Genomic DNA, 124,355 nt, shown 5'->3' on the forward strand with positions numbered 1-124,355 from the left:
GTGTATTAATTAACTTTACCTGTAAATAAAAAAAATCAGTTAAAGAGAATTTACAGACAAGAACGTAGCTCAGAGAGATCAACAAAACACCTTTTAAAAGGGATATCTTCCTTAGGGCAAATATTTTAGGAAATTGAGTCTTGTGGTGTTTATGATACTATTGTTGCAGCAGCCCCTGACAAGTATTATGAGTCATTTGCTTGAACTTTAGGAGCGGCTCTCTTTGCAAAGAAACCTTGAACCTGAGCCTGATGAAGGCCATATAGCAAAAATGTCAATTCCACATGTAGTCTGTTTCAGGATGGTTACTTCATTGTCAGAAGCAAAAGCTTGATTTGAGTAGTATGCAATTTGGGCAAAATATTTCCTTTTGTTAGTTGTTAAAAAAAAATTGAGCACTAACATTTAAAACCATAGATAAATGATTTGTATAGATAATCAGGCACTGTGTATTTCAGCAGCACCACCCAGTGTCTCAAATATATATTACAACAAATCTAGCACATCAGAATGGGGCCCCAGAAGATTCTGAGTACTAAATTAATTAAAATTAATGTTGAGTAATACTTTAGTCTTTGTCATGAGGACTAGTTTTTTTGTGACCAATAATACTCATGTATTTACCTTTTAAATTAAGAATTCATTCAAATTTTTCTCTATTTCCATCTTATTTTTACAATAAGGAAAACATTTCCCATCATCTTTAGTGCTACCAACAATAATGATCAGAATCTTTGTATTTCATTAATTACAACTGGACAATGAATTTGACCTGATTGACCTGAATTTTACGCAATGCTGCATTTACTCAGGAGGTAGGCTACAACACAAAATGTAATTGACCACACATATGGTGGTCATGTGATGAACATGCATGCTGGTGAAATCTGCGTAACCAGAGTCCCAAGTCCAAGTCCGGGATCCGCCAACCACCAATCTGCATTTTCATGGACGACTTAACAGTGGGAATTAACAGTGCCTGGAGGCGGATGGATCCTGAGGGGCTGGAGAGGCTGATGGGATGGGCCAGGATATCTTTCAAACCAGGTTCTTTGTTTTGAAGAAATACAAAGTAGTGGATACGTTTTAGTTTTCTATATCAGAAACACCAATCCCTACCATCTCAAAGAAGCCTGTAAAAAGTTTAGGGAAGATCTTTGACAGAAGCCTCAGGGATTCAGCATCCACGAAGAACACCTGTAAGGAGATGGAGGGATGGCTGAAAAAATGTCAACAAGATGAGCCTTCCAGGAAAGTTCAAGTTGTGGATTTACCAGTGTGGGATTTTGCCAAGGATCCTGTAGCCATTGCTCCTCTATAAGTTTCCAGTCGCCACCGTCTCAGACCTGGAAAGGAGGATCAGCCGCTACCTGAGGAGTTGGCCAAGGCATTGCCCTCTATAGAAACACCTGCAAACTGAGGCTCCCCCTGAAAACTGGGAAATGGGAATTTCCCAGTTTGGGATCAATAAAAATCTATCTATTTAAATCTATCTAAATCCATTGAAGAGGTCTTCAAGTCATGTGTGCAAGGGAGGTGCTGCAGTTCTGAGAGTGAAGTGACCTTAAAGTTTCTGGGGCAGGGATACCAGTCAAGACTGACAGGAATTGGAGAGTGGAGGCTGCAGTTGAGCAGGCAGAGTCGCAGCTACGCCGTGGAGTCCTACTGGGAGCAGTGGCCAGAAGAAGGGCTGGGCTAGATGCTGTTGCAACTCCCGGTATGACAAGATTTGAGGAAAGGAGTGGCGGCAACTGCAGAGCAGTAGGAATGAAACAGAAAGGTGCCTAAACCAGATGGGCACAAGTTGTGGAGAGGAAGATCTCATGGACTGAACTCTGGTGGTCAGAGCCACACCACATCAGGTGGCACAGCCAGGTTTGAAAAGCCATTACAGAGATCATCTGCAGTGCTATCACCAGCTGCTGGAGATTAAAGGGCTTGAAGTAAACCATCAGCTGAGTCAAGAACAACACCTGAGACGACATCAGGGTTTCTCAATACTGCACAAGACTGACAGCTGACAGTGGACTTGGGCAGGCAACTGAAGTTCCCTCAAAACTGCCCTCAGACCTGACATTGTTCTGGTGTCAGAGGCAACAAAGAACATGATCATGCTGGAGCTTACTGTGCCATGGGAAGACCATATGGAGGAGGCCGTTGAGCAGAACAGGGAAAAGTACAAGGGCCAAGTCAGTGACCGCCACAGACAAGGCTGGAAGGCAAGGTGCTTCCCTGTGGAGGAAGGGTGCAGAGGCTCTGCAGGACAGTTCGACAGTCTTACCCTGCACTCAGCATCACAAGCGAGAGCAGAAGGGGGGCCATCTAAAACAACACAGAGGCTGCAGAGAAAGCCTCCAGGTGGCTCTGGATCAAGAGAGCAGGTGAGTACTGCTAGGCCACAAACTGAGGCTTGATAAACCTCAGCTGAGTTGCCTGAGTGAGGGTGTCTGATGTTGGAAGACCTGAAACAGCTGATGACCTCAGAAAACTGTGATGTTTCATCATAGTAGTTGTGCAGACAATATACAGTATAGAAAAAAACTTCACCAACTGATGTAGTGGTGCATACATACAGGTGTCCAGCATATATTGTTGGCTACTGCATTTACCATATATTTAATGTACTGTATATTTATGCTTACCTACCAACAAAAAAAGGAGAAGAAGAAAAATCAAGAGATACGTATCAGTTTCCGTCTAGCAGAGCAAGATTGCAGATGATGAGATCCTGTTAAACTAAACTTTCTACAAGCCGCTCTCATTTCTCAGGGGTGCTAACTTTTGACAACCAATCAAGATAGAGTGTTTGCCTGTGTGTGTCAGCAGCTTTATCTCAGTCCAGACTGAAGAGAAAACTGGACAGATGTCAAACAGCTAAGACACAGCAGAAAACTTTTCACAGTATCTATACTCTTCCAGAAAGTGTTTACAAAAGGACAAAAATTTGGAGTTGGTTGTAGTTGTAACATGAAAACTGATTAAGTTGGATTTAAAATTAAGTAAGATAAATTATGCTGAAAAAAGGGTTTCACAGATGTATTACTATAATGTATATCTTTTATTCTGAAAGCATCTGTTTAGAATACTTTTATCCTTCATTTTAATCTTTTTTCAGCATCATTTACCCACCCACATTGTAACTGACACCACTACACCACTGACTTCACCAGTTCATACTGAAAGTCTTAAGACCTGAATTGTGCTTGCATGCATGTGTCAGATGTTGTACATATTTCAAATAAATTAGGCATCAGATTTGCACTTAGAAAAGCATTAATGCAATTCATGTCTGTTAAAATTTTATCTTCAAGGGTTCAAACTCACAGGTTCAGCTAGTAGGGGAGCATAACTTCATGCTCAGTTAACCCAAGTTGGCTGCAGTGTCTTCAGTGGCCCTCACTAGCATCTCATCACTTTATTGAACAATATAGTAACCACCATATCACAAAAAGATGTATCATTCTTATATTTTTCTGCTTATTGTTCCTACTGACAGTGATACATGCTACCTATATTCATTACTCATGTTCCCCTGCCCTCATAATTGAATGCTGACATTAATGTCACATCCTGTTTTTAGACCCATTTCAGGGGTGACAAGGGATCTTCAGTTGGAGATACAAGGTCACCAGTAGATGCCAAATAGAAGAGGTGAACATTACCTGAAAACTGGGAACCTGAAGATTGATTTGAGATGTAGCTCATCACCGTGTGTCAAGTTACTCTAGTCAGAAATCTGTAATAAACATTGAGTTTGGTTAGGCGCCTAGTCATTTATTTACAGGACTCCCCCTGTACAGCCAGTGTTCTCAGTAAAGACAAAAATTAACCACGGCACACTGAAGTTACTTTACTGTAACTTTGCTAGGAGCAAACAATGCATTTCCCTTGTTGCTTCTTCAGCTTTGGTTGAGCAAACTTGAAGAAGCAATGAGCAAAACATGTTGTTCGCTCCCCGTAAAGTTACAGTAAAGTCATTTCAGTGTGCAGTGGTTAATTTTTGTCTTTATTTATTTCTTTATTTAGAGTGTATACTGGTAAGAACATTATGATGGAAGCATATGGTAGCCATTCCATTGATCAATTATGTGTAATAAGTTGTCGCAGAAATTTGTATGTTGATGCCATTTCTTACACAGATTTGCTGCAAAATTTAACCATTTTTGACCATTCAAGAATGGACAAACATGATCAAAAATCCCTCCAAAATACCCAAATGTTGAGACACCAAGACCTTGAGGAATGCAGAAAAATTCATGCTTTGATTTGGTTTTAAAAACTTGACATTTGGACATTTCTGTAAGAAGTGTATTTTTCGGTGATTAGATGGCGAACACTTCTGAGTGGAAGTTGCTCAGAAACTCCCCCTTATTGTCAGTGTACCTTGGAAAGCCATACATCTTCTGAATGCCCTCGGTCTCTAGTTTGTGGCTGCAAAGGTTCATAATGCTGTGATTATCCTTGAGGTCATCATAAGCATCATCACACACTGCACAAATGATCAAAATACAAAAACTGTCCTAACTTCATAAAAAAAAAAGAAACTTTCTTCAAAACCACTGCTACAGTTCTGTTCTCTGACTGAACAAATATCATTATTGCCATATTCAGTGCAATGACTGTGACTGAGTCAGAGATAGCTTGCTATAGATTTTCTTATGATCCAAGGAGTCTGTTAGCACCACCATCCACTTTGTGTTCATCATCATGGACATTTGATTTTCACTGAACAGATTTTTATGTTTGCATCAGTTTTTTATGCTGCAATGTATTTTGATTTATGTGATTTCCAAATATTGTTCACAAGTTGAAGCACACATATGTAAGCAGTTGAACATCTTGTGCAAGCATTTCCAGCATAGACATTACAAGGCATGTTGTACTGGGTATCAAATGCCTTGTTGTAGTTCTGTAGCTTGACCACTAGGTGGAAGCATTGAACTCAATAATGTAATATCACACGCAATCTGTTTTGTGAGACATGATGATACCATGTAGCAACAAACACAGCAAGCACGCAAGCAAAGAAAGAAAGAAAAAATGTCAGCTCTGCAGACACATATATGGATGGATCAATGAACTAGTGGAATACTAATCCTGGTTTTGGAAGGAAATACAGTGAACTGGATGTAGGCTATAGGAACATTTTTCTTTGGACACAACAGCTGATTTTTTTTTTTAGTTTATTTTGTATTTAGATTAAGACAATCCATTTACGCTCTAGCCTATGTCTTGTTGGTTAATCCAAAAACTCTGGAATAACTCAATCTCATCTGCATCCTTTTCTCAACACTTTATTTGATTTTGCTGAAACATGATCAAACCTTTCCTCAAATCAAAATCTGTGACACCACAGCTGCAACAGATAACTTATGGTTTTCAACAGATCAATGTCTGTCACTTTAACTGCTGACCTGGGATCAGGTTGCATGCTGGTTGCAGATCAGTGCATATCAGGAGGAGCACCCGTGTCCTCTAGGGCTGGGCAATAATGTCTGATGATGATGATGTCTAAAGGGTAGTATGAGGACAAGGATAAGCAATTGATTTTATGTCAGAACATACACACACACACACACACACACACACACACACACACACACACACACACACACACACACACACACACACACATTAACAAAAAGGTGATGCAGAGACCTTTCAATTTTACTGCCCCTGCTTCCCAGTTAAAGTGCAGACTTTATAAAATAAAGAAAAACTGAGGATATGTTTGACTTAATTAGTAAATTAAAAACACATTCAGCGTAACTGAAATTGGTGAACATGTCAGAGAACATCAGAGGCTTGTTCCCACTGAGGTCGTCCTCAAGTCTGTGGTCAGCTGAGACCTCCAGGCCTCCCAGCTCCTGTGTTTTCATGTGGCTTCATGACCCCAGGGGCAAAATGTCAAAAGAAACGGTTATTCAGTGGACAATGACAGTGTTCAGTCTCATCTATTTTGCTCAAAGATTGATCTATCTACTATTTAAAACAAGTCTAACCATTTCTGAGAGTTTACCATGTGAACTAAACCCAGTCCCGCTCGGTTGGATTGTTCATGCCTTCCACATCATCTCAGAGACATTCCTCACTTTTTTTGCTCACAGAGGCACAGCAGTGGTCAACGCAGCATATAGGAACAATGCTCCAAGAGATCAGGGGCCAGATAAAAAGCACAGAGAGCTGCTGAGTGTGTGGCGATGAGGACGACAAAATGTAAATATGTTATCTCTTTCTCCCAGGCTGGACAACCAGGCAAAATGCAGCCTACCAACTTAGCACAGGAGGACTCCAAGCCCTCATACTATTGTCTCACACAATGTGCATTTTGTGGCAGGCCTCTATAGTCAAGGCATCTTATGTCCCCTGATAATACAGCCCTGCTATACATGTAGCAGCTGTACATTCAACCAAGAGGGGGAAATAAATAGATTATTAGCAAATTGATTAATTTATAATTAAAAAAGAATGGTGAAGCTGTGTACGAGCTCTCTCGTTCCTAGAAGTTTCCAGCATGCTCTCATATTATAAATACCAACCAGGGAAACTGGCAGGAAAGTAACAGAGCCGCTTGATCACGCGCTTAGCACGAGAGCAACACGCACGCACATTAATACATACAATTTCCAGTGATTAGCTTCACGAAAAATTATGGGTGGTTATGTCATTTAATGTGTAGCAGTTTGTGTGTGTGTGCGTGTGTGTGTGGTTGCACTGGTTGTAAATTGATCCCTCCTACTCTTGCTCTTTCGTTGTGCGGACGAGGGGCGAGGAGGAGGCGAGGAGGAGGAGGAGGAGGAGGGAGCGGGCGAACGAGCGAGCGAGCGAGTGAGCCGAAGCAGGAAGGAAGGAAGGCAAAGGAAAGAGAGGCAGGCTGTGAATGCTAACAAGCCCCGTCGTAGTCCTATAGCTCCATAGGTAGGCTAGGGTTTAATAGAAAAAACCCGTCTAGCAATGGAGAAGAGCGACGACCACTAAAAAAACCTACTATGCGCCAGTGCAGCGTTCGCCCAGTGCGCAGTGAACATCCTCACCGTCGTCGGCACGTTTGATAAAAAACCCTCTCTCTTTTCCGCTGAGTGAAATGTATCGCGACTGCTCGGGATTCACATTCTGACAATGGAGATTGAAAATATCGTGGCCAACACGGTTCTCCTCAAGGCACGGGAAGGTAAGCAGAGCTCGGTAACAAAACAAGAAGAAAGAGGTGTTATTATTATTATTTTTTTTTTCTAAAGAGAGGACCACAGGCTAGCTGTTGGTTTGCCTTCCTTGGATTGTGCTCTCCCTCTCCCCGTCTCTCTCTCTCTCCCTGTCTCCCTCTCTCATATCCCTACGCAGTGCTTTTCCTCCAGGCAAACACCAAACATAACGCGCTGGAAACAGCTGCTTGTAGACTAATCACGTATTTACCGTGCAGGTAAACACAAGGCCTAGCTCGTAGGTGATGGATATATAGGCAGCGTTTGCTACATCACGCTTGTATGATAGCCTATCAAGCGGTTTTCACACGAGCAGCAGCGGTGGCTTTGGGGGATATTTACAAATTTGCGATGACATAACAGACATAAAACCGTAGCCACATTATCGCCTATAGAGACTACAGTGAAAATATGGCTACGCAGTGAGGCTCATAGTGCCGTAAAGCCCCCATAATAAGCGCCTACTGCCCCTCTTACCTGTCATAATAGGTTTCGGTGTGGCTAAAGCCTGATTGGGAGTGTAAAAGGAACGAATGACATTATTTGACGCATAAATATTAATTCCACTGCATTGCCATTTGACCGCTGAGTACCAGCTTTACATTGGGTTGTTACGGTCTATGCTGTATTCCTCATAGATGGAAATGGGGTGCTTGGAGGAAGGCCCGACAACATGGGGTGACGTTCATGATATTAAACCGACTGTATGTACCCTAACCCAGGCAGTACGGCACAATTCCCGGCCTGAATAGCGCTTAAGGGGCTGGCGACCCCACCGTGGTGTTAATGCCTGTGGGAGAGGCGAGTATGTATGTGTTTTCCAGTATGAGGGCGACGGCAGAGAGGCTTGTTACTTTGCAGCCAGTGAGTGGGCGCAGGGTGGGGGTGCAACATTGTGTCAGCAGCCAGAGGAGGGAAAAAAGGTGTTATTAGGCTTGACTGGGGTCGTTGCTCAACGATTTCCACTCGGTTTTCACCGATCGGGTTCGACACAAACAATATGAGTGTGTGTTTGTCGGATGATGTTGTGCAAGATGGTGCGTTTGATTTGACAGCGAATCGTTCAAATCGGATGCATGTCTAGGGTCGCCGCTCGGTCCGTGTTAACGCAGAGGCCAGCCTTGTTTATAACCTCGTGATTTGCATTGTAGCTATTGTAGGCTACGTATTGCGTTGCGATTTGCATTTTAAGTCTCAGCGCCGGTTTTCCTCTGGAGCTGATTATTCACTGCTGGCAACTGAATTCAGCAGAAGCTATGAGACATCACGCCTTTTCTACCTGCCGTGCAAAAGCCAAGTGATGCATGGTATTGTCATGAGTTATAACCTCTCTCGTTACATTGACGGCATGTACAGGCCCCAGCACTTGTCAATAGTCTTTTGTAGTCAGCTGCACCAAAAGACCATTGGCAACTAATGGGGGTTTACAATCCATACAGGGCATTGAAGCTGCTTTGTGTTGGTAGCTATCGATACATGACCTGAGTGCTCCATAGTACACAATTCTGCTAAAAAGATTTCAATGTTGTCACTTTAAAATTGAAGCAATTCCACCACTTGAAGCATCCATGTTGGATAGACAGCATCATTTTTTATATTTCTCTCCACTATACCATTCACTCTGTTAATTAGCGCACAGATTAAAAGGGCTAATGGCTCTCAATTTATCACTATAAGGCGCACAGGAGACTAATTTGATTTTAATACGCCTTTCCAATGGTGGCTGTTTGGAGCTCTTGATGTTTTTTTTTTTTTTTTTTTTTACTGCATCATTGACGTGATAGTCCTCCACTCTGCCTTCTTTAATATGCAAATCCGACATAGGTGACTACACCAGGAACTGTTCCTGGTGATGGTAGGGCAGCACTTGACCTTTTTTTTCAAAGCTGCTCTTCATGCTACCTGGCATCAAAGCCTCAGTGTGCAGCAAAGGGGTGCAGGATGGCGTAGTGAGTAGGGAGGCCATGTTTCCACTTGAGGAGCCAGGTCCAGGGTCCTGAGCCAGCAGGTATGTGCCCTGCTGAAGTGTCCATGAGCACTGCTGTCTTGCAGCTGAGCCTCTGTTCTGATATGCCTGTGGATGGGGCAGAATCTCCCAGTATTTATGCTACTATTACTATTACTATTACTACTACTACTACTGATAGGGATAATAATGCACAGTGTTCAAACTCATAGGTATTGTTGGCAAATATGCAGTATTCTCCAGCCCAGAACTGCCACTTAATTAATCATCCTGGACCTCAATTAGCACCTACAAAGCTTATCCAATTTTCTTGTACAACAGCTGAGGGCCGAGGGTGTGGGTGGGAGAGGGTGAGTGAACTGCCTTTATCTGTGTATTTGCAGTGTATGTTTGTTATGTAATGCTGTTTTTGTTTGTATGTGTTTAATAATTTTGTATTTGTGTCCATAGGACCCCCTTGAAAATGAGATGCTTCATCTCAAGGGGCTGTCCTTTCAGTAAATTCAGATACTTTCAGACTGGTAAGATACTGCTGATCATCGTAGGTTTCATGAATTTTAGGCTATTTTTGACACCTGAGCATATGAAAGTGGTGGCCTTGGGTAAATGTTGTGACAGGGTGTTCCCGGCATGCTACACTTGAAACGGCACGTCAAGGGAAGTGGTTTTGTGCTGTCTAGATGACAGCCCCCGTCCTGCCTCTGCCCTTCCTTCTCTATGTATTTCACACATACATTTGATGCACAGATAACAGAGATAAAAAGGCCTGTCCCTACATTACAGCAGTTGAATGGACTATTCCTTTGCCTTAGGACGGTTTAGTTTGTGTAAGATGACGTTTGCTACCAAATGTTTGTTGCTGCCAGCTCCACTGAAGAAGTATTGGAAAAGTTGGAAAAGGTGATTGTGAGAGAGCCTGGATGATTGTGTGGGGATTTCAGAACTTTTGGCTTAGACACAGCTCACAAATCATGAGGATGTAAAAGCTCTGCCAAGCAGAAAACAGTTACTTTCAACATAGCAACATGATTCCACATGATTGTGTACAGTATAAAGTCAGAGGTACTTCATCAGTCATTGTAGTCACAGGGTAATCATTTTCATACTGTTTAATACTGAGTGTAATTTGAAATAGAAGAAACTTTGTATAAGTAAAAAAAATCAGCCAAGGTTAAATGTGATCACAACTATGAAGTTATTAACCATGACCATATAATGTTATATTCCTTAAAGGAGAAATCCAATACATTGCCAATGAATCTCAGATGTTTGCAATGCATTTGCGCTCCTTACTCAAAAAGTAACATATTTTGCCTCTTCCACGATGGATTTCTCCCTGCATGAATGTTGAACATCAGTGCAAAGTGCTGAGTCTAGAAGGAAACTGTTTCTCTATGATTCAGAAGGACTGTCACCAAAACCGAATGTTTATTGTTAATGTTTTTGGTAGCTGAACATTTTTTCAGCAGTTAAACTCCAAAATAACTGGGCTGGAAACGGCTCAACGTCATGTCGAGCCATTTCCAGAAGTCTGTGTTTGGCCAGTGATCTGTGGGAATAACAAAAATACAACATGCAGGGTACATGGCTCATACTGGTGTAATTGTGCAAGTACTTAATAGGGTAGATTTTTCTTTTAAAGGTGCACTATGCAAAGTTATCGAGGGTTGACTGAAATGAGCACACTTGAGACTCATTCAACCAAAAACCTGGAATACGCATGCAAATTGATGGTTGAGTCAATATGGTTCACATCGACAGACTGATGCACCAATAGAACATTTATAGTGCACCTTTAATTTTGGATCGGTAAAGCTGGCAAAGTTCTGTCAATGGAGATGTCCTAGTGTGTACATCTTGATGATAACAGTTTTTGGTCTCATTTTTTTGGAATCAACCTGTTGCAGAGAAATGTACTTGCTAAAAAATGATTTAAATGCCCAAGAACTTATTAGCAACACATTTAAATCTTAAACTAAGTGGTATTTTTCTTTGACGCAAAGTTGTACGCATGAGTGACATGAAAATTACATTGTTAGTGTGGTCACATATTTTATGCCCACAAATGTTTTGGTATTATAGTTCAAAGAGTGACTCGACGTTGCGAGGCATTTCAGCTGTACAGTGGTGGATTGTGGGAGTGACATCAGAAACCCCCCTGGACCCTTCATCGGCTAGAATCAGATTTCACCAGATCTGTCTCCAGTGTTGCTTTCATCACCGCTGCTGTCTTAACAGGGAGGAATGTGGACAATCCACTGCACAAGGTCCTGTAAAAAAAAAAAAAAAAAAAAAAAAAAAAAAATGAGAAGGAGCTACTTAAATCATTTCCACCTCACAATTTTTGTGGCTTTGATTTTTTCCCCCCAGTAACCTGACACATGGAATTGATAACCTATTCTCACTGTCGCTAACATCTTAATTTCTGCAGCCTCACTCACCCCTCAACACCCATCTCTCAAATTGTAGGCTACCGGACCCTGTCAGACCACTTGTGAGAGTTTGCCTGTGACGTTTGCCAGCGTAGCTTTATTAGCTCTGTGGTCATAGCCAGGCTAACACTTGTTGTCATCACTCTGGGGTGTTTCCTCCAGCTGAGGCTCATAAAACACATTGCTTTGTGACTGTCCCTTGATGTGGTCCTCGTTTTACAGTTATTACACCCACAAATGGGCTGTGACCGGAGAACGAGACGCAAAATGTTGCGTACGCAGCTCTGTAGTGTTAGCAGTGACACTTTGCTTGGTGGCTGCTGAGATGTAGACCAGCACAATCTCTTGGCAAGCTGACTCAGCATCAAGAGACTTTTTTTTTTTTTTTTTTTTTTTTTTTTTTAACAACATTGTGTGAACATCATAGGGACATGGTTCCAGCTGCCTTATTAAATGTTAAAAGGCCATTTCTGTGAGAAGCCAGCTGTAAGCCCTCTTTTTAATTATGCATACTATATTTATGAGCTCTTGTGGTTCAAATAATTTTTTTCTCCCAAGCTTTAAATTAAGCATTTTTTTGTACAGGTCAGGGAAGATCTTTTTTTCTTGCACTTCAAGTATCAAGTGCATGTCATGTCAAAGGTCCTTCATGCTTTATCAGTTTGTCTTTTTAAACAACGCCAGACTCATCATTTTGCTGTTGATGTTAGGTGCTGCCCTTGATTGAATTTTCGTGTCCGCCCTGTGTTTGCTGATGCATTATTGCCGAGCCGACTTGAAGCTGCCACCTTATCGTAGATATTCTTCAAGGTGTCACATGGACTGTGTGTTCTGCAGTCAAGGGCTCTACGCCAAAGAGGCAGCTTTCATATGTTCCTGTTCTTTCAGCATGGCCATGAATCAACCAGCAGGGCCCTTCATCTGAGAGACAGCTGTAGATAACATACAGATAATTAACCTTTCAGTTTGTCCTCTTATACACTCTCTCTATCTGTGCCCTGCTCAAGTTTAGTTTCACACTGTTCCCTCCCTCTCCCCCTCCCCCCTCTCTCTCCCTGAGGACACTGTAAAAACAAGGGTCAGTTTTCAAGCTTGTCTTGGTTAGGTTTAATGGAATATCTTGAACATGGAGCTCGGGGGGAGAAGAGGGAAAAGGTCTCGCAAAAACACAATGGCAGACTGCAGGAATGTGCGTGTATACGCGTGTGAAGATGTGTGTTTTCCTCCTCTCGTGAGAAAGCCCCTCTCATTTTCGCGCCTGTTTGTTGTTGTGCCCTGGAATTTGCGTCGATGCTGTAACATTAACATTTTGCACATGACTTCCTCTCTGGGCCGCGTGGACACAGAAAAGCTTGGCCATAAAGAATTAATGAAGCAATAAGGACACGAGAGAGGTGTGTAGACAATGAAAGGGAGGGAGAAGCTGAAGGAAGTTGGAGAGGGGGCATGCGGAGGGAAAAGGAAGGGGGCATGAGAGGGCGAGAGAGAGGTGAAGTTTAGATTAGAAGAGCACGGTGCTGCCTGATATTCACGTGTTGTTTCCCCCGTCCCCCCCTTCCTCTCCCCTCTCTCTCAGCTGATGTGTGTCTTTCAGTGTGAGTATACAGACGGATTACCTTATGCAAACACTGGGCCATTGCTTTGAATAGGCAACACAGATACTAGCAGCTAATGTTTTCCTTATCAGGGGCTACTCCAGCCAATCACACTGTATGGGGAGAAGGACTGGGAAAGCAACAGGCCTCTCATTTATCATAGCCAGGCTCCATTGTGCCTATGTGCGTGTGCATGCTCATATTACAATGGGCCTAAACTATGTGTGACCCTCTCTCATTTCCTACCATTTAAGTTATGTTGCTCTGCACTTGGAGAGCAGCGCCGTGGGTCGGGCCTTCACTTTTGCGCCTGCTGCAGGGTGTGGATCAGATCCCACGAGGCATGTGCCAGTACCAAACTTTCAGGTTGCGTTGATCTCAGCCGTAGATATCTGGGTGAACAGTGTTATTGCAGTGTTTTGAAAAGGAGGTAAAAATTTGCTGTCAGGGCTGAAATTCAGTACAGTCACTTCACTGCATGTTTTTGGCGTTGCAACAAGATCTCTTGTTTGTATCTTCGTGCTGCTTTTGTCTTTCATGATCATTCTGTTGTCTGAGGACTTAAGGCTCTATGGCACTCACCTTTGACCTCCATGTTTGTTACTTACATGATAGGCTGGGTACTGAAATTAGAGATTTTTATGGCACTGACCCAAATGTTTCAATAGTGCGGAGTATTGAAAAATGCCATGAAGCCAGTAAACATGCAGCATATTTGTACCAAAATCGAATGATGCTGGTGATTAGCTTTTGTAGAGGCATGCAGGAAACATACTATACTACACCCAGAGACGTTATTGAAATGATTTTATAACAAGATTTTTTTAAAAATTGGTATCGAAAAAAGTATTGTTCAGGATCCAGTATTGGTAGCGAAAATTTCTTATCGACCCAGCCTTAGTTGCATGTGTTGGCGGTGATTGAGGAATTGAATCTTCTGCTGTCGTTGCTCTCATAAGTCTTTGGATAAGAGTGTAGGCTAAATGCCCAAAATGTACTGTGAAGATGTAAATACTGGCTGCTTTCTGCCATGGTTGGTCTGTCACTGCCACCAACAAGCTGGATTTTCTGGCCTTGCGGCTGTTATTTGGAGTGTCAGCATGTGACACGTGTTCATCAGATGGGAGAGGGGCTTCTCCCATATGGCTCTGAAATAAAACGGGTTGCGCGGCACTGAACTGTCTTCATGTGTCTGTGAAAGCTCTGGTAGTCGCTATAGGCCAAGTTAGCTGTAATGCCATTACAGAGGGATTTAGGGAAAAAATAAATGTTATTCAGAGAATTATTTACAAAATACTGTTCGGAAGGTGACAGTTTCAAAATGTCTGCTGTTTTTTTAATTGTGAAATACAGCATAAAGTAAAAATGACACAAGGCAATTACCAGATATGTTGTAAAGAAGCAGCACATCAAATGTAGTGGACAATATGTACGAGTAAATTTGCCATTTTGGTATTTGCCATTTGTGGAAATCATAGTAAGTGGTTAAAACTGGTTGGGTTATCATTCAAATCCTATCTATCTATCTATCTATCTATCTATCTGTATGTATGTATCTGTATGTATGTATTTATATATCTATCGATCTATCGATAGATCAGTAGATATGTACAAACCTCTGCTCTCAGATTTTTTGCATGTTTTCCACTTTCATCATCAATGTGGCTGTCGTGACCCCAGCACGAACCCAGATACAGCGAGGCGGGTTTAGCGACCTACTGTGTGACCTCAAGTTCATACACTCAAAGTGACACACACACAGACACACACACACACACACACACACACACACACACACACAAACACAAGACCTTCTTTTGGGATGAAAAGCGAGGAGGGAGAAAAGGGAGAAGAGCATATTTGGATAATGTTGGGCTGCATTTGGCCCGCATGCATTCAGAGCTTGTGAAACACCAAGTGATCACAGAGGAGGAGTCTGGGGTAGAGAGAGAATAGACCCATGGGTGTGCATTCATTAATGTACTCATAGCTCATTCCAGCTCTCTGCAGACAGAAAGGCAGAAACACACACACAAAACAAAGGCCACATGCAAATATTCTGTGCTCTCTCTCTCTCTCTCTCTCTCTCTCTCTCTCTCTCTCTCTCTCTCTCTCTGCTTTCTTTCTCAGCTGCACATTTCTGAAGCGAGTCTAACCGGTCAGACTCGAAAATGGAGGAAACATGCCATTGGAATGCAAAATACATGTCAGACTAGAAATGCAAATTACACTGTAAAATTGGTGTGTTTGTGTACTGTAAAAAAAAGGCGCATAAAATTAAATGAAAACTGGGATAATTACGGTTTGACTTTCAGAAATTGTGTTACAAAATAGTAAAAGAGTAACCAAATCAAACGTATCTCACTGGTGCCTTGTGTCAAAAAAACAGCCGATCACTGGTTGTACGTGTAAAGGAAAATGACAACTTCCAAAAGAGGTTATTTTAACTAAGCAGAGCATGGTGTCAGTTATCTGCTCGTCCATGACCAAAGCAATCTAGGAATTTGTAAGAAAGGGAAATTGCATGTTTCTATTCTCGCAGGGTTTCTTGTGCCGGCTTGAGATCAGTTGCCACGACAGTCATGCTCACCGGTTCAGCGGAAGACTGCAGCTCTTGCAGGTCAACTTCTGAATAAATGCTGCCGCTGCACATGACGGAATCTGTTCTGGGATCAGGTGTGATGATCTCAGTGTTGGTTTTAGATCATCTGTAAATGAGCAGAGCTGCTCTGAAGTCAGTGTTTGTGGAGGGCCCCGCACTCTCAGAGGGGGAACCAAAGTTAAATAAATACTCGCTCCATCCTGTCTGCATTAAGGGCCTGCACACATGGCTTTGACGTCAGAGTGACATTAAACAGGGTGGGGTGACCCAGCCAGCTCTGACAGGCGCACACACACACACACACACACACACAGGCCCCTCTATAGCTTGCTATTAAAATTGCTTTCAGTCTTTCTCGTCTTCTCTCTGTCTCTTTCTCACTCCCTCTCTTCTCTCTCTCACTCTCTCTCTGTCTCTCTCTGTCTCTGTCTCTCTCTCTTTTCCCCCTGGCCTGGGTTTAGGTGACATTTCTCACCCTCATGTCTTGGTCCATTGTACAAGCCTCTTCACGTCCAAGCTTTAAAGAAAGACGTTCATTTCCCTCTTAGAGTAATATTCCCCTGTGAAAGGGAAGAAGTTAATCTCTGACAATTTGTTATTTTTTCGTAAGCTGGTTTGACTGTATTCATTTGTCATTCTATGTTTTTAGTTGAAATGTGTTCAAGGTTTCCTCCTCTGAAATAACTTGACTAGAGAGGTGCAACTGGCTACCATCACATAGCGTGGAAGAGTTTCATCTCACCATTGTAATTCCAGCGTTTTGCTCACCTGGTCTTGCATATTTTTCTTTTCTTTTCTTTCTTTCTTTATTTTTTTTTTATCCCCGAAGGAACAAATAGTGTGTGTGTGTATCCACATGTGATATCTCAGAAAATGTCTATCTTCATGGCTGCCCCCATATCTTTAAGGTCAGGTCTGTGTCAACTTTGACCTTACAAATATCAACACAAATCACTGCTCATATCACTCTTGTCCTGTTGTGCTTTTAAAGGCGCAAAATTGCTGAGAGTCAATTGAATTGAAGATTGCTGAGACCCAGCTGACAAATACCATGGACTAAGTGCACAATTTATCAGTGAGTTGGACTGATGATGTGAAACATCAAAATTTGTTCTCATTCTGTATTTTTGCCAGTTGAATCTAAACAGTGTTCACTTCGCTTCAGTCGTCTCTTGGCAATCTTGCATAATACACCTTTAAGTTTGACGTAGTTACACAATCCATTTGTGCCATTTTAATTTCTGTACAACTATATCACAAGTTTATTGATCTGGATGAACCAAGATGGTCTGCAGGGCCACGGTCAACTTATGGGCGGTGAAAGTGTTAAGATGAAAGATGAATGTTGCAGAGAAGGGGGAAGAGGATGTTTTTGCGGCCATGAGTGTGTGTATAGCTTGTGTAGAGTCTATGTGTGTGTGTGTGTGTGTGTGTGTGATGAAGGTGTTGCTTTGCAGTTGTTTGACCCATTGACCACAGTGACCCTCTGTGTGTGTTTGTGTTGCTTTTTGTCACATGTCATTGCCAGGCCAGCTGGTGTGTTCTGAGCTGCAGGACAGAGGATTTCCCGCTCCGCTGTCCTGCCAGCCTCGGGCCGTCAAACCACACGCAGCCCACACAGTTCATTCTGACTCGGCTGTAGTTTATTTGCGCAGTGGTTTTTAAAACATAGAACTGAGGCGGTGGAAAACAGAGAAACAGAGTGATGTGTGCGCGAGATAGCTGAGGGTTTACACTGGCTCTGCACTGACTCTGAAACCAGATGTGTGCCTCCACTGCCCGAGCTGTCTCTGCTGTGCCGCACCTCCTGCCTCCTGCTCTGCTTCCCCACTGTCTAAATGAAGAATAAAACCACTTGTCTATTGATCTTTCAACTTCTTAAGATATGATGATGAAAACAAGGAAGATGAGAAAACAATTACAAATTTTGCATGGGAGATAAAAACAACTCCAGGGGTTCCCTTTTCTCTAAGGTTTATATTAGATCTATGTAATTAACTCAATAAAATCGTATGTGAGTTTAAAAAAAAAAAAAAGTGATTGCATTCACACGACACAGGCATGAAGAAGTTTGCCAGCTGATGAGACCAGAGCGGGACAGAGTCGGTTATATAGCACATAAGGAAATAAAACTGCTCAATCTGCACATCCAATGATGTCTCCTTGGGCTTGTAGGCAATCTAATTGCTGTGGGGATAATTGAGTTTTTTTTTCACTCGAACCATGTGGGTAAAATTAGAGATCTGACATTTTTTATGAGAGCAAAGCCTTCTATTTAGGCAAGTATTCAGAATTTTAAAAATTCGCCCTGAAATCAAGTCACATGCTTTGAGAAAAGCCGTTTAACTGGAAGATGAACAGCTCGCTAACAAAATGTGAGATGACTGATATCATGAAAACAGTCAACAAGTATTCAGCTGGTTGCTAACTGTCTGAAATGACTAATTCTTGATATTTCGCCTGCAGTACTCAGGAGAGATTGCCAAATATGCTTATTTTAAGCATACTAACTAACCTACAATTAACATGAAATGCTTGTTTAATTCAGACAAACTCGGGCATGAAAAACACTTTACCCTCGTTTTGCTGAGCAGCTACCAGCTTAAGAGCTTAACCCACTGCTGTCTCTGTGCTGAACACAGATCAATAGGGGTGTAACGTGTCTGAAACTGAGACCGAAACCGCCATACAGCCCTGAGTCAGGACAGGACAGGAATGAGGATCTATAACCGGATCTGAGTTGGAGCAGGGTCCCTATTTCCCGAGACCCGGGTCTCACTGAGCTGCAGCTTTATTCACTCTGCTGTCGAGAGCTTGTGTCGACTTACGTTATGATGCGTCTCATTTCTATTCAGTGAAAATTAGTATTGGATGAAGAGGAATTTTCATGTTACCATGATGTGTTCAGATGTAATGTTGTAAAAGGTAGTTCTCGGTGAGAAACTTAAATAAATACATAGTTGTTTAAATAAGAAATTTGTTTATGAAAATAATAAGAAATAATAAATTATATTAGAAGGGGATTTTTAACTTGTTTAAGTTCCTAGCAATAATTCTTTTTTTTTGTTTTTCAAAACCTTTTTTTAATTGAATGGTTAAGGTTCTGAAAACAACACATGCAGTATTTCAGCATGTTATATAATCGCCATTTCAAGAAATCAAATTTCATAAATCTACCCTGTTTGAAATGTTCATCCATAAATGAGTAAATCACGTATGGCTGTCATTACAGGTAATGTTGTGCCCCGACCCACACAACATATGCTTACTACACACACAAGCACACACACACACACAAGCAACAAACATACATGATATAATACATGAATGTAACATGGCACTTTATGCATTAAACATGTTTTATGTTGATTTTTTTTCTACCCTCCCACCCCCACCCCCACTGGTTGTGTCTAATTTTGTCTTCCATTACCCTCAGTTGGTTTTCTCATCTTCACTATTCTCTGCCTCAAGGAGAAAATACCTCAGTTTAACCCTGCTGATGTACATAAGTCAACACACACACACACGCACACGCACACGCACACCTGCTGATGTTGGAACGAGTGTGTGAGCGGGACATGGGGAATGACTCCTGCCTCCTTAGCAGTGTAGTTGTGCCTCGGGGTCATTCACCTTTCCCATCAGCCTCACATCAGGGTCATCTCATCTGCCAGGAGTTCTGCCTCGCACCACTGTCATGGAGATAATCTACAGAAAGTCATGTCAGACTGAGACGCAGCTTGGGGGAACGGGCTTGCTTATTTGTGTGTGAAATGACGTGTGCACACCCCATGATCGTTGAAGCTGTCAGCATTCCTCATCACATGCTCTGTCATGAAGGATTGAGGCGACTGGTGAGACAAACCAGCTGTCCCTGCCTCTGGTCATGGCAAGGTCAGCGGGTGTGCATGCGCGGGTGTGCATGCACGCGTGTGCGCGTACCGATACACACACACACACACACACACTTGGCTTGGTGTCTCGGTATTGTGTCGAAAATGCCACCGGATGCACATGGTTTGGGAATCCAAGTGCAACGTTGGAACAATGACTTGATTGACGGGGTAATTTTGATTTGCCTGTCTCGCTGTTTCTTTCAGGTGGAGGAGGGAAGAGGAACGGGCGCAGCAAGAAATGGAAGGAGATGTTAAAACTTCCCCACATCAGCCTGTGTGAGGAGCTGCGCCGCACTATTGGTAAGAGAAGGGCAAAAGACGGTGGGTGTGTGTTTGTGTGTGTGTGTGTGAGGCAGAAAGATAAAATGCCATGCTGTGCCGTTGGGGTGGGTCTGACTGACTTAGGGAGGAAGTTCAGATTGGACTTCCTTCCTGTTTCTACCCGTCTCCACCCACGGTTACAGGGAGGGGACAGGAAACAAGCATGTGTAAATGTGTGTGTCTGATTCAGGGAATTTGTTTGCACGCCTGTTTCATAGTCTGTTGTGTACGTGCGTGTGTGTATGTGTGTATGTTTGTGTGGCCGGTGCACCAAGACTCTCTCTCTCTATTGCTTTGGCGTGTGTGTGTGTCCATCTGAATGACTGTCCATCTTGCCTCATATCAGTTTGCTCACACACACAAAACCAAACAGTCTTCGCTTCTGCTTCCTGCATCCTGTCTCTACATCCAGAGAGCAGGAGAGGCTTCTCTCTGTGTGGCCCAGACAAGTGCTCCACCGCTGGGCTGCATTATCTCCTCTCCTCCCCCCGGTTCTCTGAATGCCACAGACCTCAGCAGTCTGTGTGTGTGTGTGTGTGTGTGTGTGTGTGTGTGTGTGTGTGTGTGTGTGTGTGTGTGTGTGTGTGTGTGTGTGTGTGTGTAAAATAGTGCGTCACAGCTATCTCTGCCAGAGATTGCAGTGCTAGCCTCCCCCACATAACTCTCTCTCAACCTTCCTCCCTCCCTCTCTCTTTCTATCTCAATGCCTCTCCCTCCCTCCCTGTATCTGTATCTCTCTCTCTCTCCCTCCCTCTCTTCAGCACTAAGCCACTTCAGAGCTACATGAGAGCGGTAGAACAAGAGAATTAGAGGGAGAGAGAGAGAGAGAGAGAGGTAGATGACCAACCAGAAGGAGGGAGACAGTGATAGAGATGCAGATGCTACCTTCTGCCTGGAGTGGTATCTGTTACTCGGTTTAGATCACGTTCTTCTCTGTTTTGTTCTCGTATATATTTCACGACTCACCGACCAATCTCATTACCATAAAAACCCAATATATCTGTTGGCAGTGGTACTAGATTACCATGTTAAAAAAAAGGCAAGTAAATGTCACCTGAAGTGCAAAGGATTATGTTGCTCATGCCACACTCTTAATATTCAGAACGATTTAGATTTATGATTTAGAACTTATCAGAGGAATCTAAAAAATGGGACATGTGGGAATGTGCGTGTTGGTGTATGCAACAGCTGTTGATGGTCATAAACGTCACAATTATACAGATGCTCTTGCGTAATTTCCCTATCACACTGCCTGCAGATCCAAATAATCCCTTTCGCATACTTAAACACATGCAGACTTGCAGGCATGCGCGCACACACACACACACACACACAAATGCACACATAGGAAGGTTAAAGCGATACAGTAGAAGGACTGGGAGCAGTGTCTTTGTTGTGTCTTGATAATGTCAGGCATTTGACCTTAGCCTTGACAAGTCCAGTACTTCTAGGAAGCCCAGATTACATTATGGGGGCTGTAGCCACTCAGTCTGCTTGCCTTAGAGTAATTTTTCTCTCTCTCTCTCCCTCCCTCTCTCTCTCTCTCTCTCTCTCTCTTTCTCTCTCTCTCTGTCTTTCTCCCCCTCTCTCCCTCTTTCACTCTTATTTTCAATCTTGCTCTGTCACTGCCTTTCTCTCGCTTTCTATATATTTACTTTTCTTTCTGTCTCATCTTCCCTTCCTTTCTACCACCCTCCCACCCCCCAGCTCTGGTATCACCCGCACATGTGCGCCTCTTACTCTTGCAGTTCAGTGTCCGCTGGCTGCAGACATGATAGCTTGTTCAACATGTTCCTGAAACCGGAGGTATTTGGATGGAGACTAAGAGCTCTTGTTGCATAGCAGCAGTGAGCACTGGCCAATACTCATGCTTATGCTTCAAAGACACACACACACACACACACACACTCACACTAAATACAGTCATGCACCTATTGTATGCACTTACCTCACTAAGTCACTCAGTCTTGGCTTAAATTGCAGTTTTAATTAAGCCGTAATAGTAGTACAGTTCACTTGCACAGATTACTGGTTGAGACTAATTCAAGCTTTAGCCTCAGACCTCTCCTCTCCTTCTTTTCTTTTCCACTTCACTCAGTGCTTCTTTCTTCCTCCCATCTTCCTCTCCCACTTTGCTTTCAACCCATCTCTCTCTCTCTCTCTCTCTCTCTCTCTTTCAGAGTTGTTTTTCTTCAGCATTGGGGAGAGAGTTCTTTTATGCAAAGAGGAAATTTTTCATTGGTGGAATGCTGGCCTCCACACTCATATTCAAATGATTTAGAGCCTGGATAGAACTTGGACACACACACACACACACACACACACAATCTCTCTCTCTCTCTCTCTCTCTCTCTCTCTCTCTCTCTCTCTCTCTCTCTCTCTCACGCAGAGCTGGGCCAAAGAAACTGTGGTTTCTTTCCAGATCTTTGCTCACCTGCTAGATGTGAGATTCCATTTAAGAAAAAAAGAAAAAAAATCTCAGAGGTGAACATGAAAACCACTTTCTACACTGTATTCACATTAACTCTCAGGATGTGTCTCACAAATGTAAAGGCTATAAAAATGCACACAAGTGTTTCAGCAGTGTTTGGATGTCTACATTTGGACTTGATGTTTGCACAATTAAACATGAACACAATCAGTGCTGTACAGCCAACTCGAGATCGATGACACTTTTTAAAAATGGTAAATTAACTATTAAATCAAAGAATATGCTGGCAAAACATAAATGATGGGCCGCAAAATCACTTGAGTTCAGCAGTGCGGTCTGGCTGTTCTGATCAGCGAGCAGGTCAGGAAGAAGGCTGGCTCTGTTGTTGCTGATGTTGATCATCCTCCTCATGCAGAATTTCAGATATTACCCTCAGGCATGTGGTGCAAACTTTGTACTGTAAAAACGGATACAAACAGATACAAGTTTTCATTTGTAACTGATGCAAAAGCTTTGTTGAACTCCAAAGGCTAGACGCATTGGGGTGCAGGTCTAGTGCTTGGAGTGTCTTTAGTTTTTTCCCATTTATGTATAATTGTGTCTATCGCTCATTGTGTTTTGTACTTTTCTGCGCTCCCTATTGTAACTCACTGTTAATTGTGAACTGATGTTGAATGATGTTGCCTTAGGAACTGCCCTAACTAGGGATAATAAAGTAGAATCTTGAACTGAAATCATCAGTGTGTCTGTGGTAGGGATGGGCGATATGTTATCGTTTGCGATATATCGTCAAAAAAATTCCCCACGGTAAGAATATGTCATCTCGCGATAATAACGATAAACTCCTGTTGATGACGTAATTACGTGCGCAACGCACTCGCCGCTGGCAGCCGGCAGCTCACACGTGTAGCACAATAACAAGCATGGCGGAAGGCGGGGCTGATAGCGAAGAGCTCGTTGCTAAACGAGGCTCCAGCTCGATTATCTGGAACTGGTTTGGCTACAGTAAGTCTGACGTGGAGCAAACATCTGTCATATGCAAAGTTTGCAAAAAAGTGGTGATTACAAAGGATGCAGTACAGGTGTACTACTTAAACTTAATTGGTATAGTTTAGTAGCGTATTTGACTACAGTAAGTATTATTTTTGAGCAGTATTTGTGGGGTTCTCAAGACTGAATGCGGTGATAGATTTGTAGTCAAAAAGATGGAGTTGAATTGTTTTATATTTTTTATCGTCACTTTTATCATTATTGCAATAAATGCCAGAAATTATCGTGATAAATTTTTTAGTCCATATCGCCCCTCACTAGTCTGTGGTAGGTTTGTTGGCTCTGCTGCTCAGTGATAACTCGTTAGCACACACAGTAGTGAGTGATAGCAGGTGACTAGCTAAAAGCTAAATTACATACACCTAAGTCTGGGAATTTTATGAACATTTGGAATTTCTACATAAATTATGAGCATAACATTTTTCAGCTACCAGGGACTACTACTTGCTTAATGTGCAAGTTGGTCAGTGTGCCAGTCTCTGAAAATGTAGTGTATTCCCTTAACAGTGCTGCACAACAAGTTGTCACTTTATTACATAAGTCTGAGTGTCTCAATCAAAGAGTGACCAGTTGTGCTGTGAGTCAGCAGATCTGAATTTTGACTAGTGCAAAGACGGCAGGGGGGCAGCACTGGAGGTTCTAGGATCTGTCCTTTTAACTTGAAGGTCTCAGGTTCGATTTCAACAGCAGATCCTTGAGCAAGACACTGAACTCCTGCCTACTTTCTCATTGCAAAGAAAACATCAGCCGAATTCCTTAAATATGCTCTTGCAGCGCAGTGCTTTTGGGGACAGATTAAACTCCGTTGAGAGAAAATTAGTTGAAATAAAAACATTTCACCTGCTTTTTGGTTGCTTGAGAGGAGGCACTAGTCAACAATTCAAACTATGAGTGCAATCACACCTGCATTTAGTGTTTTTCCTGGTCCAAACCGGAGCAGGAAAGCTTACTTTGTTGCATTTTGCATTTGCTTTGATATAGTTTACACTGCATAATGACCAACAAACCAGAGCCTGTAAACAAAAGTCATGTGAACTAGCTTGTTTATTGGACAGAGTTTTGGTTACCTGTCAACCCATAAAGTGAGAGATTTTGAAGAATGTCAAAGCAAATTTGATTTTCAGTCCCTGTAATTTAAGACGACCATGACGGACTTGGCTGTGCTCTTTGTTGTAGTTTATCTTTCCTGCTTTTCATACCAGTGGACATGAGCACCAGCTCAGGCTTTGGAGTTGTTCATGTTGTTACGCTGTGTTTTCCAAGCAGGGGTGATTTTTGGCTACCAGATGTTAACATCTGTCATACCCATAAACCCTTGCTCTTTGGGTGTATTTCAGACATCTTGGTGTGGTTATGGGGTGGTACCCAAACTCAAATGGCATTCTTCTCACCTGGCCAAATGAATCAAACTGAAGGAGTAAACACACCAGAGAGTTTATGCTCGCCCTGAATGCAGCCTAAAATTGCTTTTACCAATTACGAGGGAGAGAAGCTTTCCAACCTGCACCCAGCTGAACACGACTGATAAGGAAACACCAAAGCAGGGCCCAAAAATTTTAGTGATGGAAGATAAAAGGGCACACTGAACTAAGGCAAGAGCAACATAATACTGTTTAAGATCTGTCAGTGAGATTTTCTGAAAGTTCTATTGTTCTTAAAAAAAAAAAAAAAAAAACAGAAAAAAATAGCGGCACCACAGTGGAAAAAGAGCCAAAGGAATATCAGTTCTCTCATCTCTTCTCTACTGTACTGTGCTCTGCTGCTGTTCGCTCACGGTCGTGGTAACTTAGGTTTTGGGGTCGTGCGCGGGGTGAGTTTGAGTGTAAATGTGGTGCGCTGAGCTGGAAGCACTGAGGGAATGCTGTGTAGCTAAGGATGCAGCTGGAAGATTTGATTTGTTGTTGCCGGTTGTTTCACTGTCACTGCTCACAGTTTTTCATCCCGGGTGTCCCTCCTCCTCCTCCTCCTCCTCCTCCTTTCTTCAAGCAGAAGTGTGCATGAGTGTGTGAATGCGTGTGGCCTGTTTTTGTTTGTATGTTTATCTCGTGCATGTGTGAAAGTGTGTGTGTGTCTCCTCACTGCTGACCAATGACAGAATGCGTCCTGGGTCTTCTTCCTCATTTGGTACCAGAGGAAATATGACTCAAGTGTGCATTTGTCCTAAGGGGCCAGCTGCAGAGGAGACACACACACACACATAGAAATCATACCCACAAACATATTGTGTTTTTTCTTTTGCACATTCTTATAAACAAATGAACAAATGCTTTAATGCAGTCCAGATATTTACTATCCATCTCTCTCTCTCTCTCCCTCTTTCTCTCCCTCCCTCCCTCTCAGAGAGGGACTACACCAGTCTGTGTGAGAGGCAGCCCATTGGTCGGCTGTTATTCCGTCAGTACTGTGACACCAGGCCAGAGCTGAAGCGCTGCATCGTGTTTATGGATGCTGTGGTAAGACTAAGAATGAGCCGATTACCACAGTGAACAATGCTCTGCTTACTCTCCCTGATTTTCTTCTACCTGTCCCTCTCTTACATTTAACGCACGTCCTTTTATTTTGCTGCTCTGTCTCTCTTGCTTTTTCTATCTCACTATCTCTCTCTCTATTTCATCTCTCACCCTCCCTCTCTCTCTCTCTCTCTCAGCTTGCTCCCATGGGACGGGCCTGAGTCTGGGCCTGCAGAGCAAGGAATGGGAGAGGAAAGGAAGAGGGAGGAAAGTGGGGGTTTGGTCCTTTGCCTGGTCTTGGCAGAGTGAGCGAGTGTGTGTATGTGTGTGAGAGACGGGTGGGGTGTTGGTGTTGGTGTCAGAGGGGGCTCGGTGATTAGGGACTTAGACAGGCTGTCAGAGAGCCGACCCACCGACCCCTCCCCTTCCTCCATGCACTCGCTCCATGAGGTCAAGCCCACGTCAAAGGCAGGTCCCTTGGGTGAGCCAGCAAACACAGGCCCAGGCTTGTGTCTCGGCCCCCTGGAGGTATGCGAGAAAGGAAAACAGGGGGGAAATCATGCTTATTTAATAAGAACCTACATTAGTCTCTCTTGAGGTAGGCTGGCAGGCACGTACATATGCTCACTGGAGACACACACACACACACACACACACACACAGACTCTCATTCTCTCAAACACAGAAGTAAGTGCACAAATGAGACAAACGGTATTAGCTGTTGGTAGTAGCTTGGAGGTCTTGCCTCATGCCTTGGCCATGATGTGCGGCAACACAGCTTAGTCTAATTCTGCTCTGACGCTGTTGTTTTCTAACAAAACACACACACACACACACACCAAAGCAGTCAAACTGCAGAAATTCTTTCGACCGATATCCATATTTGACCAAAAACACAATCTGTGATGGTGCGATGGGGTGAAATACTAGACATCATCCTGGCAGGTGACAGATGTAACGGGTGAAGCGTGAAGACAAACATGGTCGCCAGTTTGCTTCCTTGACTAAGATGGAGTTATTTTGTCGCTCATGCTGTCATTTTGTCTGCACCTTCCATCCTATCTCTATTTTAATTTATTTTTAATTATGATGTAATGCCAAAGCTTAATTCTTGCTCATCACTGCTGCTCCCCCCACTTCCCTCTCTCTTCACCCTCTTCCCTCTGCTGACCTTATTTATTTAAAAGTGATAAGAGTGTGAGAGCTTGCTGAATTGAGTGTGACTTCCTGTGCGGGTGTGATAGCTTACAGTTTACCAGGCCTTTTTCTTTGTTGCCAGGCTGAGTACCAGCTAGCCCCTGATGAGAAGAGGAGGGACAATGGACTGAATGTTTTAGACACATACTTCAATAACGGGGTAAGACGCTCACAAGCTCTTATGCTTAAAAACTTGAAAAGAGTGGGTGATAATGGATGAAATTAATGTCACTTTATAAACTTTTATGTGAAAATGAGCCTCCTTCCTGACACAAACTTCTATCAGTGTCACATCACTTTCGTACAGCTTTACTGAATGGATCGAGAGAGTATTAGATCTACTTGTATGTATTTTCTTTATGACTATACCAGAGTTTTGGTAGATGATACCAATTCCACTGAAATGAATACTATTCTCCATACCTGATTGGATACCATGGCGAAGAGGGAAATCTCGTTCAGCACACACTCCTTTGTTTGACAACTTTAACAAGTAAACAGAATCTTTGTGCTTAGACATACAGGCTACATTAGCTCGGAGTTACAAGTACAACGTCGGAGTGTAGCCTTCATATGGAAAATGAAGCAGGCCAACAAAATACAAATTTCAAATCTGAGGCGCTGTATGACAGCATGACTGTAACAATAAATACAATGGTATGATTATGTGCTCTCATTTTGATTACAGTTCTGTAAGGATGACTGCAACGTAATGTGGTTCAAGTGTTTAAACATACAGGCTAAGGCTATGTTAGGCCAGCAGCACTGAGTTATAGAGTGAAAGATCAAGTTGGGTCAGTATTAAAAACACTGCTATTGGTATTGCGTTCAAAATTTTGGCATTGACTTACTACCTACGGCAACATCCACATGGAGAATTTTCAAAAATATCTCTGTCCACACGAGAATGCAAAAACATGTTCATCTGCACATTATGGGCAGGTGCGGAGAAGCTGAGGAAGCTGATTTGACATCCCAGAGTTAGCTACCAATGCAAGAGCATATACGGTCGAAAATGTTTTAACAATGTCCAAAACTTTATTGAAAACAACATAAAAACAAGGCTGAGTGGTGTATATGGTCAAAAGAGAAGGCTGAGCTCCTTCTAATTAAGTCACAAATGAAATAAGTTGTTGAAAGTAACTGCATGATCAACGTCGCACCAGCTTCCCAGCTGTGAGCATGTACAAAGAAGCAAAGCCATGCTGGCATTTTAAAATTGTTTTGTTTACGCCGTCCACACACACACACACACATACAAATAAAAAACAAAAACAAAATAGTGAAGTCACTCTGGAGAGTTTTTGGTGACCAAATATTTTGTTTTTCTGTGGACAAAAGGCCAAAAAGTTTTTAAAAAGTTGCATTAAAAAATGGCCTCTGTGTGGTTGTAGCCTGTGTGTCAACTGTTGTGACGTCCTTCCAGTGCCTGAATGTACTGATATTGGACGTAGATTTATCTCATTTGATTGATGTTTTTATTCAAAGCATGTTATACAAGCAATCAGCACATACATTCTTGGCACAGGTGACTTCAGTTTTAATGTGACCCCAGTATGCAAAAATTTTGGTGCCATGCTCTACCAATGGGACTATACAGGATCTCATACGAGGGGTTGGATGGGCAGCTCTGTTTGTTATCTCTGCCTTGACAAGTTCAGTCCTTCATGAAGCATTACATTACGCATTCTGTAGCCACTCTGTCTGCAAGTGTTAGACTAACATCTCTCTCTCTGTCACTGTCCCCTTTTGTCCATGTGCCTGCCTGTCTCTGTCTCTCTCTGTCTGTCACTCCCAAGTCGGCAGCCCATCTGCCAGACATACCTCAGGATGTGGTTGCTGGGTGTCGAGAGAGGCTGGAGCAGAGTCCTTGTAAGGAGCTCTTCAATGACTGCACCAAGTAGGTCTCCTCTACCTTGCCACCTTCATCAGCTGCACACATCTGTCCTCAGTTTGTGGGATAACCCTGATCAGCACCCCTGCACTGGCATGATGGTGACGCTGTGGTTAATGGGAATCATGTAGTGTTGTTTTCTTTATTTCTTTCTTTTTATTTAATGGAGTCACAGTGTAGTGGGACTAATGGAATCCTTTTTCTTAAATGTGTGTGTGTTTGTAAACGGTAGACACGTTGGACAGAGCACACCCTGTTGCTGCTGATGATGAGGCAGCTGGCACCTGGAGTGCAGTATCACACACACACACACACACAAAGTGGGGGCGAATGAAAAAGAGCAGTGGGCAGAGAGGGCATCCGGATGGCTGGCATGAAAACAACAGCCACCTCAGTGTTCCCTCGTACATACTCTCTCTCTCTCTCTCTCTCTCTCTCTCTCTCTCTCTCTCTCTCTCTCTCTCTCTCTCTCTCTAACACACACAAATGCACACACACACACACACACACACACACACACACACACACACACTTGCAGGTGTTTCTGCTTCCTGCTCTGAGAGCCAGGAGAAGCAAACAGACCCAGGATTATTACCCCAAATGTGCTTGTTATTGCACACACACGCACACACACACATACTTCAACTTTATACTATAAGCTAACTCTGTCACAAAGTTAGGTATTGTTCACATTGTCCCTGGCACATACAGCACAGGATAGGTACCAGACATCAGTCAGAAGTATTTATAAATAATTATTAGCATTCATTTGAATCTCCTTGGAGTTTCAGGACATTTTGGGTGGTGCCACATAAATTAACACATATAAAAATACTTTCCTTAGATTGCATGTGTTTGTGTCACTTGACACAAATGTTAAAACACTTAGGTGCAAATTACATTTGATTGCATTTGTTAAAGTGTCCAAGTGAGACTGTGGGAGCTTATGCACAGTGTTGTGTATTTTATTTTTGCAGCTGATAGTGTTTGACTGAGCTCTGCTAAGCACATGTACAGCACCGCTGAGCTCAGTACATTACTTGTACATTAGTCTACAAAACTGACCCACATTCCCAAAGTCTGGGCAAAAGCTGAATTTTTGTGGATCTTCTGACCTTTAGCCACACAGGCAGAGGAGGATTTGGGTTGAAAATGTTGCGACAAGCCTCTGATGTCCCTGAGATTTCCTTGGGGAATATCAGAATCTGCTAGGAGGAATTCAGGAGGAGATAAATGATATCTGGGAGAACTGTCAGTGCTGCTCTCAGGCCGTGCTCTTGGAGTGTCATAGCATATGTAGAAAACTGTGAAAGAGTTCAACATAAAAGAAATCATATAACTTAAAAGGCTTACTTTGGTTGAACATGCCCATATGCAAATCTGATATATGGCCATATATGTAAACTACATATTAAGTATATATGTCCATGTATGTCTCATACATATATGATAATTATATAGGCATATATGACAAATATATTTTAAAATATAGCAAAAATGGCCACTTTCAAATATGTTCCATATATTTTTCCAGATATACACATATATGGCAAATATATTTCTATTGCATAAATGTTAATATATGATTTAGTCATATACTGTTAATCCTATTAAGGATCCAAATCATACCTGCCAACATTGGGTTGTGAAAAATAGGGAGATTTTTTTTCTTTAAATGTGCTTGCCTCCCTCGTGACCACGTGGACATGTGGTAAACCAGCAGGCCTATGCTGTTTGTATGTTGTGTAGTGTTGTTGCTCTTGTCCAGGTGGGGAGTTGAACCCTGGTCTCCTGCATGGCAGGCAGAGACACTATGCACTGTGCCACTGGGGCCTGTGTGTAGTGAGGCAGAAATGAGGCTCTAAGAAGCACACAGCATGAGTGACAGTGGTGCTTGGGAAAGAGTCGCCTAAAAGTAGTGGTCAAACAAATGCTTTTACCTCAATGACAGTAAGTCCGAGCGGAAAATATAAGATATCATGAGAAAGGTACGGCTTTGGGCTTTCAAACTGAGTCAAATTATTTTCTAACTCCCAAAAATCCCTGAGATTCGGCGAGTTGAAAAAGTATGTGTTTCTCCTTCTCTCCCCAGATTTTGGGTTCCAGATATAATGGGAGTCTATGGGGGAGAGAGCTGGCACTCCTGCCTCGTTAAGTGTCACCGTTTAAAAAGTTGAAGCTACTTTGCTTTTGTATTTACATTTTTCAAAGCAAAACTAGTTTTCCCACTATTTTATCCTGAATTTATGTATGTGGAGTGAAAATTGTCTCTCTTTCTCTATCCATCTCGTCTATCTGAACGCTGAACTGAGCGGAAGACAGAAACCCTGTCGGCAGTATCAACACCACTTAGTGAGTGACTGAGTCACGTCACCGTGACAGGCCAGGGTCGCCAGATACTGCGACAAATACCCCCCACAATCTGACTTGTTTCCTTCACTGTAAGATCGGGAGATTAGCAGGAGAAATTACTGACTGGGAGCATTGCGGGACATAGGGTTAAAAATCGGGAGTCTCCCACGTGAATCGGGAGAGTTGGCAAGTATGATCCAAATATACAATGCATGTATGTGTACATAATTGCATCATATATGTGCAAAACAAATACATCTGCCACATATTCACACTTAAAGTTCTTAATATATGTGGAAAATAAATAATGTAATCCAGTATATGCACATATATTTTACCTTATGTCAGAGACCAAATATTTACGCCACATATTTGCACACATATCCTGAAATATATGTCCAAATATGTGAACTTATATGTCCCATTATTTAATATATATGTTCATATATGGCCATATATCAGATTTGCGTATGGGTGGCGGTCATTGCAGCATTTCGGGGCAGCTACCCTGTTGAAATAGTATTTCAGACCTTAATGAATTTTGTTTTCCCAGGCATGGATTAATCCATGCAAGTTGTTTTTGTCAACATTATCAATCTGTGACATTAGATTGCTCACATATCTTCATCACCTTTGTGTGGTAGTAAGATTTGCTGAGTTGATGTGTGTGACAAAGTAAGCAGCACCATAGACAAAGAAAGTAACAAAGAAAGAGGCGTGTGTGTGTTTTTGTGCAAGCAAGCGTTTTTGCTAAAGGAAGATGAGCTGGATGAGTTGATGGTTTCTGTTTGAATGAAGCTGGAAACGTCAGTTGCTGTGGTCATAACACACACACACCCACAAACACATACACACTCACACACACTCACACTCCTGCCATCTCTCTTTGACATCTCAAGTCACGCTCTGTTGGGTCCATTTCCTACCCCTCTGCGTACATCTCTATTTTAACACCTCTGAGTAGTCAAAAGGGCACAGAGGAGGGAGGAGTGGGTCTGAAACATGGTGTGAGAAAGAGTGTGAGAGAGAGAGACCACAGTATGGAAACTCTCATGTAGGAAGCTCAGCATCCGTTTCCATTTGAGCTTCTTGACTAGGTTGAAACAGAGTGAGATGCATAATGCACAGACCGAGGGAATGAGTGAGACTAATGACAGGAGTGCAAAAAGGAGAAAACGGGAAAAATGAGGAGAAATGGAAAGAAAGTGTTAAGCAGAGCAGGAGAAGAGATGGGGTAACGGCAAAGTGTGCAAACACAGAACAACACAGGCACGTGTTTGTCTTACCAACAGCCTTGCTGCAGTTCAGATGTTTTTGAATGGAATTCCTGTTCAGATTTGGCCATCACTTCTTCCACTATCCTTGTTACTTATATTCCGTTGTGGAATTTTGATGAATTTTTATTCCGATACAGCATTCCAACCAATGCAAAGTTTATTCTCTCCTTCAGAGGGAAAGCCTGTAGGAAAGCATGGTACTGCACGTGGAAACGTGACCACTGGCAAGGACACATGCACACACTCGCTGGCAGAAATGTCTTAGCTTACTAATGGATTTTCTTCTGCTATGGTGGAACATAGAATTATGTCATACCAAGAGAAGTGTGCCAGTGTTCAGTGCATGTGTATCATGGTGTGCTTTGTGCACGTCCAGTCTCCACAAAGGGCTCCGTGCTGATTTTTCTCCCCTGTTCTTATTCCTCTCCCTCTCCTGTCTTCCAACAAAAGCCATATTGTAGCTGTGTTTATTTCTACTCCCAGTGGTGTCTGTCTGAGGCTCAACTCCCAGCCAGGCACTGCTAGGCTCCTGCCTTTCTGGAGCCCTTTTCACCAAGTGTCTGGGACCAGTTTTGTCTTCAAAGGCATACTGAAGCCTATTGACCTGACCAGTGGACATGGATGAGAGCCTAGTGTGAGAAACTTGACACATTCAGGCCACGGTTCAAGGTCCAAATTGAGACAGAGCTTGGTAGGAAAACGTAGGATCTGCCTGAGACCTTAATGAAAACCACTGTGGGGCTTCAGAACAGAAACATGAGTAATAAAGATATGCTGAAATGTTACAACCTACTCTCAGTGAGTTTTACTTGAGCTTTGATGTACATGATTTTAGTAAAAACACTGAGCTCAAACAGCCTCCGTTCCACTTCCCACAAGGATCCTGCCTTTGATGATGGCAGCGCACCAAACTTCTTAACACATTGTACTCCTGGAAAATTCTCGGTGTGTTGGCATAGGTAGTTGTCACCTCAGCTCATCTCATGTGTAGAGCAGTTGGGCCCCAATTTTACATGTGCCAGCTGCCACATACACAGCAGAGGGTGCTGTCACTGTGGAAACTGCCCTCTGTGGTGGTTTTTGCCAAGAACAGCCAAACTAGAGCATGTCTATAACCCATTATAGTTTGCCTGCTGGCCAAAAGGAAGTGTGTGATACTAATATCTGTGGAAAGCCACAATAACGTTTATTAGCTAAGTTTGACTATCCAAAATTAACATTACTGATATCTACAATGTCAGCTTGACTAATGGAATTACATTGTGACTTGTCAGAATTTTAATTCAAAATACCTTTGAGGGTGGTGTGGTCCGAAACTGGTGGTCAAAAGGGTCCTGGTTTGATCTCTGGCTCCCCCAGAGAGCACGTTGAAGTGTCGCTGAGTTAGATACTGAACCTCTAACTGCTTCTGATGGGCAGCTTGGCATCTTGCATGGTAGCCTCTGCTATCAGTGTGTGAGTGTGTGTGAATGGGTGAATGTGAAGTGGACATTGTAAAATACTTTGACAGGTTGATAGACTAGAAAAGCGTTACAGAGATGCAGTCCATTTTACCATTCAAGATATCGTTGTCATTCTGACTAGTCAAAACAAAAGTTACAGGTATCTGCAGGCTAGGCAGAATGCACAATAAAGTTATCTTCAAGTGGGATTGTAGATATCTAAAATTAAATTATGACTAAGTTTGAGATATCGACAACGCCATTCTGACAAATCAACTTAATTTAAGATATCTAAAAAAACAATACACATCTTGAACTGAGGGTAATTATAGATATCTTGAATATATCTGACATTTGAATTACAACTAGTCATATTGCAATTGCAGATATCCACAATTCACATAGTGGATATCTGCAACTGAATTACAGAAATCTGTAATGAGAAACTCCATACTACTACTACATACCCCATCTTTCTAGCCGAAATGTAATTACAGGTTTTACTCTTGAATTAGAGTTTTGACAAGGGAAAATGGTGTTGCAGATATTAGTAATGAATATCCAGTCTAGCTAATACATTTTAGAACAGCTTGCCATACTCTGCTATATTAAAGCGCACAGAGGGCAGTGAGAACCAACCAGACATTCCTTTGTGTCTTTTTTTCTTTACCCCACCTCCCTGAAGAAAGTTTTATTTCTAAATTTGACTTGCAGTCCAGGTGGAAGGGTAGGTCCTCATCTACAGTCAATAACAATTGGATGGATTCCAAAAAAACAAAAAACATGTTTTCATTTCAGGTGTCAGTCTGCTGTCAGTCTGCTGATTAAAGTTCAGATGGTAGGCAATATAAGGTACAGCTACCTGGGACCAGCGTTGCCAACTTGGCGACTTTGTTGCTAGATTTAATAAGTTTTCAGACACCCTTGGTGACTTAATTCCTCCAAAGGGACTGGTGACAAAAATGGGTACTTTTTCTGATCTTTGGGAGAATATCTGTTTTAACACATATATAACACATAACATAGGCCATTCCACAATTCACCTCTCTATCATGCAAGCGAGAGGCCAGTCCTCTGAGAGGGAACCAACAAGCAAGTCTCCTTCCCTAGTCCCACAGCACCTGTTACCATTTTTCCATACATATGCTGGCCTGCCTCTGCTTGGTTTGAAGGTGCGTCTTAAACTAACGGTGAAGCCCTGTCAGTCGCCTGTGACTAGGTTTTCCTCTCTTCTCTACCAGCACCCCACATGAGTATTTTATTCTCAACAAATCAACTAGACCAACTAGAAATCCTTCTAGCATGGCCACGGTCCAGAGAACAGCTTGCCATTCACGTTGCCAGAACTGCAAAAGTGCAACGGAATAGTGCATATGCAGTATATCACCCATCATAGCCACTCATAAATGATGATTAAAAAAAAAAATACTATATACATGTATTAATCATGTAAGGTCACTCATATGCAGATCAGCCTGTTATGCAGTTGACTTTTTAGCCTTTCAGCCTTATCATTTGTAGTGACTGTTGGGACAGCCAGTGGCTACTTTTCTTACACAGGAGTTGGAAACACTACCCAGGCACCAGGACTGACAACAGATGGACGTTTGGTTGCGACAGTCGTGCACAATAACAGACAACCGCATCTGTCCGCTCTGAAGAAAGGACTTACAATGAATTGATACTGACTGTTTAAATAATGTGTTGATGTAGTAAACTTGACATTACAGAGAAGAATGCTCTAGCACAGACTCAATTTAACCACTAACATGGCAAGAGTACATCTCAGTAGCCTCTGTGATGTGTATAACCAGGAGGATAACAAAGCAAATGCCATTATCTCTGACTTCTGCCTTTAAAGGGGCAATAAACAAGATTTTTACTGGCCAACAGAACAAAATGGCCATGACATATCTTCCGGGGCTTTATTGGGTTGTCGATGAATACCAGTAGCTCAGTCATTACTTAGCCTAGGATAGTATGGAATGAAATCACTACCCAAAATGCAAAACGTTGCAGCCCATCTGCATCTGCCCCTCCAACAGAAAACAGGCGCCACTCTTCATCCTCATCCTCTCCTTCAGTGTCCTCTTGTCGTTTGCCTGCTTGACATTTTGCCTTGCTCTATTTCCTTTTTTCTAGACACTGTGTACTCCATTTTTGTAGCCTAATGGCCACTGCCTGAGGGCTAACCCCCAGAAGCATCCTGAGCTCAGCATATAGGCAGAGGGCAGAGTCTCTGCAGATACACACACCGCCACACACTTCTAGTGGGTCATAAGTGATGATTGAGAGGGATTCTTTTTGTTTGAGTCTATACATCGTTTCTTTTTTTTTTTTTTTAAGGAAAATTCTACTCATTCCACTTTCAAGAAATGCTAAAAATCCTTGTGCTCAAGAAAAAATACCAAAGCTGCGTGAACAGCTAGGACGTTGTACTGCTACGAACTAGCGCTTTTGGACAGCTCTGGCTCAGAGGTTCCAAGCAGTATTGATCCAGATCTCTGGCTCTTTGCTCCACACTGCTGGAGCCATGTGTAAACAGAGAGTGCGGCTGCTCACCTTAGCCCAACAGGCCCCTCTGTGCCTTCTCCCAGCCCGCAAGGACCGACTCATACTCCTGGAAGTGACAGCCGCAGGAGCTGTGCTGGCCATAGAAATAAAAAGCAACTTTTTCTGCAGATTGGCAGTGTGTTAGTGCGACCAGACGTCTTAGGTCTCAAAACAGGACACCTTACAGTTTAAGTGGATTTTTGGAAGCCCAGAGCTATCCAGCAACCATGGCTCATCACAGTACGATGCACCGGCCACTCATCAGTTATACTTACAGAGCAGATGCAGACTTGTGCAGCAGGACAGGGGGGTGAAAACGATTGAACATGCTGTGCATCTGAGTTTCAGCTGGAGTGGCTTACGGGAATGTACATTTTTATAGAGAGAGGAAGAGGGCTATGATTAAGTGTTGACTATGAGGATGATGATGATCAAGATGATGATTTGTTATATGCTGCTGGCCTGAAAATCTGTTGATAGCTTGCACTGGAACTGACTGCTGGTAGTTGTGCCTGTATGTCTTGCGCTTTATATTGTGTTATTTTTTATTCTTGTGGCAAAACAAATTTTCTGTTGGGCTAAATGAAGTTGAAAATTTAACTTGAAGATGAGCCTCGAATACTTACTGTTATCTTGCACAGGTCATGTTCCCGAGGCAAATTTTTAATATTTGTTTTCTTTTTTTGTTATATTTTGAATTTGGGATGGGGTCTCTTCACTGATTATATTATTGTGAATTGACAATTGACAGTAGAAGAAGAATTGTTTAGAAGAAGAATTTAACTTAATTTTTTTTTTTACAGCCATATAGGACTCAGTTAATAAATTTGAATTGCTCAGCTCTTTGTTACTTTGAAAGGCTTGTGTTTTCACAGTTGTGTTCTTAATGTAGTGAGTTATTTAAATATACCAAAACATTTATGTTTTTTTAAGAATTGATTTTTAAACCATACTTGAGAAATCAGTGCAAAATGATTACGACTTTGGACAGAATGAGACATAATTTTGTTAGATGTTTTGTCACAGGATACCCGAACATTTTCCTTTTTCAGTTAACAGTTTTATAAGAAGCTTTGATAAACCCCAGCCTTTTAAATGAAAGCAACAAACTACATCTAATGACAAACATCAAATGACTTTTTATCTTCACTTGAATAAAGAAGGGCCATCACAGCTACTTCAAATATATTCAGTCTTACCTTAAGATCGAGGCTGAAAACACACTGTAACTCTTGGAATGTGTAGACCGAAAAGAACCAGACCCAGGACCCATTTGGCTCCCAGCCTCCCAAAAACAAAAACAGGAAAAAAGGCCCTGAAGGAATGAATCCATGGCTGTAGTTAAGCAATCCCCTGGATGCCTCTGGCATTTTCCTTACTTGTCTCTTGGCTTTAATGTGTTGACAAAATTGACAGCCAAGATGGACACTAGGCGACTTGACCCACAACACTCTGCCTCACAGTTCAGATTAAGCAGTCTCATTAATCTCATTTCTGTTTGTTTCAACAGTGTTGCAGTGTCCCTGCTGTTAAAATCAAAGCACATCTGTGGTTTGAGCAGTGAAAAAGGATGCTAATAGGCTGGCAGGGTCGTGTCAAAGAGGCAGGTTCTAACAACTCTCCGTGGAATTACGGTTGACTTATGGTCAGGACAGAATGGGGCCATGACCTTTCGGGACCCCTCCTTCCTTAGAGAACAGCTTTCTGATGTCACCGTGAGTGACGGTTACCACCAAACCTCGCCTTGAGGGCAGGAATGTCTGATGTGGGTTGTTGGGTGATTAGGTGTGTATGTGTGTGTATGCATGATGACAATGGATTAACAGATGAGGACACACACACTCACACACACACTCACAATCACGTGTCAGACAAGGTAAGATTAAATGTTCCACTCAACCTGTACAGACCGGTTTCCCAGAATCCCCAGTTTCCTGGTTGTGTTGAGTGGAATGTTCTCGTTCAGAGGCATTGTTCATATTTCACGGTGGTGTATCGACACCGAATTCTTTCCATCTTTCCACTGAGAATGTGCTTTGAACTGTACACATGGCAGAACACAGACACACACACTCACACAGATTATATGCGATTCAGCGGGTAGTGGGATTGGAGAGGATGTATCTGTTTCTAATGAGAGTAGCCTGTGTAAAGGTTACAGGGAGTTATCCCTCCCCAGGGAGAAACGTCTGCTTGTCTGGGAGATCTGGCAAGAAAACATACATGAGCAGTGGAGCTTGGTTTTGGTTGGGGTCACACTTGATTAGATGAAGCACACATTACATCTGAACTTTTTCATTAAAACATGCATTGTCACCCTCTCTCCAGGATAGTTCGTGAGTATCTGAGTGGAGCTCCCTTCTCCTCCTACCAGGAGACCATGTATTTCTCTCGCTTCTTGCAGTGGAAGTGGTTGGAAAGGTGAGCACACGGCACAGGCCACTCCACTGGCCAATGCAAACATGCAAACCACCTCACTGGCTTACTGTAACAATTAAACCTGTCAGCCCATACACATTTAGCACCTGTTACCTAGTTCAGGTTAATGGCATTCATTTCTCATCATTGTTTGCTAAGGGTTATATTTTGTCTCCTCAAAACCAAAGGAAATCCTTTTTTTTTTTTTAAAAAAAAAAAAAGAAAAAAAAGAAAAAAGATTTCTCAACTTAACTGATGTCCTTTAAGTCAAAATAGTATCACTGAGAAATTCCGATCTCGCCTTAGAGCACTTCATAGAGCGAGCAGTGACCTTCTTTAAGCTGCAGATGCTGAGGAATGTTGCATTCTAAGTCTCAGATCTCTCTGCAGCCTCCGATACTATTGACTGCTGGTTTTCAAACCGTGGGCCACCATGCCCCAGCACCATGTGGATGAATTTCACTGATTAACACATCTCCAGTCAGAGAGAGGGGGAACTAATCTGTGAAATCAGCTGCTGATATGTGTTTGGCTGGAAGGAAAGCCTTTTTTATTGTTGGATTGTTTCTGGTCCACAAGACAAGCCATTGTCATCCTCAGCAGAAATTAAAGGTGAGGTCCCACAAGGTTCAGTTTTGGGACCCATCTTATTCTCCATGTCCATGTTTTCATTTTGACATTAGTGAAGACACCTGCATGTTGTTTTTAAAACAAAATACATGAAGTGAAATCTGATCAGTTCTTTTAGGACAACCCAAATCCATCAAATTCATTCACTCTGAATTTGATACCATTTTTAATACATGTTACCTGTTAGTTTTAGAATTAATTTTACGATTTTACTGATCACATTTAGGTTATCAGTGCATCTGGCATCTAGCTATGTCATTGACCTTTTAACCCGATTTAAGAGCAGCTGTAGCCTGAGCTCCTCGTGCAGGTTCCCGCTCACTGCTCCAAAGTAGAGATGAAAAATGGAGGCGATCAGGCCCTTATCAGCACTGCTGGACAGTGGATTGACCTGTCTGAGGAGCTCAGGCTGGCTTAATCTGTATCATCTTTTAATTGACTTTTCACTTTCTCACTGGCATTGATTTGCTTGCCTTTTATTACTTGTTAATTGTTTTTAATCCTCCTTGAATGTTTCTTGTCTTATCTTTATATTTTTATCTTCATTTTATATCTTTTGACAGTTTTTGATTTTTATTTTTACTCCTTTGTCATTGTTCTTGTGTCCTGAAAAGTGTAAATTTTCTAAAGAATTTTTTTAACCATCATAATAGCACAGTGTCATTCATGTTTGGCAATTTTTGGTAAAAACTTTTAGTAAGTCTTTAGCTTTAAGTCTACTCACAGAAAAAAAAATGTTGTTTATGCTTAAGTGTACCAAACTAGGAACAGTAGAAACATTTGCACCAAAAACAAAAGCAGTGCTACCAATCAATGTTTCTATTTTAAAGAGGTTAATAATTGATGATGTTTTGCATAATGGCTGGTAACTGAAGCAGGATGGAAGCAGCAGCCATCAATGTGAATTAATAATATATTAGAACATTATTCTGTCTGCAGCATCACGCAGTCTGAGAGAATGACATAACCTCTTTCTTTATTTTCTGTCTCCTACCCCTTCTGTCATTTTCACACACTTGTCTTTCTCACTGTTTTTCACTCTCTGTCTCTTTCTCTTGTTCCTTCTTCCCTCCTTGCAGGCAACCAGTAACCAAAAATACCTTCAGACATTATAGAGTACTAGGAAAAGGTGGATTTGGCGAGGTAAGTCACCTGTCAAGAAATAATGTTGTCATAACTGTAAGGTTGTGTTGTAGTCATTAGGGCTGCACAATTATCTCAAAAACTATCACTGCCAATTAATTCCCTTGTAGTTGCGATTATAATTTAGATCAATGGAGTTGCAGTTAAATACCTATTTGGTGCACTTTTTAACTGGACGTTAACAGTTAAGTAATTACTATGCTTATTTCAAGACTACAGCCATTTGTAATAAAATGCATCTGTATTGTAGAGTCAGTGTTTCCCTGAGATTTCGTATTTCTATTTTTTTATATTATTATTTTTTTTTTTTACAGACCTTGTCTAAGCAGCAGATATGCTAGTGAAAGATCATAGAAATATTGTAGGAACACTGGAGGCAGCTGTGCTTTCCTCATCTTTACTGGCTGCAAGACATGATTGCATTGACACCGCAGGCGTATTAAATGGAATAATATATATATGTAATAGTGATTTTTTTATTTTTTATTGTATTTTATTTTATTTTTACCTAATATATCGCCTTGTCTGTTATTGTAATCTCGGTTAATCTGCGATTAATTGTGCAGCCCTTTTGCCCATTCAAGTTTTTATGATTGATCCTTACAATTTGGTGTACAATGAAACTCCATGCATCACTTTGTGAAATATAAACAAAAATTGGAGACACTCATCACAGCTGAGATCCAACAAAAGATATTATGCTCTTTCTCACAAATGAATGAATAATTGGGAAATTTGATTTCAATGATTTGTTAGTACAATCTGGTTTTAACATTTAGACAACGCTACCGATGTCTTCAGCTATTCTGGGTGTCTCTGAAACATTGTAGTTTTTTATGTGTGTTTGCGCACAAATATACACAAGTATAGCAAAACCTCTGTGTGTGTGTGTGTGTGTGTGTGTGTCCATGTGTGTGTATGTATATGTGTGTGTGTGTGCGTGCGTGTGCGTGCGCGTGCATGTGAGTGAGTGTGATCATGCTTCCTCTCCTCACCGGTCTCTTTTACTGCTTGTTTTCCAGGTTTGTGCCTGCCAAGTACGTGCCACCGGTAAGATGTACGCCTGTAAAAAGCTGGAAAAGAAGCGAGTGAAGAAAAGAAAAGGTGAAGCAATGGCACTAAACGAAAAACGCATTTTAGAAAAAGTTAACAGTAGTTTTGTAGTAAGTACTACCTTTTTCTTATTCAACCCTTTCAACAGATTTGTGACTGTTGTTGTGTGAGTTTTGTCAACATTGCATGCCTTTGTTTGTCACTGTCAGTGGCCATTGAATTTAGATGGTTGAGTGAAATTTGCTCTTTTTGCCACAAGCTTGTGATTTTTATTTATTCATTTATCTCTGACTCTCACGACAAGATATTTTGTGTTGTCGAAAAACAACTATTTGGTCTGTTCTGAAAAAGCCCAACACGCAGCCGTCTGCATGCCAGTGCACCTCAGTGGAAGTTAGAGGCTCAGTTTATGTTTCGTAGCACTGTGGGTCGATGATGGGGTAGAGAAGTGCAGTCCAAGCTATAAAGTCATTACCCTGCCACCATACTGTACCACCATACTCAGGCTTTTAGTTACGTCATTGCTCTCGGCTGCTTTTCCATGAAGTTTTCTATACAATGAGCCGTAGTCACTGGAAGGCAGCGTGTTTTCTAAAGCAGGGTCGAACATTTAGGCTGCCGTCCATGTCCTTCACACTGTGTTTATCAAAGGTAAAGCTGGAGAGCAGCATTCATTTTACAGTTTCCACTGACATGAAAGACGCTACATTTTGGGCATGGCACAGTGTCTCAATGGAATTCGTAATGTTGATAGTGTGGACCGTTAATGTGTTTAAATCATTGTTTATTCAATATCTTTCAAAATATTCAGATTCTTGGCTTTTGGTACATTTTGTTGTGCACTCACATTAAAATGCCTTTATTCAGGATTTTCCTTTTTAGCTCTGTGCAAAGTACAATATTCAATATAGGAGAATACAAATGGGAGAAAAAATGGTCAACATATAAATAAAGACATTTTTATTCCCTTTACTTCTTTGGGTGCTAAATTGATATGAGCTAAAATTTGCTCAATATTTTTCTATCATCGGTTAATCAGGTGTCATAGTTAGGTTGTCTTTAACCGTAACAGATATGCACCTTAGTACCTGTTCTGTACAGTTGCACATGGCTGTATGCTACAGCAGGTTAAAGTGCAATCTGTTTAGGTCAAGTTCTTGCTGTGCTACATGGTTATATTGTGCAACTGCTGGTAACTAATTATACAAAGGATGGTTAGTTGTCTTTCTTTCTAGCAAAACTATAGTTACTTTTAAACCCTATGGACTGGAATCTCATGTTATAAATGAACTATACAATACTGTGCTTAAATAGTCTGAGAAATGTAGCAAATCTAATCTAATGTAATAGATAAAATCTTAACTTTGTGAACAAGAATGACAAAAATGACTTGACATCTGCATAACACATGATAAGAAATGTTGAGCACATAATTGCTTCTGTGGCAGTTAAGCTCAACCACAGCAAAGCAGATTGAATGTTTGCAGTACTTGAATACTTATACATCCGTCAAAAAAATCATAGTAGTTGGCAAATGCAACGGCAATATTTGCTTTTGTGACAAAATATTGGACTTGGACTGGAAGTATGTTCTGTGATGCACGACATACAACAGTCAGTCCATTTTTTTTTTTTTAGGAATGCCATTAATCTGTTCTTGCAAATACATTCTTGTTTTCACTTTGACAGAACAGAGTTTTTTTTTTTACTCAGATTTACAAAATCCAGGTTGTATGTATTTTGAAATAATACCATAGCAGTAACAGAGTACCAAAAGTCAGGGAGTCTGAACACTTGGAAGGCACTGCATGTGAAAGACAGGTCACCAGAAGTGACCTTAAGGTAATAATTTCCTCAAAGTTAATTTTCACTACAGCAATATTTTGGTTACCCCTCAAAAAAGAAGGTCTAACAGTGCTAACTAATGTTTTATCAAATGTATTTTAACCAAAAACTCCTAATGAATTGCAGCTGTAGGCAGTTCTCTCATGAACATTTTTTTTTCATTTTGGTTGCAGCAAATTCACCAGTGTTACTTCTGTCACCATTCTGTTTTTGCCTGTGTTGTAATGTGCATGCTCCTGGTGTTTCTCCCTCTTTATTCCTTCCACCCTGCTCTTGACACTCTACATATGTAAAAATGGATCATGCTTGAATTTGAATCCTGCTTGACTATTTGTGTTGACGTCAGGACTCAAATGCTGTACAGCTGGAAAACACGTGAGGTGTGCATCTGCTTCCATTACATCCAACTGGACTCACAAAAAGTCTCAGGTGCTTAGGCAGGAAAAGGAAACTTAGCTTTGGCTCAGCGTCGTGTTCCTCCAAGAAAAAAAAAAAAAAAAAAATTATTGTACCAAAGACAAGAAAATTACAGCAAGTGCTTGTTGAACGTTCTGGGAACATAGCAAGGAGTGGCTGTTAGGGTTAGCATGCTAATTTCTGGTGTGTGTATTTTGTGTGTATGTGTGTGTTTATACTAAGTAGAACATTGTGTCACCATTTGCCTCCATAGAGCTGTGTGAAACTGAGACCTGTTAAAGCACATTGGAGGAAAACGGAGCCGAGCATCAAACCCTCTCGTTGTTCTCCATTTGAAGCTAATAGTATTTTTTTGAGTAGTATGAGGTGTTGGATTAGTTGTTTTCTGATGCAGCGTGAGCTACGTCCTTGTTTTGAGTGAGTCATTGCAACAGTATGTGTATGGGTGTGCGTGCACACACACATACAGACACACATACAGAGGCTGGAGTGGGCTTGTTACAGAACCTCAGACTTGCAGCTCTTGTCACCTGGGATTGGCACATGATGCTGTGTGTTTGGTTGTGTGTGTGTGTGTGTGTATGTGCGTGCGCGCTCTCCGCTGCAGGCAGAACTGATGACTCTTCATGTGCCTCTCTACCTACGAGAGCAGCTCTGTTGCCTAGCAACACTGACCAAACAGCAGTAGCAAGGAGAAGAGTCAAGTACTCTCTCAAACCCCTCTTTTCTCTCTCTCTCTCTTTCTCTCTCCACCTATTTCTCTTTACCTTTTGTTAATCAATGCATACTGTTAGTCAAATACGTTTTCTAAGCCCATATTTTCACTAATAATCTGTCCATATATGACTGCTTACATCTGTGTGTGTTTGTGTGTGTGTGTGTGTGTGTGTGTGTGTGTGTGTCAGGGCAGGGTGACTCCATTCTGTTGTCTCCAGCAGCTGAGGCTGGGGAAGCAGCCTCCTCGCTGTGTTGCACACCACACACAGCTCCAATTTGCCCTGACCACAACTGGGTTTTGATTATTTCTTTTTCATTTTTTTCTCTTTTTCCCCATGGCAGGACAAGTACCTGTTTTTGATACCAAATTTGATACTGGTGCTAGAAAAGCTCACCCTTTGTAAAGGTGTCTTTGTTGAATATGAGCACATGTCATTTTGCTTGCAGACTAAATGATTTGTATTTATTCACAGATGTGGCCAGCCTCTCCTCTCAGGAAAGATAACATATGTATATGTGCTATCTGATGCCTATTAAAATCCATTTTGATACCAAAGCTCAATGTCCCGCTGTAGTGAGTTTCAGTGGAAATGTCCATGTGTTTTTCGAGACCTACATACAGTGTTTGTTTTGCTGTGTGCTGTTTCTATGAGTGTTTGTTTATGTATGCATGTACGTATCTTGTTTACTTGGCCCATAAGAATTTTCCCATTGCCTCTTAGAGTATTTTTTGAGCATGCAGTCAAGAGCAGATGGGATTCCTCCTGATGGCAGCAACATCCTGCTTGTGCACACAAGTGCAGGCACACACACGCTGCACCCTGTGTGTCATTGACCCACAGGGGAGGGGAGGGGACGGGATGAGACGGGAGTAGGGGGGTGGGAATAAAGAGGAAGAGAGAGATGGATGATGGGATGAGAGGCAGAGGACAGGAGGCAATGGAGCGAGGAGTGGAGACGAAGCCTCTGGTTTTCCATATTTGTGATATATTTCTTTGTGTTTTTCTTTCTCTGTGACACTTTGTGTACATTCTTTGCATTTCCCTTGGGATAATGGATTATCATTGTTGGGCATTAGACAGACCATATGAAACAATCACGCTCCACTAGCCGCTCTGTCTCTTACAGAAGTCCTATCCTCTTTCTCTCCCCCCCCCCTCTCTTTTTCCGTTTTTATTTATTTATTTATTTTTTTACTCTGCCTCCTTTCTTCTTGATTGGTCCCCCGCCTCTCTTGTTACCGCTTCCCAACATCCCTCCTTCCCCAGGTTAGTCTTGCTTATGCCTATGAGACCAAGGATGCGCTGTGCCTGGTGTTGACCATTATGAATGGCGGTGACCTGAAGTTCCATATCTACAACATGGGCAATTCGGGTTTCGACGAGCAGCGAGCCATCTTCTACGCTGCTGAGATCTGCTGTGGCCTGGAGGACCTGCACCGTGAGAGGATAGTCTACAGGTCAGGGCACATGGTCATTCTGGGACAGGGAGCAGTGGGCATCAGCTTTTATAGCAAATGTAAATTAGGAATTTTGTCAATAATTATGACCAAGAAGACTAGGCATGGCCTGAAATTTCATGTCACAGTTATCTTGGCCAAAATAATTGCGGTTCACAAATAATCATTAAAATTGGAATTTGGAATCTGTAGTGTTTCCAGACATCTGTCTTAACATTTTTTTGTGTGTGGGATACAATGGTCAAACCGAGCCTTCAACCATGGTGACAGGTGACACGATTTTGGAATGATGTGGGCTCCCTCTTGTTGTGGCACTTTAAAATAGATCAGGAAATCCTTAGGGCCTTATAAGGGCCTTATATCAGCAAACTAGACAGCTTTTTTAAGTCACTTGTGTGAGGATATTCCTGATTATCCCGATTTATGATTATCCTGATAATGGAAATTCACCATGATCAACTTTTTTGAGGCGATAAGATTCTCTATTGTCTAATCCCTAGCTAAGATAAACATTGTTCATTGTACTTGTGTTCTTGTCATCCCCATTTGCTATAACTTTTGCCCAATTGGTCAACTGTCACATTTCCTGCAGGCAATCCGGGTGTATCAGTTACCTGCCTGTGACTGGCTAAACATTTTAGCATTTAGCAGGCTCTGTGCAACAAGTCACTTGCTAAGAAGTCTAAAATAAACCAGAAAAAGTGAATCCAAATATTGGGCATTAGTCTGGTACATAGCCCTCGTATGAGGGAGATTAAGATGTATACCATATGAGGGTGTTGGTTATAGTGTTCAGACTGGGAAAAGTGCAAATAGCCAGTCCAGGCTGATGAAGTGTGACTGGATTAATGGTGTACTGATTTACCCAAGGTGTAGTGTACCTGTCACACTAAATGGGACCTTAGAGTTATACTAAACTAAACACTGATGTTCTCATAAGACACACATGCACACACACTCATACGCTCATATAAATGCACCCACACAGAGTATTCGCTGGGCTCTGGAGTGTTGTCATAAATGGTAAACAGATCTCAGGTTGGCATTAGGCAGGGCTCCCAGATTTCAGTCATGGCTGAAATCGTAGCTGTTACAACTTAATTCTTTCAGGAGAAAAAAAAAATGACATCACTTGAAAATAGGAAGTTAGCTCAATATAAACCAATGAATCAGAATGATATGTAAAATTATAGTCAAAGCCACATAACAAGAAGTGAATGTGGAATATGCAGTAGAGCAGAAAATTTAGACAATAAAAGACAACATATGAAATGTAAAAAAAGACAAGTTAATGATGAGTTTATTCAGTTTTCTATTGTTATAACATTGCTGAGATAATATTTAATTTTTGTGCACATATAAAATCAAAGCAACACATCCCTAATGCCAAATACATCTTTGTTTTTGTTTTTTTCCAGGGATTTGAAACCTGAAAACATCCTACTGGATGATCGTGGTAAGTCCCAAATGTCTTATCTTGCTCTTAAAATCAGGCCTGAGCAGAGCAACATGCTGGCGCACTCCTAGGCCTGTGAAGGGATTTTTTTCCACACTTGCTTTGATGTAGGCCATGTGCCCACAGCCTTGTATGGGGTTGACAACATCGAACTGAGGATAGTTTCTAACTAGCCCACTTTTATAATATGCAAGTAGAGCAGCACAGGCACGCCTCATATTCCATCGTAGGCCGAAAAGCCATCTCTTGGGGTTCCTCACATTTCTCTCCACTGAGTCATACCCCCTCTCTGATGTCTTCCTCCTCTACTTGCTGTGATATGGTTTTATCTTGAAGTAAAATAATCTCTTTACTTCTGTCTTTAGCTCCTTTTTTTCTTATTCCCATTCTTCACACTTCTTTTATTACATTATTACAGGAATACAGTTAGGGCACTTTGATCTTTGCCATCTGTAGTATTGTTTTCTGGTGATTTTGGTGATGAAGAAACTCAAACCTATTCCACTGTTGCTCTCATTGTAGGTTGCTGTGGATAAGCACATCAGCTGAAAGCCTAAAATGTCAATGTAATGTAATGCTAGCAGGTTAGCATGGGTTTAATTAGTTTATTAATCTAATCATCCTGTCCAGGACACATCCGGATTTCAGACCTTGGCCTGGCTGTCCAGATTCCTGATGGAGAGACGATACGAGGGAGAGTGGGCACTGTTGGATATATGGGTAAGAGTTGGACACAATTAAACATTAACATTGTTTAAAAACCTTCTGCTACACTTCTTCTTTTCTTAGACTTTTCACCTTTTTGCAGTTAAACACATTGCAGGCCTTCCTCTGCCCATCTCTTAACTTACTCCACCTCTTTATGAACTTCATCAACTCTCTGTTACCCCTTTTCCACCACGGCTACTGTCCGCAGAATACAGGAACCTTTTTGAAGGACCAGGAACCTTTACCCTTGTTTCCACTGGAGGAACCGATGACTCTTTTTTTTCTCTGGGTGTTGAGTCCTTGGACCCCAAAATGGTCCCTGTAACTGAGGCAGTACTCCTAAAGTTGTCTGGGACCAGCAAGGAGAAATTCTAGCACAAACATCCCTGATTGGTATTTTGCAAACAGAGTGTAAATGTCACTCCCAACATTTTCAAAAACAGGAGTGAGTGACAACAAACACAAATTATTAAAACATTGTGCTATCAAGAGATCAGAAAAGGGTCATGTGTCTCTTGATTCAGCCACTCTGTCAGGTTTCCTATATAATCTCTTTGTTTCTCTCTCCCTCCTCCTCCCCTCTCTCCCCTCCCCCAGCTCCTGAGGTGATCCAGAATGAGAGTTATACCTTCAGCCCGGACTGGTGGGGGTTGGGCTGCCTGGTTTTCGAGATGATCCAGGGCCAGTCGCCCTTCCGCAAGCGCAAGGAAAGAGTCAAGCGGGAGGAGGTGGACAGACGAGTGCGCGAGGACCAGGAGGAGTACTCTGATAAGTTCTCTGAAGATGCAAAGGACATCTGCAGACAGGTGAGGATGAAGAGATGGAAGTGAAACATGGTTGTGGACGAACTGGGAGGAGGAGGGAGATGAGGGGCACTTTGACAAGTTATTAGAGACTGGTGGCAGGTGTGGACGGGGTGGCACTTAACTGGGAAGGTGGTGGCATGGAGAGAACACGCTGAAAGTTCAAAGAACAGGTGAAAAATAGTGTCACACGGCCCACAGATTTGTTTGTGTGTCCATTATACCAATTATACCCAGCAGCGGTGCTAAAATTCACGGATGCATCTCAATGCTTCAGGCATAATGTGTAAGATACAGCTACATTGGTTCAGAAGGCCTGGATGACTACAGAGCTGGAAGTGAATCACGTTAAAATCCATGTGGTTTTGTTCATCGATATGATATGCATGTCATAATGATATTGATCGATATCGATATAACACACATGATTTATCTTTAGCATCACCTGTCTGCTTCTGTTGTTACTTTCACATTATGTGCGCTTGTTCCCTGCATCTGCTCTCTCTCTCTTTCTTTCTGTGTGAAGGTTCACATAAGATCACATGATCCCCGCTTCCCTCACTCAAAGAAAACAAGCGCCCCCTAGCCCTCTCCTTTCTGTCATCTTCACCTTGTTTCCTCTAAGATGTTATCTGACAGAAACTTACCTCACCCCACAAAATCTCATAAATCTTAAGTGTGGACTAAGTTTGACTTGCATTTAGATTGTAACTATATGTGATTTACCAATATTACATTTTCTTTTGGTATCAAAAATGTGTCTCCCACAAACAGATGGAAACCTGATTGCCCTTCCCTCTCCTCTTTATGTCACAGTGTGCAGAGTCTGTCCACAATGACAGTAAATTTCTTGTTTGTTTGTACATGAAACTCATCCGTATTCCACTGGTCTCCAAGGCTTTTACCAGTGTGATAATGTTCTCCTCCGTAGTTCCCCTCAGATCAAAACAAAACTATGCACTGTTTCTTTTACTGGCCACAGCATGTTTTTGGAGGAGTATAGAACTTAGGTATGTGGCTTTGGCTACAACTAAATGGGAAATTCTCTCAACTTGTGGCCACAGAGCATCTTTAACCAGTTCCAGAGGTGGTTTAAGCAGTCACATTTTAATCCATCAACTAGGACTTGGCAATATGAAAAAAAAAATCAAATATCTCTGATCAAATACCTCTGTCAATACTATGATATTGTCAAGATGACTATTGGTGCTTTCATAAAATATTTATACACCAGAGATTTTTTGATAAACAATCATTTGTAATGTAGATATGATGACCAAGCAGGTAGAGGCAAATAAAACAACAGCTACAACAGAAAATTGCATTCCCTTGTGCCACCTTCAGGTACAGCCTTAAAAACCAGGAAAAGACAGCACATGTTACGATATTATTACATCCATATCCCAGGTTATATCTGGTCTCGTATCATAATATCAATACAATATTGATATATTGCCCAGCGCGTTTACACCTATATTTTTATGTGGACAGGTGCAATCAGAGTAGTATCTTAACCCTTAAGATGCATTTTTTAAAATACCATGTGTATATGGAGTCCATGTGTCTCCGCATGTGTCTGTCTCTCCCTTTGGGTCAGTTATGTGAAATATTTGGCAGTAAATATGAAAGTGTTTGTCCATATCAGCTGTACTTCCTCTGTCCTTTGCAATCCCACTATTCTGTGCCCTCCCTCCTTCACTATTCTCTTCAAGAGGGAACCACTGGGCTGCTTTGGTTCAGAGCAGGGGGAGATGGGACGTTTATTTGTGTGACATGGTGGAACATTTTGACCCGAGGTTCAGCTGAATCAAAGACTCCCCAGAGAGCGAGAGAGAGAGAGAGAGCAAGAGAGGGAGACAGAGGGAACAGAAGAGAAGAAAGGTTTTGGGCAAGAAATGGGAGAAAGATAATGAGGAAGGGGGTGGGAAGAAAAGAGAAGTCGTGGCCATACCAAAGAGATGGCTATTACCACAGGCCAAAAATAGACAAGAGATCTGTGTTGTCAAGAGTAGAAAGTGAGAGAGTGAGAGTTGGCTTTGAAGCCTGGGGTAAATTGGGCAAGAGTTGTACAAGAGGTAGAGAAACAGAGGGCAAGTGGGTAGAGAGTGGTGAGAGAAAGTGGGAAACACAGATAGGGGGGCGAGAGGCTATCAATACATTGACTGTACAAGCCACCACCTTCTGGGTGACAGCAGAGGCAGTCAGGGTGCCCACTGGTTAACCGAACCACTAAACAGCACTCATCCACTTCACAGGCCCACTGTAGGTGGTGTGGTGGTAGAACTATCTAGAATCTCTTCGTGGAAGGAGAAACAGCGCTTGGCTCTTATTCTTACCATGGTGGTCCTGTGTTGACTGGTCCATCTGTGTGTGGACTTGTATCTGTCTTTATGAGTTGATGTGGGGTCAGATACACATAGACAAGAGGATTTCATGTGGAGCACAAGCATGTGTGTTTTGTATCCGCTGAAGAGGAAGGATTAGACTAGTTGTAAAACTGTCAGGAGTTATCTGACATCACATTAGCCTCCTATTCATACTCTGTAACATAAAGTATACTGTATATGTGTTTCTGTGTATGTGATTTATGGAGGTGAAACCTAAGGAACCAATCTTTAACTTAGATTAGGTGTATGTTCTTTTTGATAACAAATTAGAAATGTATCAAGTAACAATTTATCTGCTGAAACTGTCTGGGCAAACACACAGATACACATAAATGAAGCCAGGACACACAGTTCCTAAGTGAGTGTAATCATAGTATTTTGACTGATTTTTGTTGTTGTTCTTCCTTTTGCTGTGTGTCAGCTGTTGGCAAAGGACCCCAAGGAGCGACTGGGGTGTCAGGGCCAGGGGGCGATGGAGGTTAAACAGCACCCCATCTTCAGAAACATCAACTTCAAACGGCTTGAGGCCAACATGCTGGACCCTCCCTTCAGCCCTGACGTAAGAAGCATGCACACATTTACACACTGTACATAGAGGCTCAGTCCAGAACCCGAAACCTTGGCAAGCTGCAAATCAGCATACAGGAAATACCATTGTTGCAAGTAAACAAACACTTCCAGTGAAAGCTAGTTATCATGGTAGCTCTTGGGGGTGGTGGAACACTACAGCTTGGAGAAGCGGGTGTGTGACTGCAGTTGAAATCCCAGTCTTCTTGAGGAAATGAAAAGCACACTGCCCTTGACAATTTAAGTGGAGGTGCCCTCGTGCAATGTAACTAGCCTCAGCAGCAGAGGACTATTGTTAAGTCTCAGGTTTAAATGCAATATGTGTAATTGTGTAGTGATATAGGCCATTCTTTAAAAAAAGAAAAGTCTATAAGACTTCAGTCATCTTCCCTGGATAAATAAAGGTTAAGAAAAATCTCTGAATCTTTTACATTTATGGACGCCTAGTTGTGATGACAATGCTATGCAGAGAGAGAGAAACACTGCATTTTAGCACCATAAATAGACAGAGTAGGGGAGAGAGAGATTGACCCAAGAGGTTAAATCAATAGCTGAAAGTAGATAGTGTTATCTACATTTCTATTTTGGGTTATTCAGGTCAGTAGGGCCATGGTGAGGAAAACAAAGCAGCAAAGACTCTTCAGGAGTGTGAATGTTTTTGTGTACCCTCTGACACAATGTATTTCAGGTTTTGTTTTCACATTTTGCCCCCAGTTGTTGTAGTCTTTTAATTATACTGTTTCTCTCACTCACTTCTTCTCATTCACTTTGTCCGTTGGCCCCCCCCCCCCCCCCCCCCCCCCCCCCCATCATCTCTCCGCCTGTTTCGTTCTCAGCCACGGGCGGTGTATTGTAAAGATGTCCTGGATATCGAGCAATTCTCAACTGTCAAAGGCGTGAACCTTGACCCCACTGATGATGACTTCTACCACAAGTTTGTCACAGGCAGTGTCTCCATCCCCTGGCAGAATGAGGTACTGCAAGCTCAGGGGACTGAGATGATGTCACCTTTTACTCCAGCAGTGGAATGATACAGTCTAGCGCAATATTGGTGAAATAGTTATAATGGTGGGAAGCAGATCAAATAAGAAAGATGAATGTGTATTTATGCTGTTAGGTGTTGGCACGTTAAACACGTTCAAATGGCTTTGAACGTGTCAACAGTTGTTGAATGTATATAAGACAGTTGTTGGGTGTTGTTTGACGTTGAAAATGCCCATGCCCAGCCCAGCCGCAGTCACTACAGCCACGTTCATGGCTGTAGTGTCTGTTGTTTTGCAAGTGAGTGAGCAAGAGTTACTATCGACCACCACCAAACTGTGAATGGTATCAAGCAAGATAACCCAGCCTTCCTCTCTTTGTAGATGATTGAGATGGAGTGCTTCAAAGAAATCAATGTCTACGAGACTGACGGGACACTGTGCCCCGACCTGGACATGAACCGACCGAACCCTCCACCAAAGAGAGGCTTCTTCTACCGCCTCTTCAGAAGAGAGGCAAGTGCTAGCGCTCCAGCAACTGTCCGAGGGGGTGGGGGCTAAGGTACTTTCTCTCTTCCTTCCTACTTTTTTGGCCTTGTCCAAATTCAACTCCTTAAGGCCTTACTGCCAAACTCCTGTGAACTTCTACAGATCTTGTGAGGATGCCGAAGAATATGCAAATTGTCACTTGCAGTAATGCCTTTCCAAAGTACAAAGACGTTTTGGGTTGGTTTAGAACAAGGCCCTTCTTTTACTCTCTCTCTCTCAGGGGTTGAGCATTTGTGCCCCTTGTTAATCTCTTTGCATTTTCTTCCCTGTACTTGTTTTCATGCCACTTTGTCTCAGAGGGTCAAACAAGAGGATTCTTCTTTCAGAGAAACAGGGGATGGAGAGTGGTTGGATTGTGGTTGAGGGGAAACTTATAAGATGAACTTTCACAGAATGGGTTTGTCTCATTTTCATGGAGGCTTATTATTACCATGGTTCCTATTTAGGATCATTCCTGATTAGAAACCTAGAGAAGCTTAAAAGGAAATGTCACATGATTAACATAGAATTGTTAGCAGAAATGAAATGTCAGCAGATTCCATGGTATTCCAGCCCTCTAATGAAACTAGACAGTAAAAATTAGAACGTTAGATTCATTACAGCTAACTACCTAATACCAAGTTAGGTTGCATCTGGTAGGATGACTAGTGACTGTGCTAGACAAGTCATGTTATGGTATGACCAGAGTTTCAGCTCAATGCTTGGTCTTGTGGGATGTTCTGTGTAGCAAAGGAACAAACTGATGTTTCTTGAAATTTCAACAAATCAAGGAACCTACTTGGGTGTGTTATATGTTTCCTACTGTATTGAGACAGTCATAAGTGGTAATATTTCCTCAAAAAGGCCACCTAACCAGGAAGCTTCCTTTTACAAATGAGACAGACCCAATTTTTGTTAATGGATATGGCTCTGCCCTGCATTATGGGCTGCAACTGCTACTCGTAACAGGTTATTTCACCTATTTTGGGTTAACAGCTGCTAATAGGTTGCCCTGGTGTTATCTATAATTTGCCACAAAGACCTCATATTTTTCATTTTGTAATTTCATCTGCTTTTCTTAAATTGCATGTGTTACCACATTATCTTTCTCATTGGTTCCAAGTCAGCTGGTAAGTGCTGTCTGTGATTTTATTAGTGTGACAGACTGAGCAGTCTTAGCACTACAACAGCGCATGCCTCTGGCTGAGCAAAACCTTTGTATTGCTGGCGTTTCTGAGTTCTCATCCTAAATAATATTAGGCTATTGATAGCCTTTTTTTGATGAGCAACTTTTGGAAAAAAAAAAAAAAGTGACCGTATTTTAGTAATATAACTTCACTTTTGAATCTTCCTAGGTCTGTTTTAAGAGCGGTTATAGTGATGACGAGAATGAAGAACCCTCGCGACTTTAAACCACTCCCTCCTCCTGCCTCCTCCCCCTGCCGCCGACCTTCACCACCAACTCCACCCGAGCGCAAATCTTAGGAACTCAGTGAATGTTGACCTGTATTTATGAGCTGTATTAAAAGTGTATTATAATTAAAGAAAAAAGTATGAGTTTAAAGATTTTGTACATTTGTACTTGAATTTATGTCTAGATGTATATTTTCACTAAAGGTTGTATTGTACAAAAAGCCATAAAAGTACCACTTGAATGCATACATAACATTTTTATTTCCTTTATTCTTTTGGAATGAGTATGGAAAATGTGTATTGAGGATTTTTTTTTTTTTTTTTAAGAAGCACAGTACCAGTAGTCTTTTTGTTTTTCTTAATGTAGCATAAGGCCTTTGTTTTATATGTGCTGTATGTTTGTTGTTATTGATTTGGCCAATGTGACGTGTTGTTAGCACATCAGTCCACCCAGTTACAAACTAACCCTTAGCCTCTACACCCCAAGGCTCAAGTAGATCTGAATGAAGCGCATGGATCCCAATGATATGTGAAACATATCCAATCTAACATTGCCATATTGATGCCATGCTGCTTAAACCTATCCTTTTGTTTCCCAGATCTATACCAGCTCCTTTGACTGAGAGGTACAAGTGGTTGGCTGGGAACTCTGTAAAATAATGAGCCATGTCCCTCCCTCAGCCCAGTTAGGCAGGTTAGATTGAACTGGTACGTGCAGGGTGGATGGCTGGTATTGGTGTTGGGCTATGTGTTGTGACTGGCATAAGCAAACAGTCTTCTAGGTGCCTGTATCTACTCGATTTTAGCAGAGATGGCATGTATTTATTTCTGACAATCTCTTAGTCAACATGTGCAACACATACAGTAACCTTAAAGTACAAAAGCAGTAAAACATTTTGTAAACTCTTCTCATGATGTAAGGCGTACAAGTCATTCCTAAGCTGCAAAAGAACCAGAGGACTAATCCATTTTAGATGCCTGACAGTGTATCCCTTGGGAGTTGCTAAAGTAGATGTCTGTTACAATATTCACTCAGGCAGAATGTTTGTTGGTGATTCATCTTCTTCAAAACTCTTGTTTGTTGTACTACCTGGCTGTGCCATGTTTTCGCAACTTGTCCATTTACTGTGAACCTGTACCATGCGCGGCACAGAAAACCTTTTCACCCTGAAGTATCTAGTAATTTGTGTTTCTAAGGCTAGGGGCTGGTGCTGGCTGAGGCTTTCTGGTGAATGAGTTGGCTGTGAACATGGGTTAGATGATGGCGATGATGATGATAATGATGATGATGATGATGATGATGGTGGTGGAACCATATTGTAGATGTGAACTGCAGTCGATACTGGCTTCATCTGCATAATGAATTGTTGTCACATCAAACTAACTTCCATTGACTCAGATGTCAGCAGCGATTAGCCAAGGCATGGAGTCATGATGGAGCCTGATTTGGCCTCTTTATGTTTGTGCTGTTTGCCTGTTGATCATAGATAATAGCCCAGTGACCGTAGACCCCTATTTATATCCAATGGCTTTAGCTGTGCCTGTTGTAGAGAAACATGAAACCCATTTATGACAGTGACTCCAACCATTCACCATCCACCACTACTAGTTCATTAAATTCCTGTATGTCGTTCTCTTATAGGAATGACTTGAGACAGTTGTTTGTTTGTGTGTGAACAGGGAAGGATGGGGAATTGACAAATCAAATCCTGCCTTTATAATGACTGTCATCTATGTACAGAAAAAAAAAACTCTACAACTTAAAGAACTACAATTTTTGTGCACTTTTTAACAGGAGGAGGAGTTATATCCTTCCAGATGAACTGGTCATGGTCAAACTGACATTCTATTTGTTACTTAAACATGGATCATACTGGGATTAATGTGTTCATCTTTACTGGCATCCTAAAGCGTTTTAAGCCATTTTGCTTTTGATTTTTCTAGTTGAGATAGTCATAGTTTACTCCCCACCACATCTTTTAATGCTGTGAATACCCAGTTTGGACATGCTGGCTTTGTGTGTATATCAAACTGTATCCATATACAGCTATTGTTATATCCATCGACATACCTAAGTAAATTTGTACGATCTAAATTTAGCCACACCTTTGTGATGTCATCAATTACAGTGTGGTTAACTAAAAGGGTTAATGAGAGGTGATTTTTTACAGGTATTTCCATATCATAATGAACAAAGACAAGAAGACATGTCTGCCTTTGACCTTTATAATAGTTCAATGTCATGAAACCACTTGAATTTTACTTTAAGGAGACAGTTAATATCCACATTAATTTGATATGATACAGTTACAGGTTCCAAAATTAGAATTGATTTCAAAGGCTTGTTTGGCTTGTTTTGAAAACACTGTGCCCTGCAACACATTCCATAATCAGATCAGGAATATCACACATGCATCTAGCTCCTGTTGCTGGCTTGTTGTCACTTGACTTCTTGAGTATCTTGGTTTCTTTCTTCTTATTCTTTTTTTTCCCTTTGTTCTCCTTTGGTTGCTCTCAGGCACATTTTGAAGCCGATTTCTTGCAGATGTAGATTTTAGCCATTTAGCTCTTCGCCTCAAAAAACTTGTAAATGATGTATTTCTAACATGTAACTAAGCTCTTCAACACACACACACACACACACACACACACACACACACACAGGGAAACTGTGTTTGTCATTCATATAGCAGTAAAGAAATGTTTAGTTTCATTGCACTATGGTGTGTTCTGACAATGACAATAGGAAGTGTCTTTAACTTGTTTGCCAATGATACCAAAAGCAACATTAAATAAATCATTTTTTTTTTATTATCTGAAGAATTTTACAAAGACTGACAGCCTTTATTGTATGTGCCAATTACCAAGTTTTAAGTTATGACGCCCCGCCTTTTTCAACCTTTTTCCTTCCATCCATTCTGAGAGAATTCCTACACTTAGAGGAACTTTAAACCGCTCAACAGTTTTGAATGTCCGCACTAAGTGCATTGTAATGCCTGTTTAAAAAAAAAAAAAAAAAAGAAAATACATATGTTTTATTACTCAAGCATGTATCGGTTTGTAATACTTCAGGTTCCTTGTATATGTAAATGATGACCTTCTAGTGCCAACATATCACACTGGTATCTGAGGACAACTTTATAAATGGCAAGGTGACCAGCTGAGTTGGCCCTGTTTGAATACAAGACAAGGGTTGGTGCTCTCCTGCCTTCCTCCAAGGTAGAGATCAGTGCATCAGTCTCCTAAAAACAGGGACGACACTCACCAGAGATGTTCAGAGGAAAGAGATGCTCAATTCCTTGATTCTGTGTCACTGAATCTACTGTTGAGGTAACCACCGATGTATACCTATATTTAGGTAGATTCTCATTGATCTGTCCGGACATGCTAGATCAGTGATACTTTCATGGAAGGGTGAAATGACAGATGTGTTCTTGATATTCAAACAGGGCCTTGGACTTCTTGATTTTCTTCTTTTTTGTATTTGTACAGTCATGTTGTTCAACCACTGCAGTCATTGTAATTCTTGTACAAGTTGTATCACTGGTTGTTGTACCATATCTGACATTTGTAATTATGAAATAATACACTGCCGTTTGTATAAAAAAAAAACCCACTGGTGTCTTGATTTATTTTGTCCTTTTAATTTTGTGTTTATGAATTAACACTGATTAGATGGGATGATTTTTTTTTTTTTTTAAATAATCTTATTAAGTTGCCAAGACATGTTTTGAAAAACAAACCATAATAAATAACAATCAGTGTAACAGCAGTGATGTGGATGGGCTTGTATTAAGGCCCACAACAGCCTACTGGTCCCTTTTTGCTAATATAAGTGCATTATTTTGGTCCAGTGGTGGACTCGTGGGAAATACACCAGGGCTGGAAGACATGGGGGTGACTGCAGCACAGTGGCTATTGGTAGCAGTGCCTCTCCTTGTGCTCTCTCCCATTCGTTGTTTGCCCACTCTCTCCTCTACCTGAGTATGACATGGATAAGATATCATTTGTCCTTTGGGAGCATGTGACAGAGTCAGCCTGAATGCAGAGAGTAATGTTGTATTTTCATTCTCCCTGATCTGATTTACATGAAGTTCACATATGGAACCTTCATTGTTTCACACCTTGCACTCATCTTTGCTGCCTCCTGTCATTAGGGAAAGGGACGGGTACAATGCCGATGTCATAATAATCAGATTTTACAGTCCGCACGGGATTTCAGCGGTCCCGTGACAAACGGCAACAACACAAAACGTTCGCTAACACCTATTGGTCCTTTTTACCGTCCATCAGCAAAACCTTGCACTCTGATTGGTCACTAATGTTGCACACTGCCCCCTCCCCACTCCCTGTCAAACTGTCACATCTCCCACTTCCTTGTGAGATTTGTCGGGGTAACGGAACCCTATATCAAAGATGGCTTTTTATCACCCGGTATTCTGTTCGTTCACGGATAACATTGTGACCAAATAAGAGCTATCTTCCACTGAAGAGGAGGCGCAGAGGTGGTTGTAGTTGCCGCGAGCAGTGTTTTCACTCTCGTCGCGCTACGCACCGCTCGCTTCCCCGTGTGCTTGTCCCCACCGTGCTAGCTAGGTTAGCTCAAATTGTAAATATTAGCTAGCCAGGCTATCTTGCTAACTGGTTGCTAAAATGGCCACCATGGAGAAACTGATGAAGGCCTTTGAGTCCCTCAAGTCATTCCAGCAGCAGCAGGGACCACCGACAGCCGAGGAGCTTGTCCAGAGACAGTAAGTGAATTGTTTCGGTAGCCGTGGGCGGAGAGTCAGCTAACAATCCTCGGGCTAGAGAGGCAGTCCAGCTAACTCGTTAGCCATTGCCACTCAAGTAACGTTAACGTTTACTTGCTAGCTTGAAGCTAGCTAAGCTAAATTGATATCGCTAATCAGAATTTATCTGTTCTTCAAGGTACGCTTTTAGTCAGATGTGTCGCCCGTGGGTTGCCTCTTGGAAACGTTATTACAAATGCTAATCCTTTAATATTGCATATTTTAAGGAACTGCCCTGCCACTGATCGCTGACACAAATAGCATAGCCCTGCGCACCTGCCAAATGGGCTAACATACACACGACCCACTTAAATAGCTCGATTACAGGCTAATAGCCATGGGATTGAACTCGGAACAACAAAATTGAAATATTTGTGTGGGACTTATTATGCGAATGGACCAGCTGCATAGATGTGGTAGCAATCTGGACTCGCGTATCTCCATCCCATCCCAGTCTTTGGAGCATGAGGTGCTCCTCATCATTTTGTCTGGAGTGACAGGGGCACTGTGTTGATTATATTGCGTTATGGTTTGATGGTGGTTATAGTAATATTGTAAGATTCCACCAGGTTGTAACCATATTAGTAGTCTTGGTCTTGAAGTTAGCATGCAAGTTATCTGCTCTACACAGCGTTATACGTGACACAATGTAAAGCTGTGTACTCCTCGATTTAACTAAACAGCTCAATAGCTGCCCATCAGCTGATGAACACCCTGCTCTGCGTCCTGTTCAGTGCTAATGTGGATAGTTTTGCATTGTAGTTGGAAGCAGGCATATCTATGTTGCAGTAATTTCAAAATGAGCATGGCCAATAATGAAAGTCGGTAGGCTGAGTATCGTATCTGCTAGGGCTATGATGATATGATGTTAAGATTCATTTAAATTTTTAGTTTTTGATTTATCCTCTAGTTTGTGGATGTGAAGTTTCATGAGGCTCTGATTATCCTAACAGTCACAGTGGGTCATTTTATACAGTGATGTCAAGTTTTAAAGAATGGTCTCACTACAGTGAAATGGCTACTATTGGGGCTAATATCATCACATATGAATAAATATAGTCTCATTGTCTCAGAGTCTCAGCTTTCCAGTCAGATTCCACGATTGCTTAATTCTCAGTATGTAGAAACACATCGCTTTAGGTGAGGTGAAAATAACATATTTGTACTGCATGCATGAAACTGTGAGGGCTTAGCATAAGGTGGGCATGTCTACAAAGGGGAGATCCGTGGGTGCCCATAGGCCCCATTTTCATTCAGATATATGGAGTTGGAAGGCCAAGGGACCCCTTTGAAAATGGCCATGCCAGTTTTTCCCTTGCCAAAATTTAGCCTAAATTTGGAGCAATATTTAGTCCCTTTGCCGAAAACTTAGCATGACATGCTTGGTGCCAACGGATTCCCTTGGTCATCTTTATTTTAAAATGATTTAGTGAAAAGAAAATTGATTTGAAAATTTAAAAAAAAAAAAAAAAAAAATCACGATATTTAAGGGAATCAATTTTTTCCCCCCACCCCCTAGTATCTGCTGTTATGATGTTTTGAGGCCATTAGCTCCTAGTTTATCACAGTCTGTCTCTTTCTGTCTCCCTCTCAGCAATTTAGCCAAGGACTGTATTCCACAGATTGCGACAGGGTTTTATGCTCCTCATTCAGCGTTATGGTATCTGATTTATTGTGAAGGTCTTATGTCTAGGTCTGTCAGCATAAAGGTGCACTGGGGCTTACTGTCACACCCCCTTGTGCAGAGCTGTGCACAAGGGGGGTTGTTGTTGTTATAACGAAAGTTTGACAGTGGAGTTATTGGTATGTTATGAGGTGTCGTGACTTCTAACACTCAGTATACAGTCTATTCTTTTACAAATTTATTAAGCTCCTGCTCAGCAATGGAATGACTTCCGGCAGCGGGATTTCACAAACACTGTCCCTGTCTCTTTCTCTTTGCTTTCATCTTTCCCTGTTTTTTTTTTTTCTTTTCACACTTTCTGTCTCCCTTCTCATGTTCTCTGTGTTTTCCTGCCCCAGGAAAAAGGAACAAGCTACCACCAAGAAGGACCGGGTGACCCATTGCCTGACAATATGTGAGAACATTGTGGCTCAGTCTTTGAGGTAGGCCTTACCAGCTGAACCAGAATTTAGTTTGATTTGACCAAATTTTTCAGTGGGATAACAGATACAGCAAATTTAGGCTTTGCATTTGATATTTTGGAACTTTTGGCAAAACTCCACTAGTCATGGCTATAATCATCAATAATTCTCCATAATGACTCATCCCACCACACAAAATCTGATTAACCAGCTAGGTACTCCAGGGATTATCTGTTTGTGTGTTGTCAGAAGCATTTCACTTTTGTGTGTGAGTGGTAATACACAGTATGGACAAAAGTATTCATTCAGTCCCATTGCCACAGGTGTATAAAATCAAGCAGGTAGCCATGCAGTCTTTACAAACATTTGACCAGACCACATGAAGTTACTGAGGTGCGTAGTGCGTAAAAGTGGCCAACGCTCTGCTGACTCAATAACTGCAGAGCTCCAAACCTCCTCTGGCATTAACATAAGCACAAAAATTGTGCACCGGGAGCTTCTTAGGATGGGTTTCCATGGCCAAGGAGCGTGCATGCAAGCCTTACATCACCAAGCACAATGCCAAGCGTTGGATGGGGCAGTGTAAAGTACGCCGGCACTGGATTCTGGAGCGGTCGAAACGTGTTCTGTGGAGTGACGAATCAGGCTTCTCTATCTGGCGGTCTGATGGACGAGTCTGGGTTTGGTGAATGCCAGGGGAACATTCCCTGCCTGACTGCACTGTGCCAACTGTAAAGTTTGGTGGAGGAGGGATAACGCTATGGGCTTGTTTTTCTGGGATTGCCCTAGGCCCCCCAGTCCTCCCATCAAGCACCTTTGGGATGAACTAGAAAGGAGACTGCGAGCCAGGCCCTCTCGTCCAACATCAGTGTCTGACCTCACAAACGCTCTTCTGGATGAATGGTTAAGAATTCCCACAGACACTCTCCAGAATCTTGTAGAAAGCCTTCCTAGACGAGTGTAAGGTGTTCTAGCTGCAAAGGGGGGACCAGCTCCATGCTAATGCCCATGGATTTAGAAAGAGATGTCAGAAAAGCTCCTGTAGGTGTCCCAATACTTTTGTCCATGTAGTGTACGTGTGTCTTGATGGTAGTGTGTGAACAGCACAGAAAAGTTTGTGATTGTGGTGTCAGTGTTTATCACAAATGTAAACTCTGCCTGTTTAGGATCAAATGTGCAGTATGTGTATAATGACACTTGCCTTCACTTTTGACTCTATGGTGCTGGGAGCAGAACGTCTCCGGAGTTCCAGAAGCTGCTGGGCATCGCCATGGAGATGTTCTTGCTCTGCAGTGATGATAGCGAATCAGATGTCCGGATGGTGGCCGATGAGTGCCTGAACAAAATCATCAAAGTGAGGAAGACCCTTGAAACATGTGGCTTATGCTCTCATCGCCATCCTCACTCCACTCTTTCTTTTGAATGCTGCATTCTTAATAACATTAATGATCAGTTAATAATCATTAATGTATTAACTGTTTTTCAAGGATACTAAAGGCTTCACAGTAGAATCATTAAATTTTGGATTTGTGTACTAGGGCTGGTAGATGTGGCCAAAAGTGTTATCATGTTAAAATTGATCATATTAGCCAGTAGCAGTAATCATTAAAATGCATCATCTCTGTCATTTCAATGTTTTTTTTTTTAAAAAACACTTTTTTAAAGGTTGAAAGAACTGACTGAGCTAGAGATGCCTGTGTTATCAATGATATCCTCCCCATTTGACCTAAGTACTGTGGCTATGGGGATGTCTCTTTTCTCTTTGGTCGGTTGAACTTCTGTTGCAAGGGACACACATTTTATTCACCTCCCTTGCATATCTAAACATTGATTACAGAAAAGTAGCATGTTGTGTTGTGGTGGATGCGTGCACCCTTCTATTGTTAGTAATGGGTTTCTCTATTCTAACCACACAAGTAGCTTTTCATGTTTCACCTCGTTGCTTGTGGCAAAGCTTGAACAGAAATAACATTTACATTCATCAAACGTGTTTCATAGTTATGTTTATTGCCTATCCTCATTGTCTTTGAACCAATTTGTCACCAGGCTCTGATGGACTCTAATCTGCCTAGGCTGCAGCTTGAGCTGTACAAAGAAATTAAAAAGGTAATCAGAAACATGTCAATATTGTTAGTTTTTTATTGCCATGCCAGGGCATCTTGCTCACAGTCATGTAGTATGAAAATGAAAATGTTTGGTGAATTAATAGTAGCCTGGTATGGTGATGAAAGTGGTGGTAATAGTGCTTATGGATGATTGTGGGACTGTGTGTGTATCTCTATAGAATGGTGCCTCTCGGAGCCTGAGGGCAGCTTTATGGAGGTTTGCTGAGCTTGCCCACCTCATCAGACCACAGAAATGCAGGTATAACACTGTTACATGAAGGGCGGCCATTCACATTGTTTAAATGATGAAACCACATTTAAAAGACGTAAGCCCTACCTGGAGCACGGCAAAGACTGTGCAAACAATAGCAGACTTAGCTATCTGAACAAAAACATTAAGGATCTAGCTTCACCAAAATGGTGTGTTGATGTCATTGTGTGATGAGCTGAACTGGAAACCAGGTTGCTCTACTGTAGGAGGTCCAAATCAGAGGCTACAGCAAGGAGCCTTTGTAAGATTGAGGAGAAGAACTCGAACTCACGTAATGGTTGGCTAATGTTCAGTAGTTCAGTTGCATGTTCAGTGTCAGACATATCACCAAATGAAAAATGTCAAATTCTTATTACTGTTTGTAGCTTTGATTTTGTATTATGCTAACATTATGTTTCATAATACTTAGAGGCACAGTCTTCTATTTATTATTTTTCTGTGAGCTGTGTCTTCTAGCCGATACTAGATGACTTTAGATGTTCAAAATTGTTCTGTTAAAACAGTTTATTGGCTTCAGCTTAAGCAGTTACCATTTGTTCGGAAATAGATATATTGTCAACAAGATCATTAAGCTGACTGCTAGATTAGCTGATTTTATCAGTCCATGGACTGCAGTTGTGAGGAAATTTCACGTTCAGCATTGTGCATCGACCACTCTATTTAGTTGCTCTTGCCTTTTCTTTGGACCTTTTTGGAAAACTCAGTCTCCAGGTCTGCCCATCTTTCTAGTATATTGAAGGATCATTTTTTATGTATATTTTTAACTTTTGGTCAAAAAAGTGAGTGAGATTGCAGAGAATAATGTAAAGTAGCATACCTTCAAACACTTATTTCTCTTAATCTTTCTTCTGTTTGTGGTCCAGACCGTACCTGGTCAACCTGTTGCCGTGCCTGACCAGAATCACCAAGCGACAGGAGGAGACAGTGCAGGAGACGCTGGCTGCAGCCATGCCCAAGATCATGGCAGCCTTGGGACATTTTGCTAATGATGGCGAGATCAAGGTATGCATACAGAGGGCTGTAAAGAACAACTGTTGGAAACTGTGTGACCTGCCAATGAAATTGACACAGTGGCTTCTTTGTAATTTTCTTGGTGCAACTTTTCCTTTTGACTAACTTCAGAGCAAGTGTGGTAGGTCCTCTCCTGTTCATTTTCTGTTGTAACTAATTAGACTTCAGCTTGATTTGGTTTACCTCAAAGCTTTTGTTTTATAATTGGCTGAAACGAAATCTGAGGCCTCCTCTGACAAGACTGTATTCCCCATTTAAGTGTTCAATTGTGGAGGATTGCTGCTCAAGTGCTGTCAAAAATATCTCTTGTTGCAAGTTGAGATACCATCAAAGTGGTAGACATATTACTTGTAAAGTCTGGATGTAATAATCAGTTTTTGATGTGATAACAAATTGTAGTAAAAACAAAAGTATTTAATTTTATCTGACATATGGTGTATGCTTCTGTGTTCCATACTTGATTATCCAATATATCCATGGTTTCTACTGTTTCTGCAGTATTATGTATTTAAAACAACAGCAGTTATTTTTTTTGAGGGCAGGGCCACCAGTGTGCCAAGTAAAAAGGAAAGGTTTTCATTGTTCCCCACAGTGAAATTGAGGGAGGGGCTGTGGTTGGCCCTGGTTGTTCATCTGTTCATCAGTCCACTTGTTAAACACAATATCTTGGACCCCACTGAATGGATTTTCACAAAACAGATGTGTGTCATTGTACCTTTCCAGCATTTTTATAAATACACTCATTGGTGGAAGGAGGAGCTACAGCATTTGTTTACTCATTTGTTCATGTGCTGCATGACATCTCAGACACCGCCGCATGATGCATCTCTCTGTTGGGTATCAGCATTTTACAACACTAATTGACCTCAAGGAGGCAATTCTATTAAACATAAAAAACAAAGAGAAATATTATCTCCATCTTGGTCAAATATAGACTGCATCATGTGTGGAGAATGACATGTTTACTGTTTTTTTCATGATTTTATTGCTGTATTGCTGTTCTTGACCAATGTCTCAAGTTAAATTCACAAATGTTGATTTAAAAATCTCTTTTTGCTTCCAGCTATCTGTTAACCTTGGCAAAGGTTATGCTTGCCATTTAAATATGGTATTTGAGATCCAATTCTAAAGATAATTTTTTATGAAATCATAGTATTGTATGTCCACACATGGCCTTAAAAAGGCATCTCCACCGGCCCTTTGTGTTCAAATCTGTGTCTGCATTACTTTTGCCTGCTTTCTCCATCTTTTGGCATTGCTTATTTGCCCATTGAAACTGGATTGCATCCAGATTATGTGGATTTCTGATCAAAATATGAACCAGATCAGAACTTCACTTTGTTACTAGCAAAACACAAATGTTGTGCATGTCATTGAGGTGCAACCATAAACATTTTTGATTGATTGACTGAAGGAATAACTATTAAGCTTATGAGGACACTCCTGTAAAAGAATACCCATGGTTCATTTTAGAAAGTGAACACAATCAAGCTTTGAAGCTTATTTCTGTTGTGGTCCAACCTTGATTGTCCCAGGTGCTGTTGAAGTCCTTAGTGGCCAATCTGAAGTCCAGCTCCCCCACTATTCGACGGACAGCAGCCAGCTCAGCTGTCAGTGTGTGCCAACACTCCAGACGCAACAGCTACTTCTACACCTGGCTGCTGAATGTACTGCTCGGTACGACAAACAAAATCTGATAGTTATATTGTTGCAGATACACACCTTCAGGGACACACTCCCACACACATATTCTTGGATATAAACATGTACAGTACTAACACACAATGCCTTGCAGATGCACACAGATGACACACTTTTGCAAATATGCACTGTTTTAGGTATATTAATACATGCTACATACAATTGATAAAGCATAGATTTGTGTGTACCATAGAAATTGAATGAGTGGAAGCGGTGTGGGCCTTTATCTCAAAGCAGATCAGAGTATCTCTGGGTGGTTCACCTTTCCATGGCAAAAGCTGTACACATTCAACGCATGCCACCGTGTTCGCAGAGCAGTTTTTTAAAAATAACTTTATTGAAACTACCATTGTGACAAAAGGCCTGTGCCAGTTCTACTCATTCAATTTCTATGGTGTGCACACATACCCTGTCCTTCATATGAATTCAGATGAGAAACATATACACTAGATACAGGTACACACATCTTTAACTCTTAGCAATCCTTTCTCCAGGCCTTTTGGTTCCAGTGGACGAAGAGCACCCCAGCCACCTAATCCTAGGGGTGCTGTTAACTCTGCGCTACCTTATGCCTCTGCTGCAGCAGCAGGTCAACACTACCAGCCTCAAAGGCAGCTTTGGAGTCATGAGGAAAGAGGCTGACGTGCAGCCAACACCTGAGCAACTACTGCAGGTAGATGGAGAGGAAGCAGATGTGTGTCAGAGAGATGGCATGCATTTGTGCATGTTCATTTGGCCTACAGAATTGTGGCTTTATTTTAGTGAATAGTTGGATCATGTTATCAGTGATGATAGTGAAGCTGCTTGAAGAAGATTTGAAGAAGACAATCATCTTACTGAACTTTTAACATCACATCACATTATCAAGATAGTCACAGCTTTTTCTATGACATTACAACTTTCTTGTTCAATGAAAATTGCCACAAACCCATCTGGGGACCTAACAAATCATTTTATTTGTTGGGCTGAACCTTAGAGGCACCTATTACATTTTTGTTAGATAAATTAGTCAGGCCTAGACAAGAGAAATCTTTTTGCTGTGAAAAGGACAGTGTTTTTTTGTCTTAAGCTTTGTTGTTTTGTTTTCACTGACATGAGGTAAGGTGCTTGAGATTTCAGGTGAGGGAGTGTGGCTAGCTTATAAATGTCCTGGGAAATTGTGCAGCCTTTTTGCACATGTCAAGCCTATGTTCGCCTAAGATAAATAAATATTGTGCTCAGAGTCCTGTTGAGAATTAATCTTACATTTCCTCCCATGTGCGTTTGTTTCTTTGTGTGTGTTTGTAGGTGTATGAGCTGACTCTCCACTACACTCAGCACCGAGATCACAATGTGGTCACAGCTGCTCTGGAGCTCCTGCAGCAGATGTTCAGGACTCCGCCCCCAGAGCTTCTGCACATGCTCATCACCGCAGGAAGCATTCCACATGCCACCGTGTTTCGTCAGGACACAGAAGGACGTGCGCGGTCTGGCAGCATTCTTGAGCTCATTGGTAAACATGTCTATCAATCAGCCTCACACCTCTTAGCCGTTGGTTGTAAAATTTGGCACTGTGCTCATAAAACTTGTCATTCCCTTGCATGAAGTCATTCAGACCCATCAGCATGCATTACACTGCTTTGCAGTGATATTAAAAAAAAAAAAAAAGTTTAAAAAAAAAAAAGGTATTTAATTATGGTGCATGACCTGAACATACATCAAAATGACAAAAATGGTCACATCTACTCATGTACTCCTTTTTTATTTAATTTTTTTAATTAGCATAAATAGGTCATATATTTTAAATAGCACGTGATAGTAGAATGGAGGCACTGTAGAATCTCGCTCTACATATGTATTTGTTTTGCAAGTGGTGGGTTTGATTAAAAACAAATGATGGCTTGGTTTGGACCAGCTATCCACTCCAGGGGGCCTTAAATTGTTTCAAGGCACACTATGGAATTTTATGCAGCTCGATAGTACTGAAACATAAAACAGATATGGACAGAACATGTGCGCTGACACAGTTACAAGCTTCATTTATCATAGTTAGAGGCTGTATTTTTATAACACAACACAACTTATGTTAGCATATCAAGTTAGAAATGTTTAATAGAGCTGCTTGAAGTGTCAGGTCAAGGAACAGCCACAGAAAACAAGGAAAACATGCATTTTAGGCAACATATACTGTATATGCAACAAGTCATAATGGTCACATAGGACAGCCTTAGAGTGAAAGCAAAAGTCGTACCTTGCTAATTGCTTAGGCTAACCTATCCATAGCACATGTTGCTTTCCTAAACAACAAAAGCTGATCATTAGTTCCATGGATGCATTTTAGTCCGCTATTTAAACTTATTTCAAACTGACTTGAGAAGTCTGCTCATTCAGCAGCTTGAAATGTGTGTGAGTTGCATGCTAACATCACTCTTCACTGACTGCCTGGTGCTGCGTAAAGGTCATTTGCACCTTTGAACGAGCAAAATATTACATATTGTGCCTTTAACCCATAGTGGCATGTGACAAACTGTGTTGGTGCTCTGCTACGGTTTCTGCCGTGGTCTCTGTTGGTGGCCTTTTTGTTTGCTCACTAACCCATTCCCTAAAGTTGTCTGTATTGAGTTGTCTCTAATTCCCATGGGTCTTTTGGAGCTCTTGCTGCTTCTCTCTCCCTCATTTCCTGTTTCTGCTTCCTGTTTCCTGCCATTTGCAGCGGGGGGAGGGTCTTCCTGCAGTCCACTCCTTCTCAGGAAACAGAAAGGTGACTAGTCTCTCTGTCTCCTCTGTTCTGTCCTCTCCTCGGTTCACTTCTGTCTTTTTACTGACACTTCAGTCAAGGCTGGGACCAATTTACCTCCTGTTCAGTCTCTTTAGAAAGTGGACATTCTTCAGAAATGTTCTTGACTTGACATGGATGAGTCAGCCAACTAGTTAACAAATAATTGATACTAAGTGTTTTATCAGTACAAAATATGATGTGTCTGCTGTTTTCATTTAGAATAGACTCCATTGAAAGTGAATTGTCCCTGTCCTGGTTTCAGTCTCTCATTCCCTTTTGTGCCAATTTCCCAATAGGGACAATAAAGTTAACCTTGAACCAGTTTTACCAGTGTTTATTCCTATGTGTTATTTTGTCCTTTTCCCTTTGGTCATTCTCAGGTAAGATGCTGTCTGGGGAGGAGGATGGCTTGGAGGATGACCCCGAGAGGACAGAGGTCACCGCTGGTGCCTTCACAGGTGAGAAACAGCCACCAGGAGGAGCACTTTTTAATATGTTGTATTTTTAAAAAAATATTTAAAAACTCACCCAACTTATGGCAGACCAGCCCAAATCCTGTCCACCTACCCAAGCCCATTTTCCCCTGCCCAATACAACCCCAAAACCTGCCAATCTGGCAATATGGGTTCTTTCTGACTTTGAGTCAAGTTTACACTGCAATGAAATGATTGACTGCTCCACTGCTGCTTGATTTATGGTTTGAAATTTGTGTGACAACATGATGGAACCGCTGTATACAGTAGGGATGGGATGATTGACTGGTTTGTATTGATACATGGACTCGTGCAGGCATGTTGTCAATGCATCAGAAGATCATCCATGAAGAGATCAAATTTTGGGATGACATCGAGATGCATCGGTTTTTGTGTCTTTGCATCGATAAAAGCCGATCCTTTTAATTATTAGATGTCCCATGTCTTTATGTAGAAACAGGACCCATCCAATAATTTGATATTATGGACTATTTCTCCGACGTCACCTTACGTTTTAGAGTGGAATGGGACTGCTGTGTAGCAGGGGTTAGGGGCATGTCACAACCAGTAGCAGTAGGTTTTCATATTGGACTATACCTCATTGTTGTCGTTGAACAACCCTAATAGACAGTCACTTCAGTCTCTAACCCAGTCCCATTTTATGCCCACAAAATGCCCTTTCTTAATGGTGGGCGGGGCACCCACCGCTGTCTATGGTAGGGGAAACACTGCACATAGCTGAAAATACTTCGAACTGTTAATTGCGTTTTGTTCCTAATAATGTTTTTAAGTAGTCAAGTAATGTACCGTAATGTTAAACATTGCTTATTTTTTTGTATTTTTAATATATGATGAAGGAATAATAAGTGAAACAATACATTTCCTGATACTGCAGTGTCAAGTGTGATTGTGTGAAGTGAGTGTGAAGTGTGAAGTGAGTATTAAGAGGCAAAAATGTAACACTTGAGTGGATATGCTGTGTTCCTTTACTTCATCCGTGGTGGTTGGGGACAGACGGCTCCTCTGCAGCCCAGGTCGACATCATCACTGAGCAGCCACGCTCCTCCCAACATACCCTGCAGCCTGGGGACTCCGTAGACCTTAGCGCCTCTTCAGAGCAGGGTGGCGGCGGCGGTGGGACATCTGCGTCGGACACCCCTGAGTCACCCAACGACAACGAGGAGGACATGTTGAGTCGGAGCTCCAGCGGCGGGGCTAACGTTACCCCGGAGACAGCTGACTACACCACACCTGAGAATGCGACACCAGAGGGAGGACCCCTCGGAGAAGCCGGGACACTGCTAGGCACCAATGACCGCTCCCTCCCACCCAGCGACTCCTCCCAGACCACCACAGAGGGCCCAGACTCCGCCATCACCCCCTCAGACGTCTCAGAACTGGTCAGTGTGATTGTGTGGCTCTGTGAGTGAGGAGATTTATTTTGGTTTCAGAATACAGTTAGATGATACTCTGTCTCTCTGTGTGTTTGCGTGTGGAATACGAGTTTGACATTGCACCCTAGAAATGTAAAGATTCAAGTACCATGTAATTTTGTAATCAATAATTATCAGCAAAATAATGATAAATAATGGAATAATAATCATTCTGCCTAATGACCTGATCCCTGATTTATGGGTGGTGCCACACTTCATAGAATTAGGATCGGTAGAATGGACAAAATCTTCCTCTGTGCAGCTTTTTTTTTTTTTTTTAAGAATTAATATCTTAAGTAATATATTGGATGTCATCAAACTTTTCATCAAAAGACAGTTTGAGAACAAGAACAAGTGATGTGACATCCCCCACTAGGGATAGTCATTTGTGTGTTTGTGAGGTAGGTCAGGGTTATTTTGTTATTCTACTATCTTCCCAAGACCTGTTGCTATTGAAATAGTCCATTCTGCTAATTCTACCTCTATGGTCTTGCCCCATCTCCTTTATTCCTCTTCCCCCCTTCATCGCAGTCACGCACTCCATTGCCGCGGGTGATCAAGCCATCCCCACCCTCTCCGACTTCCACCGAGGGCCCCGATGCCACAGACAGCGACTCCTCTGTCTGCACTTCTTCCTCTTCCTCCTCTTCTTTCTCTTTCTCCTCCTCTTCTTCCTTCTCTGCCACTACCTCCTCTAGCACTAGTGACAAGGTCAGCCGATTGGACACTTTGAAGCAAGTGGGAGGGGCTTGCTTGTCTGTAGTCTTCTGCCTTTTTTCATTCTTTCTCTTTTCATTCGCTTGTTCGTCGAACCCGTGCACGGAGTTTTCCCTGCCTTTTGCCCCATCTTGCCCCGTCTTGCCAGCTTTCTTAGAGCTACTTTTCCCTCTTGTACTCAATGATACTACATTTTGCCCCTTCTTTTTTCCTCGGTTCTGTGTTTAGTAATTTCCGTCCAAACTGGAAATGCTTTTCAAGGACCTTTGCAAAAACAGGCAATCCCAACATCCTATTTTACTGGCTTGCTGTGAAGAGTTCAAAGTAGAAGCATGATGGCTATCTATTCCTTTGAAATTTCCCTTCAGATTTTGTTAACAAATGTCCCATGTTCCTGTAGGCTGTGACGGGCTTTTGTTCCAGCAGAGGCCAGTCCTGGAGCAAAACATAATTTAAAATTCTTGAATGAAGAGCAGTTTTTCTTGCTGGGAATAAACTTAGCTAAACTAGTCGCCTTTGAAAGCATCTGTTTCTCTATCCTAGTTTATGTTAATCAGAGAACTGGGGTTATGCACACAGCCTAAAAATCATGTGAACCTGAACTACTTTATATTAGTTAAAATGAAAGGGATTGGCCTGATCTAGGAGGACTCTATTTCAAAGCTGAATACATCTTTGGATCAAAAGCTTGCTCTTCCTGACAACCAGAATTGCAGAGTTCTGAAGCCTGTGCTCTTTCCAGTATGAAGTTGATTTGTTCTGTTCTGCGTTTACCCAAGCATGTCTCAACGGTATTTAACGAAGGGAAGATTTGTTTGACTTGCCATCCAGTCATTGTTCGGTATGCTGTGTCTTTGTCTTCAACCCCAACAACCGTAACCAGCTGATGAGTCTACTGTGAACTGGACTAAAATATAGTTTATGTATCATTTGCATGTGCTTGCATTTTAAAGAGGTTTTATCTTGTGTTTCTCTGAAATAAGTGTACTTCCCTTCAGGAGATGTTTGTTGTGTGTGTGTGTGTGTGTATGTGTGTGTTTGTGTGTGTGTGTGTGTATACTTAAGGTGTTGGATGGCAGTGAGAGCCAGTACTCAGGTATGCAGATTGGAACATTACAGGATGAGGAAGATGAGGGAGCAGCACCTTCCTCCCATGAAGAGCAACACCCAGAGCCCTTCTCTCAGTCAGCATTGGGTATGGGCAGTATTTTTTTTCCTGTCATACATTAATGATAACACTAACTTCCCCATCAACGGCCACTGAAAATCAGAATTGGCACACTTTAAGCTAGTGGCTAACAGAATAAATACTTTATCACATTTTTAAAATGTCAAGTTGATGTAGAGGTAATGATGTATAGCAGAATTCCCTGTATTATGATACTAACGTTGTTGTGGCTCCAGTATTGTGATAGTTATTCTATCATATAGTGCGTGGTGATTCTCACCCCTGTCTCTCTTGTGTAAATAAACAGACACACTTGTGTGCAATGAGAGCAATCTATCAGTATTGCATATTGAGTTTTTATTTTTTGTTTGTGTGTTTGGGCATGTGTCTGTGCAGCTCTGAGCAAGCCTCATCTCTTGGAAGGCCGAGGTCACAACAGGCAGGCTTCAGACAGTAGCGTGGACCGCTTCATACCAAAAGACGAACCCATTGAACCTGAACCAGAAATCAAGGTACAAACACACACACACACACACACACACACACACACACACACACACACACACACACACACACACAGAGCCCCAGGCCAGTCTTGAACACTTGAAATTAAAGCTGACAGTATTGTCCTGTCCTACGTCTACTTCTAAATTCTTTCTTATTCCTAGCCGTCGAGGATCAAGGGTCCAATCGGGCACTACACAGACCAGGGGGTGGAGCCTCTGGTGCATTGTGTACGACTTCTTGCTGCCTCCTTCCTTCTGACAGGACAAAAGAATGGTGAGAATATGTAAATTGGTCAAATTATGTATTCATAATAAACAAAGTAATCATAATTTTATCTTAAGAATCATAACATTTCTGGAGCACTTACCAAAACTGTTAAAGTGCTTAACAAATATGTAAAAAAAAAAAAAAAAAACAAAAGAAGAGAAATGTGAACAAACAGAAAAAGAAGGGGGAAAAAAATAGGGGTTGACCCAGGCTGAGTACTGACTGTTGTATTTGGTTTTAAAGAAAGGGGTTTATCAACCCAAACTCAAAATACAAAAGGTTGAGTAACAAAGTAAAGCAAATCAAGGAAAATTATGATCCCATAAAGAAGTCAACAAAACAAAACTTACTTAAAAACAATTGCAAGTGAACAGAGCAAAACCACTGGACTCACTGGTCAATTAGGCCATTACATCAACGGGGGCAGCCCAAGGCTAAATGAAATGGCAAATTAACACAAAACAAAATGATTAAGAGCAAACATTATGTCAGGTAGTAGTTTGGTATTCTATACTTGAATTATAATGATAACTCAAGACAATTAAAAAAAAAAAAAAAAAAAAAAAAAAAACACACTCCCCCATGATACAGCAGCATGTGGTATTGCCCAATTAAGTCTCAAGTATTTGGAGCAGCTGCTCCTGTAGCCTTTTGTTTGCCCTGACCAGACCTGCTGTGGGGATGAAGAAGGTGAGAAGAAGAAGAAGAAGAAGAAGAAGAAGAAGAAGAAGAACAAAAGCTAAACAAAATTGACATACAGAAAGTAACTTGTGAACACAACAAAATATTGAAGTAATTTGGTATCATATGTTTAAGTAAACACCATTAACAGACACCATTTGTGATGTCATTTAACTCTTTATCTATTTGTAGGCGCATTGACTGCAAACATGTAAAAGGCCAAATTAATAAAATCAAAGAAGTAAAAACAATGCATGAAAGTGAGCAATATGTGTTGTGCTACGTAAGATCATGCCTGTGTGGCAGCAGCTACGGCCATTACACTGTTAAATCACTGAAAATTATCTTAGTCTTCCATTTGAGCTTTACATACCTTTGTGTTTGACGTTAATGTCTGTCTCAAATTTTCTCGTTTCTTTTTTGTTTGTGCCCAGGTCTGGTCCCTGACAGGGAGGTGCGAGTGAGTGTGAAGGCCCTGGCTGTCAGCTGTATAGGGACGGCAGCAGCGCTGCATCCTGAAGCCTTTTTTAATTTCCTCTACCTGGAGCCGCTGGACGGCATTCCAGCAGAAGGTATGATCAGACAAACACAAGCACAGAATAGTCACACATCCACATTTGCCCATGAACACACACACACACACACACACACACACGTGTGCATGTTCTTATCGCTTTTTTTTGACCTTGTCTGCCTCCTCTGTCCCCCTGCAGAGCAGCAGTATATCAGTGATGTGCTGGGCTTCATTGACCACGGGGACCCCCAGATCAGAGGGGCCACTGCTATCCTGTGTGGAGCCATCATACAGGCTGCACTCACCAAAACACGCTACAACATACACACCTGGCTGGCCAGTGTGCAGAGTGCAACAGGTAAGGAGTATGTGTGTGTGTATATTAGGGGCAGGGTCAGAGGAATATGGCTGCACATTTAAGTTTCTGTGACTTTGTGCTGCTACTCTCATGGCTTGGATGATGTACTGAATACTTTGTTGGGAATTTGTGTTCAAATTCGTATCAAATACAGCTAAAGCATCACCACAGGTGCTTGTAAAACTCCTTCCTCTCTCCATCCGATTTTCCTACAGGTAATCCTCTGTCCCTAGTGGACTTGGTGCCTTTGCTCGAGAAGACTCTGAAAGATGAATCCTCAGTCACCTGCAAGATGGCTTGCTCTGCAGTCAGGGTAAGACAAATGTGTGTTTGTGGTGTGTGTGCGTGCGCACGCATGCGCACATGTGTGCATGGATCTGACCTGTGTTTGTGTTATTGTATTTTAGCACTGCATCATGACCATGTGCAGCAGCACCCTGAGTGAGCTGGGCCTCCAGCTGGTGATTGACCTGCTGGCCCTGAGGGACAGCTCCTATTGGCTGGTTCGAACTGAGCTCTTGGAGACACTGGCTGAGATGGACTTCAGGTAAAACATAATTACAACCTAGGACAGGGGTGTCAAACTCGTGCCATGGAGGGCCAAGAGGCTGCAGGTTTTCATTCCAACCAACAACTCCACCTGAGGCCTGTACCATAAAGCTGGATTAACATAGTCGGGCTTTCTCTTACTTATCTGGCTTCACTTAACGAGACATCAGCACTCAGGATTTTCGGTACCATAAAGCCGGCTATCAACTCACTAATTCAACCCAGGCTTTCCAATCTAGATCTGTGCGCGCTCACATAAAAAGGGCGGAGTTTGCTGCATGCGACCAATCGCAGACATGGAAAAATCTACCCGAGCTGCACACGTCACAACCGAGGAGTAGACAATAATCATTAATAAATACGAGGAATATAAATCAATAATCCAGGCAAAAAGCAACACAGTTGCAGCTGCCAAAAGCCGCAAGGAATGCTGGCAAAAAATCGCCGTCTGTGTCAATGCGTAAATTAGTGGGATTATAATCTGACTTCCACACCATGACGGCACGAGTAGAACTGACTACAGTAACGTGCGTGTTCAATAAATGAATGTGTCTCCCACTCAGCCATACACTCCCGCAGAGGAACTGGCCCTCTCTAACAGTGAGGGGCGACCCTCGCTGGACCGCTGCCTTCAGTTTGAGTTTCGTCAGAATCGTCACTTTGATTCAACTGGTTTTGATATTTCATTTTATAAAGCATCTAACGCCTCGTGATTATTCTGCTGGTTAAAATATTATTTCACTGTCACTTAAAGACAGTAAAACATTTAGCATCAACTCTCATGTGGACTTCTCAGGGCAGACTCCCTAAATACTAAATATGAGCAAACTAATGGAAACCTAAAGGAGCCCAGAGGCTGGCGTGTATTTTATCAAACTTTTATTTAACCCTCTGAATTAAATTCCCCTAATTTATTTTCATAAACATTAAAAAAAAAAAAAAAAAAAAAAAACATTAGGCTACATCAGTCTACAAGATCAATTTTTGGTTGGACAGTGCAGTCATGAGAAACAAAAAAAACAAACAAACAAACAAACAAAAAAAATACAAGAAGAATTGTAAAATGTATTAATTTTAATTTTATAAAAGAAGAAGAAAGGGAAAATGGGCAGGCCATTTTCCCAGAGAGCTGATTGGTCAGTAGGTGGGGCTTTTCTACCTGCTGAGCTCTTATCCTCAACTTAACCTGCTCCGGAGCAGGTTAGGTGTTCAGCATACGTTACCACGGCAACGCAGCCCGATAAAAAGTAAGCCACCTTTATGGTACAGAAAAGCCAGGGTTAAGCCTGAAGTTAGCTCGCTAAGCTGAAATCCAGCTTTATGGTACAGGCCTCTGGTGATTTCACTGATCACCCTACCTTGAAACAGAGAGGCGGGACTAATCAGTGAAATCACCTGGTGAAGTTGTTGGTTGGAATGAAAACCTGCAGCCTCTTGGGCCTCCATGGCACGAGTTTGACACCCCTGACCTAGGATGATGAAACCTAATGTAATAAGATATCATTTGACCTTGCCTTGTAACAGGTCTGCACAGTTACGGCAGAATGCCTATAATTTTGCTTAATATTGTGATGAGGATTATAAATTATGATTATTTGTCTTAATTTCAGAAGACCAAGTCTCTGTTGTCAGATTTTTTTTCTTCTCAGTGCAGTAATCCTTAAAGTAGCAGCAGCTACAAAGTCTTGTTTTCACTCTTTTTCAGTTTGCTTGTGGCTGTGTAGCTTATCTGTTAAAGTTTTTGTTTTTTTGTTTTTTCTACTGGAGCTGCTACTCCAGCTTAGTCTTTGGATACATGTTGCCACATTTAGCCACATGTTTTGTGAACACTTTACATATGTACAGCACTGGAACATTCAGGAGAATCAGTAATATAACAATATTTCATTACTGTTCTAACTTAATAGGTTAGAACGTTAATTTAGTTTAGTTCATTTGCATAATTGATTGATTGAAAGCTTCTAAAAAGTATATTATTATTTACAGTTTAAAAGGAGTTAAAAGATTTGATTTGATATTATGTTTGATATTTGCACTACAGTTGCTATTGATGCACTAAGTTGACAGTTGAAATTATTCGACCTATTTTCTATTGTATTGAGAGAACAGATGGGAATGCCAAGTGATGTACAGAGAAAAGATAACCTTTTGTATGTTTTGTATGCACCCAATTTTTCTATATAAAGCTCCATTTAAGTTCCATATTCCGTCGTCCTTTCAAGTCACTCTGAGGGTAGTTATTCTACAATTACAGGCAAATTACACCATTATTAATTGGGGAATCATAAAGTAACGATCACAGTACATGAAGGTCTGTTATGCTCAATTCAAGTTCTGTGGTAGTGATATATGGTCGTCTTTGGTTGATTGTGCAGCCTTATCCTGTTCTGAGGTTTATACATGTTTGTTTTTTTTGTTTGTTTGTTTTTTTAGGCTAGTCAATTTCCTGGAGAGGAAAACAAAGACTTTGCACAAAGGAGAACATCACTACACTGGGGTAAATTCTCCATACCATCTTTCTTGTACAGTCTGTTCTTTTTCCTATTCTCTGTTTTGTTTGAATGCATCAGTTATCCTTGTTGAATGTTTTGCACAAATACAACCGCACTAATTGATTCGTGTTGCCTTTTATGCAGCGACTGTGTCTTCAGGATAGAGTCCTGAATGATGTGGTTATTCATCTGCTGGGAGATGAGGACCCCAGAGTACGGCATGTGGCAGCTTCTGCTGTCAGCAGGTACGCCTCACCTTTGCATACACTACATCCTCTCTCTCGTTCATTCGTCTCGACAGACAGATCATTACTCCCTTCCTCTTACTCACCTCTCAGTCGTCTCTGGTGTCTTGTTACCTCTGGTTCACACCAGAAGTGTAACAGATGCATTCTGGGATTTACGCGTGCACATTACAGCAGGTCTGTTGACACCAGCTGACCCATATTTCTGCACACAGCCCAGCAGCCTTCCCTGAGTTAAAAATGCTCTACATTGGAGGTGAAATGCCCATAAAAATAGCTTGTATTTATATTGTGCTCCAACAGCTGAGATACCACCATTCTAAGCCTTATCTTTATTCAATGTATTCTGTGTAGAAGTATGTCATTGCTTTTTTCTACTTTATTGAGGAACTCCCACCTATAGCACTTCATTTTATTCAGACTTCACAACAATTACTGTTTTTTTTCAGGCACTGTTGTGACTTTTGATTGGTTCAGTGTTACCTGTATAGGCCTACACATCTCAGTCTTTCTGTAGCTGTCTGTCTCACTCAAATATTTGCTCATCTGTAATGCGATATTTCCAAAGCAGATGTGTTCATCATCTCACAATGAGAACTCACTTTTGAAATTTTTATCAGTGAAGACTGGACATGTATCAGTTAATAACAGTTGACTTTATTTGGCTGTTCATCAAATTTATATGTTCTTCTGCAGCATTGTGTTTCCACAGTTTATCTCTGCAATATGTGTGTAGAAAATAAATGTGATGCTGAATCTGTCACTCCAGCTCATTAACATGGGCTTGGAAAGGATGCTGGCTCTGCTTTGCGTTTGTTCTGCCAGACCTTAGGTGGTGATGCTGTGTTGCACTCGCCATTTCTACTTTTGAAAATACTTGGGAAGCAAAAATTGAAATTAAAACAATATTTAGAAACAAAGTCCTGGAAGTTTGGCTGGATGTCAATCTAAGTCATACAGACAACAATGTAAAAAAAAAAAAAAAAAAAAAAAATTAATTACGTCTTTGAATTAAGCAAATTAGTTATTTAATAGCTAGAGCAAGGCAACTAAGCAGACCAATGCGTATCTAAAATGGATAAATTTGTTTGTGTTTTCCATTGAGACATACACAATAAACCACTTTGCCAAATGTAATACTTCCTTACTTGTATATCACCTGGAAGAAGCTTCTATGTGGGAAGAACAAAAGAAATTCATAGAGTTGGGGAGCATAATGGCAGATCATTACAATCAAGCAGGACGTGGCAGCCCCTCTTCCCTGAAAGCAGTTACCCCAGAAGTCATACCAAACAACATGTGAGGTGGCAATAGACTGAAACAACTCCTCCAGCGAGAAACATTTTGTATTGTCACATTAAATGCCACTAAGTCTCCTGGACTAAAGAATGAGGTGGATTTTCTGCTGTTTAGTTGCCTTGCTCTAGCTATTAAATAACTAATTTGCTTAATTTGAAGATGGAGTGCCTCAGTGTTTTCCATGGTTGTCTGTGTTACTCAAAGATTGATATCCAGCAAGACTTCCAGGACTTTGTTTCTAAATGGACTTTTACCTGCCCCTCTCAAGAGCACCTGTTATATGAGCTACTAGAGCCCTGCAGTGCTTCCTTCAACTTTTGTAAATAGTTAAAACAACATTTTACACTTGTGTCTCCTACCCTTCCCTTTTCCTCCCCTCTCTTCAGGCTGGTGCCCAGGTTGTTTTATGACTGTGACCAGGGCCAGGTGGACCCAGTGGTGGCCATTGCCAGGGACCAGAGCTCTGTCTACCTGCAGCTGCTGATGCATGAGACCCAACCACCCTCCCAGTTCACAGTCAGCGCCATCACAAGGTGTGTACATGCTTTGCAGGCACACACTCGTGATCTCTCACTCAAACAGAATCTACTTGGAAATCACAGCTGAGAATCACAGGAGCCACAACATCACATGCCTTGATTTTAGCAGCTTTACACTGTACAATTTTACTTCATTATGTTTTTTTTTTTTTTTAACGACATCATAATTTTTTAAAGAATGGTCTTCTAGCGTGCTAAGACAAAAACAAGAGACAAATGGGCATTTGCCATCAGCTTAAGTTGGCTACAGCTGTAAAATGGATTCTTACTGACTGACTTTTATGTAAGTGCCTTTGATTAACTGTATCTGATGTTGCCTTTTATGTTTTGCATTGTATTTGTTGCTTTGCTTTTGTTTTTTCTTCATTTGCTGTCTTTGCTTTTGCAGTTCTTAGATTTTGTTATTCCTTTTATGTATAACCAGACAGCATTTGGGCTTTCAAACCTATCGTAACAGCTGTCAAGATTATTGGTCAGTTATTCCTTTGTTGTGAATGTGTTACACTTTGCAGAAACTCTTTGATCTCCATCTCAGTTTCAGCACCATCCCTCAGTCCCTGTGTCTGTGATCAGGGCTGCCTGGAATGAGATTAAAAATGTTTTGGAAACTTGAAATCCAGCAAGTAGTTCATGGAAATGCAAGGGGATACAGAAGCACATGAAGAAACCACAGTCCATCATCATTAGGGAGCTGAATTTTGGCCCTCGTTCTCTCTTGCAGGACATACCGAGGCTACAACCTGTCCCACACTGTGTCTGATGTCACGCTGGAGAACAACCTGTCCAGAGTTGTCAGCGCCGTATCTCACGCTCTCACCTCCTCTACCTCCAGAGCCCTGACAGTGAGCTTTTATTAACACACCATCACACACTCACTTCCCCTCAATATAATAGCTATTCATAAGTATTAAGTAAGACTGTGCTTTCTTGATGAAGATAAATTTCACAGAATTCATTAATTTAAATTCCATTCCTGTCTGTTACCCTCTCTGCAGTTTGGGTGCTGCGAGGCGCTGTGCCTCCTGACTTCCACTTTCCCAGTATGCAACTGGAGCACAGGCTGGCACTGTGGCTACGTTAGCTCCAGTAGCAGTCATGCTTCCCGCTCCAGCCTCAACCGCAGCAGAGGCAGGACCCTAAGGTAGACACACACACACACACACACACACACACACACACACACACACACACACACACACACACTCTCTACACATATACATCCCCTCTAGGTGCATATTATATATGCAGTCCTGGGTAGACATTCTCTCATACATTGTCAGGCTACACAAGATGTCTCCCTTTGTCTTCATCTCAGTTCCTCTTCATACAGCTTGAAATTTTGTGTGTCTTTGGCTCTGTCCCTGTCCTCCAGTGTATCCCAGGCCACCAGTGCTCCAGCATCCTCCAACACCACCACCTCCTCTGCATCAGAATCTGAGCGGAGGACTCTGACAGTGGGCATGGCCAACATGGTGCTGTCTTTGCTCTCCTCCGCTTGGTTCCCCTTGGATCTTTCATCACACCAGGATGCTCTGTTGCTTGCCAGCAACCTGCTAGCTGGTAGGCAGTGTGTACATACACACAGCATAAATAATACCTCAAGATCTTGATTGACTTGATAAACTTGATTGCTCAGATATCAGTTTAAGAAAATTAATCCTGAAAAAAATGTGAGTAGTATTCATGCAGCTTCAATTTTTTCAAGGCAAAAGTGATAACTCATTATTGTTCACCCATTCCCATAATAATGTCCCCAGCTGTGGCTCCAAAGTGCATGCACAGCCCCTGGGCAGGAGAGGAGGAGAGCAACAGTGGCAATAATAACCCCAGTGGAGCACCCAGTAAGGCGGAGGAGCCCTGGGCAGCCCTGTCAGAGCGCCCCCTGGTGGCCATGGTGGAGCAGCTCTTCTCCCACCTGCTGAAGATCCTCAACATCTGTGCCCATGTGCTGGATGACACACCACCTGGACCAGCAGTTAAGGTAACTCAAAAATTGCATCACAGTGAGATTTCTGTGTCTCTCAGTGGTACTGAGTTGTGATCACTAAAGGATCAGTTATTGCAAGCACTGTCAAGAATCCACTTTGAAACTAAAAACATGAACTTAACAAGAATAATTTTGTTGCGCTGGGTGATATGGACAAAATCAGACACCAAAATATCTCTGACTACCACTACCGCTGATATTGTGATTGTCTTGTTTGATAACTGTTGTTGCTTTCATCAGGTATTTACACAAGAGATTTTTGATAAACAATCATTAACGTGATTATGATGGCAGGGTAGATAGAGTCTAACAATAGCACAGGTAGAACAGTCTAATATATTCAGAAAATAGCACGTTTTAATGTCATGCACCTGGAAAAGATAAAACTTATAATGCCATGTCACAATATTACAGTACATAAAATATCAGATGATATCTGGTGTCATGATGTTGATATCAATATATCGGCCATCACTTAAAAATTGTCACCCTAACAGTTGACAATGCTATTTTTGTGTACATAATCAGTACTGAGTGAAACACTCAAAAAGAAACATAGATTTCAAGTGTTTGTGAATTGTGAATCGGTTTTGTCTTCATTTTCTTCTTGTGGGTTTTCTTAGACCTGCTATGGTTCACCACATGGGAGTAATATTCAGTTTCCACTTGCATTGGGAAACTGGAGGAAAGGTTTGCTGAAATTTAGATGACTTTGTGTAGATCCCATATAATAAGCAGCAAGTCAGAGCGAGTGTGAACACAGACCAAAGAGTGTATATAACTTTTGGTGACCCCTATTGGCATTTACACAGGCATGTTACACTTGGCAGGTATTGATATCAGAGTCTGCTTACATGACAGTTCCAACATGTAGGGCAGGTTGTACACATAAGAGGGCCGGTGCATTGACTGGTGGTTTTGTATGGTCTCCACCTTTTGTAGGCCACCCTGCCATCCCTAGCAAACACCCCGTCCCTCAGCCCAATACGCAGGAAAGGCAAGGAGAAGGAGGCTGTTGAGCCCAGCACCACTGCTATGAGCCCAAAGAAAAGCAATGAAGTCAACACAGGTAAATTCACACCTTACCTTGCATTTACACTGGTTCAAATCTTTGAGTCTGAATGTTAAATGAATGTGAGCATTTGCTCTTTCTGAGCAGGCAGGCCAGCGGACAGCACAGGATCCACTGCAGTCAACAAATCAACCACCTTTGGCAGCTTCTACCACCTGCCACCTTACCTCAAGCTCTATGATGTCCTCAAAGCAACACACGCCAACTACAAGGTCAGTATGCACACACACACATGCTTCTCAAAGACGATGATGTGCAGTAAAATATACTTTATGTGGATTAAGCCACATACTGATCCAAAATATAACTAATTATACATACATTACGAACACACAAATGTTTACAGGGTTGGTGCAAGTAATATTTTTCCAATTGTTTTAAATTTCTGCTTCACAAAATCTTATTGGAAAATTAACTGATTATTTGGTGGAGCCTGAACTGTAAGCCTGCTTTCAGTGAGGCTTTTTGTACATCCTTGATTTTATTGCAGTTTAACTTAGAGAAAAGTGCTTTACCTCATATCACTAGTAGTAGCAGTAATTGTGGTGTGACTTTTTTTTTTTTTTTTTTTTTTAAGATTTTTTTTTTTTTTGGCATTTCTGCTTTATTTGACAGTCACAGTAGAGATAGACAGGAAAGGCAGGGGAGAGAGAGAGGGGATGACGTGCAGCAAAGGACCTGAGGTCGTATTCAAACCCCGGTCGCTGCGATTGGGACTAAGCCCTGGTACATGGTGCGCACGCTTTACCGGTTTTTATACTTGTTGTGTGTCCCCCTAGGTGACTCTGGACCTCCACAGTAGCCAGGAGAAGTTTGGAGGTTTCCTGCGTGCCACTCTAGATGTTCTATCCCAGTTGCTGGAGCTGGCTACGCTTCATGACATCGGCAAGGTAATGGTGTTTTTTATTAGCTGTGTCAGAGAGAAAATGGATGACTACAGCGGATGAACAGCCAAAACAATTTGTAGAAGAAGGGATTGGAGGAGTGTTAGATGAATGGATGGGTGCATAGATGGAAAAAAGTAGTGAACTGAGTTTGTTTCATAAATACAGGTCAGTGAATAAGCTCTCTATTAACCAAATTGACTGGAAGCAGATAAATGACTCCATATTTTCTGTTAGTGTGTGGAGGAAATCTTGGGCTACCTCAAGTCCTGCTTCTCCAGAGAACCAACCATGGCCACTGTCTGTGTACAACAGGTAAGTAATTTGCTTGTTTACATCTTAATGGCTGTGGTCCTTGGTATGTTTGTTTGTGTTTTGTAATGTTTGTAGTGTGTGGCGTTTTTTTCTGTGACTCTGGCACTGAGCAGTGTGCTGCAGCCACCACGATGCCACACAGAGTGAGGCTGGTTCCTGCCGACAGGGCCTGTAAAGATATTGGCTCCCCTGTGCGATGGTTCCATACACACACACACACACACACACACACACAGTCTGATGCATGGTATCAGTCTCGAGTTCCATCTTGCCCACTGCTTTTGAAACATTCAGTTTTTCCTGGCTTGAAAGTGCAAGTTCACTTTATTGGAACCTAGGCCCTATTTACAGATTGTCTCGCATCATCTTCAGGTGTAGAGCAGACTTAGAGTAAGTTCCAAAACAGGAAACTTGTCCTTAAAGAGACATGTAGATCATGTGAGAATGGAACTGAAATTACAAGACAATATGGAATAACCTTATTGAATTCAGATTGCACAGAATGAATCTGTTCCAATGTTACTCTTGTGGATTGCTGAAGGTTTTTTAATTTTCAGAAACTGCAAAGACTTTTTTCTGGCTAGTTTAGATTTCAACACAGAAAATAGACAAAATTGACAAAAAAACACATGGAGGTTTCCTTACTGTAACCGATTTCTTCACAAAATATTGTTGCTTTGTGGTGAGCACAGCCTGTCAGTCCAGATAGAAATGACAGAGGATGCGGTCTTGATCTATTTAATTAAAAAAAAAAAAAAAAAAAAAATTGATACTCCCATGGAAAGAACAAATCCCATAAATTCTTCTGTATAGGAGTAAAATCACTGAATTACTAGGATGGAAATGTATTATCTGACTACGCCTAGTAACACTAATCCTCTTCATATAAGGGAGTAGAGATGGGCTGTCAAAGGCATCTTTTAGGAGCAAACACAAAGCTGTTGTGAATGGGAATTTCCTGTACAAAGAAAAGACATTCTCAGAGCTTCATTACGATTTTATGATTTTATATTTTCATGTGATGCAAGGAAAAGAGATAAAAGGTACCGAGTCTCTAGACATTGATTATTTTTACTCCTTACTTGAGTGTAAAGTGGAGAATCCCACTAGATAGATATTAACTCTAGTCAGCTGTTTTCATTGTTGACAGTATCTCCGAGTGAGAGGCAGCATCAGTCTGTTATTTAGAACAAGCCTGTTCTTTTGTTCTGTGTCCTGTTGTAGTTGTTCAAGACTTTTCTCTTTCTGTAGTTGTTGAAGACCCTGTTTGGGACCAACCTCGCCTCCCAGTATGAAGGGGCCCTGAGTGGACCCAGTCGCACGCAGGGTAAAGCTCTACGTCTGGGCTCATCCAGCCTACGACCTGGCCTCTACCACTACTGCTTCATGGCCCCCTACACACACTTCACTCAGGCCCTGGCTGACGCCAGTCTCCGTAATATGGTGCAGGCCGAGCAGGAGCAGGACACCTCTGGGTGGGTTGTAGGGACATTCTGGACACAAATATGCGCCCAAGCCAATATACATGCTCACAAACACACACAAAACATGATAGAATCTATTTTATCTCTTTACCAGATGGTTTGATGTGATGCAGAAAGTGTCCAGTCAGCTGAGGTCCAGCATCACAAATGTGACACGCCACCGAGGAGACAAGGTAGACTTACAATCCTCATATGCTTTTTTCAATTTCAGGTTTGCCCATGAACAGCTAAATTATACTTCACAATTCTACCTGGTTTACTGTAAAATACAATTTTATTAGGTCTTTGCTCATTTGCTTGAATTTTCTTTTTGTTTTTATTGAGTTTATTTCTCAGGGACAGTACACATTAAGAAACACTTTTGTATACCTGAGCAGGGACTTCAGATGAAAACTAGCCTTCTGGCTAATTGTGGAATATTTACAAAAGACAACCTAAAATCAAGAAACCAGTTTAAAACATGTTAAAGCAATGAATTCACTATGAAAGACGTGAATTACAGTAAAAGCAGAAACACAGACATAGGCAAAAACAGACACAAGCAATAGTAAAAGCAGGGCAATTTTTAGCACAACAAGGCAAAGACAGACATGAGCAACAGTAAGAATGTTGATTACAGTACGGCAAGTAAAGACAAAATGAGCAGCTGGACAACAATAGCCTAATGTAAGCCAAGCAACAGGACAATAAGTTTAGCAGCATGCGATATGCTGACACACAAAATATGTTGACAAACAGAAACTAGGACAATCCCATACTTAACAAGCCAACAGAGCAAGACACCCAAACAAGTGTTGACAGGTTTAGTGATTAATAATCTGATACCATGATATTAACGGTCTACATGACCTGTAGGTGTTGAATTCCCCGATGTGGACTGATGCAGCACTCCATTCATCTGCTGCTTTTACTTAGAAGGCATGACCAAAACCACTTTTAAGTTGATGCAGTTCCCTTATGTGACACTGTCAGGCCGCCTTGTGTTTATTCGTTGGTTAACAAAGCAACTAAGTGGGGAGGAGCCATGCCATGTATAGTTTTATAGTCAAAAAAAAGTTTGCTTATTTGATCAGGATTTCACAGCTTAGGTTATATTTTACCAAAATGTAAGTGGTGGAAACTTAAGTTTTCTTTATAAAGGGTTTTCAGTGTCAGGTTTTATAGATATTCTAGTGGCTTCAAAATTAAACTGTTTGCCTTAGACCAACTTGGTATACAGCAAATTATATGTGGCATAATCATGACATTCCTGTACATTTTAGCAGCATTGATTGACATGCAATTCATTATGGAATCTGAAATTTGCTTGACTGTTATGAACTGTCTTTGCCAGACAGTTTTGACAGAAAACGTTATCACAATTTCAAGATATTTGAATTATTTTACAGCTTTCCTTTTTATACTGCTGTGCACATATCTGTGTCATCAGTGTAAATTTGGCTTTTTATCTTAGGGCAAGTGGTTAGCATATCATTGACATAGGCAAAATAGAAGTGGGCCCAATAACGAGCCTTTAGGGACATCAGTGGTGGATCTGAGTATAGTGGACCGTTACCTACTCTGAAATGTTTTTCTTAGATCTAAAAACACACACACACACACACACACACACACACTTTAAAACACTGTTCTGCAAACTGTGGTTTCATACTTGTTTGTTTTTTACCAGAATGCCATCCACAACCACATTCGTCTCTTTGAACCACTGGTGATCAAAGCTTTGAAGCAGTACACCACCAGCACCTCTGTGGCTCTGCAGCGACAAGTCTTGGACCTGTTGGCCCAGCTTGTGCAGCTCAGAGTAAACTACTGCCTGCTGGATTCAGACCAGGTGAAATAGACACATACATACAGACACACAAACAATTCGATAGACTTTGCTCACTTGCTGAGATTTTTTTTCCTGCGTTTCAGGTGTTCATAGGATTTGTCCTCAAGCAGTTCGAGTACATTGAAGTGGGCCAGTTCAGGCAAGTTTTTTTCTTCTTTTTAATGGAAGGGCAGTGAGTAGTGGCAGACATAGAAAACAATATGTGTCTAAGGGGCTGAAGCTTGCTTCCACTTTCTCATGCGAACTAAGCAATACCCTGTTGTCTTTTTCCTCAGAGATTCAGAGGCCATTGTTCCCAATATCTTCTTCTTCCTGGTGCTGTTGTCTTATGAACGGTACCACTCCAAGCAGATCATCAGCATCCCTAAGATCATCCAGCTCTGTGATGGGATCATGGCTAGTGGCAGGAAGGCTGTCACACATGGTGAGAGGAACGCAAGTAGTGCACATAACATACACACTCATTTCCTATTCTTGTGTTCGTTCCCTGATTCTAACGACTAGGTATGTCTGTCAAAGACCAGTAAAATGTTGTCCCAATTTTCCTGTTTTTTAAATTGATTTTCTTTGAGAAACAAGTACAAGAACTGACACATGAATGGTCAAAATAACTACCATTTCCCTCCCTTTTTGACTCTGTAGCCATTCCAGCCTTGCAGCCAATAGTCCATGACCTGTTTGTGTTAAGAGGTTCCAACAAAGCTGACGCAGGCAAGGAGCTGGACACACAGAAAGAGGTGGTGGTCTCCATGCTGCTAAGACTCATTCAGTACCACCAGGTATGTTCACACGTATACACATAGACATACAGTTTCCATACATTGAGAGTATTTTGGGCAACCTAAACCTTTTCTCTACCTAACATGCACCTTGATGTATGTGTGGTGAAGGTGCTGGAGATGTTCATCCTGGTACTGCAGCAGTGTCATAAAGAGAATGAGGACAAGTGGAAGAGATTGTCCAGACAGATTGCTGATGTCATTCTGCCTATGATTGCCAAGCAGCAGGTGTGTATATAAATGTTTATGACTAATTACATGTTATCTCATAAATTTTAAATCTTGAACAGAAAAAATCTAACATTTCAACACACTGATAAATACCGGCCATGGAAAAGGCATCATTTGAACACTGTAGCGTCATTGTGAAAGTATGCGTTATGTCCCCACAGATGCACCTAGACTCTCCCGAAGCGCTGGGAGTGTTGAACACTCTTTTTGAAACTGTGGCGCCTTCCTCCCTTAGGCCTGTAGACATGCTGCTCAAGAGTATGTTTACTACCCCAGGCACCATGGTGAGACACACATACCATGACATGTTTGTTAGCTCTCTTTATCTCTTACAGGCCAGTATGTCTTACCTGCTTTTTGACCGAGATCCTCTAAAATAATGTCAAATATCACTTGGAGCTAGATGGAAAATGGCAACATTTCTAATGTTTGATGAAAAGTCTGTTGAACTGACATTAAACCTTCCTCCAGACTTCAGTGGCCACAGTCCAACTGTGGGTCTCAGGAATCCTGGCAGTGCTCAGGGTCCTCGTCTCCCAGTCCACTGAGGACATTGTGCTGTCCCGAATCCATGAGCTCTCTCTCTCCCCCCACCTCCTGTCCTGCCACATCATACGCCGACTCCAACAGCAGAGCCCCTCCCCACATGACCCGCCCACCATAAACCTCGGTAACCAAGAACCCAATGGTGAGGCACCAAAAGCCCTGCCTGAGGAGACATTTGCGAGGTTAGTGAGTAGATGAGAGTTGCTTAAGATGTCAAAATGTAAGAATTTTTCTCCAAGGTTTTTTTGTTTTTTTTTTAGTCATTCTCATCAATTTTTATCTTATTCCTATTCATATTTAAACCTACCATTTTTGGTTAGTTTTAACTATCTTCTCTCAACACCTTGTTTAATCCACATCCCTTTTTCTTCCACCCACCCAAAATATCTTTCCTCTCTTTCTCTCTCTCCCCTGGCTTGCTTTTTACATACTCTTTCTCCCTTTCATCCTCCTCTCTCTCTCTCTCTCTTCCACTTCCTCTTGTCCCTCCAGGTTCCTGCTCCAGCTAGTAGGGGTGTTGCTGGATGACATTTCTTCCAGACAAGTGAAAGTGGACATAACAGAACAGCAACATACCTTCTACTGCCAGCAGCTGGGCACATTGCTTATGTGTCTTATACACATCTTCAAAAGTGGTGAGCATATGTGAACGTTATCATGGAGTAGCACAAAAGTTGATATTCACATTATAACAGTTGGAGTTTGAGTGAAACATGCGGAGATAGACAGTGCCATTTCAAGAGTTGAAACATTTCAAGACTTATTTCTTATTTCTATGATTCATTAGAAGTAGGCAGACACAAGACAGCGTTAGACGTGCTTTACACCTGATTGAGCGTATGAACAAGGATAAATGCAAAGTCTGTTGTTGTTGTTAGCCTGAATGCCGTAAAGGTTTTTGACTCTATAAGATGGGAATATCTGTATTTGGTGCTGCAACATTTTGGATTAAAGTACAATGATGTATGGCGATCTTGCCAGATCAGTCCCGTTTGAGAGGGGATATTGCCAAGGGAGGCCCTTAAGCGCTGCCCTCTTTGTATTGAGCCACTTGCCCAAGCAATCAGAGTAGATAGAAAAATAACAGGGATTCTAGTTTGACAAATGGAATACATGATTTGTTTGCACGTGTCGTGGATGATGTCTTGGTGACCCTCACCAATCCAGATTTGAGTCTGCCCAAATGAAAGCCTTCTGAAATAGTTTGGTTATTGCTCAGGGTATAAATTAAATGTACACAAAACACAACCTACACATTACATCTGCAGGAGCTTTAATGGCATCCCATTCTAAATCTATAGGCATTCATATGGAGTTGGACCCCCTTTGTAGCTATAACAGCTTCTCCTCTTCTGGGATGGCTTTCTATAAGATTTTGGAGTGTCTGTGTGAATTTTTGCCCGTTCATCCAGAAGAGCATTTATGAGGTCAGACACTGATGTTGGACTAGAGGGCCTGGCTCAAAGTCTCCATTCTAGTTCATCCCAAAGTTGTTGGATGGGATTGAGGTCAGGGCTCTGTGAGGGCCAGTCAAGTTCTTCCACACCAAACTCAGCCAACAAGACCTTGACTGTGCCCTTGCACTGGGGCACAGTCAGTTATTGAGTCAGCAGAGCGTTGGCCACTTTTACACACTATGCGCCTCAGCACTCGATGACCCTGCTTGTTAACTTTACATGGTCTGCCACTTGGTGGCTGAGTTTTCAATAATACGACTTACAGTTGATTATGGAATATCTAGGAGGTAAGAAATTTCACAAATTGAATTGTTGCAATGGTGGCATCCTATTACAGTACCATTACAGTACCATGCTCGAATTCATTGAGTTCTTTAGAACGATCCATTCTTTCTCAAATGTTTGTAAAGCAGACTGCATGGCTAGGTGCTTGATTTTATACACCTGTGGCAATGGGACTGAATGAGGCACCTGAATTCAATGATTAAGAGGTGTGTCCCAATACTTTTGTCCTTATAGTGTACCTGTTGCTACGTCACTGTTTGTGTGTTACCTGGAAGTTTCAACCCCTAGGGGGCAGTGCAGTGGAAGTTTCCTATTTAATGTGTTTTTAATGTTGAGTTTCTGTTTAAATTATATAATGAAACATTTCAAATGCATCCTGTTGCATTATGATCTTTGAGCAGTCCACTGAGGGTTCAAGTTGTTTTTCCCTAGGTAACATGACAGCCACCCAAAACCACCCCCACTCCCCTCTTTCTTCCCCTCAGGAATGTTCCGCAGGATCACAGCTGCAGCCAGCCGCCTACTGAAGGGCGAGGGTGCCAGTGGACAGGACAGCCCTGAGACTGGCTCCTTCTATCCTCTGGAGGGCCTGAACAGCATGGTGCAGTGTCTGATCACCACCCACCCACCCTTAGTGCTGCTGTGGTGCCAGGTCCTTCTCATTATTAATTACACCAACTACTCTTGGTGGGCTGAGGTGCATCAGACGCCCAGGTGAGGACAGAGATTGTGGAAAGAACATAAATGTACAGGCATGTTCTCTCACTCACAAAGTAGTCTCTCCTTTTCACTTCCCTCTGTCCAAAACATCTTCTTCTCTTGTTACTTCTTACTCTTGTATTGATACAGCAGTATAGCACAGTTGGTAGAACGTGGAACTAACCCTGCCAGAGTTAAGGATTCAGCTCCACCAGGGACCACCCATGCTAATACTAATCACTTTTACTGATACTGCGAGGCACTTAGGATACAGCCACCCACATAATTGAATGTCTTTCTCACCAAATGGCTTATGTTACCCATCCTTTTTTCATCTGTTGTCCTCCATCTCCCTTTCCCCCTATCAGAAGACACAGCCTCTCATGTACCAAGCTGCTGAGCCCCCACTCCTCAGGGGAAGGTGAGGAGGAAAAGCCTGAGTCCCGGTTAGCCATGGTCAATAGAGAGATTGTACGCAGGGGGGCCCTCATCCTCTTCTGTGACTATGTGGTGAGACTCATTAAGAATGTATTTTAATGTATGAGATAACTTTCAGCTGTACTGTTGGAATGAATCATAAGTACACCATGATAGATTATTCCAGGGGACCTTTTGGCAGTTTTTTGATCAAACCACTTGTCCCTGAGTTTTTTCAAGATTGGGGAAGAATAGTAGCACCACCGTTGTGAGTTGCCTTTTAACTGGGAGGACTGTGCTTAAACCCCTGTGACAGAAGACGCCCTCCTTACAGTAGTGTCCTTGAGGAAAAACATTGAATCCTTCCAGGGGCTTTGTTCTCTAGCTGACTTTATATTCTGACTCCTATGTGGAGGTGGTGTGAGCAAGTGAAAAGAGAATTTTCCCTTGGTAATGAGTAAAATATCACAAAATACAAATAAATACTTGTCTCTGAGATAGGCGTTCGTTCATTCTCCCTTTCATTTCACTTACACAAGCATTCTCATACTCATCATATTGATACACTAACATGGTGTACAGTTAAAATGACCCTAATTTTTTTTTTTTTTTTTTTTTTGTCCTTAGTGCCAGAACCTCCATGACTCGGAGCATCTAACCTGGCTCATTGTCAACCATGTGCGGGATCTTATCAGCCTTTCCCATGAGCCTCCAGTCCAGGATTTCATCAGTGCTGTGCACCGCAACTCAGCTGCCAGCGGCCTTTTCATCCAGGCCATCCAATCCCGCTGTGATAACCTTACTACTGTGAGAATATACTCTTTTATCTGTCTTTCTGCCATCCCTATTCAAATGAATACTTCATTCTCTTAATCTACCACCTTTCATGAGTTAAACTTAATCAGTATATGCTTCTTTATTTCAGATTGTCCATTCCTCCTCCCCACTCTGAGAATATCATAAGAATAACTATTAACAAGGGACCCCAGCATACACATCTTCACTAGTTTACCTCCAACCAAATTAGCCACCCTGCTGATGAAGATTGGTTAGGGCTGCTGCAGTAATTGAAGATACAGTGATTGTGATTATAGCCAAATGCATATATTTTGTTTTATTTCCATACAATATACACTCAGTGGCCAGTTTATTATGTACACCTGCACAATCTAATGCAGTTCAGTGTAACAGCTCTGCCATAAATTCTACCTTTTTAAGAAAGTTTATAATGTTTAGTAATTATGTTTATTATTGAGGTTGTAGTTTGCAGAGGTCTTGTAGTGATTACATTATATTGAGAGGTGTGTCTACTTTTTTGTCCTCCCCATTTATATACATGAGGGAGGCAGAATATTAGAAACACCTCAATAAAATGTCCAGTACAACAGCACCACTAACTCTGAGCTCAATGCCAAACATAATAACTGAATTGACACCTCTACTACTGTGCCAAAAAGAAAACCTGAGGATTACAGGCACATAAAAGGAAACTTTATGGTGGAACAGTTGTATTGAATTGTGTTAGATGGGCAGGTGTACATAATAAAGTGGCTGCTGAGTGTATGTATAAACATGGATATTGATAGCCACTGGTCAAACATTTTATAGTGCCTCTCCTCCTCTCTTGTAGCCCACCATGTTGAAGAAAACTCTGCAGTGCTTGGAGGGAATCCACTTGAGCCAGTCTGGCTCCCTGTTGATGCTGTATGTTGACAAACTGCTCAGTACGCCTTTCAGGGTCCTGGCTCGCATGGTGGACACACTGGCCTGCCGCAGGGTGGAGATGTTGCTGGCTGAGACACTGCAGGTGTGTATATGTGTGCACTTGTGTGAGGGCAGTTCATCTCCATCGTTGCATCTTTCCCCAGGCTTTACAGATAAAAGTGCAGATTGATGTTCTTCTTTCACTTTTATGTAGCCTTTCTTTTCAGTTTCCTCTGCTTCATGGTGAATTAGATGTTGATCTCTTCTTCCCCCCTGTAGAATAGTATAGCCCAGCTACCTGTGGAGGAACTGGACAGGATCCAGGAATACCTCCAGACCAGTGGCCTGGCTCAGAGGTAACACTCATCCATAGCACTTACCTTAAGTCTCAAAATATAGCTTTAAATGCTTTGGGTTCACAGGAAGGTTTAGCCCAAATTTTAAAACAAATGATCATACTGTTTGGTTTAAGGGAATGATAAGGTAGTTTGATTTATAACTGTTTCGGTATGCAACTATGAACTGTACTTTTTTTCAGATATAGCTTTGTTTTTAGTGTAGTTACACATTTCAGTTTTTTTCCCACTGCCAGCTCTTTTCAGACAGCTCTCCATAGGACTCCATGGTGCTAATCATTTAGGTGCTAGATGTCTGATGCAGCTTCTTAGTCTCTACCAATGTACTAGACCACCTGTTATCAAGCAAATGGTGATATCATTTCCTTTGTTTTCCCCTTCTGTTCCAGGCATCAGAGGTTTTACTCCCTGCTGGACAGGTTCCGAGCCACTGTTGCAGAGACCAGTAGCCCTGCCCCTCCGGTGACATCACACCCCCTGGATGGGGACCCACCCCCTGCCCCAGAATTAGTCGTTGCCAATAAGGTGAGAGAAGAAAGCAGAAGGTGTGAATCTTGACCTTGAAAAGCACAAGAGCTGAACACAGATATTTGAGAACAATTTTTGCTGGTGCTCACAAATGGTGGAAAAAAAACTGTAGGGCCTAAGGGCCAGGGTCAAAATATTGTTGTGGAAATGCATAATGTCTTAATGAGTTTCTTGGGTTGATTGTTTTAGGAGTGGTATGTGGCTTTGGTGAAGTCTCAGTGCTGTCTTCATGGTGATAGTTCGCTCTTAGAGACAACAGAACTCCTTACCAAACTACCTCCCTCTGATCTCTCCTGCATCATGAGCTGCAAGGTGATACACACACACACACACACACACACACACACCTGCAACTACACACACAAACTGTGGATTAAGATGGACACAAATCTTCGAAATTATTGACTTTCCTACACAATAGATTACATCACTTTCTCTCGCTCTGTATTCACACAATCAAGTTTAATTTTTTTTTTTCTCAATATCCCTCTTTGATTGTTATTTTTCCCCCCAGGAGTTCAACCTTAACCTGTTGTGTCCCTGCCTAAGTATGGGAATGCAGCGGTTAGCACGGGGGCAGGGGTCGCTGTTACTGGAGACAGCCTTGCAGGTGACTCTGGAGCAACTGGCCGGGGTCACACGGTTGCTTCCTGTCCCACACCAGTCCTTCCTGCCACCCTCCCAGCCCCAGCCTCACTGGGAGCAGCTGGGTGACATCTATGGTGAGATAGGCAGGGAGGGGCAATGGGTGAATGAGAGAAAGATTGATTACAATGTAGTAGAAGTCAGAAAAACTAAAAAAAAAAAAAAAAAAAAAAAGTCAGAACTGAGTATGGCATTCAGTGCGACTTGCACAGTGACTGTAGTAATAGAGTAGTGGTCTTCTGTCTCCATGTAACTGTAGTCAAGGTCATCTTTGTGAAAGCATTGACAGCCTATGTCTGTGTTTCAGGCGAGCCAGGTTTCTATACCAGGGTTTTGTCGCTGTGCAGAGCTCTGTCTCAGTACCTGCTGAGTACAGGCCAGTTGCCCTCAACACTGCAGATTCCTTCTGACAAGGAACACCTCATCACCACTTTCACCTGCACTGCCATTGAGGTAAATCACCCAACTACCAAACATATCTAATTAATTAATTTGCCTGTAGAGTGCTCTGAAACTGAGTCTTACTGTAGCTAAGGTATATTGACGCTGTCCTTAATGAGTCTAGCTGCTCTGGAAAAAATATCTAAAAATGAATAATAAATAAGTGGGGAGGATTCAATTTATCTATGAAAGTAGCTTAATTCTCTTTCTACCATCATTATAGTGAAGATACATTTTTAAAGGATTTGTTTGTAAAAACACAACTTTTTCATCGTCTTGAATCGCAAAGTGGAGTGATAAAGTGTACTCATTCATTAAACAGTTTCTTTGCAAGTGCTTTCTTTTCCCTGTTTACTCCCTTGTGTGTCTTCATCTCTGTCCAGGTGATAGTGTGGCGTCTGCTGCAGGATTCGTTGCCCCTGAGTGTGGACTTGCAGTGGGCTCTGTCCTGCCTCTGTCTGGCCCTGCAGCAGCCCGGCATCTGGAACAAACTTGCCATGCCTGAGTACACCACACACACCTGCTCCCTCATCCACTGTCTGCGCCTCATCATTGTTGCAGGTATTAAGGTGTTTGTACATTCCTTGTGATTTAGTACTGATCTGTTACTGATGCACTGGAATTTCAGCATTTCATTTGAGTCATGATCAAAGTATAAATTTGTGTGTTTGGTGTCCCTAGTGGCTGTACATCCTGGCAGTCAGCTGATGCATCCAGAGAGGAAGAGGACAGAGGCAGAGAGAGACTCTGAATGCAATGAAGTAGACTCAGCACACACTGACAGTGAGTATTCACTTGCTTTTTTGGTGTTCATGAGCAGGGCTGGTGATATATTAATATTATATCAAATTGTGGTATGAGATTAGATAACATCTGTGATATTGTAATATTGCGCTATGATGCAAGTGTTGTCTTCTGGTTTTAAAGGCTGCATTATAGTAATGAGATGCAATTTTTTTTTTAATGTAATAAACTTTTCTAGCTGCTCTATTGTCTGTAATTTGCCTCTTCCTGCTTGGTCTTCATATTTGCATTACTAGTCTTTCTAAAAAAGTCATGTTTAAATACCTAATACGAGGGCGAAGCCTACAGTTTTGTCACAATATTGATATTGGGACATTTGTCCTTATTGCCGAACCCTATTCCCTGAGCACATTTGACATGTAATCCCTGCTGTGTGAGAAGACATGACAGGAAATACACTGGCAAGTCCTTTTTTGTGTGTGTGTTGCAGAAACATATGAGCGGCGCGCGTGTGAGATCATGGCGGAGTTGGTGGAAGGTCTGCAGAGTGTCCTGGCACTGGGTCACCATAGAAACAGGGACATTCCTGCCTTTCTCACACCAACCCTACGCAACATTGTAATCAGCCTGTCCCGACTGCCTCTGGTCAACAGCTACACACGAGTACCTCCCCTGGTCAGTTTTTGTGTGTGAAATCTGCTGTGCTCACAATGTGCTGGGTGTATAATATGTATGTCTGCATGGCCCTTTGTATGTACCCACATAATCTATTGATACAAACAGGCTTTTATATACACTCATGTCAAAGTGTGTGTGTTAGGTTTGGAAACTGGGCTGGTCCCCTCTACCAGGAGGAGAGTTCGGCACAACACTGCCCGAGATTCCTGTGGACTTCCTTCAGGAAAAGGATGTTTTCAGAGAGTTCCTCTACCGCATCAACACTTTGGGTACAGCCACAAACACACAGACAGGCTTTTCCTTCATGACTTGATACATGCCTAAATGATTGTTGTCGATGTGTATAATCAATTGCACAACTACATATCTGGAATGAGTCCTTCAAAGAGTGAAGTCTTCATTATATGAAGACATAATTTTGATATGTCTGATTTTGTTCATAAAGCATTTTGTTGTGTTTTGTCTGAATGTGTCTATCTGTGTTTTAAGGCTGGAGCAGCAGGACTCAGTTTGAGGAGACCTGGGCCACTCTGCTCGGGGTGCTGGTCACCCAACCCATCACGATGGACCAGGAGGAGGAGACACAGCAGGAGGTACACACAGATATACACACACACACACACCATAAAACACATGCTGCTGGTTAAGGAGGTCTGCGGAATACAATGAGTAGAAACGCAACAAACCGCTTCTAGCTGCCTACATAGAAAATGACATGCCCACACTCACAGCTGCTCACTGAGATCAGAACACACACACACACACACAAGTGTGCATACACACATGCAGCAGGAACACATGCATAAAAAGCTTTCTGTATGTCATGATCCCTGACACTCAACTTTACAGTAAGTATTGGATTCTATTACCTCATTAAACCTCTGCTCCCTCTCCCTTCCCTCCTACATCTCTACCCTCCTGTCTCTGATAATATCTTCTTGTTTGTACCCAGGAGGATCTGGAGCGTACTCAGTTGAATGTGTTGGCGGTGCAGGCCATCACCAGCCTGGTGCTGAGTGCCATGACCCTGCCCACTGCGGGCAATCCTGCAGTCAGCTGTCTGGAGCAGCAACCTCGCAACAAGAGCCTCAAGGCCCTGGATACTCGGTAGGAACACAACTATTCTGTATATGGACAGTAGCAGCCCCTTAAACAAGCATGTGATAATACTAAAGCTTTATTGTTTTACATGTGTCCAGGTTTGGCAGGAAGTTGGCTGTGATCAGGGGTGAGATGGAGAGAGAGATTCAGGCACTGGTGTCCAAGAGAGACAATGTCCACACACACCACCCCTACCATGCATGGGACCCTGTGCCCTCACTGTCAGCAGCCTCTGCTGGTAAAACACATTCACACACCGTCTGCACCCCCCAACGTTTTTTTTGTTGACACCTACTGCCGTAATTTGTTTCATTTTTATCATAGCTTACTGTGTTTGTGTTTCAGCAGGCACTCTGATTAGCCATGAGAAGCTTTTGCTTCAGATCAACACAGAGAGGGAGATGGGTAACATGGACTACAAGTTGGGACAGGTAAGAGAGAGATGATGGATGAAATGAAACTGGAGGAACAAAGTGTCACTATGTTCTCTGGTAATGGCAGTACAACTTGAGTAGCATATGGCTAAATGTATATTTTACTTTTCATCTCTCTCCCTCTGAAGGTATCCATCCACTCAGTGTGGCTAGGTAACAACATCACTCCTTTGAGGGAGGAAGAGTGGGGTGAGGATGAGGAAGATGAGACAGACACTCCAGCCCCCACCTCCCCACCACTCTCTCCTATCAACTCTAGGTCAGACACAGAAACAGACATTCTTCTGTGCACTCACTACACACATTTCTCCAGTCTCAACACATACACACTGAAACTCATGCTCACACCTTGAGTTGACTGTATGTGTGTGTGTGTGTGTGTGTGTGTGTGTGTGTGTTTGTGTGATTGTTTGTGTTTGTCCTTTCAGGAAGCATCGCGCAGGTGTGGACATTCACTCATGTTCTCAGTTCCTTTTGGAGCTCTACAGCCAGTGGCTGATCCCTGGCTCCCCAAGTAACAGGAGGACCCCTGTGGTGCTCATCAGTGAGGTGGTCCGATCGGTGAGCAAAGACGCACATCTCCTCAGTCACTTGCTTATTGATGTGAATTTACATGCTTAAAGAGGCCATTTTCTCCCCAATGAATATTTTTTTAACAAGCTAAGGTTTTGGAAAGTAATGTTTGTTTGTTTTTTTGAGCCCAGTTTGTCTCACTCTGGGACCCAGAGACTAATGAAACAAGTGCTCGGTTGTCCTGGTGGCTCAGTCATTGTCACTATACATAAATGATGGGCAGTCAGTGCCAGTGTAGAGGTTTTCTACAGTTTTTTTTTTTAAAGTAATGTGTAGCTTTTGCAATGTAGCTCTTAGCCAAAACAACAAAATTATTCAATAAGAGGGTTTAAAAACAACCATTAGCTGAATCAGCAGAGAAAAGCCTTTGTCCTCATTGTTGACCTCTTTAAGTGAGTAAAAAGTATTAAGGGTAGTTTAGCCTGTTTTTTTTTGTTGTTGTTTGTTTGTTTTGTTTTTTTTAGCACAAATGTTTAACTTAAAATAATGCTTTACTCAAAATGTGAAGCAAATGGAGCTGCTCCACAGACTGCCTCGCCCTATGCTTGATTATTGGCCACTGGAGATGTTTGTTTGGGCAATATGACAGTGTGGAGATGTTGAACATTGAACAGCTGTACATACAACTGCCTTTGTGTTGTTATTTCCCCAGCTAAAAAACGTTCCATACTTTGACACTTGAGAACAATGCATTGTCATATGGATCTTATATTTTCCTGTGAGTGTTGAATCGGCTCTCTCCTCACCTTCCATCCTCTTCTCGCTCTTGTTTTGTGGTTTAGCTGCTGGCAGTGTCGGACCTGTTCACTGAGAGGAACCAGTTTGACATGATGTTCTCCACGCTCATAGAGCTGCAGAAGCTCCACCCCCCAGAGGATGAGATCCTCAATCAGTACCTGGTGCCTGCTATCTGCAAGGCTGCTGCCGTACTGGGCATGGTGAGCAGGGCTTTGTGAGGGAGGGGGATGGTTGGGTAGCGGTAGCTTTGTGTTTTTGTCATATTTACACACATATATGATCTGTAACTGATGGGGAATTTATATTGTTTTAGATGTTATTGTTTGGTTGGGTGTAAAAGTGTATCTTGCCTCTAAGGTGATAGTTGACATCATATTTGGCCTCTGAATGTACTGAGTATTTGTATATCTCCAGGACAAAGCAATAGCAGAGCCTGTGTGTCGCCTGTTGGAGACCACCCTGCGCAGCACTCATCTGCCCAGCCGAATGGGGGCTCTGCATGGTGTTCTGTACGTCTTGGAGTGTGACCTGCTGGATGACACAGCCAAACAGCTCATCCCCACTGTCTCTGAGTACCTGCTGTCCAACCTCAGGGCTATCGCTCAGTGAGCTCTCTCTCTCTCTCCCTCTAACACAAACACACTCAGACACCCATTTCATCATCTAATGAGCTGAACTAATGATGAAAGCTTCAGAGAGCAACTTTGTTTAATGTCAGTGTTTGACCTCCTCTCCCTGCTCTGCAGGTGCATCTTTAAATCAGTTAATTTCACTCTCCTTAATTAGGTGACAGTAACAGTGCAGTGCAACTCTTTACCAATAGGTGCTACCCGTCACTATTCTCACACTGAATATCTAGCCTCTACACTTAATCTACTGCGTGTGTGTATCTCCTCTCTCTGTGTCTTTTAGCTGCGTGAACCTGCATAACCAGCAGCATGTGCTGGTGATGTGTGCAGTTGCCTTCTACATGATGGAAAACTATCCTCTGGATGTAGGAGCAGAGTTCACAGCTGGAGTTATACAGGTAAACAATGTGTCTGTAAGATGAATTTAATTGTTACCTGATGGGGAAGATGGGTAATTGCAATATTAAAGAATAGGATATAGACAGTACTCGAGTTGAGGGGGGATGAGGGTGGATGGCATCCCCCCTGAACTAAAAACGGTCAAAATCATCCCTCCTGTAAAACTGCCATCCTTACTTTTCATCAAGTGAAAAAAATTTACCATCCCCCCTGATTTTTTTTTTTTTATAACTCGACTACTGGATATAGATACAGCTTAGTCTTCATCATACTAATTCAGATTTCCTATATGCTGACTTTTGACACTTTTCTTCATGCTGTGTAAATTTGCACTTCATGCAGGGTTTACATTTATTTTTGGGAAGTGTACATCATTTTAGAAAGTTTTACTCTCTTCCATCTTCCATGCCCATTCTCTTCACTCCCTCCTTCCTCCCTTCCAGATGTGCGGTGTCATGGTGTCAGCCAGCGAGGACTCCACTCCCTCTGTCATCTACCACTGTGTGCTACGTGGTCTGGAGCGCCTCCTGCTTTCAGAGCAGTTGTCACGCTTGGATGGAGAGGCACTGGTAAAACTCAGCGTGGACCGAGTCAACATGCCCTCGCCACACAGAGCCATGGCTGCCCTGGGACTCATGCTAACCTGCATGTACACTGGTAAGACTGGTGCTAAAATTACTGCTGCTGTGTCTAAAGTCCTCTGCTAAAACACTGTAGCATCCTGCGTGCTTGCTAACTCACCTGATGTGAACACTGTAGAGTATTGGATGGTTTAATAATCACTGCTACTCACTTAAGCTGATGCTATGCTGATAATAATAAGATCACTCACCTGCATGTGCCACAATTAGACTGCCATTAATTGGGAGAGAAAATGTTTACAAAATGAAATACTGGCTGTATATGCATGCCACTACTACATGCAACTACCAGTAATACATTTGAAAGTGTACTTTAAATTAACTCACTAGCATGTGCATGTTAAGTGTCATTGTCATCACGTGTTCTAACTTAATGATTTTCTACAACAAACTACATCACTCATGTTAACCTGTGCTGGTGTATAAATAGAAAAGTTGGGTTAGATTACTTGTCACTTCTTAAGCAGGTTTTACATACTAGTCTTGCAAATGAGGCATTACAACAAACAATTATCTTTTTTTATGAATAAATGGGATCTAAAACCAAATCTGTTACTTGTAATCAAAATAAATCCTGCCTCTTTTCCACTGGCTTACCAAATAAATCACATGGCTCCATGGTGAACATATTTAAGGTTACAGCTCAAAAAAAAAAAAAAGAGCTCATTGCTAATATTATTGAAGCGTTGAACGTTTTCATTGTACTCATTGCTATGATTTCATTTTCTTGCACAGTTATTGACACACAGTTATACACTGTTGTCCCACCACTGTAGAATAATACCTGCATGTACTCAATGTGAACCATGGCATCACTAATACTGGTGATTTACTTTCATTACATCTGTGTTTACACAAGACTCTATCAAGGCTTGTGTAACAGATGTCTCCAAAGCTCCCATCACCCCTTTACTCATTGCCTATTGCCCCTTTTCCACCAGAAAAAACCTGGTGCTAGTTCGGAGCTGGTGCTAGAGCCGGTGCTTAACTAGTGCCAACGAAGAACCGGTTTGCTTTTCCACCAGCCAAGAGCAAAGTGGAGCCAATTCAGAGCCAACGTGATGAGAACGTGATGACGTGGGTGCGCGAGACGCTCGCTCAGAATCACAATAACCATCATGAATGAATGATACTTTATTAATCCTTTGCAGGAAATTACATTGTCACGGCAGCTTCATCACTTCAACACACATAAAACTGCACACTCATACAATACAGCGGCTGCAGCGTCTCTGTCTCTGTCCGCCCGTCCTGTCCCGAAGCCGGTGAAACTGATCAGTGAGTCGGGGATGATGTTCGTGAGCCGCGTCTCAGTCAAGCATATAATGCTGCTTTCCCGATACAGTTTCTGGCCCCGGGTGGAGCAGGATCTGGATTTATTAGCGATGCAAATATTGCTTGTGTCTTTACAAGCCTACATTTCAATACAGAGGCGAAAAACACAATTATTGCCGGCTACCTGTCGGATTCGTGATCGGAACGAATGACAGCTATGTTTAGTTATAAAATGGGTGCTTCTCATCCTTAAATGTAATTTGCTGAGCCGCGTTCCATGCCGTTGTAAAATCAGTATAACCCACGGCTTCTCGGGGATTATTGTTTATGTTTATAGCGTTCGCAGTTCCTGTTTTGTTTTGTAACCCCGCCCACCAATGACGCGGAGGGCTGCGTCATCGGTTCGTTCTCTGGCTCCTGTTTAGCCCCTGCTCGGAGTCGGTGCTTGCCTAGCACCAGTTTGGAACCAGTTTGGCACCAGTTTGGCCCCTGCTTGGGCGGTGGAAAACCAAAAAACTGGTGCTAAGTCAGGCACCGGCTCCGAACCAGCCCTGGTGGAAAAGGGGTATATGAGAACATTTCCCAGTAATACCAGCTTGCTTCATCCCGCACGTATTACATGTATGAACCGTGTACCTCTGATATATCCTACCTCTAACCCTGTCGGCCCCTGCTAACCGTAGCAACTATTAGCATGTTTTGTCCTTCTGCTTACATGCTAAAAAAAGCACTTCTCCATCAACAAGAGCTGGATCGGCACACCCTCTGGAGAAAACAGCAAAACAAAATGGTTCCTTGCAAATGCAAACCCACTTCTAACCTTTCTTCATGCCTGTCGGTTCTTTACAGCAAGTCAAGCTGAGGTGCATTAGCTGCCTGTCCACTGTCGTGCCAGACGCGGGCGAACTAGTGCTTCCCAAGGCCGTTTGCGCTTCCATTGTTACTTCCGGTCTTTGTTCCCGCCAAGGTGGGGCTATGCCAGGGCCAGTTTCTAGGTGCGACTGGCCCACCAAATACCCATGGGCCAGATAGGGGCTAACCCAGGTCTGAGGGGGAGTTAAGGGTTATAAGTGGGGAGATGGCACAGCTGATAAGCACAGATGTCACCACAGCAGCTCGCTTTTGTAGCAGAAAAATGACAGAGAAAAGAAAAATGGAAAACAAGTGGCACTAATGGTCAAATGAAAACATTAGGGCATCTGAGGATGTTTTGTAACACAAAGTGGTGTCTAAAGGAAAAAAAGTCCCATGGTACGTGGTTCTGTAGTAGGGTTTCCACTGATCTGATCGGCTATATCGGATTGGCCAATATTTTGCATTTTATGCAATTTGTGTGATCGGCTGTAATGTCTTAATTCGTCGATCCGATCAATGACGTCATTGTCGTGTTGAAACTTTTTGCAGATTCTCCCGTTGCATTGTTTTATCTGTCTCATCTACTCCGAAGAAGTTCCACACCACCGCCATGTTAGTTTTGAGCCCTGTCACTATGTGACAGACAATAAAGTTTTTTTTTTAATCTTGAATCATTCGCTGTTGGATTCAGACAAACATGTCGGTGGTGTGGGACTTCTTCAAAGTGTCTGAGACAGATAAAACTCAAGCTATTTGCAATCTGTGCAACACTACAGTACCTCTGTCAGTTTGGGTCATGGTAAAAATTATTAAACATTGGCAAAAATGCTTGAGAATTCTTTTGTTGATACTCAGTAAACGGTCCATAAGTATATGGAGTATAAAGTATATGCTCCCTCATGTGATTGGATCAGTGATCAGTTTATTTAAACTCACTGATCGGTGATTGGCCCCAAAAATCCTGATCATGTAAAGCCTATTCTGCAGTAGGTAGTTGGTGCCAGGTGTGAAAAACTTACACCACTCATTTCCTACTTCCCAGTTGCATGCATGGATGGAACGAGGCTGCGGGGCTAGCGGCCGACAGTGGAAACACAAATGGCTTTTGCTCTCATGGCTGGAGGCCACAGGCCATTAACACAACCTGGCTTGAAGATAGCCCCAGCTTGCAGTGGCATGACAGTGGAAAGACGGCTATTCAATTCTCAGAAGAGGCTGCTCTCCCATATACCCAGGACACACACCACTTGAAATTCTCTCAAATACTTTATGTGTTTTAGTCCCTCTGTACTGGCAGACATAATTTGCACCAGTCATTCACATAAAGTATTTAAGGATTTCAGATACTAATTTGACAGTGGTCTCCTCCCAGAAATTTGCCAATAAATCTTTTGAGATCAACGAAATTCTCAGACAATAAATGACATCTTGTGACATCAGGTTCCCTGCTCCATTCTAACCTCTCCCCCATTGGTTTAACCGGTTCCATCCCCCCTCTCGTCCTCTCAGCGGTGGTTGCATCTGGTTCAGAGGTGACAGGGGTTAGAGGTCAGGTTGGCTCTGGCTCTGCTGTAGCGGAGGCGGTGGGCGTCACAGCAGGTCCTGTTGGTTTCTCCTCAGGCAAGGAGAAAGCCAGCCCTGCCAGTCGCCCCACCAACTCTGACCCTCAGGCCCCAGACAGTGAGTCGGTCATTGTCGCCATGGAGAGGGTCTCTGTGCTTTTCGACAGGTATGCGCACACACATACATACTCCCATGATACATACTGTAGTTTGTATGCATCTTTTGTGAGAGGGAAAAAAATACCACACACACATGCACCCATCTGCACAATTTCCACTTACATTGTTGTTTTGCAGCTCTCTACAGTTTTAACCCTTTTATCTCCATGGACTTTGTAGTAAATCCAGGACTAGGAGAATTTGGGCAATGGCTACACTTTTTGACAAACCCTCATTTCACCATTTCCTATTTCCTCTCAGGATCCGGAAGGGTTTGCCCAGCGAGGCACGGGTGGTGTCAAGGATTCTGCCCCAGTTCTTGGATGACTTTTTCCCACCGCAGGATGTCATGAACAAGGTCATCGGAGAGTTTCTCTCCAATCAGCAACCTTACCCACAATTCATGGCCACTGTGGTCTACAAGGTCAGCAGCAGGACATGCGTCCCGAGTACAGATGAAAGTGATGCAACAATTTCATGTCTCTTGCACATTTTAGTTCATACTGTAACTAGCTCAGGAACACCTTGGGATTTTCTTGGTTAGGCCTCAGATTAGGACCAGATTTGTCTCAATTAATTAATTAATTCCTGGTACCTAATGTAATTGACCAAAGCTGCTCTTATGCACCTAAGTACAGTATTTCTACCTCTCTAGGAACATGACAGAATTTCAAACAAGGGCAGTCTTGGTAAAACTGTTGCTTGGGTTCATCTGTTCATCTAACTGCTTCTAGCTCCTTTGTGTGTCTAATCCAACAGTGAGTTGTCAAGAAAACATCAAGCTGGAGTAGAGATGCTAATGAATGGGCCTGCAAAGTAGAGAATATATGAGAGTGGAGGTTCAGTTTTGTTTTCATTAGAATACAATTAGAGAATGTCTGAAATAAGAAGCACGCATGATTCTCGGGTTGTCACGATACCAGATATTCAGTAGCTGATACCAATACCAGTGAATTTCCACGATTTTCGATGCCTGTTTCAGTACCACAGTAAAAAAAGACAAAAAAAATCCTGTTCACTTCAACATACATTCCATTATTAGAATCTGTTGAACATTCAAGTATTCATGGCTTCAAGTTTTTAAAACAATTAGTCAGTTGTGCTTAAATAACTTTTTAACCGAAGTTTAATTCAGTTTAATTGTTTAATTAGTTTAATTGCAGTATCCAGCAGAGACATGAGAAAAGTATGGCAATGATAAGTAGGCTTCTACATAATTAAAAAAAGAAACAACTATTTAACGGGAAACTTTGAAGGCACCATTTGCATATTTTGTTTTCTGAATTTATTATTATCCCCTGAGCATCCGCCTTGAACGCAAAATACTTCCATACACAACTCTTGCTGTGTTTCTTTTGGGCAAGCCGGGGGGAGCTTCTGCTCCAGCTTTCACATGTTTGTCTCTTCTTTAGTGCACACTACAGTGCCATAGGAAAATGGGTATCGTCGTATTTTTGGGCTGTTGGCATCAACTTGGTACCAAAGTATCGGTTCTCGTGACATCCCTACATGATTCTGATGCAACTTGGTCTTAAACATTTTAACGATTATATCAGGACCTTGACAGTGTGAACAATGCCTCCATCCAATCATGTAATTCTTAAGGGAATTGTATTCAGTTTCAGCTAATACATATCTGGACATAGAAAATGAAATGGATATTGATGCCTGACTTTTCCTCCCACCCCTCCTGCACACACACCCAGGTTTTCCAGACACTACATGCCACAGGCCAGTCATCTATGGTGCGTGACTGGGTGCTGCTGTCCCTGTCCAACTTCACCCAGAGGACACCAGTGGCCATGGCCATGTGGAGCCTCTCCTGCTTTTTTGTCTCTGCTTCCACCTCCCAGTGGATTTCAGCCCTGTATCCTTAGTTACATGGCACGGATGCCATGAGCAAGACAGAGTGTGGGTTGTGTTGTCTTGTGTATGTTTGGGAAAGCAGTGTATGAATGTGAGTTTGTGTGCAGTAAAACAATGTGCAGCATTTTTGCTTCCAGTTTCTGTCACACTGTGCTCCTTAACCCCCTTGCTCCTTCCCAGGCTGCCACATGTGATCAGCCGCATGGGCTGCAGTGATGTGGTGGACGTCAACCTGTTCTGTCTGGTGGCCATGGACTTCTACCGGCACCAGATTGATGAGGAGCTGGACCGCAGAGCCTTCCAGTCTGTCTTCGAGACTGTAGCCTCACCGGGGAGCCCATACTTCCAGCTACTGGGCTGCCTGCAGTCCATCCACCAGGACACATCACTCTGATGGAAATGGGTGGAGATAGACTTGTAGGCACAGAGAGGAAGGGAGAGAATGAGGGATGAAAAGAACGATGGATGGTAGGAAGAGAAACGTCAAGCATCCACGCACAGCTCCCTCCTCAAGCTGAGATGCAGGAGAATAGAATGTTTTGTCAAAATCATCTACTGTAGCCTCATCCCTTCCCTTTCTTTTCACTGATCCGAAGTAAGTAGAACTACTGAAATCACCATGGTGAAGTCACCGTGTAAAATGTAGTAGCAAGTGTAAAGAAAAGTAAATGACAGGAGATCTAAATCCATGTTAATTTAAGGACATAGGTTAGGTCTCATCTTGCACCTCCATGAAAGACACGGGTTCAAGAACCTCCAAATTGTGGTTCTGCCTACAACCACGCCTGCCCACTGACCATTACTTGGGATGGATGACAACACCCTGAACACTTCTCCTACCCAGCACCTTGATGAACATAGAAGATAATATTAATCACAAAAGAAAAGTGGATTCGTATATTTTCCTGTGAGGACTTGCTTGAGCATTGTGTTGTCAGTTAAGTAAAATAGAGAAAAAATCAGAAAATACAAAGTATTTACTATATTTAAAGTTCCAATACATATATTTTTCAGTGCATTTTTGTTACAGAGGGCAAAAGATCTGGTAAAGAAACTGACCATAGGCTGACACGAGAGATGAAGGGTCAGAAAAGCCTGCTTGATGTTGTCAATAATTAACTATCTTTGAAGAGTTTCTTTTATTTTTAAGTTACTTGTGGTCATTCTGACACCAATATGAAAGTATGTTTTATGTTTCTTAAAGAGTAAAAGGATCACTAATAGCCATAGTAATTTCTTCCATGTTGACAAGAGGGGGTAAAAAGCTGTGATTGTATCCGTCACTGCAGAGGGGGCAACTTTTTTTGCACCCATTCTCAGCGTGTTGCTATGATTCCTGTATCTCTGTATGCAGTTACCTGTTCTGGATGCTTGGGTGAAAGAATGAAGAACTAGACGGGTATTTTAATGAGCTCCAGTCTCAAGCACACTGATCTGCAAGAGGCTTTTTTTCAGGAATGATCAGGAAACTGCACCTTGAATTTCAAGGGCCCAGTCATCATCATGCTCACTCAACATCTAAAACAGCTGAAAATTTCAAGTCAAGTAAGAAAAATGCCAAATTTGCTGTGAGGAAGGTTTTGTTTTGTTTTTGTTTTGTTTTTACTCAACTGCAGCAAATCAGTGTTTACGTCTTCTTTGGTAGTATGATATTGCATATCTGTCTAGTCCTTTATTGTTGCATCCGAGCCCAGTATGAACCCTAATGCACCTGTATTCCAACTGTCCATTTGTTGTACTTTTTTTAATTCTCAGGATGTAAGATGTGACTATTATTGTTATAATAAGACTGGAAGTAATTTACAGTCATCTTTTAAATGGTGTACCTTCGTATATCAGTGTAAAAAGAGCAAACATAATTGTAAAGTAATACAAAAGCCATGGTGCATGACAAAAATAATTCTGTAAAGACAAGAGAACCTAAATAGACGGTGAAGATAATGTGATGCCATGTTTTCCTCTGTCTCTGTTTTAACTCACATGAACACAAGATGAGTAAAAATAATGTAGTGAACCCAGAAGACCACAGAATGCAGAAAGCAACAAGCTGAAAATGTTTCCTTACTGAAGACTTGACCCTGAGTTGCCTGGGAGTGCGAAAAGGCTTCGATTCTCTGTACATACACTTGCCTTAGATAAAGACTGATCATATGTCCTGTACATTGAAGCTTGCTGAAGCATGCACGATTACTGCTATTTCCTTTCCTAGTCCTTAATACTGTATTTCTATGGTTACGATTGTCAGGCCAATGGTTCCGATGATGGTGGAGGTGTGGGAGAGATGCAACACAATCCAAAGCGAACCTTGTAACCTTCATGACCAACAGCAGCTTTGACAAATCAACAGGTGGGGACTTGTAGCTTAGCGATGCCATGTGACACCAGAACATCCTAGTTTTTTTTTTTTTTTTTTTTCTGTTTTGTAAAGCTTTAAATATGATTTTCTTGTCCCTGTTAGATATTGGTAAATATGTCACCATTCATTGTCTTTGTGCAGAATATTAAGTACATCTGGCACTTAAAACTTGGAACATCTCGCTACAATGCTATTGGGCATCCTCTTTTTTTTTTTTTCTTTTTTTTTTCTTTTTGATATGCAACAAGTCCTACGTGAAACTACAAAATCACAGCAAAGTTGTATGCTAAATACATTACATCTTTCAAACACAGAAGGCGATGTGATTCATTTCCTCTGGTCGTGTTAACAAGTCAAATATATTCACACAATAAATGTCTAAGTCCCCCGAGCTTTGTGGACTGTAGCAGTTATTGAAATTCCAGTGTCAGGCCTCCCTAAATGCTGAACACACTCTTCACAGCCAGTTGTATTTCATTATTATTTTGGAAAGAGTCATGAAATATGGATTGAAAAACATATATACATAATTTTGTATTCTGTATTCTTTAGAACCGCTAAGAGAAGAATTTGCCAGCAAGACTATGTTGTTATATTTATTGACAAGGCGGATTTTCTTTTCATCATGTCTTTTAGTGTCTTTTCCTGACATAAGCAGAGTAACAGACTGTCCAAGGGCCCCTTTTGGGGTAATAAGATTACCCAGAAACCTTTTGTGGTTTTGGAGGGTGGAGGTGGAGGTCAAAGACAAAGGTCAGATCTGATTGGTTTAACATGGTTCCTTTCAAGACTTCAGTATTTAAATTTCCTTTCTTGTTTCAGTCCACTTGTTGACTGATAGACTTCGATCAGTATATCTAATAACCGTGTTGTCATGACTCATCAACTCACAGCTTAAGCTCTAAAAAGAAAAAGAAAACACAAAGCTAACAACATCAATGCAAACTTTTCCCCTGCCAAAAACTTTACATATCAAATAAGCTCAGCGATGCCTTTACAATTTGTCAGTGCTTAGCTGTAAAAACAAAAAATACCTGCTACCCTTATTATAAAAAATAAACTTTGATCACTGATCCGTTTTGATACAGCCAGTAATCCTATCTGAGGAAGCCGCGAGATGAAGACTTTAATAAATTTGTACGTTTGTTTGAATGAGAAAAATAGGTATAGATATATCAAAAGTACATCAGATTAAAAAATAATAATTCTGGCACAGCACACAACATATAGGTACCTTAAAAGTACACTTGATGAAAAAAAGACAGTTCTTTAGTCTGGACCTCCTGCACACCTTTTGTCAATACCTTGTAACCAAAAAAAAAAAAAAAAAAAAAAAAAAAAAAATGAACAAGACTATCTAATTTAATGACAATGTTATCATGATATGGTTTGATGTTGTAGAAATTAATAAAATATTAAAGTATTGAAAGATGTTTATCTCCCAGGGATGTTCTAAGAATCTTGTACAAGGTTTTGCCATTAGATTGTATACTTTGTAAATTGGACCTCATAGCATTTTAGCAAGCCATAGCCAGTACTGATTGTGTGTGTGTGTGTGTGTGTGTGTGTGTGTGTGTGTGTGTGTGTGTGTGTGAGAGAGAGAGAGAGAGAAAGAGAGGAATATATTAGAAATATCACTGCTGAGCACAGCCACCAATACACACAGGATTCATGGTGTGTGTGTGTGCTGTGAAAATCGCACCAACATGGTCAAACCAGGGAGGTTATAGCCAATAAAATAATCTGCTGTTGTCTTCTTTCTCTCTGCCAGAGAGCGAGCTGACTGTTGCCAACCAACTCAGATTAGCTGGCCAGGCCAGGCAGAGAGCAAATGGTCCAGCTGGGCAGAGATCATTTCGAGTAACACATGATTTTGCCAAGGACCAACGCAACATACTGTGTTTGCTGTGACACCTCTGTCGAGCCAGCTGTTCCATGTCTAAGTTGTCACATTTGACAGTTTCACCTGTTTTTATTCCTATCTTTTTGTATGTTTTTATGCAGGCTAGAATAGGCTGTAATTTACTTTCACAGACTGGGCTACATCATGAGAAAACGCAGTTCCTGTTGGTGTTACAGCCAGGTGCTTGTTTTACAGCGCCCATTAAGAGAAGTGTCTACATGATTAAACAGTATTAACAGGATTACCAGGCAGCTGCCATATGGCTCATGAGCTACTATGAACGCTGGTAAGTTAAAAACTACATGATGGCAGTATTAAGCAACTGTAAGTGGAAAGCACTCCTGTTCAACTACACAGACATTTAAGGTCTAAGTGGATTTAATCCTGTCAGCATACCTAATGAGGATTTTTTTCTCCATAAGTTACATGCAATAAAAAAGGTACACCATCTCGTAAACTAGTGATAGTTGGGGGAAGAAAAACAATTACTAATTTATTTTGCAGATGCTTAGCACTGATCCCAAATTATCTCACCATATATTCAGACAATAATCTTTGGGAGCAACATTAGGTCAATGTGGGTAAGGACCAGGGGCGCCATATATGGGAGGAAAGTTAGGACAATTCCAAGGGCCCTTGCCTGACAGGGGCCCCCAAAAATAGGTAAAAACTAATATAAAATTAATAAACCATCATTGAGTAAATATATATATCTATATCTTTTTCATGGGGCCCAAAATTCCTGGCGGCGCCCCTGGTAAGGACACTGCATACAATGTTTCTTCCTCAATTTAAAATCAGCTTTGCTGCAAACACTACATTTTTGAAGTTTTGACATTTCAAATTTCCTCTGAAATGTTCATATTGCCTTACTACAACACACCTCTGAACCTGACTGCATCACAGCTGTTTCACTTGGGTTAAACCTTGTTGGGTGGAGTTTCTCTGCGAATTAACCCGCTTTATGTTGATCAATTTAAAGTTCCACTACTTAAAGCATAAGTTTTGATGCCAATGTCCAGTAGCTGTTTATACAAAGTATGACTAACTAAAGGAGGGGGGGGGGGGGGGGGGGATCACCTTTCTCCCACCCACAACACAGGTTTTATGATGCGAGATTATGCAAAGAGTTTGAAAAGTTGGGTAGAAATATTGAGAATGTATTGCTGCAGTATTTTATCATTGCTATTTGAGTTTTCTCATCTGTCTGACCTGAGCACTATCCCTGTATCGCCCCTTCCCTCCCCTCCCCTCCCCTCCCCACTCTAAACACACCTCCCTCTCCTCCAGTCCTCCTCCTCTGAACGCTACTTCGCCAGATGGTGCAGTCTTTTCTTTTGTTTACTCATCGTCCCTGAGTTTACCTTACTAACCATAGCTACAAAACTATGGGATCTGCCCGAGCAGCATCACCTCCATCGGACACTGACAAGTAAGTTCATTTAAACTCGTGCTGAACAAACTCATTATAGCAAACCAAACATCTTTGTCGGGACATAAAAAAAAAGACCTGCAGCCACCTCTTGCCTGCCGAGCACAGCTTTACAGCTCACCAGTCATATACCGTTAGCTGTCGCCTCTCGCTGCCCGCTGCCTACAGACACATCAGTTCATGCATGCTGCTCCACGTAGCCCCTCCGATCACTTCCAACACAGCGTCGATCTCCAGTCTGTGCTGTGCTGGGTTTTGACACCTGTGGAGTATGCGACTGTTAACACTTTATTTGTGATTTCTCAATCTAACTTTTGTCAATTTCTCGGCAAACCGTCCAGCGCCTGACGGACAGCTGGGAAGGCCAATGACAGGACACTCATGTCTGTGTACATTGTGGTTGTCATGGTTACGCCCTGACATTCCAAAGTTCAGGAAAAACGGGGGCGGGACTATGGGTTAAGCAAGGGTGGATGCGCCTCTCAACTGCAAGTCGCGGATGTGAAGAAAAAGTTTGTAACTCGTAAAATTAACGAATGAACCACGCAGCTCTCAGTTTAGAGTGGCCAAATTACAGTTGTTGACCTCTATGGTCAGCGGCTGAAATGCCAAGTGGTAACATTTAGCCGCTAGCCAACCCATGCTAGCGTTGCTAGCAAACTTATCGTTGTCCAAATGTAACGCGTCAGCTAATGTTAGCCAGCTTTTTCTCTTTTCCTCATCGCACGTTGTGGGCTTTGTATGCCAAGCGGAGTTTTTGGACACGTAGTTAACAGAACAGACACGTTGATAGTAAACGAATATTAAAATTAAAGACTTTGTAGTTCCACAGCACTGCTGTTGTTGGCGGGTGGCGTACCTGCATGCCGCTTAGTGCATCTGTCAGATATGCTAGCGCACTCAGGTGTGAAGAACGCCTATGATCTGAAGCCAAACTTCCCATTGGATAGAGCTATCCTGACTCCACCCTGTTCAGGTGTGTCTTAATATGTACTTTGCCAAAACTTATATTGACGCTGCCACTACTAATAACTTCATTTACCACACTATTTCGGAGGTCACTTTAACAACCAAGATATGTTTTATGCAGCATATGTTGTATATAAACGCGTTGTAGCATTTTTTTTCCATAATAAGAATGACTGTGTAACGGTGCCATATAGAGACAGGCATAGCAGCAGTAATGTGTGCAGGCAAACTCCGATGTTTGATGCAGTTGTGCTCTGTTATGCTGCAGGTAACCTGGCCTGTGAACTGGGACAGAGTGACACCAGGATGGGAGTGTTGGCAGGGCTGTGCCAGAGCTGAGGCTGTGCTCTCACCCATCTGCTACATTTAGGACAGCAGCTCATTTTTTCATTGCACCTTGACAAGAGGAGACACATTGAATATGTCCTGTGTCATTTCTTAAACAGAGCCTGCCTGCAGAAGTATAATGACTAACTGAAACTTTCTGGATCAACGTAGAAAAGAAAGTTCCCCAGAACAATGTTCAGGCAATCAGATGCATCATCCAAGAGACGTCCTTGTGGTGGAAGTGGGCTCAACTTATCCCAACCTCCCCCATCCTCCTCCATCCAGCAGGGTCGTATCCGGGCTGTGGAGGTGGCCCGAGGGAGGACGGGGTATGGCTTCACACTGTCAGGCCAAAGCCCTTGTGTCCTCAGCTGCATTCTCAAAGGGAGCCCTGCAGACTATGTGGGTTTGCGTTCTGGAGACCACATCCTCTCTGTCAATGACATCAATGTCTCCAAGGCCTCGCATGAGGATGTGGTCAAATTAATTGGACGCTGCTCCGGTGTCTTGAAACTGGTCATTGCTGAGGGAGAGCATCACCGGCGACACCATCATCACCAGCGCACTGCTGGCAGTCGTCACCACAGCAGCGCTGCAATGGCAGCTTCTTACCTGGACTCTTGCTCCAGTGATGACGAGTTGGACAGCTTCCATGACAACGGCATTAACAACAACAACAATAGCAGGCCGTGCTCTGGATCCCGTGGGGGTTGGTACAAACCCAAACTGGATTCTAAGCAGCTGGGCATCAACCGGGCAGAGAAGGTGGTGGCCGAGCTGCAGTCCGGGGGAATCTTCAATATGATCTTTGAGAACTCCAGTCACTCCTCCAGCAGCTCAGACAAGGACAGGGCTGGGGTTACCTCCCCATCCAAATCACGTCCACTCTCTGAACCTGAATTCCCTCCATATCGGACCTCCTCGCGGTCCCGGAGCAACCCCAACCTGCTCTCTGAGGAGGAGATGGCCCGAGTTTTGAACGATGACTCCGTCTTCCTGGACCCGGACTTCCGCCATCTCCATCTATATCACCCTGAAGAGCATGATGTGGATGTTGGAGAGGGGGGCGACTTGGGCCTAGAGCCAAGCGAAGGCATCCTCAATGTGGGCATGATGGTGGGTTACCTGGGCTCCATCGAGCTGGCCTCCACAGGAACAAGCCTAGAGAATGACAGCCTGCAAGCCATCAGAGGGAGCATGAGGCGTCTCCGAGCGGAGCAAAAGATCCACTCATTGGTCCTCATGAAGGTACAGTTGGATAGATTTTTGCCCACCTGAGGATGATGATGGTGATACTACTGTCTTAATTATGTGTGTTTATTATTTTTTCAAAACAGCCAAAGGGTGCTTTATGGATTAGTAAAATTATACTGAAAAGTGCTACTGCTAATAGTCCTGTCAGCTTTCGATTATTGAACACAAGGTCAGAGAAGCTAAGTAATTTCTTTTTCTGCCCAGACATGATTTATTATTATTAATGCTCCTGGTTGAGAGGACTATTATCAGTGACAGTTATAATCACTGATAACAAGGAATTTAAATTAGATTATGTTTTAGCAATATAGAGCTTTCTGTGATTGCCTACTTATTCCCCTGGTATGGAGGTGTAATTTACATTAATTTTATCCCACCAGGTTATGCATGACAGTGTCCGTCTGTGCAGTGACAGAGGTCAGGTTCTGGCCACCTACCCTGCAGAGAAATTAGCCTTCAGTGCCTGCTGTCCCGATGACAGACGCTTCTTCGGACTGGTCACCATGCAGGCCACGGATGACCATGATGATCGTCATTATGGCAGTGGACGAGAGGAAGGAGAGGGTGGATTGAGGACTTCATGTCACGTGTTCATTGTAGACCCAGACCTGTGTCACCACCAGGTATGACCGGATGATGCAACAATGTGATGTAATAAAGATTTACAAGTAACATCTTTGTTCTGTATATACCAGCCTTGTTGGGGGGATGTGATGCTCAGAATCTTTCTGAGCATCACATATATTAATATATATATATATACTGACACATTTTTGTAATTTATATTTTTAAGTTAACCATAAATTATTATTATAGATTAGATATTTTTGTCAGGGTAACCCATTATTCTTACCCCAAGAACAGTATCACACTACAGGAGAGTGGAGAAAAAGTGACATTTATCATAGCGAATGAATGTCTGTCGATTAACTGTGACTGCTTTCATTTCTCCAGGTCCATTTGGGTGTGGCCAGGAGGTTTGGCTTTGAGTGCACCCCTGATCCAGACACAGGGGGCTGCCTGGAGTTCCCCCCCACTTCCCAGCCTCTTCTCCAATTTGTGTCTGTCCTCTACCGCGACATGGGGGACAACATTGAGGGTGTGCGGGCCCGGGCCTTCCACGATCCAGACAATGATGCCCAGCAGAACCACAGCACAAGCAGCAACAGTGATAGCGGAATAGGCAATTTTTTGCCTGAGGAGAAGAATAACAGAGTACTATTGGTGGACCTCGGTGGTCCTCCTAACCATATCTCTGGGCCACGCCACTGGGACAGCCCTCCCCCGTCACAGCAGGCCTGGAGCCCCACCCAAGGAGCCACAGCCTCACACCCGCCTCCCCCTCCACCGCCTCTTAGGAACGGCCACTACCGCCACGAACCGCACCTGGCTGACCTCCCTCACCCTCTCCCCTTGTCCCACCCCTCTCATTCTGACGTCTCTGGTAGGCACTCACGAGGGATGCACCCACACCAGCACCACTACTCGCCTGGGAGGCGGGGAGGAGCTGTCGGGGGTGGAGACAAAAGAGGAGGAGGAGGAGTAGTGGAGCAGCAGCGCTGGCTTCCAGTCCACGTGTTGAGAGACTGGCGTCAGCAGCACCACCACCACAGCCACCTTCAGGGCCTCAGCAGTGACCAGGAGTCTTATGCAGAGTCCACTGACGGATGGTCCTCGGCCAACTGCAGCACCCTGCCCCCACCCATGAACAAGATCCCAGCCGACCGCTACCGGGCCCCGCTGGCTCCCGGAGACCACCTGCCACCACCAGGAGGGAGCCAGCCTCCTCCCACACATCCCCACTCCCACACACACAGGCTGGCTGCTCAGAAAGACGAGTGGGCTAAGAAGCTTTTTGGTGCTGGGGACAGGGACAGGGACAGGGAGAGGCCTGGAGCAGAGAGAGGAGAAAGAGAGAAGAAACGAGGCGGTGCCAAGCAAGGAGAGAAAAAGGTAACTGTTTGAGTTCATAAATACCCTGTCTCTTTCTGCCTGCTCAGCGATTTTATTAAGATAAATTCTTATTTTTCACCACAGTTACGACCTAGTGGATGACTTAAGAAGTATTCTGCATAGTGTATTTGTAGGTAAAGTCATCCCATAATAGTGCATGCTCTGCTGTGCCAGTATCTGGGCTGTGGGCTTGTGGAACGGGTATGTTAAAACTGACCCTAAGATGAGAAGCCTGGACAGCAGGCAGCAGCCCCCATCACACCCTCGCTGTGGAAATTTACTCTTGACGAGAGTGTGTATCCAGGACTACCATTTATTGAGGCTATAAATTCATCTGTGTTCGTCCCTCTGCTCTCCAGTGTATTCAGCGCTTCTGCTTTTCAAGGTCTAGGACTATTTCACTCATTCAGTCTAGTTACTAACTGAGTCACTCAGAGGTAAAACTTGCAGTGGTTTTGAAATTTGTGGTGAGTCACCATCCATCATGTTGTGTGATAAATAGCCCGAGCATTTCAACTGTCTGTCTGCCTAGACTTAGTACAAGCAGATTGATAAGTTATTTATCCACACTACTCCGGTATCAAATCATGTATTATTCACTAGCCAGGCATCAGCCAGCACCTGAAAACCACCTGTTTCCCATGGTAATGAACACACACCTGAGTCTCCTTGGCAACACTAGACTACTTTTTACACTAGTTTAACAAAGATATAACATCACATCACAACTTTTACACTTGATCAGTTTAAAACCCATTTCTGCTTTTGAGGGATCAAACCATATAGCCTCATTAATAACCTGGGACAAACAGTAAGTTATTACTGTATGGTAAATACTGTATTTGCAATTATTTAGCGATGGTTGAAAAGTTTGCTTACATTGTTTTAAGAAGAATACATTTCCTGTTGTATGTAGGCCCATTGTGTCAGCAACTGGCTGTTTACTGTTTATATATGAAAGGAAGGAAGAGAGGGATACAGACAGACAAAAAAAAGATGGAGAGAAGGAAGGATTTACAGCAATGCCAGCATCACACATCATATCCAGCTTGACTGGATTCCTGCTGCATTGCAATGCCTCAACAGTGTGCGTGTTGCAATACTCATGCATTTTTTTTTTTTTTTTCAAATCTGTAGCAACTTGTGGTGTTGTCATAATCTTCTGGCTTTACGTAGAGACAGCTGTCAGGGTAGCCAATTGTTTCTTTGACTTTGAGGCAGACTGGTGCTTCCCCGCAGTCAGGGTCTTGGTGGACAGGTTGCTGGGTCCTCTGGGGGACAATAAGAGGAAGTATCCGGCAGGCCAGAGTTAGGGTAGGAGCCAGTGGGGCTGACAGCGACAGGAAGGTGGATGTTAACCTTTGGACATGTCGTCAGATTGGAGACGCAGAGCTTTGGAGGCTGTGGCCCTGCAGTCTGTCATGGTAGGCCATGGCTCAGGAGACAAAGCTGACACTGTGTGATTGTGCTGCATTGATGTGATTCTTTAGTTTTTCTGTCTTTCATAAGGACATGTATTACTAGTCCATTTATAATTGAGAAAATGTTTTTTTTTTCTTGTAACCTGCAGTATATTAATCAAGTTGTCTTCCTCATTTAATTGCTTGGTGCTTTTTGCCACAAGGCGGCACTGTTTTCCTATCTAAATCTCTGTAACCTGCAGTCTCTTGGTGAAACATTTCTCAAAGAGCCAAATATACATTTTGGAAAATTCTTTCTAAGCAACAGTCTATATAGTCTATAGAGTCAGTTAATATAGTTTTCAAGACTATATTAACATTGAAGCAGTTGTTTTCACAGTTTTTTTCCATTTTTCTAAAGAAACTCTACAAGCATTTCGAATAACGTAAATTGGGATCAAAGTGGTTGAATACTGACAAATGTATGTATAACATTTTTCATGTACTGCATGATCTGCAGCCTGTGGAACTTTCTCCATCAGTTCCAGACATGTTGATAGAGCTGTTGTTTTGCAGGTAGAAAGTGTCTTGTGTCTGTGTGTGTACACTCGTGTGTTTGTTCTTTCATATTTTTGACAGCTGTGTTGTCTCATAAACAGGAAGGAGTCCTCCTCTGTGTAGAGACGTCAAAATAGATAGGAGTAAGTGTCCATGTGTGTGTGTGTGTGTGTGTGTGTGTGTGTGTGTGTGTGTGTGTGTGAGAGAGAGAGAGAGAGAGCAAGATCAACTGTGCAGATAAGAGCTCAGAGTTTTCCAGTTAGATCTTGCCTCTCAGATGTTTCCTTGAGCGAGCGCTGACACAGCCACACCCAAGACAACCCCAGCATGCCAGAGATCAACAGTGTGTCATTTTTTGTCAAATCCATCATCTCTTAAATGGCAGTTTCCCCTCCTTTCTTTTCTTTTCCTTTCCTTTCCTTTCCTTCCCTTCCTTTTCGCTATGAACAAGAGTTGTTTTTTTACACACCATGTTAAGCAAAGGTCAGACAAAAGACAGTAAAATGTAAGAATGTAAGAATGTTTTTGTCTGCATTCATACTGGGATGTTCAAATATGTATTCAACTGATTAGAACTATGCACACACACACATTGATTCAGTATCCAGGCAACACTGCCGACTATCTCCTGATGAAATGCCGACAAGACCCACCCCTAATCAGCCAGTCATATTCAACATGTATCTCAGCTTAGCCTCTGGAGCCAATCAGCATTGATTAATGATATATTAGTCAGCTGGTGCTCATTGAAATCTGCCATCACTTAATGACATAACTCAGGTGGAGCGAAATGTCATTCATAAATAAATAAATAAATAAGAGCAGCAGTGTATTTACAATTCAGAACAGCAGAAAGAAAGAAGAGTTGTTCACAAGATAATATGACATATAATCTATCAAGGCATTGCATGACTAACCTTTTATTTCTGCTCCTCTCCAGTTCATAGCGCCTGTCAGTGTGGTTACATGGCCAGAGGGTTTTGGACTGTAAATCTTGATGAACCATAATGACTCTGTTTATCACAGGCTGAATTTAGGCAGCGGTTTATGATGTACGGTAACAGCAAGCTGATGTTAAGTTCAGTCAGTGTAGTTTGTGGGTCTGCATTGGACAGATCCTTATAAAAGTGGTAATGGGTTGATGATAACAGTGATTTTTTTTAAGCTACTGACCAGTTGGAAGTGTGTGTGCGTTGGTGTGTGTGAGCCTTTGTGGTTGCCCAAAGTAGACTGCAGTGCTGCAGAGAATCACAAGACTGCACACGCCTGTGTCCCCCATGTGGAATCTAACATTCGAGTGAAAAAAAAAGGAACTCTTCTTAAAAGGTCACGGGCGTGCGATAGAGCAGGAGACCAAGCTGTACGGATCTGTTCACATAAGCGAACGACTGTCTATTTGTGTGTTTAACAGACTGAACTCTGACATTCAACTTTTCTGTGCCACCCATCCCAACAAGACTCATCTTTTTGATGATGGTACATATGGTACATTGTCTCCAAAAGGCCTAAAGCTGTCAGATTTCCAAGACCTGGCTACTGCAGCGGTGTTTTACTGAGACCAGACACACACTCAGCCTCTGAGGTGTTGTTTGATGACCCTTGGCCCGAGGGATGTAATAAATAGATGGTGTTTGTGCATGCCTGGACATTTTCTGTGAGCAGGTCTTTTAAAGCTGGGAGATACGGACAAAATCAAACATCACAATACCTTTGACCGAATACCTCAGTATTGATATTGTAACAGTGTATACCAGAATGTTCATCACACTTTTTATCAAGTATTGCACTGTATGTACCAGCAATATGTGTTTTGACGTTTTTGTCACTACTTATCTAATTCATATTTGTTTAATTGTCTTAATTTTTGACTGCTGTTTACTGCTGATTTCTTTGTTCTTTCTTTTTGCAGGGGTCTTAACTGTATACCTCAATATTGATATTGTGATGACATTGTAGGGATGACTAAAGCTTCTTTTCCACTACACAAGATTTTTGGCCAACAGTCATTAGTATTGTGGATATGATGACCCAGCAGGTAGAGGCAAATAACAGAACGACTAGAACAGTCTAATACGTTCTGAAAATTGCATCTCTTCACTATAATGCAGCCTTTAAAATCAGAAGAAGACAACACTTATTTCATACCGCAATATTTCAAAATTCCAAATCCCAGATAATATATCACCATACTGATATGCTATTACACAAAACACACAATATTGATTATATTGCCCTGCTGTGAAATCTTTGCATCCATTCACTTTTTTTTATCCAGAGAAAGTTGTCTGTTTTCCACCAGCATCCAACTTCAGATGCAGTCAGTTCCACATATTCACACCCAGTAACAGCCACAGTCCTATGCTTTTTGCCATTGAAGCAGTTTGGTCTTCAGTGCCTTGCTAAACAGAAGCTCAGTAGTACTTGTTGAAGGTGAGAAGAGTGTTACTCATTCACTCTTCTCACCTACATTGTGACCTTGTGGCCTCCAACACACAAATCTGTTTCTCTAATCTCTAGGCTATTACCGCACCTACTAGCTCAAACTGTGTAAGACTAGGTGTTGATTTATCTGGCACGTGAACATGCACCTGTCTCCCCTCAGGGTGGCCGATTCCGCGGTCTGACCATGGGCTTCCCTCCTCTCTCTCAGCGCTCCTCAGCCAGACGCTCCTTCGGACGCTCCAAGCGCCTCAGCCTGGCCCGCTCCCTGGATGACCTGGAGGTAGGATCGTATGCACACATACACCCAGTACAGGACATGCATGCAGCGACCTGGCACCTAGCCTTCAGGGTTGCCGGGATGCTCAGGGAGTCTGGCCACAGCATTATTGTCACATTTGAGAACATTTGAGCTACACGTGCAGCATCTGTCTCTATTAATAGCTGCTCACTGCACACCATACATCCTCACATGACACGTGAAGCACCCAACCTCTCCTCTCACATTGCCGTGGTAACATACACACAGTTGTGTGGACAGGGCTGCCTATACTGAGTACTATAATATCAGAGTGAATATTTGTCATGTCTGTCAGTTGTGGGTAATCTTATCGGGTTATAGGCTTGCACAGTTTTGATAGTTTGCTTTCTTGCTAATAAGGCTAACTGAGGTCATATTTGCATATATACATAGAGCTGGAGTAATATGGTTGAAATCACAATACTGATTAATATATATCACAATATGACAAAATATCCAAATTCACATACTTAATAATCACACTGATGTTCATCCCGTTGAACCCAATGGAACTGTAATGGACAAAAATATTATTAAATGGGGTGCAGTGGGATTCAAAAACCAAAGATTTTGAAAAATATTCCTTAAAATGTTTCATGCCTAATTTTAGCATTGTTGAAAATAAAATTGCTTGTTATCATTATTTCTGACTACAGAACTATGGGGCACGATATCCCCAAATCACCTGATTAACACGTTATGATACTGCTGAAAGATGATGTAGCCATACATCTGCTAGAGGTAGACGTTCCACGTTATCTGCTGATTGGGTGTAGTATCGCTGCTTTTTTGCACGAAAAATTCTCCTTTTGTTCTCTTCGCTGCGAGGAATGACGTATCACCCAGTCATTTGAGAGACATGGGTTTTTCCTCACAATATGCCTATTTAGATGTTCTTTACAACACTGTAGGAAGATCTCGGGCAGCAGAGATTATGATTGCTATCATAGCTGCCACTAAAAATGGACTTTATCCTGCTTGTCTCAGTAATAGCATAGATT

General features: G+C 42.2%; 3 protein-coding genes and 1 non-coding gene across 12 annotated transcripts in view; all 4 read left to right on the top strand.

Annotated features, from left to right (window-relative positions):
• The first annotated feature begins 6,813 nt into the window (after positions 1-6,813).
• grk4 (G protein-coupled receptor kinase 4) lies at positions 6,814-58,444 on the top strand. 2 transcript variants are annotated; one of them, XM_030052298.1, is made up of 16 exons: positions 6,814-7,171; positions 19,898-19,993; positions 25,836-25,948; positions 27,225-27,302; positions 28,942-29,042; positions 38,989-39,081; positions 40,788-40,851; positions 41,874-42,014; positions 46,152-46,342; positions 47,761-47,798; positions 48,429-48,518; positions 49,104-49,312; positions 52,118-52,255; positions 53,100-53,237; positions 53,628-53,805; positions 55,127-58,444. In XM_030052298.1, the coding sequence occupies exons 1-15, from the start codon at positions 7,120-7,122 to the stop codon at positions 53,802-53,804; spliced, it is 1,719 nt and encodes a 572-aa protein (XP_029908158.1). In that variant the 5' UTR covers positions 6,814-7,119; the 3' UTR covers position 53,805; positions 55,127-58,444. The 2 variants fall into 2 exon arrangements, with proteins under 2 accessions (XP_029908158.1, XP_029908148.1); XM_030052288.1 differs by having other exon boundaries at positions 53,628-53,759.
• Positions 58,445-59,544: 1,100 nt separating this feature from the next.
• Positions 59,545-111,209, top strand: htt (huntingtin). 7 transcript variants are annotated; one of them, XM_030053378.1, is made up of 67 exons: positions 59,545-59,935; positions 61,997-62,080; positions 63,293-63,413; positions 64,106-64,165; positions 64,344-64,423; positions 65,299-65,437; positions 66,982-67,123; positions 67,642-67,820; positions 68,435-68,639; positions 69,840-69,887; positions 70,286-70,363; positions 71,393-71,778; positions 73,594-73,723; positions 74,093-74,208; positions 74,365-74,476; positions 75,586-75,723; positions 75,865-76,023; positions 76,239-76,336; positions 76,431-76,570; positions 79,006-79,069; positions 79,209-79,309; positions 80,995-81,141; positions 81,869-81,989; positions 82,143-82,288; positions 82,520-82,707; positions 82,905-83,128; positions 84,077-84,203; positions 84,294-84,418; positions 84,986-85,096; positions 85,328-85,405; positions 86,657-86,880; positions 86,984-87,062; positions 88,559-88,720; positions 88,804-88,859; positions 88,996-89,144; positions 89,363-89,499; positions 89,611-89,727; positions 89,892-90,014; positions 90,202-90,458; positions 90,769-90,911; positions 92,504-92,732; positions 93,086-93,227; positions 93,762-93,941; positions 94,765-94,941; positions 95,118-95,194; positions 95,584-95,719; positions 95,912-96,034; positions 96,237-96,444; positions 96,675-96,820; positions 97,192-97,369; positions 97,490-97,591; positions 98,043-98,227; positions 98,373-98,499; positions 98,720-98,823; positions 99,183-99,337; positions 99,430-99,569; positions 99,677-99,762; positions 99,894-100,024; positions 100,194-100,326; positions 101,121-101,276; positions 101,491-101,681; positions 101,989-102,103; positions 102,548-102,761; positions 106,385-106,604; positions 106,858-107,020; positions 108,303-108,463; positions 108,643-111,209. In XM_030053378.1, exons 1-67 carry the CDS (start codon positions 59,838-59,840, stop codon positions 108,854-108,856), a joined length of 9,585 nt encoding a protein of 3,194 aa, XP_029909238.1. In that variant the 5' UTR covers positions 59,545-59,837; the 3' UTR covers positions 108,857-111,209. The 7 variants fall into 7 exon arrangements, with proteins under 7 accessions (XP_029909238.1, XP_029909474.1, XP_029909318.1 ...); XM_030053614.1 differs by having other exon boundaries at positions 106,496-106,604; XM_030053458.1 differs by having other exon boundaries at positions 99,680-99,762.
• LOC115369267 (small Cajal body-specific RNA 14) lies at positions 85,484-85,616 on the top strand. Its single transcript, XR_003929153.1, has one exon.
• A 3,810-nt stretch (positions 111,210-115,019) lies between the features above and the next one.
• The window catches only part of rgs12b (regulator of G protein signaling 12b), a 60,274-nt gene continuing 50,938 nt past the window's right edge, over positions 115,020-124,355 (top strand). For both annotated transcript variants that reach the window (XM_030060578.1, XM_030060587.1), the window contains exons 1-5: positions 115,020-115,129; positions 115,391-116,697; positions 117,084-117,326; positions 117,658-118,656; positions 123,217-123,336. In XM_030060578.1, the coding sequence (XP_029916438.1) occupies positions 115,642-116,697; positions 117,084-117,326; positions 117,658-118,656; positions 123,217-123,336 (2,418 nt within the window). In that variant the 5' untranslated portion in view covers positions 115,020-115,129; positions 115,391-115,641. The remainder of the gene's footprint in view (positions 115,130-115,390; positions 116,698-117,083; positions 117,327-117,657; positions 118,657-123,216; positions 123,337-124,355) is intronic.

This window comes from Myripristis murdjan, chromosome 1, assembly GCF_902150065.1.
Source record: "Myripristis murdjan chromosome 1, fMyrMur1.1, whole genome shotgun sequence".
NCBI lineage: Eukaryota > Metazoa > Chordata > Actinopteri > Holocentriformes > Holocentridae > Myripristis > Myripristis murdjan.

Excerpts from the sequence above, each read along its gene's own strand:
- grk4 (XM_030052288.1), top strand. The coding sequence starts at position 7,120 with ATGGAGATTGAAAATATCGTGGCCAACACGGTTCTCCTCAAGGCACGG. Across the intron at positions 7,172-19,897 it reads TCTCCTCAAGGCACGGGAAG|GTGGAGGAGGGAAGAGGAAC; the intron begins GTAAGCAGAGCT and ends TGTTTCTTTCAG. Across the intron at positions 40,852-41,873 it reads GAAAAGGTGGATTTGGCGAG|GTTTGTGCCTGCCAAGTACG; the intron begins GTAAGTCACCTG and ends CTTGTTTTCCAG.
- htt (XM_030053378.1), top strand. The coding sequence starts at position 59,838 with ATGGCCACCATGGAGAAACTGATGAAGGCCTTTGAGTCCCTCAAGTCA. Across the intron at positions 74,209-74,364 it reads AACCTGAACCAGAAATCAAG|CCGTCGAGGATCAAGGGTCC; the intron begins GTACAAACACAC and ends TCTTATTCCTAG. Across the intron at positions 107,021-108,302 it reads TGGCCACTGTGGTCTACAAG|GTTTTCCAGACACTACATGC; the intron begins GTCAGCAGCAGG and ends ACACACACCCAG.